At 37.2% G+C, this 110,652-nt stretch overlaps 1 long non-coding RNA gene across 1 annotated transcript; it reads left to right on the forward strand.

Annotated features, from left to right (window-relative positions):
- The first annotated feature begins 21,747 nt into the window (after positions 1 to 21,747).
- Positions 21,748 to 103,528, forward strand: LOC110742613. Its single transcript, XR_002520471.2, has 3 exons — positions 21,748 to 30,186; positions 97,172 to 97,284; positions 102,711 to 103,528. It is a non-coding gene; the product is annotated as an uncharacterized LOC110742613 (long non-coding RNA).
- The last annotated feature ends 7,124 nt before the right edge of the window (positions 103,529 to 110,652 follow it).

The raw sequence follows: 110,652 nt of genomic DNA on the forward strand, positions 1-110,652 counted from the left end.
TAGAACTGAATGAGCTCAGTAGCAGAATGCAAACGATAGATGAAAGAGTTAGTGAACTTGGATATAGTTCAATAGAAATTATCTAATATTGACAAATGAAGAGTAAAAGTTGAAAATAAATGATTACAGCCTCAGGTCTAATATTTATGACATCAGAGTTCCAAAAGAAGAGGAGAAAGAGAGTATGCAGAAACATATTTGAAGAGATACGGATGAAAAGTTTTCCTATCTCTAACATGGAAAAATGACAGAAACCTACAGGCTCACAAAGAAAGATCTCCATATTCAGACACATCACAATGAAACTCTTAAAAACTAAACACAAAGAAAAAAGTCTTGAGCATAATTAAAGAAAAATGATTAGTTATAGAAACACAATTCAAATAAATATAAATTTCACATCAGAAGCCATAAAAGCCAGAAATGGCATTGCGTTTTTCAAATGTCGAAAGAAAAAACTTACAATCTATGAAGTAAGGAGATGAAAGTAATTCCCAGATGGAAGAAAATGGATAGATTTTGTTGCAGCAGACCTATTCCAAAAGGATTACTGAAGGGAGTTCTTCAGGCAAAAGAGAAATAATACAAGAAGAAAACTTGGAACATCTGAAAGGAAAGAAGAGTACCAGAAATGGTAAATATGCAGGTAAATATAATAAATGGTTCTCTTATTTAGTACTTTAAAATGTTTGATGGTTTAATGAAAAATCACAACATTTTTGATAGGCTTTTCAATGAAGTAGATGTAATATGTAAGACAACTATGACATAAATTGGGGAAGAGGGACCTATAAGACGTTATGATTTCATATTCTTCTCAAAGTGGTAAGTGTTGATTCTAAAAATGTGAATAGTTTGTATGCATTTTGTAATCACTAGAGAAACCACTAAAAATTATACTGAGATATAGCTGAAAACAAAAGAAATGGAAAGAAAATACCTAAAAAATGTTAATAATGCAAAAGAAAGAATTAGAAGCTAACACTACCCAATTTTAAGACGTAAAGTTACCAAGATGGTAATCAAGACAGTGTGGCATTGGCAAAAGGATGGATACATAGAGCAACAAAAAAAGAATAGTGTACAGAATTAGACCCACACACATAAGATCAATTGATTTTCGACAATGATACAAGGGCATTTCAATGTAAAGGATAGCCTTTTCAAAAAATGGTGTTCGTACAACCGAATGTCCATCTGCAAAAATTTGCACCTTGACTCAGACCTCACACCTTATAAAACTTAATTCAAATTAAATTATATATGTAAATATAAAGTATAGGATTATAAAATTTCAGAGGATAATATAGGAGAATCTTCATGACCTGGGGCTACGAAAAAGTTCTTAGATAGGTCACCAAAGAAAAATTCACAAATGAAAAGGATAAATTGGCCTTCATCAAAGTTAAAATATCTCTGAAAGACACTCTTAAGAGAGAAAAAAAAAACACATCTGTAGGCTGAAAGAATATTTGCAAACCACGTATATGACAAAGGACTTTGATTCAGAATATAAATGAATTCTCAAAACTCAACAATAAGAAAAGAACCCAATCAAAAAATGGGCAAAATACTTGAAAAAATGTTTAACCAAAGAGAATATATGAGTGAAAATTAGCAAATAAGATAGTCATCATCACTATCCATTAGAAAAATACAAATTAAAACCAAAATGCAATGTTCTTACACAACCTATTAGAATGGCTGAAATAAAAATACTAAGTGTTGCTGAGGATGCAGAGCAGCTAGACATCCCATACATTGCTTCTGGAAATACAAAATAGTACATACACTCTAGAAAACAATCTAGCAGCTTCTTATAAGTTTAAACACACACACACACACACACACACACATATATGTATATATATAAAACATATGACTCATCCATTCCATTTCTATTTTCTTAACTGATATTTTATGTTCACACAAAACCCGTGTACATGAATATTTCCATCTACGCTGCTCATAATGACTGAAAATGGGGACAATCTAATTTAATGAGTGACTACATAAACAAACTGTGGTACAACTATACATTGGAAAAACTAGCCATGAAAGGGAATGGATTATCAACATGCAACAATTTGGCATTTTTTTGAGGGAAAGAAGCAAGTCTCAAACAGTTACATACTGTATGATTCTATTAATATGACATTCCTTAAAAGACAAAATTTAGTGATAGGGAACAGATCCATGGTTTGTAGGCGTTAAAGGGCGGGAGACAGTAGGAGTACAAAGTGGTTGCCTAAGGGAGAGTTTTTGGGATGATGGAACAGTTGTATCTTGATTGTAGCAGTAGTTGAACAAATCTATGTATCTGTTAAACTTACAGAAATGTACAGAAAAATCAATTTTAATGTATGTCAATTAAAAATAACATTACAAATAATTTTTTAAAATTTTATATCTCCCACCAGTGTAGATTTAAATTTCATTAATATTTAAATACATTAGCTTAAAATTAGGTATGCACTTCTTATGTTTATGGCTTCAAATAACCAAAAACCCAAAATCAATTTATAAAATAAATACAAATAATGAAATTGATAAAGTTCAGAGCTCTGTTAGCTTAATGTGACAGATAATGTTTGGCTGAAATGAAATTTTTCTCCTAATAGGAATATGATGCTGACCATTCAAGCCCAGATGCTTTTGAGTTAAGCATGTTTGTGTTATTCAGTGATTCAGTTATTTTACATTTCCATTCTAAATATGGTGAAACCTTTGTTTATACAATGCATTGTGAGGTCATTTGATTTACACTTGGCAAATGACATCATTGATTTGTTTCCTATTTGCCTAGTGCAATGAAAGCAGTATCTTCACATTGCTGCCATTACCAAGGAAGATGTGGATGTAGATAGTGAAATCACAGGAGAGAAAGCCCTCAGTTGTAAGATAAACATTCAGATAATTCAAAATACATGCATGCATGCGTCTGTATATAAGAATATAAAAGTTGCTGGCTGGGTGCAGTGGCTCACACCTATAATCCCAGCACTTTGGGAGGCTGAGGCAGGGGGATCACTTGAGCCCGGGAGTTCGAGACCATCCAGGGAAACGTAGTGATACCTTGTTTTACAAAAAAAAAAATACAAAGATTAGCCTGGCATGGTGGCACATGGCTGTAGTCCCAGCTACTCAGTATAGTCCTAGGCGAGAGGATTACTTGAGACTAGGAATTCGAGGTTGCAGTGAGCTGTGATCGTGTCACTGCACTCCAATCTGGGCATTAGAGCAAGACCCTGTCTCAAAACAAAAAGTTGCTGAGCAAATGGAAACATTAAATTAAAATATTGTGTGGAACTCATGATGACTAAAAATATTTTTATATTCAGGCCAGGCGCAGTGGCTCAAGCCTGTAATCCCAGCACTTTGGGAGGCTGAGACGGGAGGATCACGATGTCAGGAGATGGAGACCATCCTGGCTAACACGGTGAAACCCCGTCTCTACTAAAAAGTACAAAAAACTAGCCGGGCGAGGTGGCGGGCGCCTGTAGTCCCAGCTACTGGGGAGGCTGAGGCAGGAGAATGGTGTAAACCTGAGAGGCGGAGCTTGCAGTGAGCTGAGATCTGGCCACTGCACTCCAGCCTGGGCGACAGAGCCAGACTCCATCTCAAAAAAACAAAAAAAAAATTTCTATATTCAGATATATGGAGAAGCACTCAATTGAAGCATTTGGGAGTTAGGTAATGGAGGGTGATAGTTATCCTCCACGTTTTGAAGTTTTAAAGCAGTAATTATTCATGTACTGTATAGGAGAGTCCAACCTAGGCAGTCTTTGAAGTCCGGCTGTTTTCCCCCGGGACGTTTCCATGGCTATCTGCAGTCGCCTCCTGTTGGCCCTCCTTCACCCTGTGCTCTCCAAGTCTCCCTGCCTTCCTGGTGTGAGCTGTTCCTTGCTGGGTTTACACCCTGCTCAGGCCCTTGCTCCATAGGTGTTTTTTTGTTGTTGTTTTTGTTGTTGTTGTTGTTGTTGTTGTTTTAATAATCATTCATCTTCGTTTTATTCTGAAAAGATTTCTCTTTTTTGGAGCTTCTACATATTGAATCAGAGTTTTTTTTCTTTTGTGTCTGCTTCTTTTGGTCGGCATGATGTTTTTGGGATTTTTAATTTTTGCGTGTTTGAGTAAGTTGTGACATTTTGTCACTGCATAGTATTCCATTGAATGACTGTGTCATGATTTGTTTACCTAGTGAACTTTGGGTTGTTTCTAGTTTATTTTACTATTGTGAATGAAGCTGCTTTGAATATCTGTGGACATTTATTTGGTTAGAGCTAAGTTTTAATTTTTCTGGAATGAATACCCAGGAGTGCATTTTCTGGGCTGTATGATAATGAATAGTAAGTTCATATTTATCTTTACAAGGTGTAACCAGACTAACTTTCACAGTGGTATACTATTAATATTTTACATTCTCAACAGTGATGTTTGAGAGTTCCAGTTGCTCCATGTCTTTGCCAAAATGAGATATTTTCAGTCTTATTATTTTAGCCATCCTAGCAAATATTTTTATGTATTGGTATCTCATTTTGGACTTAATTTGCATTTCCCTTATGAGCAATGATTTGTGAATTGTGTGTTTGATTATTTAGGCAATATTTTAAAAATGGGAAATTTGCTTGTAATTATTTAATTGTAAGAGATCATTGTATATTCTGGATACAGGTCATTTGTTAGGTATTTGTATTATGAATAATTTCTCCAAATCTTTGGTTTATCTTTTCATTTTCTTAACAGCTTCTGAAGAGCATAAAATTTCTATTTTCTTAAAGCTCAGTTTAGGAGTGTTTCACTTTATAGTTTGTGCTATTTGTGTTCCCTCTAAAAAAATTGCCTACTACAACCTCATGAAGATTTTTCTTCTATTTTTTCTAAAAGTTGAGGTGTTTCAGTTTTTGAGCAGTGTTGGTCAGGTATAGCATAAGGTGCCCCTCTATTGGGATTTGTCTGCTGTTTTTCTCATGATTAGACTGGGGTTGTGAGTTGTAGAGAGGAAAATCACAGAGGGAAAGTGCAATTTCATCACATCATATCAAGGGTACATACAGACTATCAACATGGTTTATCACTATTGATGTTGATGTTGACCTTGATCACCTGGTAAACATATGTGTATATTCACATATCTATAAATATTTTTATATGTAGGCATTTATATCCATATTAAGTTAACCATCTTATTTATGCCTCCAACACTAATCTAGCACCACATGGATTGTCCTAGCCTATTCCTTCTGTTTCTCTGTAGATATCTACTCTAATAGTGAGAACAGTGTTGAGTTTTTAGTATTTATCTTTATTAATATGAATCCTGAATGCAACACACAAGGTTGCATTTCTGAAGCAGGAAGATTATTATTTCCAACAAACAACAACTAGGTGGTTCCCCTGTGCCCCAATTCTTATCCCCAAGGAACATGATGAGAGCAGGATGAATAAACCTCCACATACAGGGTCTGTATTGCAGGTGAGGAATCCTGAAAAAAACAAATCTTTGTGCTTATAGGCATTCTCTCTCCATCCAAAGGAGGCAGAAAAACCTTTGCTCCTTGAGAAAGGTTCCAGGTTCTTACTCTAACTCTTTGGAATGTAAATGAATCGCTCTAAGCAAAAGATAACTACCATTTCCATCTTTACAACCAGGATGTCTTTCTGGTTCCAGGCCTCAGCCTTCCTTGAAATGTAAACTCATAAACCCTGAGAGGTAAATGTCTCTGGAGTTCTCTCCATATAATCTATTATAAATTGTCTTCGAATACTTGCTTTTAGTCAAGATTCCAAGGTCAATAAAATTTGCTCAAAAATTCCTAACTCTGTAGAAACATAAAAATATTCTCTCTGAAGTCCTTCATACAGATGAGGAAATTGAGGCACAGATAGGGTAAAAACTTTCAAAGTTAAGAGTGCTGAAGGTGGACTTTAAATGGAAATTCATCTGAATACAAAGCTCATGTTTCTTCCATCAGTGATTTAGTTCCAGAAAAGACTTTCCTGTTACTCAGCTAGTTCCAGATGTTTCAGGAACATACTTAACTTAGTCTTTTGACTTTGCTTTTGTTCATACTCCTTTCTTGATCTGAACACCTTATATTTCTTCATTAGTTAGGTCTGTAGAATTTTGCTTTCTATTGAATTTCAATATTCATAAGTGGCTTTGCATTTTTTGTATTTTGGTGCATTATTTAAAGTATTTTTAAAATACACCTTGCTTTCTAGAACTCAGTACTGTATGGAATATCTTCTTAAGATTCTAGAGATTTTAGGAAAGATTAGGTAATACTGAAATGATGCTCTGATAAGAAAAACAATTTATTTATATCTCTGGGCATAGATTTCCTAGTTTAATGTGAGTGAATAGCTCAGTTTTAAACATGCCATCAGTTTCTCACATATTTTTCTTCCTTGATGCCCCAATACATTTAATGCTTATTCTAACCTCATATTTTGTTATTCCTATTTCTCTGAATGGTTTGTATTAATGCGACAGTGATGCTCAAGGTCAGAGTGTGTGACTGTAAATAGTTATTCGAAGAGTGTAAAAACCCCAATGATTTTTCCAGGTAATGAGGTACAAGACAAACTCTATGGCTGACATTTTCACTAGTGCAGTCTCTTCAGTGCTGCTGCCCATATATAGGAGTCTCAGGAAGACTCTGCAATGTCATGAAGATTTTAATATTGCTTTAGAGGGTTTTGAGCATTTCAATTATGACTTGTATTCAGTACCACCATTTAGTTCCTGACAATTGCTTGAGTTTGACAATTCCTGATTTAGCTGTTATCTATTTTCCAGTGCTTTCAAGAATGGGATGATAATGCAGACTCCTATTATAGAATACAAAAGGGCTCTGGACAGTTCTTGTAAATGTTCACCTGCATGCTTAATTTCCTGTGGTCACAGCATTAAAATAAAAGCCCGAGAGAAAAGAGCTCACTAGTCCTGGTTTAGCTGGTTCCTGGAGTATGCTAGTTCACAGGCCGTGACTACAGACCTGTAACTGGGGAAGTTTCTCTTCCCGTAGATTAGGCTTGCTAACATGCCAAGAAGTCTTTTCGAACAGTACATAGGCTTCCTGCAGTGACAAAACCCTCTGGTTAGCTTCAGTGGCCATAGTGCCACAGTTAACACTGTTTCACTCATTGGAGCTCAGATGTTTGTAAAACTGCATGAAGCCTTTACCCCCAAGCAATCTGCAGTCATCATTGAACACTGCACAATGGTGTGGCTGCTTTTGCTGCTGTTTCTGGTAGCTGCCATGCTGATGAACATCTGCCTGTCATACATGCAGCATAGTGCCCTCAATACTATTTTGACAGTAAGTGAGTTCTTGGTTATTCTCTTAGTATTTAAGCTTTCTTTATACTACAATTTTGACGGCATTTCATTGCCAACTGACTGCATGCTGCTTACCAGAGATAACTACTTATTTCAGACACAGTTCCAGAAATCTATTTACTGACTCCCACTTTATTTGAAAATCTCACAGTTGTTGAGGGTATATAAATATAGGAATGGCTTTTCCAATTTAAGATCATGCATAGAGGTAAAGTTATAACATTAACTGTATCCTTTATATAGAAGAAGGGCTCCTTGGATGACAAAAGTCTATCCCCTCTCTTTACAAATTAAAGATACAGTGGGAAGAATAAAGGCTACTTATGAGTTTAAAGAAACATGGATTACCTTGTTCATGCAATTGACAATAATTCACTCACTTTAAATTTATCCCAACAGCCTTGAAGGACTCTGCCAGTATGTCCTCTTAGTTAGTCATTTGTTCATACATTTTTTGTTCATTCATTCATTATCAATCCACAAATTCTAGGTGGAAATGTACTAGGCAGAAGCTGTGCTAGGGTCAGCCTACACAGAAGATAAAGAGATGGTCCTTATATTTAACCATATGTCATTTTTCTTATATAATAACTAGATGAGTGAATGAATGAATAACTCTTTTCTCTTGTTCTTTCTTGTAATTGGTGTTTTGAATATAGAGAGGGGGAAATGTTGATACATTCTTCAAGGATAAGCAGATTAGAACTTCAACATAGGATGTTAGCAGCTTCTACCTTATTTCCTCATCTGAGTGTATCTATCCACAGCATAAGAAGTGATAACAAGAACAGTAATAAAAGGTGGAAACAGTTCTTACAAACCAGAGATCTGTACAAGTGAACACTTTATTTTTCAGAGCTGAAAACTTCTACATTTAGAAAATTGTCATTTGTCCATCCGATGCAAACTTCACAATTCTTAGGATATATCCAAAGAGCAGAGCATCATTCTAGGTGCCTTCATAATTTTTATATTCTAATTTTGTTCTACTGTAACTAGGAAAAGGAATTGATGTCTTTAAATTGCCTTAGGGAAGGGGTGTCCAATCTTCTGGCTTCCCTGGGCCACAGTGGAAAAAGAAGAATTGTCTTGTGCCACACATAAAATACACGGACACTAATGAAAGCTGATGAGCTAAAAACAATTGCCAAAAAAATTTCATAATGTTTTAAGAAAGTTTATGAATTTGTGTTGGGCTGCATTCAAAGTCGTCCTGAGCCATATGCGGCCCACAGGCTGCAGGTTGGACAAGCTTGTCTTAAGGGTTTACACTTTTACTAGGCAAGCTGATCATATACAATCCAATTCTAAAATTTTGGGGGGAACTTCTTATGAGTCAGGCACTCCGCAGTCTTCTCTTGAGGACACAAAGAAGGACAAAACAGGAGAAATAAGGAATGTGCACAGATAACCATACTGCAAGACAATGTGATAAATGCTGTATGAGGACAAAACAAGACCCATTGTCACACAGGAGAGGGGATATATATTCCTGGTGCTTCTCAGAGAAGGGTTTTTGAAAGAGGTAATATTGACCTGGAAACTGAGAATCTCTAGGGTTTAGACAGGAAGAAAGTGGTGGCAATTCAAGACACAGCAAACCTTACCATCAAAGATCATTTGTTCATATATTAATCAAACATTTACTGAGCACCTATGCTACATAGCTGCAGTTCACAAGTAGTTTGTAATCTATCTGAGAAGACAATCACTTACCTAATAAATAGAATGGAATGTGATAAATTTGGTAACAGTTGTATGTGCTGAGTACATGGGGAGCACAGAGAGGGAAACCATTTATTTTGACTAGAAGGGGAAGGCAATTACATTTGACCTGTCTTGGGAAATAAATAGGAATTTTGTGAATGACAAGAGAAAGACTGGCATTTCAGAGTGAGGAAAGATCATGTGCCCATTGTCCAAGCCACATTACTCAAAACGTGATTTTTGGGCCGTCTATGTCAGAGTCAACTGGTATGGTTATAAATATAGATTCATCATGCTATCCTCGATCTACTAAATTACAAACTTTCTAAATATAACCCGTTTGCCTTTTAAACACGTTTCTGAGCTTGATAAAAGTTAAAAATTTCCATTCCAAGGATGAAATGATACAGCCCATTTGGGGAAAGAGTAACATGACTCAAAGTGTGTATGAGACTTGATGACGGAGTGAGAGGAACGTGAAAGGCATTTTTAATTGACAGTGGTGCTGCTTATTTGCAGTGTAGCAGGCGTTGGGAGAGATTAGGCTAGAAGAGTGGTTGGTGCCAAATCATGAAGGGACTTGAGTAACTCATCAACTTTGTTCCTCAGACAATGGGGAGCCATTGACATTTTGTAAGTAGGTGAGTGAAATGAATAAAATATCACACATGTGAAAAATCAAGAAGTTTCTGAAGTGACCACCATGCCTTTCAAACAGATACTTTCTAACACAGTTGTTGAACAGATTGCTTTTCTTCTACAAGTATGAAAGTTTTTTGAAAGCATTTTAAAGATAATCCAAGTTCAATTTCTTACTTACCATTTGTCACTTGTGATTTTGGATGGTACCAATAAACATTGTTGATTTTCTTTGTAATGTGTCTTTCACGGTTGCACTTTTGACTATGTACAGAACAGCCTGAATATGCCTGAGCTGTGTTAATTTGCCAATTTGATGAGATAATTTTCAATTGCTTGGGCCATCAGGTAGAGATAGTGGAGTAAATTGGCCAGTAAGTTAGTTAAGAGGGATCTACCTGGCATCACAATGTGGCTTCGTGAACCTTTTAGCAATTTACTTTTTGTAGTGTGGGAGGGAGTATACGCTGCACTGATAGTCTCAATTTAGGGACTTTAAGCTGATTGCAACAATGAAGTTAAGAAGCTATAGTCCTTGAAATGTTCTACCAACTTGATTTTCCTTTGATTTGTGTGGGGCCATCTCCCTCTGCAAGGTCATTGAAAATGTGACCTACACAAAGAGGGAAACAACAGACACTGGGACTTAACTGTGGGGGAGCGGTGGTGGGAGGAGGGAGTGGATCAGAAAAAATTGCCATTGGTACTAGGCTTAGTAGCTGGGTGACAAAATAATCTGTACGACAACCTGATGTGACACAAGTTGCCTTATGTAACAGACCTGCACACATACCCTTGAACCTAAAATAGAAGTTAAAAGAAAAAAAGAAAAGAAAATGTGACCTAGTGGCTCCCTTTGTCTGGATGTCTGGAGCCATTACCATACATCCTCCCCATCCCCCTCCCCACATTCCCATCTAGGGATGATCCTTATATTTGGCAGAGAGGGCCTATTTCCCATTTCTAATCTACCGCAGAAGCATCCCTCCCTCCCAGGGTAGAGAGAGGGGGAGAAGGGAACAGTACTTCAGTGGCCTGAATACAGGGTGTTCGTCCATGTGCCAACAGAGTTAGGCCAGCTGTGCATCCTTTCTGCATCTCAACCTTGGGAGGCTTAATCTCTATACAATCTAAAGAGTCATAACAGTTCTGCAGAATTGTTAAGTCTGTGTTGGGGACTGAGAAAGCAACATAGGAATCTTTCAGTCCATCATAGAACCTTTTCTCAGGGAGCTAACGCCCTCAGAATGTGCCTTAGGCTGCTTTTTAGATTAAAAACAACCCATTGTCAGCTCCAGGAGTGTTAATTCACTGTCCTGCAGCACAGCTGATGGCTATTTCAGTTCTGAAGTTTTTCTTTGACAAGTTGGCTGCTTACATACATCAGCTGGTCACACAATGCCTATTTACCAAAGTGAAGTGAGTAACTTCGTGGTCGTGAAGCATCGAGTCTCCCTATGCACCCATTGCAGAAACCATCATTTTCTTTTTTAAATTTTTATTTCAGTAGTTTGTGGGTAACAGGTGTTTCTTTAGTGGTGATTTCTGAGATTGTAGTGCACCCATCACCCAACGTGCACACTGCACACAATGTTTACTCTTTTATCCCTAACCCCCCCCCAACTCTTCCCCTGAGTCCCCAAAGTCCATTATATGATTCCTATGCTTCTGCGTACTCGTAGTTTAGATCCCACTTGTAAGTGAAAACAATATTTATTTTTCCATTCTTGAGTTACATCACTTAGAATAATGGTCTCCAACTCCATCCAAGTTTCTGCAAATGCCATTATTTTATTTCTTTTTGTGGCTGAGTAGTATTCCATAATACTAATTGTAGTATTCCACAATTAAAATATTGTGTAGAAGTCCATAATACTACTAAATATTGTGTAGTATTCCATACTACTACTCAGCCATAAAAATATACAATTACCTCCCCTAGTGGGAGGTAATTGAATCATGGGGTGGTTTTCCCCACGCTATTCTTGTGATAGTGAGTGAGTTCTCATGAGATCTGATGGCTTTATAAGGGGCTTCCCCCTTTGCTTGGTTTTCATTATTCTCTCTCCTGCTGCCCTGTGAAGAGATGCCTTCTCCAATGATTGTAGCTTACCTGAGTCCTCCCCACCCTTGCAAAACCGTGAGTCAATTAAACCTCTTTTCTTTATAAATTACCCAGTCTCAGGTATTTCTTCATAGCAGCATGAAAATGGAGCACAAGTAAGGAATTGAAGAAAGAGACTGGAGTAGACAGGTCATGTTGAGGGCAGGTAGGTACGTTCCCAGGAGTGTTCTTAGTTGGATGAAAACACACGTGATGGGGGCTTGCCTCAGATGAAGGTAGTGGAGAGGGGATGATAGGGAGCTGTCACAAGAGCACTTTGTACCTGACCTATTAAGTAGCCGAGGAGCTCTCCGCCCTCTTGAACCTGTGCAGTCTTGGGGAATGATCACTTCAGAAGTAACTGATGGTGTCCAGGCAGTGCTTCTATGAATATTCCAAACTTTTTGTGATTCTTCATATCTTTCAAGGGTTCTGGAAGGAATATGGAAGGGACAAAGCTCCAGTAATGACTAGAATCACCAAATTTCCTCTCAACCTTACAGGTTGCAGATTAGAAATTAATATGATTTAGAAACCTTAACAAATTAGGTTTTTATTACACCCAGATTTGGGCAATTCATACTCACTACAAATATATACAGCACAAAGCAATTGACCATGAACATTCACATGTTCAATAATTACAATAACAATGCATAAAGAGTTGGGAGGATTGACGTTATCCTTAGTTAGTCAAGCAAAGAGAAACTCAGAGAAGCCAAGTGACTTTTCCAGGGACACAAAGTGTACGTGTAAATCAATGCCTGGGATTCACCAAGTCTGACTTGGTGTTTTCTACCACATGAGACTGAAAATTAAAATAAAACACAGTCATTGTAAATGTAGGAAGAAAATAGTCTTAGTATTACTGTGCTTCATCAGAGTTTTCAGGTGACACTGAGTAAAGTCTATAAAGAACAGTCGAGAATCCATGACCAGAAATGGGTTAGAGACAAAACCAATGCTGGAACCTACACATCTTGTCTTGTAATTCAGGAGCCTCATCAAGTCACCTTGAAGTCTACCATGGGTAAGATAACACAAGACACATGACAAATTCAAGTGTATCACTTAACAATACCAACAAATAATGAAACTGCCACATATGTCTGTAAAAAAAGCCTTTCTCTTCAGTAACCAGAACACTTTTACAGTAAGAAATTTTATTTCAGACGTTCATAATTACTTATAAAAGAGACAACTACATAGCTACTTGCTTTGTTAACAGTAACAATGAGACATCTTGAAGAGGAAGTGTGGTCTCTTTAGATTGGCGGTCTAAACTGGCCAATTCTTGGTTTAATTTACTTATAGTAGAATATAATATTGGTTTGAGCTTGTGTTAGTCTGTTCCCATGCTGCTAATAAAGACATACCCAGGAGTAGGTAATTTATAAAGGAAAGAGGTTTAACAGACTCATAGGTCCATGTGGCTGGTGAGGCCTCGCCATCATAGCAGAAGCCAAAGGAGAAGCAAAGGCACGTCTTACATGGTGGCATTCAAGAGAGCTTGTGCAGGGGAACTCTCATTTATAAAACCACCAGATCTCATGAGACTTATTCACTACCATGAGAACAATATGAGGGAAACAGCCCCCATGATTCAATTATCTCCACCTGGCCCTGCCTTTAACAGTGGGGATTGTTACAATTCAAGGTGAGATTTGGGTGGGGACACAGCCAAACCATATCAGAGCACTATCTGAACACATGTCATATTGGCACAATTCAGTGAAATGAGTGCTAACCTAAGAAAGAATATATCTGGGGTCAAATCCTGCTTGTGTTGCTTACTCTACTGGTTCCCATTTGGGGTCTCCCTCCTGTCTTACAAATGGGAGTGATGCCATGCAGCCCTGCTACATTATAAGGTCATCATAAGGAGCATATACTATCTTGTATATTATAATGCATAGGAGAAGACTTTGTGAATTCTAGTTCTAATAGGTTGCTATTCAGAAATTCCATGATACTATTAATATTTATCAGGATGAAGGGAAGACAAATAAGCTAGGTCAGCAAGGACCTCCTACTACTGAGCTTCCCTTCCATGTTCAAGGATCTGTTCTAAGATGCTTTACATATACATAGCATATAATTCTTAGAACAACCTTATGAAGTAGATGTCCTTATTTCAATTCCACAGATCTAGAATTTAAAAATCAATATGTAATTGGCTATGATGCTACCTGATTAAAAAAAAAAAAAGAGTTCAGCTTGAATCCAAGTTACTCTGTCTCCTAGATCCTGTGCTTGAGCAGTCCACTGTCCTGCCTTTCAGAAGAGCTCAGAGTTCCCGTTTGCCATTGGCAGGCCTGTGGTGTTAGTCCCTTGTATGAACAATGGCATGCTAGCGAATATCTGACATGATGGCCCAGGCAGAGAGGCTACGCTGCTGCTGCAGTACCTGGGCCTATTCAGATCCATGCCCTAGACATTTCGATTGGCCGCTGCAGATAGCACCTGTGTTTTTCCATTGTTTTATCACAGAAGCATGGTGATAAAAGCTTCCCTTTTATAGTCCCTGTGAAATAAATCGAAGTGCAGTGTTTACAAAGACACTCCACTTGATCAGTCTGCTGCTATAGTCTTTGAGTGGTTTGGCCCTGCTGATAGCACTTATTTTAATGGCCAGAAGGAAAGAACCTTTTAAGAAGATCAAATGAGACACCTGAAAAGAAATCTGGCTTCTTAGTCCCATGGGTAGGAAAAGAAGCTTTTATGTTTCGATTTAAATTTTGAGAATTGTTTGCCTTTTCAGACTCCAGGGAGGAGAAATAGATTTATATTGGAGTCCTACCTGGAGATAAAACTGCACACCGCTAAGTTAACTTACTGCATTGAGAGAGTGTGGCTGCCTGGTGGTGTCAAAGTTGGAAAGACTTGGGTCCCTGTCCTGGCTATGCCACTTACAAGCTGTGTGACCTTGGAAAAGTGAATTAACCTTCCTGAACCTATTTCCTCATCTATAAAATAGTGATTAGAATGTCTTCATAGAAGGTTATAATTTAAAAAAAAAACAAATTCTTCAGTTCATCAATTAATTTTTAGCAGGCTGTCAGTTCCCCTTGTTCTGAGCAGGAGACCATAGTTTTAGTTCTACATATTGGTGTAAGACCTTGAGTAAGTCACCTCATTTCTCAAGGTCTTTGTTTCTTAATTGGAAAGGATGAAGAACTTGAATCAGAAGTTCTCTGAAGTTCCTTTTTTTTTCTTTTGAGATGGAGTTTTGCTCTTGTTGCCCAGGGTGGAATGCAATGGCACAATCTCGGCTCACTGCAACCTCTGACTCCTGGGTTCAATCGATTCTCCTGCCTCAGCCTCCTGAGTAGCTGGGATTACAGGCATGTGCCACCACATCCAGCTAATTTTGTATTTTTAGTAGAGATGCTAATATTTGTATTTTCACACCACCATCTCACCCAACAGATGTCAGATCAAAGAAAAGACTAGATTTTGATGTTAAATAAATCTTGTTCCCATTTATTGAACAATTTTTAGTAGATACAGGGTTTCTCCATGTTGGTCAGTCTGGTCTCGAACTCCCGACCTCGTGATCCACCTGCCTTGGCCTCCCAAAGTGCTGGGATTACAGGCGTGAGCTACCGCGCCCAGCCTGAATTTCCTTCTAGCTCATACATTCTATATATCTATAACTGATTAATTCCTGAAACCACTGGAATTTTGGCAGTTACTAGTTGAGATACTGTGAAGAAAATGCTTTTCAATGGGCCTCACAATGTTATATTGAGAAACAAGGATCACTGTGGGTAAAACAAGAAAAGGATGCCTTCAATCTACTATCTGGATCTTTTAGATAAGGTTGCATGTGGTCATGAACTTGCTTGACAACATGTGTTTCTATCTCCAGCAGACTGTGCAGCTTGAGGGCAGACATCTGTGTTTCATTTGTCTTCATGACACACAATAGAACTCTTAATGCCCGGCAGTTACTTGATATGTATTAAAAAATGATTGATTTTTTTTCAATTTTTTGTATGTACAGTTATCAGAGCCGTAGACTTACTTGGACAAATAAAGAAGAAATAGTTCGTTGGCCTTTCCCTAAATGTTTATACTTCTATTAACTCTAATGCATATGTTTTAGGCTGACTTACCACTGCAATGAATTAGTAGCCATTAATGGGCCATGTAGAACACACATGCTCTTCGTTTGAAATTTCTCAGCAAGGGCCAACCTGAATCTATACTTTGGCAGATAAGACAGGATATTATTTTTATATGACTACCTTCCCTTCTATTTGTCTTCCTTTTCCTGGCTACAAATCCTCCCATAGCTTCCTCTTTACAACTGTGTCAAATCTAAGCATCAGCTGGCTTTTCTGGCTTTCTATTTTGTATCAAAACAGCCTTAATCTTTATTGCAAAGGGGTTTTCCCAACATATTACGTTTTCTCTTGTAGAAACAGCGGGAAAGCACTGGAAAAGACTTGAGAACTATTTGATTATTTTGAGGTTATCATTTTCATAATTGAGAACAACTTGAAATTCTGCAGAGAGTTGGAGAAATCACAGGCATGCAATATCGTTTTTATTCCTTTTATTTTGAGAAAAGAGTAGCATTCAGGAAGCTTTCTTTCATTGAGTCACTGGAGACAACAGTTAGAGTGATAAAGGTTTAGTATTTCATTGAAATGGATCCCAGTTAGCTCTGTGAAATCCTGAAACTGATCACAGATGCTGGTATTTTAAATCCATATAGACCTTGTCATTACAAAGGATGACAAAACACTTGACAAAGTCTTTGTGGTCACCATGCTACAGAGTGTCCAATGGGGAGATAAAAGAGTTGCATGGACCATTAACACTTGAGAAATTGAACAAATGTGTGCAGAAGAAAAATGTTGACTAGTGACACCAAGAGGAACTCTACTTTTCTCTAAAGGAACCCAAGAGATGTCAGATCAAAGAAAAGACTAGATTTTGATGTTAAATAATTCTTGTTTCCATTCATTGAGCAAGCTTTTTGAGCATTGACTATGTTTCTGACACCATTTTAGCACCGTGGGGAACACTAGGATGGATAAGACAGAGTATCCACTTTTGCAGTAAGAAGAACGAAAAATAACACCTCTTTATTATCTTTTTATCTTTGGAACCCAGGAAAATAAGACACAAGTTATCTTGTAATCAAAATAGTAGCTTTATTATTGATGCAGCTGATGGAAGAACATGGACAAATGGACTTGCTCAGAGTACCCATTCTAAGTCAGCCCAATGGACAGCCTACTCTGAGAAGAGTTTGTATTGGCAGAACAGATACACTTAGAAATATTATTGTCCAACCAGTCTTGCCTTTTGAGTCCAAATGATTAGCTTTTATAAGGTGATCTCCGCCTCATCATATTCATAGCACCTACTAATTAGATAACTGATTTCTTCTTTCATGGAGATAAATTAGTAACAAGCAATGTGGAGTGATACCTGGCATGTTCCATCAGGGAAGTAGCCTCAAGGAATTGTGAGGTCAGAAAATAAACATCTACAATTAATAATCTCCAGCCTTTTTTTCTCCTAACTCATGTGAGTCAAAATTATACTGTATTTTTCCCTCTTAGCAGAAAATCATCACTACATGAGGAAAGCCCTGCAGTAGCCTTTGTGATGCCACTTCCACAATCCTAGCCAGTATTTCATTTTAGGTATCTTCTTGGGATCATTGCCGGGTAGTTTAGTTTTGGTTTTAAAGATAGCCTTTGAAAAGGGTTGGAATAGTACCTTAGGCTAAAATGGGCTTCCTTTTTAATATCCCTTCCTAAGTTGCATTTTATCATATTGACCCACACCAGAGGTTGTACAATAAACCCAAATAACCAAAGTTAATATCATGGTGATGTTAGGAATTTGGATATAACCTATTCTCACTACTTAGTTTTTAGGTAGAAATAAGAGTATGAAAATAAAATTCTCTTGGCCTTTTTATAAATTCAAATTTATTGAAGTCCAAAAATCTGCTTAAAGACAGTAGGTCAGATTTGAAAGTTCTGAAACTTAATATGGAAAGAGATGACCTCTAGACTTATACTTGTTTGTAGAGATGCCTTCGTACCTCACTAGTTCATCTCCACAATGTGGTCAACTTGTGATTTTTTTCCACCATTGGAGTGGAAGTCTATGTAGCTAACACTGATTATCTCCTTTGTGCAAGGCACTATGGGTAACAGAGAGACTACTGAAGATGTAGCCCCCTTCCCTAAGAAGTTTACAATCAAGTAAACTGGGTACAATGTAATAATAATACAAAACCTTTCTATTCGCTTTAACCGAAATCACAAACACCATTTCTCATTTTTTCATTTGTACCTTCAACTCTGGCCACACTGAGTCTTCATTGTTCCCAACATAGTATACTTAATCACATCTTTGTGTTATTACATGTACATTTTCTTTCAGATATGAGTCCTTTTCCGCCTTTTTAGATAGGTAGCCTTTAAGAACCAGCTTGCGTATCACTTCTTTGGTTAAAACTTTGTTGGTTTTCTGGAAAGAGAAATTTAGACCTTCCACTGAACTCCCATAGTATTCTTTTCTATTTCTATTATAGCACCAGCCTCTATGTTTCAAAACAAAAGGATATCTTCTTGTTTGTTCATTCTTCAGTGGTAGATTGTAATGGTAGCTTCTTTTTTTTTTTTTTTTTTCCTGAGATGGAGTCTGACTGTGTCCCCCAGGCTGGAGTGCAGTGTCGTGAGCTCGGCTCACTGCAATCTCTGCTTCCCGGGTTCAAGCGATTCTCCTGCCTCAGCCTCCTGAGTATCTGGGATTACAGGCGTGCACCACCACATCCAGCTAATTTTGTATTTTTAGTAGAGACGGGGTTTCACCATGTTGGTCAGGCTGGTCATAAACTCCTGACATCGTGATTCACCTGCCTTGGCCTCCCAAAGTGCTGGGATTACACGTGTGAGCCACCGTGCCCAGCCACTTCCAATCTTTACCTCTCCCTGTGTCTGTGCCTTTTATCATATGACTGTAAGGGTCCTCCCACTCAAGGCCATATGATTCTGAGTTTGGCTGTGTGACTTGTTTGGCTGATGGGATGTGAGCAGTTAATAAGACAGTTTGGAAAAACTACTTGAATATTTCTGGTTGTATTCTTGTGCTTCTTCTATTGTCTTGAGAATATGACTGGGCTAGACTTTTGGAGGATGAGAGATGTGTAGAGGACAGACAGCCCCAGTAATACCAGCCAAAGATAGTTGAGATCAGCTAACAGCCAGCTGACCCCTAGATATTTGAGCAAGCTGAGCAAAGTACAGAATAACAGCCTTATATACAGTCCAGACTATGTCACTGACCCACAGGCTTATTGCTTTAATAAACACATGCTTTTTGCTTTATGCCATTGAGTTGTTGTGGTTAGATGTCAGATAGCTATTGTGTGGAAATCAATAACTGATAGCTCTTCTGTTCACATCATTAGACTGAGTTTTCTGAGAACAGGGATTATTTAAGAGTCATCCTTTTTCTTCCCCAATACCTAGCATATTGAAGGTATATTTGTTTGCTGAAAGAAAGATGGCCTTGATAAATAAGTGAATATTATACTCTAAAATTAGAGATTGCTCACAAAGTTGTTAAAATGTAGCTTTCATAGTACCTAAAGTGGTCTACAGATTCAATGCAAGCTCTGTCAAAATATCAATGACAGTTTTCATAGAAATAGAAAAAAAATCATATGGAGCCACAAAAGACCTAGAATAGCTAAATCAGTCCTGAGCCAAAAGAACAAAGCTGGAGGCATCACACAACTTGATTTCAAATTATACTTCAAAGCTCTAGTAACCGAAACAACATGGCACCAGCGTAAAAACAGACACACAAACCAATGGAACAGAACAGAAAACCCTAAAATGAATCTATATACTTACAGCCACTGTGTTTTCAACAAAGGCACTAAAGACATACATTGGGGAAAGGACAATCTCTTTAATAAATGATGCTGGGAAAACTGGATATCCATGTGCAGAGGAATGAAACGAGATTCCCATCTTTCACTATATACAAAAATCAACTCAAAATGGATTAAAGGCTTAAATGTAAGATCTGAAACTATGAAACTACTAGAAGAAAACATTGAGGAAACACTCAATGGTCTGGGCAAAGACTTTTTGGGTAAGATCTCAAAAGCAAAGACAACCAAAGCAAAAATAGACAAATAGAATTACATCAAGCTAAAAAGCTTCTGCACAGCAAATGGAACAGTCAACAAAATAAAGAGACAACCCACAGAATGGGAGAAAATATTTGTGAATTATCCATTTGACAAGGGATTAGTGACCAGAATATATAAGGAATTCAAACAACACAATAGAAAAAAAATAAAATAATCTCACTAATTTAAAAATGGGTAAAAGAGCTAAACAGACATTTCTCAAAAGAAGGCATACAAATGAACAAGTATATGAAAAAAATGCAAGTTTACAAATCATCAGAGAAATGCAATTCAAAACCATAGTGAGATATTATCTCACCCCAGTTAAGCCTTTATCCAAAAGACAGGCAATAACAAATGCTGGTGGATAAATGGGATGTGGATAAATGGGAACCCTCACATACTGTTGGTGAGAATGTAAATGAGGTATAGCTACTATGGAGAGCAGTAAGAAGGTTCCTCAAAAAACTAAAAAGAGAACTACCATATGAGCCAACAATTTCACTACCAGGTATAAATCCAAAATGAAGGAAATCAGTATATCAAAGAGACATCTGCACTTTCATGTTTATTGTAATGCTATTCACAATAGCCAAAATATGTAGTCAACATAAAAGTCCACCAATGAGTAAATGGATAAAAAATATGTGGTATATATATACAATCACATATTATTCAGCCATAAAAAGAATTAAATCCTATCATTTACAGGAACATGGGTGGAACTGGAGGTCATTAAGTTAAGTGAAATAAGTCAGGCACAGAAAAGATAAATGTCACATGTTCTTATGCCTATATGGGTGTTAAAAAAGTGGATTTCATGGAGGTAGAGAATAGAATGGGTAGTTACCAGAGACTGGGAATGGAAAAGAGAATAGGGGAATAAAGAGAAGTTGGTTAATGGGTATAAAAATGCAGTGAGAAGGAATAAGTTCTAGTATTTGATAATATAGTAGGAAAATGATAGTTAATAATTTATTGTATATGTCAAAATAGATAGAAAAGAAGAATTGTATCATCTCAACAAAAAGAAAAGATAAATATTCAAAGTGATGGATATCCCAATTACTCTGATTTGATCATTACACATTGTATACATGTGTTAAAATACCACATGAAATCCCCAAATATGTGCAATTATTATATGTCAGTAAAATAAAGTGCAAACATATTGGGCTTTGAAATATACAATACAAATTTGTTATGGTTATGGTTCATTTATTTTCCTAACGTTTTCTTAGGCTAATGTTTATGTTTTTATACATTATATCAAAACTAGAAGAAGAGTTGACATCCAGGAAGTAAAGAAGCAAGAAAAAACAAGTTGGGGATGAAATGAAAATGTGACTGCTAATCAGTAGCTGACTGTATGAAACAAATAATCCATTGATCTCAGTTGTTCTGCCTTTCGTGCTGTTATCAACCATGATCTGTAAAAAAATATTTCCAGCCACTGTTTTCTGCCTCGCTAGATTAGCTGTTGTCTGACACTGAAATAGTTTAGTTTATTATTAGGGTAAACCTAAATATTTTATATGTTTGTTTGTATACATTTTGTTCTTTTTTTCTTCTGAGACAGAGTTTCCCTCCATCATCCAGACTGAAGTGCAGTGATGTGACCATACTTCACTGCAGCCCTGACCGTGTAGGCTCAAGCAGTCCTCCTACCACAGCCTCCCTAGTAGTTGTGATCACAGGTGTGCACCACCACGCCAGGCTAATTTTTGTAGAGAAAGAGTCTCACTGTATTGCCCAGGCAGGTGTTGAACTCCTGGGCTCAAGCAATTCTCTCATCTTGGCCTCTCAAAGTGTTGGTATTACTGGCGCGAGCCACTGCGCCTGGACTTATTTGTATATATTTGAGAAAGGACAGAGTTCCCAACTAAAGAAGCAGAATCAAGTTTTTTAATGTTTGTCTGCTAGTGTCCTAGTGATAAGATAGTCCCAATTGTTGAAAGTTGGGTTTTAAGAATGATTGATCAGTTTTCGATAGGACTGGAAACATAAAAAGAGTGTTAAGTTGACAGAGCACTCTGGGTAGGAGTCAGTTTTGAAGAAGGGGTGAGCACAGTAAACCGAGACTCTAGAATTCCTTGCAGTGTGAGGTTTCCTCTGGGTCACGTAGCCTTCTTTGAGCTCTCATGTACTGCATTCGATGAATGATATGTCCATTTTGAATATGCTATAAAAACATAGATACTATAGATTCCGGGAATATAATCAATATGGATCTATCTCTTCAGGCAAATTCCTCTTAATTTCCATCTGGAGAACCATGAATAAACATTGTAAAATTAAGACACTTTTCAAGTCTTTTAGAGGAAGGTAAGGAAAAAGAAGGCAAAGCCACGTTTGATAAGGTGTTGGGAAATATGAATTAAGAAATTTGCCTAATAATAGTTTCTTACCTGCCAGATGTCATGCTGGCTTGAAATGTTCTGAACTGACAAGTTGAACTTTTCAATCTAGTTATTGTTTTAAATGTTAATAGGAAGAGGAAGTGCTGGTCCACCAAGGTCTTCATTGGGGTCTTTGTAAGTGATTACTCGCTGTCTAATAGACAGTACATCACATGTTGGTTGGCATTTTTTCAATTTGTCTTTTTTTTTTCACTCCTAGGTCATTTTATAGTGAGATTGTGCCCTATCCATGAACCTATTTGCCAGACCCATCAAGAGAATTCTGTGATTCTTATGAAAAAGCTAAGTTTATTTGAAAGTTTTAGTAGAACACATTGAAAATAGTCATCACTTATTGTGTTCAGAGCCAGTTCAAACTGTTGATTTTATTTCTTAAGCTAGATAGCTATCAAATACAAAGTCAGCCTTCTGGGAAGAAACCTGTTTGTCATGAAATCAGCATGAATTTTAGGTTGAGACAGATCTGCATTTCAATCTTTGCTTGGCTATTTACTAATTTTGCAATTATGGGTGGTTCTATGGCCTAACTGAGCTTCAGTTTCCTTATTTGTGAAATTGGGTTAATATAAGTATTATGGATTAGCACAAATGAAGTATATGTAGCAAGCATTCAAAACACATTACAATTCCTTGCTTGTTCCTTAGCCTTTTTGGTTTCTTCATGTTTAGCCCATGTAAACTAAAGTAAATCCAATAAACCATCCCTGATTTTGGGTGAAGAAATGAAACCCCAGAGCCCAGAATTAGTATAGATCTGGTGGTATAACTCTCTGCTGAGCTATACCATCTGCATCCCTTAATTACACTTCAGGGTTCTGACTACTAAAGTGCTGGGATTATGTTAAATTCAGTTGGTGAGGATGAAACATAGAGCTGTGAGCTCATTAGTAATCTCCTCAGTCAAGCCTTCCACATCATTGTTTTTGCCTTTTTAGGCTCAAGAGGTTAATTACATTTTTTAAAAAATTATTTTTCAAGTGCTTGAAGATTACAGTTGAACTGGATATATAGTCTGCTCCACTTTTGACCCTAAAAAACTGTAAAATGCAGAAAAGTAACATAGTGATCTTATCCTAACTCAGAGAAATTTTCTAAAACACACACATATACTTTAGTTATTTACACTGGGAAAAACAATTCTAAATTCAATCCTGGATAAGTATTTCTAAATGCAAACTTTATGACCCAATTCTATTTCTACTGAACAGTGAGCTCCAGAGAAAGTGTTCAGGGATATGATAAAATCCGTATGATTGGAAGGAGAAAATATGCCCATAGTGAAAGACATGGGAAGAAGTTCTCACGAATGGGAGAGAAATGGATTCTTTTCTTATCAAATTTTGTAGGATGAGATGCAGATCTAATTTCTAGCTATTGCAGATCATGAGACTGAAAAATTCATAGGATGCTTTACTTTCTCCTCTTTCTTTCCCTACCTGGTAAACTGTTGACCTGGGGTCTGGGAAGCCATCTCTGTGTTGAGCCCCCAACCAGCTCTCCATGAAGTTCCAAGAAGGTAACCTGATTGCCTTGCTCTTACACCTCTGTTTATACAGTGCCATTAGACATGTGAGAAGGACTGTGACACTGGAACCTGAATGAAGACAGGAAAAGTCTGTAGAGGACTGATGGTCCTCTACAATTTGAATGGTCCTCTTCAGTTTGAATGGTATGTTCACCATTCAGATTGCAAGAAAACCAATAAGAGGTCAGTAAAGTGCATTCAGAGCGAAAGATGGGACTCTTGAGGTACAATTCTTTTCTACAATGGGCATAGGTATGTTAGGGTGAATGAACTTTTAACTCTGGTCGAAACTGATTCCTCCTGCCAAATTCTCCTGGTTTGAAGCAAGGGAGCCTCAGGGAAAAGATTTAGGACTGAAAAAGAAGCCCTCATCTGCCATTTTCTTCTCTCTGTTTTTATAGTTATGTCACATTAACTTTAATGAGGCCAAATGTCTATCAAGCTTTAGAACTATATGAGAAATTTTAAGGAGAGTGATTATAGATTCAATTCAGAAAAGATACTCTGAATAGTCAGTTAAATCTTTTTTGCTTCTTATTAAGGCTGACTTTTTAAAAATAGGAGCTTTTTACATTTTGTGTTATATGACATAACCTAAAAAAAAAAACGTAGAAAATCCTGTGATAAAATTTTAAAGTGAAGTGTTTTGAGAGGTAAAAAGAATATGATGTGAGAAATCTTTTGACAGAAAGATGACAAGCAGGTAGAAAGAAAAGACTCACGTGCAGTAGTTGAAGAAAAAAAAAAATTACCCCCCAAAAAGGTACATCGTGTAACAATGGCCTGGGATGAGTAATTTTCTTTTTATTTCATAGGTAAAAACTGTTTAATGACTTCAACATTTATCCATTAATTTTTTTTGTTTGAAGTATAATTTAAAACTCTATATCCTTTGAAAGTTAAGGCAGGTGTTTATTTCAAAATGAAAAAGGATTGCAGATTTTCAACCACACAAGTCATAATATAGAAGAGATGTATAGTCACAGACTTTCTGGGGAAACATTTTCGTGCCATGACTCCTCTTGATGAAAGCTTGTAACGACGACTAACCTCTATTCCTGCTAGAGACAGAAAGCATTTCAGAACAAATGTAAAATTTCTTCCCAGGTAAATGCAACCAGTTCTGTAATTTAATTCTATTCTAAGCCAATGTCTGGAATTTCAGACGGAAGGTGAAAAAAACCTTCATGATGTTCAGTAAATTAGTTTTAAGATTTGCCTGTGGGGGATGAAAAACACATTCCCCTGAGGAAGCTTTAGATTACTTTTCTTACTGCCTGAGTTGGCTGAGTTGGTGACAATAGAGAATGGTGTAGGGAGGAGCAAGGCGGTTTCAACTGTTCATCGTCAGGTCTAATATGATGTCAGGATTGTGTATTTAAAAAAATTATCCACAAAGAAAATATTTATGCCTCAGTCATGATATTTTCATCAAATTACATTATTCCAAATTTCAAGTGTTGAGTTTTGCAAAAATACCTAGCCTTGTTTCATAATCCCAGGCAGTGTGCAAACTCAATGGCTGTTCAAAAGTTATGAGCAGACAGGGAATTCAAATTCAGAGACTCTGGTCTTCTAATCTACACTGGATCAAAACACTTCTCTCTGATGATAAAATAGAGTCTGGAATATGGGCAAAGGAGTTTGTATTTAAAACACGCTCAGAATTCCCAAAGTCTTAGAGGTTGATTGAATACCCAGTTCACTATGTGGTGATAATTTAGTGCCTTGAGAGCTATAAATTATCCTAAAATAATGACAAAACTGAATGGCACCAGGTTCTTCTAAAATTTATCATGTTGTATCATTTAATCAACAGTCATAGTAACCACTACCACTACCACTGGTCACTTACCAACTACTGGGCAATCTAATCATGCTCAATTTCTTTACGTGATCTGAAATGAGTCAATAGCAACACAGAGATTTTTAGGAATTTGCCCAAAGTCATGCAGGGGAGTCAGTATTGAACACAGGTCTCTATCTTTTCAAAATCTCATGATGTTTCACTACATCGCGTTGCCCTCCAAACTGAGAGGGAGCATAAAGTAAAGCTTAGCTATTCCAAACACTCCAAATGATAGCAACTTGAAGTTTATTTTTCTTTCTTGTTGCAGGCCAGGTTTAATTGCCAGGACCTGTATGGCAGCTCCATGGTACTGGGGACACAGGCTCTGCCATCACTAGGGTACGAAGTCTTTGTCCATATACTTCAAGAGAGTTTATCTCCAGGTCTGCCCCTAGTCTGTGGAAAGTGGGAAAGAAATTGAGGAATGGAGGGCATACTGCTTCTCTTTACGAGTATGAATTGCTATTGATATGAATTGACTTAAACTTACCCATAGGTAAGTTTTTATTCATATCATTTACCCATAGGGTCATGCCTACTTGCAAAGAAAGGTGGGAAATGAGGTTTTTATTCTGAATAGCCATGAGACTAGATAAAACTGGGAGGTTCTACTATAATGGAAAAAGGAAAGCACAGTTATTGGAAGTAAATTAGGGATTGTCACAGGGACTTTTTGTATAATGGAGTCTACCTGCCTCATTTTAGTGGGGATAAGTTCCAGAGAGGTGGTATATGCTAACCAAAGTGACACAGAATTTCATGGTATAGCAAGTTCTAGAAACCAGTTCTCCTGACCTCCAGGCCTCTGTTTTATCTACTATATCACATTGGCTGTAAAACTTCACTGCTGCTGGTGAAAAAAGAATGCTGACCACATTGGACAGGTGTCCCTAAATTATGTTTACTAACACATAAAACATTCTCAATGAATCCCAAAGATGTTTTGTGCTCTTCTTCAATGAGTTAATTTGAAAAATACAAAAATATCTGTACATATGTGTGTTGCTTAGAATGATTTTTTTTTTTGAAAAGAGATTTTAAAAAGCATTTCTCTATAGCTGTAGAAATATAGTATGGAGGAATTTAGTGGAATTTTGTAATTGACAGAGAGAATAAGTTCTGAAATTTATTACACTGTGCATTTCACTTGTATTGCCTGACAGATCACTGAAATTTAATTTTAATTAAAAATACGGTGCATCATAGCCTAATAATCTATAGCCTCATACTGTCATGCTTTTTTTGGAAAGCAATAGAAAATTGAAATCATTCCTGGGTAATGAAAATGTTTATGTTCTCAGTCCACAGGCCAAATCACAATTTAATTCTGATTCTTGAAATGCCCATGCTTTGTGAGCACACTGATTAAAAAGAAATTTTGAATTTATTGTGACATGTGATCAGCTTAGTGCAAAGCTGGCCCCTAAAAGGAATGGTTGAATAGACTGTGGATTGTGCAGGCATAGTAAGCAAAAACGAAAACTGAAGTAGGACACAGGACTAACTCTACCAACTCCTACTAATAATGATACTTTCTGCAGACACAGTGCTTTATGCTTTATAAAGTGCTTTCTTGTATGAGATAAAAAAATTTCATATGAAAAGCATCCAATGAGAGAGGAGGGAGGAGTAATAATTATCATTTTGAAGGTAAGGAAATCAGTTATGTTATTATGAAATATGTTGATTATATTAAAAGAAAGTGTCATGTTTCACTATAAGTTTAGTGTTTGCTGTTTTAGGAATGGGTGTTTTGCATATACAAATGTGTCTTTCTGGAATGGATGTGCAGGTAGCAAATTCAGAGTCATCCCATGTCTACGTCAATAGGAAACAATATCTAGTCTAGTGGCTGAATGCTTTACATAGCTAGATGTTTGGTTTTCTATGTGAGGTCCAACTTTTTTCATATGAGAATTTTTGAGAATTTTAATTCTGGGAGGCCAGAGTATCTTTTCTTTTTTTTGTTCTTTCTTTCTGTCAGCACCTTTTACCATGTCCAGAGCCCCTAATGTCCTGCTGTTTCTTGTTGTAGTACCTTGTCTCTACATTCTTCATCATTGCTCCATTTTATGCTTGGTTTAAGAATTCTATTTTGTCATCCTATCTCCTCTTAGAAAGCTTGCCTATGGTCAGGAGATGTAGATGTACATTCAGATAGCGACATGTAGACAAAGACACAGGGGCAGACATACACAATTAGATGCTTGATTGACTGATTCTTTTTACTGGAAGGCCATAGTCATGTGGTTAATACAAGATTTTTCCTTTGTGATAGAGTACAGAAAGGGAAATTTGTCCTTTTCCCTTGAGTCTATTTATTTTGATGTCTCTAGAAGTCAGACTTAGGCAGATGCATAGAGCTGACCAAATTCTATTTTAAACATTCTAAGGAGTAATTTGCTAATACTTTCGCTTCTCAGAGACTGGTACTGACACTAACATTTTATCGCTAGTATTTTTGCAAGTTGAACACTTACATAAACTTTGGCTTTGCTTAAGATTGTTTTGATCTTCTTTGGCATGATATCTCAAGACTCTCTAAGCTTAATTTGCTCTCAGACTAAAAGGCTCAAGCAGTAAGACTTCAATTTTTGGTTATAGACTTGGACCACATCAGTAGCTTTCTTTGTTCTCTATTCACCCTTTTCTACACCCTCACATCTTTTAAAACAGGGATTAGATAAGAAAATATTTTTTGTTTTGTCTCTGTAACTTCTATGGTACAGAATATAATAGGTTATACCCTAGCTGTAGGGTTGTCAGTTGGCTGAAATTCAGTTTTTAGGGAAGGTCCTTAATCTCTTCAAACTCAGAGAATCTAACTGGTCATTTTCTTGTTTTCCTAGTCAAGGTGCCTGATGCCATGAAACTACCCAATGATTTGCTGGTGACTTCACATATCCACCTTTGAGATAGCAGTCTGTTTTCTGCTCTCTGCTTTTCCGTAGGACAAGCTTGAATATCCAACCTTGGCTGATAAGGAGGCATCCTAGGCAACAGTTGGGTTTTTGGAATGGTCACTTCCAGTAAGATTTTCATGATGGAAATTTTTCATTGTATACCCATAGACTAAAGATCTCAGGGTAACTAGAAACTTTGGCCTTCTCCTTCAGTTTACCCAATAAATAAGACTGACTATAAACTCAAGTCACAGACTAAGAATGAGAATAATATTTCAGAATTAGGTTGCTTAAATTTTGTACATCTAAGTAACTATATCTGAATATTTTAAAATGTATTTGTTTTTTCTGAAGACTCAATTTGTTGGCTTTGTTCTGAACTTGCCAGAGAAAGGACAACTCTTATTTCAAGTTATTCAAGTTCAGTGAATGTACATTGCTTTCATACTCTGTGAAATGAGAGAAAGAGATTGTGGTTCGAAGTTTCTTACTTTGTAGGTACCTATTTTAAGATTTTTTTCTATATTGTAAATACAGAGATTTTAAGGAATTTAGAAAGGTAAATATTTTATTATTTTGGTAAATGTATGGGTAGAGAGTGGAAAATCTCCTACAGTGATTGCATATCACTTTAAATTTAGCTCAATGATTTCTTCCCTTTATTTCCCAGGACCTGTCCTATCTGATCAGTTAGTCTATTAGACATTTCTCCAGACACTTTGCAAAGTGTGATCTAACAGCGGTACACTATTTACTTCTAATGATTCTAATTAAGCTTGTGAAAAAGCCAAGATTGAAAATTAGGAAACTTGTCTTAAAATCTCATTTTGGGGAAACCACTTAATTTATCTCAATGTTTGTTTCTTTATCTATAAATTAAGGGGCTTGCATATAAATGTCATAAGCCACATTCTTTTTCTCAAAGTATGGATGGTGAAAGCTGCATTGGGGATGTGATGTATGTCTTACTATCTGCATTTAAAAGAAAGAGACAGAATGATTTTGTGTACCAGAGAAACCTCAGCCTTGAGTCCCTGAAACAATAGTTCTGAAACTTCAGTCTACCCAAGAATCTATTCTCTGGGGAACTTATTAAAAATTACGCACTCCTGGGACTCACTACAGAGATTTTTGATTCAGAAAGTCCGGTGTGAGGTTTAGTAATCTGCCTATTCAGCAAGTGCCCCGACGGGTCTGATACAGTGGATCCCGGGACCACCCTTTAGGAACCACTGCCTTGAAAGCTATGTGGCTGTGGGTGGTATAGTACAAGCACTCACAAGCTGCCAGTTGGTAAGAGCTAATGTTTTCCTGCAAGTTTCCTGAAGCTCAGCAGATTTTAAGCTTAGTTAATAATTGACTGCATTTCAGCTGGAAGTGCTTTGGATGAAGTTTAGCTCTAGGTAGAGGATATGGCCTGAAGGGCTAAGTTGTAACCTCCGGTTCTGGTTAATGGTGAGTGCTCTGGTGATTCCTTCTAGAAGCCTGGCTTGGTCACTTCTTAGTAGGTGATGTGAGGTAAGCCATCTTCCCTTGGAAGCCTCTGTTTCTTCTAAGATGGGGGTGCCTTAATACATTTTTCATAGTCTTAATATGACGAATACATATGATAATGCATACAAGGTGGTTAGCAGAGTGCCTTGGATGTAGCAATGCTGAATTAATGTTAGTATCATTGTTGAAAGCAACAGGTGAGACACATTTGACTCAGCAATCAATTTTTAGTACAAGGTGCCTTTACATTTTCAATTAATTCTTCAAGCATTTATTAACTATTTGTTTGCCATGATCTAAGCACACTGATATGCTGGGGTTGGGTTACATGAAAAGAAGAGGTAAAACAAAGATGAGTAGTTTTCTCTGACCTCAACAGGATGTGCAGGCTAGTTGTGGCAGGCAGACATCAACTAAGATATGGGCATAGAAACTGTGGGAAGAGGAGGCAGGAATTCAGCATGGCTTAATCCTGGAAGCATCTTTCCTCACTTACAAACTAAGACTGATGAATCCTCTTAGGTCTCAATAGACCTTGGTCCAGGGTTACAAGGAGGGACTGCTGGAGAGCTTTCAGGAGTTTACCTACCAATTTCCAAATGACAATGTGTATCACCATCTGTTATGGTTTTCCCTGTCAAATGGTTATATAGCCCACAACATATTTTTAAAATAAAATAAAATCGAGGAATGACTTTTCTCTTTTTATTTACTTAAGAATTATTAAGCAAAATTTTGAATGATCAATGAGAATGAAAAAGCAAAACAAATTCTTTATAAAAGGGGGTAGTATTATATGTTTTCCTAACCAGTATGAGCAAAGTGGATCTCTTTGAATTTGACTGTGCCATCTTACTGAGCTCTTGCCGACAGGTCTTCCTAATGAAGGACGCTTCCTTTGGCAGACTGCTCAATACCTTTGCAAAACATATAGGAATCATTACCTGGGTTAGAGACACAGACTACATAGATAATTTTTCCTGAAAAAAATAACCTCCTCCCCATGTCTTTCAAAAGTCACTGATGAAGGGAAAAATTTAAAATAAGGTTAACTAGATCTGGGTTTTATGATGCCTACAAAAATCTGCAACCCAGAGATAAAGACTTCACCTTTCTTTTTGGGTAAATACACAGCACTGCCTAAAGAGTAGACACAATTACTTCAGTGAGAAACAGAGGTCCTCAGAGGAAAAAGAGGGGAATCAGCACTATCGCTATTTCCTGTCCACTCTGCAGCTCCTGCCTGCTTCATTAGCAATGGGCAACATAGTACTTCTAATTAAGAAGTCATTTAAAATAATTTGCAAAGAGCAGGGACATGTCAAGTGTGGAAAGTTCCTCATAGAGGACCACTTCAGGGCTAATGATGATGAGACTGACAGCAGTTGGGGACCTCAGATTCTTATTCTGGCAGCGCGAAAGAGCACCTGATTAGCACCTGTGCTTCTGTTAAAAATAAAATAAGGGAACCAATTTGTGGTCCTGGGCCAGGTAATTTTTAGTGGCAAAAAGCCTTCATGTGCTCCAGGAATCCTACTATTCTAAAGAAACTAATCAATAACAGGGGTAAATTCTATTAACAGGGAAATGAATACTTCAATGGAAATTGCAATGGTAAGTAGCTCAGAAAGCAAAGGAAGCTGCCAGATTCCCATACAGTCATTTAAACCAACAGCAGCAGACATTCTCTAAGACCAACTTGGATTTCTTTATTTTGGCTTGTGAGATAATTTACCCTGGCACATATAATGTGCTGTCTTTCATGGATATAGAAGGTGACAGTGACTGGTTCCTCAGTGTATCCTCATCAATGAAAGGACTTGTGAGTCAGACGGACCACTGTTCAAATTTTTAACTTGCCATTCACTAAATGAGTAACACTGACTTTAAAAAAGGCTTATGTAAGCCTCTGCTTTCTCATCTGCATGATGGAAACATTAGTGTTTATTTCACAGAGCTCTTGTGAGTATTGGTTATGATGTATGGTAGTTACTAAAAAAATGGGAACCATTATTATTCATATTTCAACACTGGAGATCCATTCACTCAAAAATGTTTTTGAGTGCTATTTATATTCTAAGCCCTGTGTTGTTTCTGGGTGACTTTGTCATAAACAGTTGAGCTACACTACATTGATTAATGGATACGTGTGAAAATGAAGATAGCTTTGTTGATTTTCAATATTTTGTCTAGGAAAATATTGATTTGTGAAACCAATGGAATTGATAATGCATGCAGGGCTTAAAACCTAGATGACAGGTTGATAGGTGGAGCAAACCGCCATGGCATGTGTATACCTATTTAACAAACCTGCATGTTCAGCACATATATCCCAGAAATAAAAAATAAAAAATAAAAAACTTTCAAAATATGGCAGTTAACATGTTACATTATCCCAAATGGTTCTTGAAAGTGTAAGAAATAACTCTCTTTCTCAAACAATAAAGCTTTATTAACATTGAGCATATTCACCTGAATGTGCCATGGAAGCGTCCATGAGATTCTCCAAGATGAATTTTCAGATTGAGTTAGTCATGATCCTCTAGTTGAAATAATATAGTCTTCTACTTGTTTTTTTTTTTTTCTTTTTTTTTTTTTTTTTTAACAAAAAGCTTGTTTGGATTTCTGTAATTTGTAATGTTTACTTTAAACTCAGACTCAAAACAGCCTACACCATCAGCGAAATTGTTATGGGCAGGAGCTCTACTCCGATTTTCATCTTAGTGGGAGGACTTCTGAAGCACGATGACCATGGACTAGATTAGAACATGAGGATTTTTATAACTTTTGACTCGTTACTAGGATTCACAGTACCTATGTTTTGATCTTACATAGATAAGACTCAGCAGTGGCTTTCAAACTTTAATTGCATCAGAATCACATGGAGGGCTAAAGACACAGATTTCTGAGCCTAGCCTCCAGTTTCTGATTCATTACATTGGGGTGAGGCTCAGGAATATGCATTTTGGATATGATTCCAGGTGATGCTGATGCTGCTGTTTTGAAGACTATACTATGAGAACCACTGGATAAGAGTAAGCTGGTCTAATTTTTGTCAGATGCCACAATGACACTATTAATAGCTAGTACTGGTATACTATTTGATAGCAAAATGCTTTTCCATACAGTTTCATTTTATCCTCACAGTACCCTGGGAGGTAGGCATTATTAGATCTGATTTATAGATGAGAAATGTACTGTAACTGTTTCTGTTTTTTCTCTCCACTTTGAGGCCAGATTCCACATCATATTCAGTTCTGTATCCTCAACACATAACAGGGCATCTGGCAATAAACGTTTGTAGAATGGAGAGAAGGATTTGCCTTCGGTTATGGTGAAACTGGGCTTCTTGAAACTTGTTCTAGAGCTTTTTCTACTCTTGGGTATACAAATAGAAAAAAAAAACAAATTGGCTCTTATATTTGGGAAAAGGCACAAGTACTTTTTTCCATTTTATCCTGAAATTCTAGGTTTAAACATCTAGCCAGCCAAGGTGATTAAAATGTGTTTTAACTATACTGTTAGACACTAAAATACAACACATCAGTTGTATGTTATACATTTGTTCTTTTCTCTCTCTCTCTCTCTTTTTTTTTTGAGACAAAATCTCACTGTGTTGCCTAGGCTGGAGTGCAGTGGCACAATCTCAGCTCACTGAAACTTCTGCCTCCCAGGTTCAAGCCATTCTCCTGCCTCAGCATCTCGAGTAGCTGGGATTACAGGTGCACGCCATCATGCTCGGCTAATTTTTGTGTTTTTAGTAGAGACGGGGTTTCACCATGTTGGCCAGGCTGGCCTCGGACTGCTGACTTCAGGGGATTTGCCCATCTGTCTCCCAAAGTGCTGGGATTACAGGCGTGAGCCACCGTGCTCGGTCCTTTTCTCTTTCATCATGACTGCTTTACCAAATGCAGGCAATCTTCACTTTGCCAATCTTCACTTTGGTAGTTCAGGACAGTAAAAATGATTGTGCAAGATAAAAGGGTAAGAAGTGATATTAATAATCAAAGAGAAAACTTATATGACAAAAACTTTCTTTTTGTCAGAACATTAAAGACTTACTGTTGGTTATAAATGTATGGGGAAATGAAAAATAATAATACCAATATTCACTTAATGTGTTGTAATTTACAACATTAGAAACATTGAGAATTAAAGTGTTTTACTTCTTTGTAAATAACTTTTTAATAGTTTGAATAGTGCTTGCCTTCTCCTTATTATATAACTTATGATATGGAATGAGCATCTTTTCCATGCCTTGGAAAATTTTCATACTCCTTTCTAAGTTTGGATAAGCTTTTAACATTTTATCCTTTGCACTTTCAGTGTCAGTGTTGTTTTATCCTTTGTACTTTCAGTGTTGTTATTTTAACGTGTGCCTTTTTGCTGGCATCACCTCCCCTGGGACACTGTCACCCTTTTCATCCCAATCACTTACCTCATTTGTGTTGATAAATTTGCCCTAGTAAGTTTCTTCTGCTGCATATCTAAGAGTCTCTTGAATGGCTGCAGTGTCAACATTTCCATGGTCAGCTAGGTTTTTTTCTATATCTCTTTGGAATCTGGGTATAAATTTCACAGCGGTATCTTTGTCTGAGCTACAACTTCACCAGATAGCTTCACATTAATCAATTTAAGAAGATTTATGAAATAATGAAGGTAGCATTTACTGGCAGTAAAAGGTGCTGCTTAATTCTTCTGAATTATAGTTTTCTTTCAAGTTTCTCTCTTTCATAATTATAGTTTCCTTTCACCTCATCGTTTTGGCCTCAATGCTAGCCACACTGATTAGGATTTCTTTTTGATTGCAGTCTTCAATCCAAAATATAAGTAAATGCTCCATTTCAACAATAAGTGACTTTCTATTCATTGTGCAATTTCAACTAAAAAATGTTGGAGCAACTTGACTTTGTTTTTCTATTCACTGGACTTTTTCATTACGGGTCATACCATACCACATCATCTTTCAGGCCTAGGCTTGTCCTGTCTTCACCAACATTTTCAAATCTAGCATATAATTTTACTTCACTTTTTGTATTTTTGTTGCACTTTAATCTTTGTTATTCAATTCTCTCTTTTGATTATCAGGTTTTATAAAATGTCCTGTGGGTTTATCACTTGTAGACAAGGAGACAACATAACTACACGCTTTCCTGTCTGTGTGTGAAATGAATAACAGATGGTGCTCGATGAATAACTGACAGACTGTGAAAGAATTGGTATAGTCAGTCATCTATCACGATGTGCATTGGGTTTTATGTAGTGTTTGTGGACTGAAGAGTTAGCAGTGAAATTTGTACTTTATATAATTACTGTACTCACAGGTAATATGCTGTGTTTAAAATTTGAACCATGTTATTGGGATATGGGTATTATTTAGCCAAACCATAGTAAATAAGTTTCCTGCATATTAGAAATATGCAACGTGAGGACCACCTATAATGAGAAAAAAATTATCTTCATGTCAGAATAAAAATATTTGCATAGTTTCAAAGCCATCCACTTTCAAAATAGTGTCCAAAAATATCTTCTAAGTTGTTTAAAGAAACAACTTTCTTTTGCCTCCAGATGGACTGATTAAATTAAGAAAACCAGGGATACATATTTCAATATGATTAAAATATATGTATATATATAGAAAGAGAGAGAGACATCCGTAAACTTTTTAAAAAAAAATTCAGTGCAACTTAAATCAACCTGTAGAGATGAAAGTTTAAAAGCTGGGTGAAATATGCAAGAACTATGTTAAGATTTCATTATTTAAGTTTTCTGCTAATCTTCTTATGATGTCTCTTCCTTCTGAGTATTTCAATGGTATAAATAAAAAGAACAAGGTTCTCAGCCAGACTAGGTGAGTTAGTTTCTCTAATGGAATTTAGGGAATTTGGCCTGGTCTAAAAGATCATTTTTCTAAGTTCCTGATTTTTTCCTTTTTTCTATGCTAAGATTTTATTCACTGTGCTACGCATTGCTGTGATGGAATAGTTGGAAAGTTTTTTAGGCATTTATTCATTCATTCACTGTCTAGAACAGTGCTTGGCACAAAATTGGCATTCCATAAACATGTATTTTATTGAACTCCTACTGGGCTCTGGGAAAGCAAAGATAATATAGACACTGTCCTTGTGGGCACAGAATAGGACTCTCTGTACCACAACCTTCTGCTGAATCTCCAGTATTGTCCAATGACAATATTAATAGAATTTGTAATTTATCCAGTGCGTGCACAGTACCAGAAACTCAATTAGACCTTTGCTGAAATTATTGCTGTAGCTATTTGAAACCAAGGTTGAAGATGGAGGTTCCTCTTTCAAGGTGGCTTGCTTACATTTCTGTCAAGGTTTGCTGGCTATTGGATAGGGGCCTCTGCTTCTCTCCACTAGGCCTCTCTACGGGCTACTTGAGTATCTTTACAATATGGCTGGCTACCCCAGAGAGACTGATCCAAGAAGTCATGATAGAAGCTTCAGTGCTCATTGTGCCTCATCTTGAAAGTCACACATTATCACTTCCTCAGTATTCTATGGATTATAAAACAATAGCTGTGATTCCATGGAGAAGGGCACCTCACAAGGGTTTGAATACTAGGAGGTATTTTATTTACGAGACACAAATTATTTTCATATTATTTTGCAGATGAGCAAACTGAGGCATGGCTAGTGAGTGGCAGAGCTGAGATTTGTACAAAGGCATTCTGGTTCCAGAGTTTATGATCTTTAGCATTATGTTATTGGATAAACATACTTTAATATTGACTATCATTATTAGATGCTGTTTCCATATGTTCTGGGTGTTTATGAACTCTTTATTCTGTTTTATTGGTCTATTTGTCATCCCTGTAACAGCAGTACCACATTGTTTTTATTACTATGGCTTTATATTAAGTTTTTCTGTCTAAAACAATTCCTCCACTTCATTCTTCTTCATGACATTCAGAGCTATTCTTCAATCTTTATACTTTTATGTACATTTTATAACAGCCTGTCATATTTCATGAAGAACTCTGTTTCAATTAGAATCATATAGAACCTAAAGATCAATTTGGGAAAAGCTGCTGTCTTCAAGATATTGTGTCTTCCTTTTTTCAACTAGTAGATTCTTGGATAAGGTATATATTTCCACTGACCTGCTCTATCTTTTTACAGATCTAGGTCATGTCTATTTGTCACTCAGGATATTACGAGGCTACTTTAGCATTTTTTTGGTGGCAGTTACTCAATATAGGAAGAAACATTTTTTCACTTTAGTTCTTTGCTTATCCTAGTTTCACAACTTGGAAAGAAGTGCTGCTCTGTTTGTACTTTGGCACACAGTAGTCAGTAGTTCCTGGAAAATTTCTATCATTCTTGTTTTCTATTTGTTACAGCCCTTTACATCCTCCAAATACCCTGAGATGACCTCAACTTTCTGCTTATTGTGTCTACCAATCCCAGTGCTTTTTTTCATTTCTTTAGATTACTAGGGCTGCTAAATGTGTTTTGTCAGGTGTTAAATGTGTTTTGTCAAATGTGCCCAGAGGAAGAGTTGGGCAGAGAGGACAGAAGATGAGAAGATATATGAGAATGGCTAGATACGTGGGTGAAGATGTAGCAGAAACTATTTGGCTGATGGGCTCCAAGCCAGTGACTGCTAATAGGTTCATTTGCGTGCACAGCCTGAATGTCTTCTATCATGGAGGGCTCATACCTACCATACTTCCCTGTCCTCATCGCATGCCTCTTTAGTCTCCTAAGGTGCCTGGTAACCCATGGAGAAATAAGACTTAATGACTATGCATCTGCATTGCAATATGAATGCACATCTCTTTTTATTTCATTCTGTGTATATGATCTAACATTCTTAATCTGTTGACTAAATGTGACCAGTGCAATTTTTTATTTATTATAAGAACTAATAAATAAGAAATCCCACTTCTGGGGAGGAGAGTAAATCTTTAAGGTTACATGAATGCTGTAGGCTCTTAGGTATCACATAGATCTCTGTAGGTGGTTATTTAGTTAATGGCACCTCAGCAAACTGAAAGAAATGGTTTAACTCTAGCAAAAACATTCTGAACCCTGAAATCTATCTCATTATTTATCATCTGTAGAAAGTCCCCAGTGAAAGGGAGTTGTGCCCAGATAAGGCTAGGGTATTTTGATCTTAATTATGCTAGGGCTCTGATCTTAACAAGGGTGTTTACAAATATATATTAATAGTGAAATCCAAATAACCTAGGAGAGTTCTGTGGAGTTCCAGCAGCACAATCATTGTGGGTACATTTTCTTGTGAAACTTTAATGCTGAAACTGGGAAAGACCCTGAGTACAGTGCTGACTGAAGTGGAAAATTTTCATGGTGTGAAGTGTACCCATTGCTATTCAATATTTACTGGCATAATAGAAGCACTAGGGAACAAATATTTCCTCGTATGTGTGAAACCTCATTTGGAGCCAAACTTTTTTTCAAATACTCCATTTGCAATCAAATTGTGGGCAGAAATGTAGCAAATCTCTAAAACAGCAAATCGTGTGTTTATCCTGGAGTATTTGCCAAGTTTTAATAGTTTCTTTCAAAAGCAATTCTTTTTACTTTTTCAGTTTCCTTCCCTTTGGTTTGGTTCATATTCTTAAGTGAAACCCTGTGAGACAGAAAAAGATGATGCAAATAAATGATTCCCTATTTAATGCTTCTGGTTAGAGAATTGGCATCAAAAGAAACTGAAACTTTAATGAAGCTTTTTAAACATGACATAAATTTGTGTTCAATTGTACTTTTCCCTCTTTTCCCTTTTAAAAGATAGTCCAAGAATAGAAGGTCTATTGGAGATAATCTTCAGTTTCGAATGTTTTACTTTTACTTTCCCTTTCCTTGGATTTAGAGATTTTTCTTCTGAGGGTCCTAATGAGACGAGTGAGTTAGGTATCTGGTGCTTCAGGAAATATGCCCTCTTATATGTAATGCAGACTAAAATGGGGGCTTATCTTTGTCTACTGGTCTGTGCATAGGCACCAGAGATTACCCTTAGAAACAAAGCACTCATCACATTAAGTTGAATACCACTGTGGGACATTAAGTACTGGGATGTGGTTAGCTACCCCCCTCCCCGCAGAAACTTATCCTCATTGCTTCCTTTCTCTCCTTAGGTAAGAGATTTTTCTATAGTTCATAGCTAGGATATATTTTATGTACCACATTCATATTATTTTCTTCCTTCCTCCCTCCATCCTTTACTTTCAAAAGGAGCAGAAAGAATAAGGCTGAGGGAAAAAGGGCCATGTGCATGATAGAAACACTGGTGGAGGGCTGATTTTGTGGGCAGTGAAAGATCTGCTGATGCTGGACGAGTCAGCTAATCCTAGGGCTCACTGACTTCACACAGAGATTTAGAGTTTTAAATTAAGGTCCTTTCTATTCTTAAACTACTCAATATCTTAGATTATTCTAGGCTTCTCTCAAATGTGCTTTTACAGCTGAGCTACCTCAAGCATAGTCTGTGGACCTGCAGAATGGTCATCAGGCTGGAGCTTGTTAGAAGGGTAGAATGTCAGCCCCACCCCAGATCTACAGAAACAGAATCTACATTTTAACAAGTTCTCTGGGTAATTCATGTGCCCATTCCAGTTTGAGAAGCTGTTCTATGGAAAGTCTGTGATTACCTTTTTTTAATGTTAAAAACACACAACCACCAACGAACCAATAAATCTGTCAAACAAAAGACCTCCTTAGAGATTCAACTCTCCTGAGGGCTCTTCCTTACTGGAGGATCTGTGGACCCGAAGTACCCTGCCCATAAGTATTCAGTATGTCCCACAACAGTTTGTTCTCTAAGCAGCCAGAGGCCATATTGAAAGCTGTTAGGTTAACTCTCCATTTACCACCTTGGGTGAATGCTTGCAAAGGCTGGTCTCATTTGTCCTTCTTGAAGCCCCACCAAGTACACAGTGCCAGGTTCACGTTAATCATGTCTTCTCTTTATGGCACATTCACATTTTCAAAGCATTTTTATACCTTCTGTTTTTCACAGTAGCCCAGAGCAGGCATCGTTGCCCCTACCTTAAGAGTAATGTCTGAGGCTCAGAGAAGCTAAATAATTGACTGTCATCCCAAGGTCTCCGCCTCGAAGTCCAAGGCTCCTCCCACCTCCGGGTGGCTGCGCCTTTTGCAGAGAGGACAGACTTTCCATTACGACCCATTTTCCTTTCTGGGGCTTTCTACTCAGATAGGCAGATTTCGTGCCTCTTTTATACGATCTGAAACACAGAGAACACGAAGACCAATATTAGAACACAGGGCGCCTGGAAATTCCAGGCACCTGGGTTGCTTGCTGGGCCACATGCTTATCTGTAATATACTTATCTGTAATATACACCTGGGAACGGGAACCTCTGAGCGCTGTGAGATTCCTAGCTAGTGCCCCAGGAAACTTCCCAACCAGCTCAGCTAAACCGCGACACCTGACAGCCTCAGAGCTTGCGGTAAGGAAGCTGCTGGCCCTTTCCCTCTCTCAACTTGCTTTCCTTTTATCACCTTTCATCTAATAAGATATGATTCCCTCCCACGTGTGGTTCTTTCCCAAGCCCACATATTTTACTTGTTTTAAGAAGCTAAAATCAATATTTTGCTACCCGCTCCTCAGGCTGTGAATACGTTTTATTTCCAGCTCTTCCTTCCATATAGGATTCTGTAGGGGGTCTAAATTTTTTTTTGCATCAAGAGGAGGTGCATGCAGAGCTGTCTCCTAATCTTATGTATGCAGGGCCATGGCTGAGATTCAGTTCTATTCTTTAGAACCACATGCAGTGTTTGCTGGGCGGAACAGCTGGAAATTAGTCAATTAAAGTGTCTTCTTGGCAAGATGTTGAAACGTGAACCATTAGCAGGTTTGCTGATCTTTTGACCCACACCCCCTCTACAAGCTGATTAGAAGGCTATTTTTAGTTGGCTTTGCCTTCATTTAGGCATATATTTTATGCTTCCTAAATTATAATAATTTGGCATGTCCAGCTAATGAATCTGTCAACATGTCAGAGCAGAGTTGAAGTAGGAAGGTTAGTTTAAGTTTTTTGTACCCATAAAAATCAACAGCAAGATTCTCTTTGAGTCAGTAAGAGAGCCAGTGGCTGCTGTGAAGAGTCTTCCCAAGGGAAAGCTTATGGAATTCCTGCTACACATCAGGAAAGACTGTTGTAATCAGAAACACAGAAAGATCTTGAGGACATGATATTGTATTGAGATATTTTCTTTGACCCATAGAGTGCTCCTCTGAATGAAAAGTAGACCCTCTATGGCACATCAATCTTATTTTCCCTCAATACAGGAGTGGGAAAGGCAGGCAAATTCTACTGTTATGCTCATTGCCTGTATGGATTTGAGTTTTCACAATGTGTGAGCAATATAGCTTATTTACCTGACTTGAGGGACAAAATGTGTGCTCTGTACCCAGTGGGAATTTTGGAAATGTTGTCTGACTAATGATGTGGTTTGTTTCTGGGGCTGAGTTTGGAGAGGAGTTTTATTAGCAGGGGATGTGCTATCTAAAAATTATTGTAGGTGTTAATAAAAATTATTGTAGATGTTAATAAAAATTCCTGCTTTGGGATATCATTTGAAACAGGTATAGAAAAGTTTTTTTTAGAGACTCCATAGATGAACTTGTTTAAAATAGGTGCTATCAAGATTTTGGTGTCAGATGAACCAGTAAAACAGTGAGGTCTCCCTGCCTTTTTTCCAAGTCCAAGGACCATTATGTATAATGAGATGAGAGAAAATTTGTTATTCTTAGGCAGTATTTTCTTGAAAACCCCTGCCCTCCACCCCACTGGTCTCTAGATTTAACTAAGAGACTATAGGTATATCAGAGCTGATGTTAACATTCTTTCGCAATGAAGGTAAAATCCAAAGTCCATAATATAGTTTACAAGGCCCAGGATTATCTGAGGTCTTCTTGCTTTGCTACCTACTCTAGTGTATTCTGCCCACTCTCTCATTCACTACTTTCTATACTGGTCTTTCAACTCCTCAAACCAGCCTTAGAACCTTTGAACTTGTTGGACAAAGGTAGGTTCAAGACAAGTATTATATCCTAGTGTACCACCTCATTAGCCATCCATCTTGTCTCTGTCCCTACTGTAGGAGAGAAATCATCTTGAAACATAAATTGATTATTTGTGCATTTCCCAGTGCCATCACGATAAAGAACAAAATTCTTGGTCCTGCAGGCCTTGTGCAGGATGCGGTCTCTGCCATCTCTGCTGTCTGTTCTCATGTTCTCCTCATTGCTGTCTCTGCTCTGTTTTCCATAACCATCTCAGAACACTTAGGCCATCCTCTCTCCCACCAAAAAAACCTTTGCCTCAGGTGCTACTCTCATGGAACATTCTTCCTCACTCGTCCTTCAGAACTCGGCTCAATGACCACTTGCTCAGGGAAACCCAACATGACCTTTTGCCCTAAAACATTTTCTCTTTATTTGATTTCGTTTTCCTTTATCTCTGAGTACCTCCCATCATAACAGTCATACTGGTTGTATTTCAATATCAGCTCAATGTAGTGTGACTGTTTGGTTGATATATGTTTCTCTTGCTAGTTTATAAGCCCCATGAGGGCAGGGATCATGCATGCTTTTGTTTGCCATGATATACGTCATCCAGCATATGGCCTGGGACACATTAGCTACTCAATACAGATGTTTTGGATGAAGGAACAAAGGTCTGCTATGCACCAGGCCCTGTATTAGATGCTGGTAATGAAACCTGAATACAACATGGCCGAATAAGCAGATTGTACTTGCTCCTTCGAGCTCATGGTCGCAGAGGAAGGCTGTAAGTTTTGGGTTGTTTTAGTTGAATGTGATGATTGCTGATGACTGAGGTGTGAACAAGGTGCTATAGGAGCTCTGAAAAGTTCTATCTCAGGTGCGCTGGTGGTTAGGGAGAAGGTGCTTGGGACAAGTTTTGAAGAACAAGGAGGATTTGATGAGGAAAGGGCCTAGGAAGGGGAGTGGCTGAGGTGGGTGAGGCACAGGACCCATAGAAAGAACTGCATAGGGATCCTGTGCAAATCAGGGCCCAGAGAGGGGACAACGTACCCTCTCCATATTGCTTAAGGGAAAATGCAAAGTAATTTCTAATAACAGAAAAACTTCAATCTGAATCTTAGATCTAGCATTGATCCATTAAATAATTCCTTAGGAGAACTCAGTACCTTTTTGGGAAAAGTAATTTTTTTTTTTCACTGAAAACTCTGGGGAGTGTTTGAACTTTAATCCAGTTTATTCTTGAGTGTTAGAAAATCATCCCTATGTATAGTATGTTTTCTGTTAAGTAGTTAAAATTTCATTTTTGTTCAAAAATACACATTAATATTCAAGTAAACAATTCTATATTATTTTCATAATTAATTACCCCTCAATCCTACAAATAACTGGAAGCAATTGGAAGCTGAATCAACATCTAGCCATTAAGCTTGGTCTGGATATACTGCAAAAAAGCAGGATCCACCATGTCTAGTTTTTAACTCTCTGGTCCTGACCTTAGCTTTGACATCATATATAATGTCAAGTAAACTACAGTTTTTCCTGTATTGGTGTTAGAGATTCAGAGAACTTGGCCCCTCCAACTGAGCATTCTGCATTGGTTAAAAACATAGACTCTGGGACCAGATTTCCAAGATTCAAAGCCTGGCTCCACTACTTAAGCAGTGAGAAGCAAGTTACTTAAACTTGCCTTAGTTTGTATTTGTATTAAATGCCTTAGTTTGCATTATCTTTCAAGTGTGAGCAATAATATCACCACATGGGGTTGTGATGAGGGTTGTATAAGTTCGTATATATGAATTTCCTAGAGAAATTCATGTACTAGGTAAACTTTATAAATATCTCTAAGCCTAATATCAAAGGCTTTTGTCAAATTTTAAAGGTTGTGGATTTCTCCACAACTACAAATTAAAGGTGAAAATAAGTGTCATTTATATTTGTAATATTTGGATGGATTTTAGCTTAGGCAATCCTCTAAAAAGATTTACTGACGAAACTCCCAAGATTTGAGTTCAGGCAACTCAAGCATCATGGAATTGGGTGGCAGCTGAGAGAGCAGCAATTCTTCTTGAAAGGCAGAAAAGGAGTGGAGATTGTTGCGTCAGTCTTATGTATGTGTTGGTCATAACTGCAGGACTCCAGGTTGTGCACTGCTTGTATTTGCATGAGCATAACACATGCACATGGCGCACAATAGTGTGCCAAGCACCGCTGAGAACTCCAGATGATTAGGGCACAGTGCCTGACCTCACAGCTCATAATGTGGTGCTGGTGGTGGAGAGGGCAACTTAACACGTACATAAATAACAATTCTAAACCACATAGATTGTGTTAGGTGCTAAACTGTACTTTACAGCAATTTGCTGAAGAGATTCATTCCAAGTAGTAGAATATGAGAAAGCTCTTTGAAAAGATAGCACTTGAGTTGGATTGTGAAGGAATGGTAAGATAGCAGTAGGTGCTATGGTGACAGCTGAGACACAAGCCTGGTAGCAGGGTGTTGATGAACAAATTCAGGGTAAATCAGACAACTAGACTGTAGGGTTGAATGAAGTTACAATCATTTGTATATGAGGAGGGTCTGCAATCCTTGTTTATGTTTATTCCTGGCACAGGAGTGTAAATTTAACTTGCATAATGAAATCTTGACTCATATATCTCCTTTTCCTTATCATCTGCCCCATTCTGTTTGTCCTTTCTCTCCCCTCAAGTTTATGCTTTTCTGGCATAAAGACTGATTGTAATTCTCCTCTAATAGGAGACAACTGGGAACTGAAAAGGAGGGACTAAAAGATTGTGTAATCAAAAGCAATAAAAAGATTCATTTGAAGGGGTGTCTAGCTCAGAATTCCCAAAGTGTGCTCTTCTGCAAATGTGAAATAATATGTGCCTCCTTTAATGTGCTGGGCGATGTCCATTATCCTATCTGTCTTCCTTTATCACTTAGGTTCACTCCATGGGTAACCACTATTTTAAATCCATCTTTCTTTACTAGAACCATTTTCTCTTTAACTGGGACAAAGGAATCTAAGCTTATATAGCTTCCCGCGAACAGCATGAAAACCTTTTAAATTATACAGCATTGATCGATGTTCACCCCTTCCTCTAAATACAATACATACGCTATCCCTGGGGTTCACTTAATGCTTCCTTACTGATGATAAAACTGCTGCTTGGCACAGATGAGGGCCAAACACACTGCATCACTGCACACTCTTGTTCAGATTGCAGTCTAACCAGTGAAGCTGAAATGGAAAGTCTAAGCCCCCGATCCTTGCGGCACACAGCATATTAAATGTTGTGCTTGCTAATGTTTCTCCTTCTGAATGTGAAATACATTTGCTGCTGCCTCCAGATCCCAGTGTCCTAAGTGGTTGGGTGATTCTGAATTGTGTACCATGGACAAGCTGCAGAGGGCTCAGGGGAGAGGCTTTGAAAGGAAAAAATGATGTGAATGCTGAAATTTTCCACCTCCGGGAGAGTCTTTAACAAGAGAGCCTGCTTAGTTTTGGCTAGAATGAAGTTTCTGTTCTTTCACTTGCCCCTTTCTGAAAATAATCCTAGCAGCCAGATGGCAGCTGTTGTGCTGCTTGTACATAAAACTTTATGTGTGAGAAATTTGACAAGAAATGTTATTAAATGAGCACAAAGAACCTTACATTGGATTGTGGTGAGACAAGACAACAAAACAAAGCAGACTGAAGAAAATGATGTATTCTTCGTCACAGATGATTCTGTGTACTTGTCTTGACCACTTCCAGTAGCATCTTCACATGCAACAGTATAGTGGCTTGTAACTTGGAAAATGCTTTTCACCTGCTGTATCTTGTTGGAGCCCTGCAACCATGTCATGGAGAGAGGAAAGGGAAAGACATTATTCTTATGGAACTTCTGGAGAAACTGAGGCACAGAAAAAACCTAAGTGATAAAGGAAGACAGATAGGATAATGGACATCACCCAGAAAAATAAATGGCCCAAGGCTGCATGGCCAGTAAGCAGCAACACTGGGCCTAAAACTTAGGCTTTCTGATTTAAGCTGAATATCTGGTTATCACATTGCCTCCTGGTTGAAACACTACTATTCCATAGGACCCTTGTGGGCAGAAGGTACCCTTCTCAAGGTCTTCTGAGAAACCTTCCCTGTCCTTGGTCAGCTACACATCTGGCTCCTACAGCATTTACTATGTGAACCACCAAATTTAACAAGTATTTTGGATTCTCTTTGCTATTTCGTAAATAATTTTGTGGACTTATCTGAGTACAAGCACCCCAAATGTAGGTATGGCATTGTAGGACACAAAGCAAGCCTTTAATGAACCCTTATTGACTTCTTACGTATTTTTGTGATAAGTGAAAAAATATATACTAGGGCACAGGAATGTAACTTTGCATTGAGTAAAGGATTGTATCAACGCGATTTATAGATTTTTTTCTCTGTCACTTTGATTCTCTTAAATATCATCAACACGATGGAATAGCATGGAAACCCTAGAATAGTGCTTTCTTGGCATGTCCACATTAAAAAAAATTGGGCAGTAGTCTGTAATCTTTTCTAAGCTTTGAACATTTCTGAAAATATGATGAAAACTGTGGATTTGCGTATAAATCTAGGATGGGGGCAGAAAGAGATCTGTGAAAGCCCATTCTTAGGTCATAATTAGGAACTCTGACATTAGAAAAATGTTATTTTATTACCTGATGGTAGCCATTTTCAAGCATAACCCAATTGCAACAAAAGAAAGGAAAAACCTCCCCTTCCCTGACATGCCCATTGGTGTTCAGCCTGATGGATGTTCCTCTACCTCCATTTCACTTCCTGTAAACTCCCTGGTCCCCTTACTCTGTTTTTGGTAAGAAGAGACAATGGCATTTACCTAAAAATTTTTCATCTGACAGTCCTTCGTTGTGAACTTACTATATGCTAGACAATGTGCTGAGTAAACTCTCTGGGAGGTGTGTCTGGTCCTCAAAGGGTTTGCAGTCTAGAATATGTACAAACAAGGCTGTGAATTCTGCCTGGAGGAGTAGGGTAAGGGTTCAGAGACTAGGTGATGTTTAAATTAGGCTATGAAAATAAGCAGGTGCCCTCCTTACGGATAAGAGAAGAATGTACGGCATTCTAACAGAGCGCTCACTAGGTGGTGCACAGATTCAATGATAATGTAGAACACAGTCTACTCAGGGCACAGTGACTCATTCTGTGTGTCCTTGGAGTGGACTGCTAGGTGAGGATATCAGTTGATGGAAAGGGAGTCAGGGCTCAAATTGTAAAGGACCTTTGAGACATGATAAAATGTGTTTTCTTTATTCTACCATTGCAAATAACTAGATGGGAGAAGCTAAAACCTGCTTGGAGATCCTTTGTATTATGGCAGGGATAAAGTATTTTGCCACTGGCTACACAAAAGGAATTATTGGCTCTTGCTATAACCCAGATGCTAGAAACACTGGCATGTGAACAAAAAAGACCCCTCCATCCCCTTTGCTTGATATATGAACTATAAAAGCTCTTCAGTGCAGTAGGAACAATTTCTTGGACTCTGAGGAGGTTAATACATCTGTTTATAAATACTGTCAATCCATAGGTAGCGGGGGAAGCTACAGAGTGATTTATCTGGCTGCCTGAGCATTTTGAAAAAAATATTGGTGGCATGGTAGATCGACACTCCTGCTGGTATTTTTAGTAGCAGCCAGAATCTGTTTTCAGTTGAATAGACATATAGCCTCTATCTCTGATTACTTATGCATCATATAGCTCCATGTCGAATCCTCACCATTTTCCTGTTTAATTCAGCGGATGTAGTGGAACTATATTCTTTCTGTACTTTTATTTGTTCTCTAACATTGTTGGCAGGTCCATAAGCCCAATGCTTGCATAGCAGTGTCTTGTAGATAAGTGGGTCACACTTCATTGAAGTCATCCTTGTCACTGCTCCTCTCTGTAACAAGCTCCAGTATCATGTATTCAGGCAGTGATTTTTTTTTCCCCTCACCATTTAGCTGCCTTAGGATTTGGGGGATATGAGCAACAATGGGGCCCTCTCAGCATTTGAGGATACATGATTATTAAGTTGATTTACCATAGCTTTCTGGAGACTGTGTAAAAATGTCCTGTAGAAGTCAAGTCTCTTAGTCCCTTGGGCACCCTGTGGACATCTGTCCTCCACCAGCTGACTCTAGGGTTAGTAGAACTGTCTGGGGTGAGTGAAATGACAAAATAGATTAATGGGCTGGGAAAGTTTGGGAGTGAATCTCTTAAACTTTCTTTGCTAAAGGGTCTTAGAATCCTTTGAGTGGCAGATGTTAAACTAAGGAGTCACTGTAGAGGGGCTGCTCTAGATTATGTTTTGGGTGAGTCCATGCAGCCAAGAAAGATACCACAGATGGCTGCGTAGACAGTGGACATAATCCAGGCCAAAACGCCCCTGTGATACCTGTGCTATTCAAATGAGCCCTACAGTCATTCTACAGGTGTCAGGACTTGGTTCAGCTTTCTCAGTGCAGTGTTAGGAAGCATTTTGCCCTGAGTATCCATTCTTGATTCATTTGTCAAACTTCATCTGTACGATCATATGACTCAATGAAACTTCAAAAATACTTATTTTTCCCCCATCTTCATCTTTTTTTTTTGGCCCAAATCTAATCTGCATCAAACAAATGGGATGTTATTCTTTTCTGTAACTCAGCAGAAAATGGTCTGTCCTGGCAACCCATTCTTATATTCCCCTAGACCATGAAGTACATCTTTACTTAGATAGTCTGTGAAATATCCACTGTCTCCACTCAAAGTTTGCTTCCCTGACATCTTTTGAAAATTGACCAATGCCAATTTACTTTTAATTTTATTCTCAAGCATTGTTTTCATTTCTTTGAATGGATTTCTTAAATTTTAACATTTTCTTATGTGTTTAATATATGGTTTTCATTTTAGTAGATACTTAGTATGCATGATCTCTTGTACTGTCTCAACAGGTAGGTACTATTAATTTGCACCATTTTCCATATAATGGCATTGAGGCTTAAAGAGGTTAAATACTTGTTTAAGGTTCCAGGTCCAATAATTGGCAGAATCTTGATTAAAGTTCACATCTGTCTTATTGCAGACTCCAAATTCCAATACCTATACCTATGCCACATAACCTTTAGTCATGTTATTTACCAAGTATCATTCCATGTTTCATAAATACTTTTAGTTTTGTAAATAACTTTTAGTTATTTACCAATTATCATTCCATGTTTTGTAAATACTTTGCAAGTCTTTGGAGTAATTTTTTTTAAACCAAGAGTTATGGCTTATTAGTGGATCATGACTCATATGTTTTTTGTTTTACATGAAATGGGTTAGAATAGAGTATTACAAAATAGAAAACACCAGAATGCATTGATATAGTAATGGTGGATATATTTTTGGGAAATTTTTGTTGTAAGTGTATATGTGTATATTGAGTCACAGTGCAAATTGTGTTTATTACTGTGAGCTATGGAAAATTTAGGGAAACAATGTTATGCATGACAGAAACAGTATAAAACAGCTTCCTGTCAAGATACTTAGATCACAGTGGGAATGGAAAATATATATAAATTAATGTTGGCAAAACACATAGCAGTGGATTATTCAAAGCCAAAATATGCATATGCAAATAATCCTAAAGTTATAATCCTCTTCCGGTATTCACCATCTATGATGGTTATTATTTCCAAAAATATGTGTGACATGCTGAATATTTTGAGGACAAGAACATGCCTTGCTGTATGGAATCCTCATTGCCTTGAGCAGAAGATGTCTCGAGTGCTTGTTGAATGAATGAAAGAAGGAGTGAGGACAAGTGGCCTTCTATGTAAAGAAACATTATTCTAAAATAGCACATCTTGAGTTTGGGGAAACATAACCAGCTTTCTCATTTTATGCCTGTTTCTTTCTTTTAATAAAGAATCTCTTTCTACTATATGTGGAAGCACCTGAATAAGCCACAGAAATTTCCTGAGGGAGCATGTGTGATGGGAATTGTCACGGTGACTCCTTGTCTATCTTGACTCAGTTGGAGGCTGCTTTGATCAGCTTCTCCAAGGATGTGATAGAAAATATATGTATAAATGAATTGGGCCAAGCTTACCTGAAAGGAAACATGCTAGACACATATGCTTTGGTATCTTAGTGCTTAATCTTATAGCTTTGTGTCAACCAAATCACTGGTGAGAAATTAAAAGCAGAGATAATGCTTTGTGAGTCAAAGGGCCTTTAAATTTTTTTTCCTATTTTTTCTTGTTTAGCAGAGTTATGTAAAGGTGTTTTTGTAGTTCTTATGATCTTCCCAGAAACTGTCTTCCACAGTTTTTGCCTCAATATTTGCCATTTAAACTTGTGTCAAGTGAATTATTTAACTAAAGGTGCATAAACAAAGAATTCAAACTTTATTTTTTTATAGGCCAAAGGGCTGCTTTTTAAAAACTAGTGTAAAAATAAGTAAGGAAAAGTGAGGTATGACCCAGGAACTACAATGTCTGGACATGCTGAGAATAGCACTTAGAAATTTGATGAGACTCTTTATTTTTGCTGCCTAAAAATGATCCTTATTGACTTTTTTTTTTCTTTCAAATGAAGGCCAGGCACAGTCACGCCTGTAATCCCAGCACTTTGGGAGGCCGAGGTGGGTGGATCATTTGAGATCAGGAGTTTGAGACCTGCCTAGCCAACATGGTGAAACCCTACCTCTACTAAAACTACAAAAATTAACCAGGCATGGTGGTGGGCACCTGTAATCCTAGCTACTTGGGAGGCTGAGGCAGGAGAATCACTTGAACCCGGGAGGCAGAGGTAGCAGTGAGCAGAGATCATGCCACTGTGCTCCAGCCTGCGCAACAGAGCAAGACCCCATCTCAAAAAAAAAAAAAAAAAAAAATTAAGCATATTCCCTGAACAAATATTTATTGGTTCCCTGACATACGGCAAACATTGAGCTAGGTGCTGGTGGTGCAATGGCAGGGAGACACAGACTGCCCTCCTGGTGGTGGAGAGGAAGCAGAGAGACGTGTTTGTGTTTCAATAGGGGTGATACAGAATGTCACAAGGGCACATAGGGGCACCCCCTCAGACTGGGAAGTACCAGGGCTTCTTCCCAGAGGAAGTGGGATTTAGGTTGAAAACAGAAGAACAAGTAGGAAAGTTTACTGGGACAAGAGAAGGGCAACCAAGGTCTAAGAAAGAGAGAAGGTGTAAGAAGGGTAACCAAGGCACAGGAAAGAGTGCGTGTCACTTTCTGAGAATTTCTAGATAGTTCCACATGACCGGAACTCAAGAATGTGGGGTGAGGATGTGGAAAGATGTGACTGGGAGGGAAGGGTAGAGATAAAGGGTCTTCTAAATCATGTTCTGGAGTTTTCACTAAATCCTGATGGGAATGAGGAAGTTTTGAAGGGTTTTATTAGAGGAGTGAGATGACAGTTAACTCGGTAGAAAGCAATGGTGCTTCACGGTACCCTGAATCCACCTTCCTCTTTTCCCCTGCGGGAGAGGGCAGAGCAGTAGAGCATTTCCCTTGCCACCCTTCTTCATCTGCATTCTCATGACAGGCTGAAGGGAAGGATCAGAACATGATGCCCACTAGCCCTGGAGACTGAACAACTGCAACGCCACCTCAAATTAGAGCTCTTCACATTTTGCAAAACTCTGTAACTCCCTAGAGATAATAATTCTTTTTCACTCTGATAGGAGATGAAAGGGGGACAATGGAGCAAGAATATTTACAGCCCAGAATGACAGAATGAGAAACATTAGCCCATTGGCCTCCACTTAAAAAGTTGTGTGACAATTAGCAAATATTTTCTTCATCTTCACTGAAGGTAGAATAAAAAGCAATGAACTTATTTGGCAAGATCTCTGTTCTACCCTCCCGCTAATGTTTTTACTTATTTCTGTCTGTAGTTTCTATATTAGTCACCTTAGACTTATGCTCCGATGAGAAACATATAACATTAGATTCAGGTACAACTTTTTCAGTTTCTGGAATCCCTGATGTTGCCTCTTGTTTGCTTTATTCTTTCTCATCTGCTCCTTTGACTTGCTTGGTTCTTAATCATTCTCATAGGTCTTTGCGTTCCTGCCTTTGCCCGTCATTCTTTGAGTGTCTTAGAGCCTTTCAGAAAATTATTTTCATGTGTATCTTAAGGGAGCTTAAAAAATCATTAGACATTAACATTCCCTCTTGATGGTAAAATGTTCTTTCCCTTCTGTCTTTCTGCACATGTTCCTGTGAATCTGCTTGAAATATCAGGCACATGGAGACCACTGTGTGTTGGTCAGTGGGTGTTATTTGAATGACAAAACAAAGAAACAGTTTTCGACACTTGCTAAGGAAAAAATACAGCAATGCATAATAGCAGAACAGATACTATCACATACACACATACGGTAACTTAATTAACAAGTAAAGACAAAGACGAATTTATATTAAATGATTAAATTACTAAAATTTATGGTTTGTCTGACCAGCTGCTTGCCATGTCTCCCACTACTTCTGTTTGTCCAAACATTAGCCATTCACTTTCTTTTGACCTTTGATGGTGAACGCTGGACGCTACACAGAAACCTCTGTGATCACCAAATTCTGGTCTTTGCCTTCAGTCTGACCTGTTCTTGGGCTTACTTTATGTTCTTTACCTTCAACCCTTCCCAGATCTTCATAATCTAGCTCCTAGCCCTCTGCCAAAGGTTTACCAGTACGTGTGGTTCTGGTATTAATGTAGTAGCTGTCTTACTAAGGTCTTGAATGGAAATTTGCCAGGCTCTCTCTGGCATGCAATCAATGCTTTTTCTGTCCCACTCCTACACATTTATATGGCTAATTTCTTCTCATCATGCAGGCCTCATCTCCTAAATGCCATCTTCTTTTACCTTCCCACTTAATGTTTCTGCCTGAAGCCCCAATTGCCTAGGTGGGAAAAGGCTGAGCTGCTATGGTATTGACATAATTGATTCAGGTTATGGGAAAATTCTACTCCATGGGTCTTCATGGATCCAGGATCCTCCTATCTTGTTCTGTTGAGGATTGTCCTTATCTAAATAATGAATGCTGGATTGTCACTACATGCATTTTAAAGACAATGGAAAGGGGAAAGAGCATGGATGAGGCATGCTCACTATGTTAACTCTTAGAACCAAAAGTGGCATACATAATTTCCTTCTCTATTTTATTGGTGAGGACATAGTCACATGGCCACAATTACTGCAAAGAGAGTCTAGAAATGTAATTAGCAAAACAGCCACGTGTCCAATAAAACTCTACTTCTAGAAAGGGAAGATGGGCCCGGTGCGATGGCTCATGCCTGTAATCTCAGCACTTTAGGAGGCTGAGACAGGCAGATCACCTGAGGTCAGGAGTTTGAGACCAGCCTGGCCAACATGGTGAAACCCTGTCTCTACTAAAAATATACAAAAAAATTAGGTGGGCATGGTGGTAGGTGTCTATAATCCCAGCTACTCTGGAGGCTGAGGCAAGAGAATCGCTTGAACCTGGGAGGTGGAGGTTGCAGTGAGCTGAGATCGGGCCATTGCACTCCAGCCTGGGCAACAAGAGTGAAACTCCATCTCAAAAAACAAAACAAAACAAACAAACAACAACAACAAGAAAAAAACAAAAAAGAAGGGGAAGATGGATTCTTTTAGATAATTAGCAGTCTCCACGACACTTATTAACACTTAGTCACCTTATCACATGACCCTGTTTTATTTTCTTCACAGTATCTATCATTATCAAAATAACTTTTTATTCATGAGTTAATTTATTTTACTCTCATTAGAATATAAAATTTGTAACAGCAGAACTGTGTTTGTTCTATTTCTTTTTTTTTTTAACCTCTACATCTATAGTGCATAGAGCAGTGGTTGGCATATAGAAGGTTTTCACAAGGTTTTGAGGCCTCTGAGCCTGGGTGAATCACTTGCTTAAACTGAAAGCTACAAGATTCTCATAAGTGCTGTCTCCTCTTTTATATCTGTTAAGAGGCTTATACATCATGGCAGTCAGGAGGCCAAGCTTGAGATTGTATACTGCAGCTGCACTTAATTAAGTTCTTGCCCTCTTAGAAATGAGAGACCCTCATCTTAAATTGGGTGTATTTGGTCACTGACTCCCTTACCAGACATCCAGAGTTAGATGAATTCCATTTATCTGGGATGTTTAAATCAGGGGAGTAACTAGTGCCCCAGTGTGTTGCAGAATGCTGATTTCATGTCTTTGAAAGACGAAGGCAAGATTTCAATTTCCATCATGGCTCATTCTGCTTTCTAGGGACATTCATCTTTTTAAGCCATCAGATCATGCTGTTTCTGTTTGAAGTCCACCTCAGGTACTGCTTGACATGTACAAATGCTGAAGCACTGCCCCTTTCTAAGGGAGGGGGGCAATTCTTATCGGGTACTTTCCCTTAGTAGCTCTTCTTGCCTTCCCTACTCCTGCCTCTCCAACGTTATCATAACCCAACCTGGACCATCCTTGCCTTATACTCATCTTCATGCTTGTCTCCTGGCTAATCTCAATTTCATCTTGTGTTCATGTTCCACTGGTGTTATGATCCTGATATTTGCAAGAAAATAACATTAATCTACACTATAAACTCTATGTGAGTAGGAGCAAGGTCTGTTTGTATTTATTATTTTATACCATTACCATTACCATTACATTACCATTACCCACCAGTACCTGTTACATAGCAGGTAAGCAAAAAGGTAAAAATCAACAATAGCTGGGCGCAGTGGCTCATGCCTGTAATCCCAGCCCTTTGGGAGGCCGAGGCAGGCGGATCACAAGGTCAGAAGGTCGAGACCATCCTGGCTAACACGGTGAAACTCCGTCTCTACTAAAAATACAAAAAATTAGCCAGGTGTGGTGGCGGGCCCCTGTAGTCCCAGCTACTCGGGAGGCTGAGGCAGGAAAATGGCATGAACCCAGGAGGTGGAGCTTGCAGTGAGCTGAGATCGTGCCACTGAATTCCAGCCTGGTCAACAGACCGAGACTCCATCTCAAAAAAATACAACGATGACAAATAAACAACAACAACAACAACAACAACAATGAAAGGATATGCCTAATGCTTTGAGAAAAGTGCAATGAAGGAAACACTAAAATGTGATGAATTAGGGTACTCAGAGAAGATATTATCTAAAGTAGTCATGTTTATGATACAAAGGGCCTGGAGAAGAATAGACTCTAAGGTGGTATTGAAGCTCAGAATATGATACTTCAAAGTATAATGTGGCACTTTAGACTGTTTAATACTTTGAACTGGGGAAGATTGGAAGAGCCCCAGAAGTAAGAAATTTCCTCTGACCATCTCCCACCCTCTTTTCCGCTTCCCTCATTTCTCCCCTGAAGCAGGTCATAGAAACCAGAATTCCTCTTCCTCAAAGCAAGCCATAGAGCCTAGAAATGTCGCTCTCTGACCTTCTCTCTTGTTCCCTGAGGTTCTCATATGACAAGTGTCCTGTCCCATTCCCAGAGGAAGGAATGCTACATAGAGAAGCCAAAAAGAATCTGAACAAAGAGATCTTGCTGGATTCCCTCCTCAATTACCATTAGATTATACCCTCCTTGTCCAATCACATTTCTACATGGCTGTGTATTCTTCATTGAACCTAAGCAGAAAAATACACAGTTTTTCTGGAATGTTTGGGTCTTCATTTTCGAAGACTCCTGTGTCACTGAAAACTTTGATTGAATGAATATGTTATACGTTTCTCTTGTTAATCTGCCTTTTGTTATAGGGGTATCAGCTGTGGACCTTGAAATGGGCGAGTAACAGCTGTTACATCTTTTCACCCCTATAATGGTAGAGTGTTGTGTAAAGTGTAGACTTGGAAGCTTCAGTGTGGGTTCAAAACCTGCTTCTATTAATTATGATCTGCATTAGTCTACTAGGGATACTATAATAAAACAGTATACGCTGGGTGGCTTTAACAACAGATATTTATTTTTTAGAGTTGTGGAGGTGGGGAATTTCAAGATCAAGGTGCTGGCCGATTTGGCTCCTGGTGAGGACACTCCATGCTGCCTTCTTGCTGTGTCCTCACATGGCAGACAGACAGAGAGAGCACACAAGAGCAAGCATACTCTTCTTATGAAGCAACTAATACCATCATTTAACCCGAAGTATTTCTTTTCCTGTGATGGTTAATTTTGTGTGTCAATTTGATTGGGCAATGAGGTGCCCAGATAGCTGATTAAATATTATTTATGGCCATGTTTGTGAGGGTGTTATTTATTTATTTAAATTTTACTGTAAGTTCCAGATTAAATGTGCAGAACATGCAGGTTTGTTACATAGGTATATGTGTGTCATGGTGGTTTGCCACACCTATTGACCTGTCCTCTAAATTCTCCTCCTTCATTGCCGACCCCACAATAGGCCCTGGTCTGTGTTGTTCTCCACCTTGTGTCCATGTGTTCTTATTGTTCAAATCCTACTTATGAGTGAGAACATGTGGTGTTTGGTTTTGTTTTCCTGTGTTAGTTTGCTGAGGATGATGGCTTCCAGCTTCATTCACATCCATACAGAGGACACAATCTCATTCCTTTTTATGGCTGTGTAGTATTCCATGGTGTATATGTGCCACATTTTTTTAATTATACTTTAAGTTCTGGGATACAAGTGCAGAACCTACAGGTTTGTTACATAGGTATACATGTGCCATGGTAGTTTGCTGCACCCATCAACCTGTCATCTACATTAGCTATTTCTCCTAATGCTATCCCTCCTCTTGCCCCCCACCCCCCAACAGGCTCTGGTGTGTGATGTTTCCCTCCCTGCACCCATATGTTTTCATTGTTCAACTCCCACTTATGAGTGAGAATGTGGGGTGTTTGGTTTTCTGTTCCTGTGTTAGTTTGCTGAGAATGATGGTTTCCAGCTTCATCCATGTCTCTGCAAAGGACATGAATGCATTCTTTCTTATGGCTGCATAATATTCCACGGTATATGTGCCACATCTTCTTTATCTGGTCTATCATTGATGGGCATTTGGGTTGGTTCCAAATCTTTGCCATTGTGAATAGTGCTGCAACAAACATACATATCCATATGTCTTTATAGTAGAATGATTTATAATTCTTTGAGTTATACACAGTAATGAGATTGCTGGGTCAAATAGTGTTTCTGTTCTAGATCCTTAAGGAATCACCACACTGTCTTCCACAATGGTTGAACTAGTTTACACTCCTACCAACAGTATAAAACTGTTCCTATTTCTCTACATCCTCTCCAGCATCTGTTGTTTTCTGACTTTTTAATGATCGCCATTCTAACTGGTGTGAGATGGTATCTCATTGTGGTTTTGATTTGCATTTCTCTAATGACCAGTGATGAGCTTTTTTCCATACGTTTAATGTCTTATTTTTGTCATAAATGTCTTATTTTGAGAAGTATCTGTTCAAATCCACCCACTTTTTGATGGAGTTGTTTTTTCTTGTAAATTTGTTTAAGTTTCTTGTAGATTCTGGATATTAGCCCTTTGTCAGATGGATAGATTGCAAAAATTTTCTCCCATTCTCTAAGTTGCCTGTTCTGTTCACTCTAATAATAGTTTCTTTTGCTGTGCAGAAGCTCTTTAGTTTAATTAGATCCCAGTTGTCAGTTTTGGCTTTTGTTGCCATTGCTTTTGGTGTTTTAGTTATGAAGTATTTGCCCATGCCTATGTCCTGAATGGTATTGCCTAGGTTTTCTTCTAGGGTTTTTATGGTTTTAGGACTTACATTTGTCTTTATCCATTTTGAGTTAATTTTTGTAGAGGTGTAAGGAAGGGATCCAACTTCAGTTTTCTGCATATGGCTAGCCAGTTTTCCCAACACCATTTGTTAAATAGGGAATCCTTTCCCCATTGCTTGTTTTTGTCAGGTTTGTCAAAGATCATATGGTTGTAGATGTGTGGCATTATTTCTGAGGCCTCTGTTGTGTTCCACTGATCTAGATATCTGTTTTGGTACAGTACCATGCTGTTTTGGTTACTGTAGCCTTGTAGTATAGTTTGAAGTCAGGTAGCATGATGTCTTCGGCCTTTTTTTTTCTTTTTCTTTTTTTTTTTTTTTGCTTAGGATTGTCGTGGCTATACAGGTTCTTTTTTGGTTCCATATGAAATTTAAAGTAATTTTTTCTAATTCTATGAAGAAAGTCAATGGTAGCTTGATCTGTAAATTACTTTGGGCAGTATGGCCATTTTCACAATATTGATTTTTCCTATTCATAAGCATGGAATGTTTTTCCATTTGTTTGTGTCCTCTCTTATATCTTTGAGCAGTGGTTTGTAGTTCTCCTTGAAGAGGTCCTTCACATCCCTCATAAGTTGGATTCCTAGGTATTTTATTCTCTTTGTAGCAATTGTGAATGGGAGTTCATTCCCGATTTGGCTCTCTGTTTGTCTATTATTGGTGTATAGGAATGTTTGTGATTTTTGCACATCTATTTTGTATCCAGAGACTTTGCTGAAGTTGCTTACCAGCTTAAGGAGATTTTGGGCTGAGACTATGGGGTTTTCTAAATATACAATCATGTCATCTGCAAGCAGAGACAATTTGACTTCCTCTCTTCCTATTTGAATATGCTTTATTTGTTTCTCTTGCCTGATTGCCCTGGCAAGAACTTCCAATACTATACTTAATGGGAGTGGTGAGAGAAGGCATCCTTGTCTTGTGCCAATTTTCAAAGGGAATGCTTCCAGCTTTTTCCCATTCAGTACGATATTGGCTATGGGTTTGTCATAAATAGCTCTTATTATTTTGAGATATGTTCTATCAATACCTATTTATTGAGTGTTTTTAGCATGAAGGATGTTGAATTTTATTGAAGGCCTTTTCTTCATCTATTGAGATAGTCATGTGGTTTTTGTCATTAGTTCTGTTTATGTGATGGATTATGTTTATTGATTTGCATATGTTGAAGCAGCCTTGCATTCCCAAGGGTGAAGTCAACTTGATCATGGTGGATAAGCTTTTTAATGTGTACCATATTTTCTTTTTTTTTTTTTTTTTTTTTTTTGAGGCGGAGTCTTGCTCTGTAGCCAGGCTGGAGTGCAGTGGCGGATCTCCAGCTCACTACCAGCTCCGCCTCCGGGGTTTTAGCCATTCTCTCCTCACCTCAGCCTCCTGAGTAGCTGGGACTACAGGCATCGCCACCTGGCGCCCAGCTGGTTTTTGTATTTTTAGTAGAGACAGGGGTTTCACCGTGTTATGGGATGGTCTCCGATCTCCTGACCTTGTGATCCGCCCGTCTCAGCTCCCAAAGTGCTGGGATTACCACAGGCAGACCCGCAGCGCCAGCCACCATATTTTCTTTGTGTCCGGGTCCTTATCACTGATGGACGTTTGGGTTGGTTCCATGACTTTGCTATTGTAAATAGTGCTTCAATAAACATACATGTGTATGTGTATTTATAGTAGAATGATTTATATTCCTTTTGGTATATACCCAGTAATGGGATTGCTGAGTCAAATGGTATTTCTGGTCTAGATCCTTGAGGAATCACCTATACTGTCTTCCACAATGGTTGAACTAATTTACACTACCAACAGCAGTGTAAAATTGCTTCCATTTCTTCACAATCTCACCAGTATCTACTGTTCCTAGACTATTTAATAATGACCATTCTGACTGGTGTCAGATGGTCTCATTGTGGTTTTGATTTGTATTTCTCTAATGATCAGTGATGTTGAACTTTTTTCCATGTTTTTTTGGCCACAAAAATATCTTCTTTTGAGAAGTGTCTGTTCATATTTTTTGCCCACTTTTTGATGGGGTTGTTTGCTTTTTTCTTGTAAATTTGTGTCAGTTCCGTGTAAATTCTGGATATTAGCCCTTTGACAGATGGGTAGATTGCAAAAATTTTCTCCCATTCTGTAGGTTGCCTGATGATGATAGTTTCGTTTGCTATGCAGAAGCTCTTTAATTAGATCCCATTTATCAATTTTGGCTTTTGTTGCAATTGGTTTTATGGCATTATTGTCATGAAGTCTTTGCCCATGCCTATGTCCTGAATGGTATTGTCTAGTTTTTCTTCTACAATTTTTACGGTTTTCAGTTTTACATTTAAGTCTTTAATCCATCTTGAGATAATTCATGTATAAGGTGTAAAGAAGGGGTCCAGTTTCAGTTTTCTGCATATGACTAGCCAGTTTTACCAGCACCATTTACTGAATAGGAGATCCTTTCCCTATTGCTTGTTTTTGTCAGGTTTGTCAAAGATCTGATGGTTCTAGATGTGTGGTGTTATTTCTGAGGGCTCTTGTCTGTTCTATTGGTCTACATGTCTGTTTTGGCACCAGTAGCATGCTGTTTTGCTTACTGTAGCTTTGTAGTATAGTTTGAAGTCAGGTAGTGTGATGCCTCCAGCTTTGTTCTTTTTGCTTAGGATTGTCTTGGCTATACAGGGTTTTCTTTGATTCCATATGAAATTTAATTTTTTTTTTTTTGTAATTCTGTGAAGAATTTCAATGGTAATTTGATGGACATAGCATGGAGTCTATAAATTACTTTGGGCTGTATGGCCATTTTCACAATATTGATTCTTCCTATCCATGAGGATGGAATGTTTTTCCGTTTGTTTGTGTCTTCTCTTATTTCTTTGATCAGTGGTTTGGAGTTCTCTTTGAAGAGGTCCTTCACATTCCTTGTTAGTTGTATTCCTAAGTATTTTATTCTCTTTGTAGCAATTGTGAATGGGAGTTCATTTATGATTTTGCTCTCTGCTTGTCTATTGTTGGTGTATAGGAATGCTTGTGATTTTTGCACACTGATTTTGTATCTGGTGACTTTGCTGAAGTTGCTTATCAGTTTAAGGAGTTTTGGGTCTGAGATGATGGGATTTTCTAAATATAAAAATCATGTTTTCTGTAAACAGGCAATTTGACTTCCTCTCTTTCTATTTGAATACCTTTTATTTCTTTCTCTTGCCTGATTGCCCTGGCCAGAACTTCCAGTACTATGTTGAATAGGAGTGGTGAGAGAGTGTATCCTTGTCTTGTGCCGGTTTTCAAAGGGAATGCTTCCAGATTTTGCCCATTCAGTATGACATTGGCTGTGGATTTTTCATATATAGCTCTTTTTATTTTGAGATATGTCCCACCAATACCTAGTTCATGGGGAGTTTTTGACATGAAGGGATGTTGAATTTTATCAAAGGCCTTTCCTGTGCCTATTGAGATAATCATGTGGTTTTTGTCATTAGATCTGTTTTTGTCATGGACTATATTTATTGATTTGTGTATGTTGAACCAGCCCTGTGTTTCACGGATGAAGCTGACTTGATCGTGGTGAATAAGTTTTTTGATGTGCTGCGGGATTCAGTTTGCCAGTGTTTTTTTTTTTTTTTGTTTGTTTGTTTGTTTGTTTGTTTGTTTTTTTTGAGACAGAGTCTCGCTCTGTCGCCCAGGCTGGAGTGCAGTGGACGGATCTCAGCTCACTGAAAGCTCCGCCTCCCGGGTTCACGCCATTCTCCTGCCTCAGCCTCCCGAGTAGCTGGGACTACAGGTGCCCGCCACCATGCCCGGCTAGTTTTTTGTATTTTTTTTTTTTTAGTAGAGACGGGGTTTCACCGTTTTTGCCAGGATGATCTCGATCTCCTGACCTCGTGATCCGCCCGTCTCGGCCTCCCAAAGTGCTGGGATTACAGGCTTGAGCCACCGCGCCCGGCCCAGTTTGCCAGTATTTTATTGAGGATTTTCGCATCGAGGTTCATCAGGGATATTGGCCTGAAATTTTCGTTTTTTTGTGTGTGTTCTTTCCTGGTTTTGGTGTCAGGATGATGCTGGCTTCATAAAATGAGTTAGGGAGGAGTCCCTTCTTTTCAATTGTTTGGAGTAGTTTCAGAAGGTATGGTACCAGCTCCTCTTTGTACCTCTGGGAGAATTTGGCTATGAACCCATCTGGTCCTGTGCTTTTTTTTGGTTGGTAGGCTATTAATTACAGCTTCAATCTCAGAGCTAGTTATTGATCTATTCAGGGATTTGACTTCTTCCTGGTTTAGTCTTGGGATGATGTATGTGTCCAGGAATGTATTAATTTCTTCTAGATTTTCTAGTTTATTTGTGTAGGGATATTTATAGTATTCTCTGATAGTAGTTTGTATTTCTCTGGGGTCAGTGGTGATATCCCTTTATCATTTTTTATTGTGTCTATTTGATTCTTCTCTGTTTTCTTCTTTATTAGTCTAGCTAGTGGTCTATTAATTTTTTCAAAAAACCAGCTCCTGGATTCATTGATCTTTTGGAGGGTTTTTCGTGTCTTTATCTCCTATTCTGCTCTGATCTTCATTATTTCTTGTCTTTTGCTAGCTTTTGGATTAACTTGCTCTTGGCTCTCTAGCTCTTTTAATTGTGATGTTAGAGTGTCTATTGGAGATATTTCTAGCTTTCTGATGTGGGTATTCAGTGTTATAAATTTTCCTGTTAACACTGTTTTAGCTGTGTCAGAGATTCTGGTATGTTGTCTCTTTGTTCTCATTGATTTCAAAGAACTTCTTGATTTCTGCCTTAATTTCATCATGTACTCAGGAGTCATTTAGGAGCAGGTTGTTCAATTTCCATGTAATTGTGTGGTTTTGGGTGAATTTCTTAATTCTGAGTTCTAATTTTATTGCAGTGTGGTCTGAAAGACTGTTTGTTATGATTTCAGTTATTTTGCATTTGCTGAGGAGTGTTTTATTTCCGATTATGTGGTCAATTTTAGAATAAGTGCCATGTGGCACTGAGAAGAATGTATATTCTGTTTATTTGGGGTGGAGAGTTCTGTAGATGTCTATTAGGTTGTCAGGGTATTTTTGGAAAAAAATTAGCACTTGAATTGGTGGACTGAGTAAGACAGATCTTCCCTACTCCATTGTGCACCTGAATAGAACAAAAACACAGAGGAAGGTTGGATTCATTCTCATTCTGCCTTACTGCTTGAGCTGGGACATTGATCTTCTCCTGTCCTCAGCATTTAGATGTGGACCGGAATCTACACCATCAGTTTTTCAGCTCTCAGGCATTTGAATTACACCCGCAGCCTTCCTGGGCCTCCAGCTTGCAAGTAGGAGATTGTGGGACTACTCAGCCTACATAATTGCATGAGCCAGTAAGAATGACTATATAATTTATAATAAATCTCTATCTCTTTCTAGTTCTCTTTCTTTCTCCCTTTCTCATATTCCCCATTGTCTATGTAGGTACATGCATATATATATTTCCTATTGGTTCAGTTCTGTTATTCTGGAGAACACTGACTAATACACTTCCCAAAGGCCCTGTCTTCAAATATCATTGCACTGGGGGTTAGGGCTTCAACATTTGCATTTTTGCAGAACATAATTCAGCACACAGCATGATCTGTATACAATTTTCAGTCATTCTGTTTCATTATGCTCCATTTTCCTCGTGTATAAAAGGAGGAAAATAATAGAAATTACCTCATAAAATTGTTATATTAAGTGAGTCAATAGTCCTAAAGTTTTTTTGAAAAAGAATCCAGATACATAGCGAGTGTTATTTGAGAATTTGATAAAAAATAAAAATAAAGTGCGTGCCAGACAGATGAAAGATCGTGGACGAAAATTCTGAGGAGAAAATGGCGTAAAAATATATGAGCACAAAAAGAAACCTTGTGTGAAGAGAACAGTGTGTACGGGTGGAGTGAAGCTCAAGATGAAATGGAAGGGGTGGCCAGGGGCTGGACAAGGCCAGACTTTGAAGGTCCTGGATTTTTTATAACTGCAATGGGAGGCCTTTTTATTTTAAACAAATAATCCAAATACTTGATTCGTATTTTTAAAAATTAATGTGGATATTCTTTGGAGAATATAAAGGAGAAGGAAAGGAAATACAGATACCAATTCAGAGGCTGTTACTCTAGTCCAAGCAAGGATAGTTATGTGACTGGAATAGAGTAGTAATGACAATCTCAAGAAAACTTAATAGTTATGTTTGAGTTATATTTTGGAGGTAAAGTTGATATAATTTATTAATCAATTGGATGGAGGAAGACAGAGTGGTAGAAATCAAGAATGATATCCGGGTTTCTGACTTAAGCTATTGGCTATAAAAAACTGTCCAATACTTAGTTGAAGAATATTGGGAAATGAATGGATTTGCTGGGAGGTGAAGTGGAAATCAAGACCAGTTTTAAACCTGTCAAACTTGAGATGCCTATGAGCTATCTAGCTGAAATGCCAAATAGTTAATTGGCTATATTATCTATTTTGTAGTTTGGAGGAGAGGTCTGAGCCAAAGATAATTTGGGGGCAGTTAACTCTATTTGGACAGCATTTAAAGGTAAAGAATAAACAAGATCATCTAGAAATGGTATGAGAGAAAAATTTTGACAGGGAAAGAGTTGGGGGAGGAATAAAAAATGGACTTAAAAAGTTTTTTTTCTATTTTTTATTATAAAAAATTTCAAACATACGTAGGTTTGAGAAAGGTTACATGGTACAATGAACAGCTGTATACCCACCACCTAGATTCACCATTTGTTAACATTTTGTCATATTTTGTTCTTCTATCTACCTATCTGAATCTGTATCTGTATTTATAGATGTATCAATCTGCACATATATTTATAGACGTTATCTATCTACACGTATTTCTCCAAACTATTTCAAAGTAAGTTGCATATAATATAAAACTTTACTCCTAAATACTTTAGCATGTCCTAAAACTAAAGACATATTATACATAAGCAGCATGCCATGTCTAAGAAAACTGACAATAATTCACAAACAATGTCATACCTAGTTTGTACACAAATTTACTAAATGTTCCCCCAAATGTCTTTTATACATTTATGATTGCCAGCTTTTAAAAGTTAGGTGGATGAGCAAGAGCTATGAATGCGGGTGAAGAGGTAAGAGTCTCCACAGCAGGTAAGGCAGGAAAGGCCGGTTTCAGGAAAGCCAAAATGGATTGCAAGGATGCTAAATCTATAAACACTAATGGCCTTCTGTAGTTAGCTCTTTGTCTTAGAAAATTTGGGTCTAGGGCTATTTGAAAGAGGTTGAATGACATGCCATATTTATGTGCCTTCCGACTCATGATTTATGATAACTAGGAATACTCATATCCCAATTGATTTGGCAAAGAATCAAAGATGAGAGGAGCTAAAATCTAACGTTATTTAGTGAAGAGCTGTAAACTGACCTTTGCCTATTGGTTTGCCCTTTATTATTTCTTTCAGTTGGCATATAATGCTTTCCTTCTGGCAAATGACCCAGTTTCAGAGATTGCTCTCCTCTTTCCATTTTTCACTCCCTGCATGTTCCATTACATATACAATTAATTTAATGTTATTTGTAATCCCAGTTCTTTACTCCTCTTCCCAATAAGAATGACTATATAATTTATCTCTCAAACCAGGAAACTTCTTAAAAGAAAAATAACTAGAGAGATAAACCAAGCTGTTCCAGGCAAACCAGTTTGATGGTGACTCTATCTATGGATAAATTGTCGTCTCCACTTCTTTTCCTCTCCTCTCTCACTGCCTCCTTTATAACTCAGACCTCTTAATATATAAATAATAAAAGCACCCAAGGATATCCTTTATGAAAAAGCAGTCTCTCCATAGGTGTTTCAAGAGGTCATAGAATAAAATGCATATTACCACAACCTTTAAAAATTTCAATTACTTTTAAGTGATTTCTTGCTATACTTTACTTTTTCTAATAATTGTGATTTCCAAGGTTTTCCTCCTTCATAAACTTCTATTTGTTACATCAGTTATAGAATTTCTGCATAATTGTTTTCTTTATAATTAATTTGCTCAGTAGAGACTTACTAAGCCTCTGAATAAAAGTCTGCAAATTAATAGTATTTTAAATATTCTACGTAACTGTTATCTTGTTTCACATAATCAATAGATTATATTCTTGCAATAAAAGACATTGTATCTTTTTAGTTAAAAAGGAAGTTAATTTAGTGGACACATAACTGTCAAACATATTTGAAAAAACCTCTTACATAGTAAACATCCAATAACTAAATTAGTAAACAAAAAATTAATAGTGTTTTAGTTTGCTGTTACATTGGTTGAATAGCAGGCTCTCAACTCTCCTCTTTCCTTTTTTTTTGAGATGGAGTCTCGCTCTGTTGCCCAGGCTGGAGTGCTGTGGCGTGGTCTCAGCTCACTGCAACCTCTGCCTCCCAGGTTCAAGCGATTCTTCTGCCTCAGTCTCCCAAGTAGCTGGGATTACATGCGCCTGCCACCACACCCAGCTAATTTTTGTATTTTTAGTAGAGACGGGTTTCACAGTGTCGGCCAGGATGAGCTCGAACTCCTGACCACGTGACCTGCCCACCTCGGCCTCACAAAGAGCTGGGATTACAGGCATGAGCCACCATGCCCGGCCCACTCTCCCCCTCTCTTGTAAGTATCCAAAGGAAAAGTTGAACACAAAAGAGATTTATTGTTTCCATCATCCTTTCTGCCATGATTACTCTTTTCTTTTTTCTTTTTTGAGATGGAGTCTTGCTCTGTTGCTGAGGCTGGAGTGCAGTGACACGATCTTGGTTCATTGCAACCTCCACTTACTGGTTCAAGCGATTCTCCTGCCTCAGCCTCCTGAGTAGCTGGGACTACAGGTGCCCACCACCACACCCGGCTAATTTTTGTATTTTTAGTAGAGATGGGGTTTCACCACGTTGGCCAGGATGGTCTCGAACTCCTGATCTCATGATCCAACTGCCTTGGTCTCCCAAAGTGCTGGAATTACAGGCATGAGCCACCACACCCAGCCTGATTACTCTTTTAATTTGAATAAATATAAGATACAGCAGGTATGCAAAATGTCAGGTATGCAAAAATGTCAAAAACTGGGCTTAGGGATTTTCCCTAAAAGTGAGATTACAAATGGATCAAGTAGTTTTCTATACTTATTGAAAAATAATTCTAAAGGTTTTGGAAGTTGTCTATTGGCACACATTATTGATTCCCATTATATTCTGTGTTCTTTCCTTATTGTGGGGACTGGTAAATGAAATGCTACATATCTCAGGCTTTCTTGCTGTTAGGGGTCTGAATGTGAATTAGATTCTACCAATAAAATATATTCATTAGAAGACAGAAATGAGGCTGAGGCTATCTTCTCGCCGCTGTGGTGGCCTGCAGCAAAGCAGCAAGTCAGACAGATGAGGGAACTGCCAGTTGGTGAGCAGTCAGAATACATACAATATTTATTGATTAATTTCTTTGTTATATATGGGTGCAGTTAGTGGTGCTCTAAAAGCAATTCCAATAGCGACATTAAAGATTACTGATCACAGATTACCATAGCAGATACATTAGGTTGGCGGAAAAGTAATCATGGTTTTTGCCATTGAAAGTAATTTGTAAAAAACATTAATGTCTGCAAAGCATAACAAAGTGAAGCACAATAGAACAAGGCATACCTCTCTCTGTGTGTGTGTGTGTGTGTGTGTGTGTGTGCTTCTTATTTCTTACTCTTTAGGAGGATTGTAGAAGTGAATAATTACAGCAACATTATATGAGAGTTGAGGCAATTTTACTTCAGTGGGAGAAAAGAGGAAGAGACGCAAGTGGGGTTCTACAGGGAAGTGAGCTGATAATTGACATTCTGTGTAGGACCCATCAAAACTTTAGCATCCTGAGACATTGAAAATAGGAGATATCTCTTCTGTCTCTTGCTATCTATCTACATAATAATAGATAAATTGATGCATAGATATCCCCCAATTTTTGCCTTTCTCCCTCTATCTTGACTGCGCTGATGCTTTCAACAATATATCAAACATAAAATTCTTAACCTTTCTTTGTTTTGGGCCTCTGCTTTGCCGGTGCCCTGAGCAGGTGCCACATGTTGAGAATCCTCAGTGCCTTGATTAAGGGTATAAAACAACTTGTGCGGCTTGCATGAGTAAAGAATAATGATGAATTAAGGAGAAATTCTTACCAGGTTCACATTTTGCCTGTGTCTAGTCTCTGCTATGGAGAATGAGTGAATAAGGAAGAAGAGGGGTTATTTTGAGACATCACAAATCAGCTCTATCAAATCTCTGCTTGCATCAGTTACTTCTGAAGCAGTAGTCTGGCTGTCTCCTCCTTGTTAGTTAATTGTATGCATCAGTTTCTAACTTGTGCTCTAATGAGTTGTCTATCTTCTTGCCAGGCTCTGACAAAGCTCACCCCATGCACTCAGCAATGTGCTGATACCTGTCTCTTCAAATAGGGTTATTGAGTGAAGAGAGAAATGGATAAATGAAGAAATGGAGATGCATACATCCCAACACCTTGAAATTCCTCCTCCACCACATTCATATACCTGAGATAAAATACAGTTGAGTATATCCTGAGCTGGGCTTGAAGATGTGTGTGTTCTATTGTGAAAAACGTTCTTACGTTCTTGTTAGAATTTTCGTTGCCTCATTTCTTTTTTTCTTTATTCTTTCTTTCTTTTTTTTTTTTTTTTTGCAGACACAGCTCTGGGGGATAGACAGGAATATCTTTAGAAGGCAGAAAGTACCATAATTATGTAGACATATTTATATTCTTATTGTTTTAAAAGGTGAGAAAGTGTTCTAGTTTCTTGGTATTCCCAATAATAGCAACTCCTTTGGGATAATTGGATGTGATTTTTCTAAGCCTCTCTCTCTCTCTCTCTCTTTTTTTAAGCTGCATGGATTGACCATTTATTTCTGTGGTTTTCTACTCCATTTTTTTGTTGTTGTAGCTATTGTAAATGGGATTATTTTCTTGGTTTCTTTTTCAGATTGTTGACCATTGGTATATATAAATGCTACTGATTTTTGTATGTTTATTTTGTACCCTTACTGAATTTGTTTATCAGTTCTAATAGTTAAAATTCAATGCAAAAGTAATTATATTTATCTCAATGTTTTGATCCATAAAATGCTAAAGCATGTCTTATAAAATATAATTTCACAAAAGTGCTCTGTTCATGGGTCAGAAGAATTAATATTGTTAAAATGATCATACGACCTAAAGCATTCTACAGATTCAATGCAATACTTAATAAAATACCAATGTCATTCTTCACAGAAATAGAAAAAAAAACTCCTAAAACTTATATGGAACCACAAAAAACCTAGAATAGTCAAAACCATCCTGAGCAAAAAGAACAAAGCTGGGGGCATCATATTACCTTATTTCAAATTATACTACAAAGCTATAGTAACCAAAACAGCATGGTGTTGGCATGAAAACAGACACATAGACCAATGGTAAAGAATAGAGGATCCAGAAATATATCAATGCATTTACAGTCAACTCATATTTGGCAAAGCTGCCAATAACACAGATTGAATAACAGGCAGCCTATTCAATAAATGGTACTGGGGAAATTGGATAACCATATATGGAAAAAACAAAACTCATCCTCTATCTCTCACCATATACAAAAATCAAATAAAATGGACTAAAGATCTAAATCTAAGATTTGAAACTATCCAACTACTAGAAGAAAACACTAGGGAAACTCTCCAGGACATTGGTCTGGGCAAAGATTTCTTGAGTAATATCTCAAAAGCACTGGCAACCAAAGCAAAAATAGACAAAGCACAGCAAAAGAAACAACAAAGTCGAGAGATAACCCACAGAATGGGAGAAAATATTGGCAAAGGTTAATAGCCAGAATACATATATAAGGAGTCAAACAACTAAAAAAAAAAAAATCTGATTTTAAAATGGGCAAAAGATCTAAATAGATATTTCTCAAAAGAAGACATACATAATCCCAGCACTTTGGGAGGCCGAGATGGGCAGATCACGAGGTCAGGAGATCAAGACCATCCTGGCTAACACGGTGAAACCCCGTCTCTACTAAAAAATACAAAAAACTAGCTGGGCGAGGTGGCGGGTGCCTGTAGTCCCAGCTACTTGGGAGGCTGAGGCAGGAGAATGGCGGGAACCCGGGAGGCAGAGCTTGCAGTGAGCCGAGATCCGGCCACTGCACTCCAGCCTTGGCGACAGAGCGAGACTCCGTCTCAAAAAAAAAAAAAAAAAAAAAAAGACATACAAATTGTCAACAGATGTATGAAAAAAATCTCAATGTCATGAATCATCAGAGAAGAAGAAATGCACAACAAAACTACAATGAGATATCATGTCACTACAGTTAAAATGGCTTTTATCCAAAAGACAGGCAATAACAAATGCTGGTGAGGATGTAGAGTAAAGAGAACCTTTTTACACTGTTGATGGGAATTTAAATTAGTATGGCCACTATGGAAATCAGTATGGAGATTCCTCAGAAACTACAAATAGAACTACCATATGATCCAGTAATTCCACTGCTGGATATTTATCCAAAATAAAGGAAATCGTATACGGAAGAGATATCTGTACTCTCATGTTCATTGCAGCACTATTCACAATAGCCAAGATATGGAATCAACCTAAGAGTCCATCAACAGATAAATGGAAAGAGAAAATGTGGTACGTATACACAATGACATATTATTCAGCTCTAAAAAAGAATGAAATCCTGTCATTTGCAACAACATGGATGGAACTAGAGTACATTATGCTAAACAAAAGAAGTCAGGCACAGAAGGATAAATATCACATGTTTTCACTCCTATGTGGGAGCTAAAATTAAAACATTGAACTTATGGAGACAGGGAGTAGAATGATGGTTATCAGAGGCTGGGAATGGGAGCAGGGAGGAAGGGAAAATGTGGTAATGGTTAATGGATATAAAAATATAGTTAGAACAAATAAGATCTAGTGTTTGATAGCACATCAGGGTGACTGCAGTCTATAATAATTTATTGCATATTTTAAAATAGCTAAAAGAGTGGAATTGAAATGTTCCTAACACAAAGAATTGATACATTCTTGAAGTGGTGGATACCCAATTACCCTGATGTAATTATTACACGTTATATTCCTATATCAAAACATTGCTTGTACGTGGGAACTAAAAAACAAAGTCATGGAAATCGAGAGTAGAATGATAGTTACCAGAGGTTGGGAAGGGTAGTGGGGAGGGTAGGGGGCTAAAGAGGGGATGATTAATGAGCACAAAAATACAGTGAGATAGATGGACTAAGATCTAGTGTCCAACAGCACAATAGGGTAGCTATAGTTAACAATAATTTATTGTATATTTCAAAATAACTGAAAGAGTGGAATCGGAGTGTTCCTAACACAAACAAATGATAAATGCTTGAGGTGACAGATACCCTAATGATTTGGATTTAATCATTATACATGGTATGTTTATATCAAAATATCACATGGACCCCATAAATATGTGTAACTATTATATATCCATAATAAACAGATTTTTTTAAATTTGCAAAATAATGAAGAAATTAACTGATATGTTTCTATTTTCCTTTTAACTAATTTAAAGGTTCAATGTGACCATGCATACGTACGCCTTACAGATAGCCATGGACAGACAACCGGCTTCTGTAAGCCTCACTGAGGTTTCAAATGTAATTTCCAGTGATTAGTATCAGCCTTCGTTTCTTATTAGAGTCAATAGTGGGAAGAAATCAACCTCCCACAATCTTGGACATTGTTACTAATATCAGGAGAGCCTGTCTTACTGCACTAGCATTTAGGAGGGTGGAATATGGAGTACAGGGGTCTTTGTGGCATGAAGACATCCCTAATTCAACTGTAAAATAAGTGCTATGTGAAGTGAGTAAAAGTGTGGAATGGCAGGTCCTCTCATGATCACATCCTTTTTTTTTTTTTTTTTTTTTTTTTTGAGACAGACTTTCACTTTTGTTGCCTAGACTGGAGTGCAATGGCAGGATTTTGGTTCACTGCCACCTTTTCCTCCCGGGTTCAAGCGATTCTCCTGCCTCAGCCTCTGGAGAAGCTGGGACTACAGGCGCGCGTCACCATGCCTGGCCAATATTTTGTATTTTTAGTAGAGGTGGGGTTTCACCATGTTAGTCAGGCTGGTCTCAAACTCCTGACCTTAGGTGACCCACCCGCCTCGGCCTTCCAAAGTGCTGGGATTACAGGCATGAGCCACCATGCCCAGTCCCCCACCCTTTTTTTTTTTTTTTTTTTTTAACTTTTATTTAAGATTTAGGTATAAGCGCAGGTTTGTTCCGTAGGTAAACTTGTGTCATGGGGGTTTGTCGTACAGATTATTTCATTACACAGGTATTAAGCCTAGTACCCATTAGTTATTTTTACTGATCCTCCCCTTCTCCTACCATCCATCCTCCGAAAGGCTCTGATTTGTGTTGTTGTCTATGGATCACATCCTTCTTATGAGCCCTACTATTCCATAAGAAAATTCTGATTGCATTTTCCATTTACTGGGATAATTTTCCTGATCATAGAGTCCTAGTCTGTCACTGTCATTCTCTTGAGGTGATGTGGTCCTACCGCTGCCATCATGTGTTATTTAATTAATGAATTACAAACTAATTGAGTAAATATGTATTGCATGTCTGAAAGATGTTATTTTCTGAGATGGATAATCCTAAAAAAGAAGCACGTATAGGGGTGTGAAATAATAAAAAAAAATTTCATTTTAATCATATCAGGCATGAGATGTTCCATTAGATAGCAAAATGGAAGTGTTGAATAGGCATTTGAACATAAGTGTCTAGGGCTGAGGTAAAATTTGGGGCTGACATACATATTTGAGAGTCATTAGCATACAGAATATATCCAGAAAAGGAGATATTTAGTGTGGATGTGGAGGAAAAGTGGCTTAAGGACTGATATCTGAGGGCACATTGGCATTCAGAGATCAGAAAAAGGAAGAAGCAGCAGTAAAAGAGGCAGAAGTGGCCAAGGTCTTGGAAGGAAAAAGTAAGAGTATAGTATATTCTGGAAGCCAGCCGGAGACAATGTTTCAGGGAGTATGAAAAAAATCATGTCAAGCACTCAGGGGTCAAATAAAATGAAGACTAAGAATTGCCCTTTGGATTTGGCAATGTTAGGGTCATTGAGAACCTTGAGGAAAATTGTTTCTATTAAGAGGGTGCCCTCTATCTTACTTTAGCAATGGATGATATTATATAAGCCACTTATCAACAGAAGTAACCATACTGGTTTTAGACAAAGGGTAACCCCTTGTTTTATTTAATTGCCTTTGGATCAAAAGCTACTCGTTTAGTCCATGTAAACATTTGTTTCTCGTTTGGTGACTGCGTTTAGATGGACTACAGATAAAATAAGTTTGTTTTTATGGCTAGGATTTTTTTTTTTTTTTTGGAGGGAATCTTTTGATTCAAACTTGGTTCATGTACACAGAGGACAGGCTGGGTATATGATGAAAAACTGTAAAGCGCACATCGGAAATGAAACCCCAATACTGAGTTCTTTCAAACTGTTTTCTCATTTTAATGAGGGTTTTTCTTTGGTGCTCAAACCCCATTTTTTCATAGAATACTTTCTAGTTAGCATTGTGATAATAAAGTAAACTGGATTTTTACACACACTATATGATTGCGATAGCTTTAATTTACATTATTCCCATCTTTTCTGTGGGAGTTGATTAAAAAAAAATCACAAGACAGTAGGTTCATACATTGCCAGCATGTCCATCACTTACTTTCTAGGCGAGTCACAATTAAGGAATTAGAGTGAGCTAATTATACATCCCAATATTAAATATCTCCAGGAAAGGAGATTAGAAATGTACTAGAAAATTGTAATAGCTTTTCCTGAAATGCTCAAGCTTTTTCTAATAAATATTGTAATTTCCAGTTTCAACTGAACTGAGGTTAGACTGAGCAGTCAAAAATAGCTTCTTAATACCATTTGTATATTCTATATCTTTTCCTGGCTCATATTTTAGTCTGTGTGTCAAAATGGAGAAAATGAGTTATGTTGTCTCCCGTTTCCTCTCTCTCACTTTTGCTAAAATAGGACAGCCTGACAATGAGCTAAGTTTTTCAAGGTCAGCACCTGACTGTGCCTCTGTTTCTTCCCTCGCAAAACAGTCTGAGGGCCTCCTCTTTGTCATGCCATCTGAACTTTGGAAGGTCTGATTAAATGATCAGATTCTTTAAGCAACAATTATCAGTAGCCTCCTTGTACTAGGGGAAAAACGACTAGCTCTATTTGTTACTTGAAATCTATGAAGGAAAAGCTGTTGGGTTTGTTATTTGAATTCTATGAGGAAGTTTAGGTAACACATATTCAGCTAACTTCCAGAGAATTTGGTGTTAGTTATAACCAACTAAAAACCTAACCACCTCATTCTGATAGCTTTTCTTTCAGCTCCTTCACATTTATCATGCTAAAAAGCCTTTGAGTAAACCCCTAATGCAATTTTCAAAGACAAAGAGGCTGTGGCGTTTGGTAGTCAGCTTAATGCATTCTTTTCTTTCTCTTTTTCTTTTTTTTAGTTAGCTGTGAGATGAGATAATTTGTGAAATATGGTGTCTGGCAGGATAATCAAATAGGACTGAATTTGGACACATATTTCAATTTCAGCGATTTCTAGTTTTGACTGCAAACATGTTTAAGGGAGTGGTGGAATTTTATCATTTCATATCCTGTAGATGGCAATGTTGCCCTTGAAAAATAAACACATACATGCTTATGGTGTAGGCTTCACAGATGCTGTATTGCTTAATAATGGATAAACAGGAACTTTCATACCAATTCAAGGTATGTCGTTCGGAAAATATACTTCAGATGGAGAGTACGTATGGAACAGATAAATATCTATAAGTGTCAGCATTTACATTTAAAATTGTGCACAGTTTTAGACAATGTTCTGTTTAACTGTGCTTTTTCAAGTGATCTCATTTTTCCTTTAATAATGCTTTATTTCAGGTATCATTACTTACAGTTGTTTTCACATTACTGCAAGATGAAGGATGGTCATGGTTAAAACCTACAGACTTTTTTTGGGTGAATGTACACCATTCAGTGAGCCACAATAGAACCAGCAAGACAAAGAGCCCAGGAATAAAGCACTACGGCCTTCTCCATGATTTCCAAGAGCATTTTCTCTTTCTCTGGGCCTGAGTCCTGAGGTTAGTCAGGCATTGAGGTAGGAAGGAAGTGATGGAGAATTTTGTTATTCTCAATCAACGGATGCAATTTCAAAAGCAGCCAAGAAAGAACCAGATGACAAAGTTTTAATTAAAATATAAACCCTCAATAAGGCAGATACGCTAAATCACTTGCTTCTAAACTGAGATGAAAAATTCAAATGTATGCAAAGGCATACTACAAACTTCCAGAAAGAAAATGTAAACTGAAAAGAATTTCAGCTTTAGAAACCTAGTATTTTGTCTTTTGGACCAAAATATACCCTTTTTTCCTGTGGCCAGAGACCGAGGGCACATGAAGAAACAGAATCATGATCTTATCCTGGTCCATTTTCCTCTTTAACCATGAAATCTCAGAATCAAAATTTCTTGGCAAATTTAATCCATACAAAGAAGCAATTATATGTCTTTGATAAGAATGGGAGATTCAGAATAAGAATGGGCTGGGAGTTGGAAAAGAGTTTTAAAGTATGACTTAAAAATTGTGGTATAGTATCAGATTGAATGAGAATGAGCCTCCTTAGGAATAGAATACATTCTAGGCTTTTTATTTTAACTTAAAACATGCCTTTGGTTTCTGAATATTAAGTTTTGCCCTTAGAAAGTCCTAGCCATATTCAATTTTATTGTGTATTTATGTTCTGGACCTCATTTAAAAAAAAAAACAAACACGAAATTGACATCATGAGAGAAGGAGTTGTTAAGAGCACAGACATTGAGATTGGACAGCTCTGAGCGACTCTCCTCAGCCTTGTGACTTGGTGAACATCAGTTATGAACATCAGTTTTAATCTGTACAGTAGTAAAAATAAGTGTACCTATGGGCTTAGAAGAATTAGTCAATAAATATAGGTGTTTATTTATTTATTTATTTTGTCTGTTAAATGGGCCTTCCTTTCCTTTTTCCTCTTTTGAGGTAAGAAAAATTGCATAGTAACTATTTAATAAATATTTGTTGAAATAAGTAGTTGAAACAGTGAATCATTGAATTACTGAAGAATTTTTTTTCAGTGACATTGATGTCAGAACATTTTCTCCAGCTTCCCTCTCTAAGATCAAGTACAAGACAAAGAGTAACCATGTCTCAAGGGTCTATGATTAAGTCATACAAAACAGAGAAAGCAAAGCAAAATAAGTCAGGATACTTAAAAATGTATTATGGCATGTCAGGTAGGATCATAGACTTTTTCTTATGGAAGAGAATTTCTAGTGAAGGTCATACTAGACTCTGGACTCTTCAGTTTGTGATCAGGAACCCACTTTAGCTTTGCATGATGGCCAGGAAAGTGAGACCTCAAACTCAGTCTCAAAAGAAAAGTTAGTAATTTACTTTTGTTGTTGTTGTTGTTTTAAGTATGTATATGTTTTCACTTTAAAGCAAAGTGACTACTGAAGTTCTGTTTTATGTAGTAAGCTTATAGAGTTTTACAGAACATTAAAAATCATTGCTAAAGTATCCCAAAGCTGAACGTTTGGGTCTAATAAAATTTCAGGTGATGCAAATCTTTGTAAATTAGTTTATTATGAAGTGAATGCTTCAGCTAATGATCACAAATAAATCTAATTGTATAAAACTTGTGGCCCAGCTGAAAAATCTGTGATTAAAAATTGGATTCGAGGCTGGGTGCGGTGGCTCACGCCTGTAATCCCAGCATTTTGGGAGGCTGAGGCGGGTGGATCACGAGGTCAGGAGATCGAGACCATCTTGGCTAACACGGGCGGTGAAACCCCGTCTCTACTAAAAATGCAAAAAAAAATTAGCCAGGTGTGGTGCCGGGAGCCTGTAGTCCCAGCTACTCAGGAGGCTGAGGCAGGAGAATGGTGTGAACCCAGGAGGTGGAGCTTGCAGTGAGCCCAGATTGCGCCACTGAACTCCAGTCTGGGCAGAAAGCGAGACTACGTCTCCAAAAAAAAAAAAAAAAATAGATTCTAGATATAAACTTCTCTTCTTTTCCTGGGTTCAGTGTATTTTGTGGAACAATCTTCCGATAAAATATAATGCATTTGGATGACTCACCTTTAACACAAAACAGAAGGCTGGCTTTTCAACTTTTGAAATAAAATGCTGTCTCATGTACATGCCTGATACCTAGAATACATTCATTTTTGTCAGTAAAGAACATTGGGTGTCTCTAACATTGAGATAATACCTACTAGATATTTGGTGTTGTGTTGAACAACTCACATGGTTGATTTTTCTGTGGTTACTTTATGCAGTAAGCTAAATATTGTTATTATCATCATTGGCCTTATTTTAAGGAGTCACCAGACTGCTGGAGATGTTAAATAACTGTCCACTATTTCCAGCCTGAAAGTGATATGCTTGGGCCTTGAACCGAGGCAGTCTAGTAAATAACATGGTAATAGTCCTGAGACTAGACTGTAAATACTGGGCAATCCTACTTCTCTAGCAAACACCTTTCAGTGGAACTTTTGTCAAAACTCTCGCTGAGAGAGTTTTTTCCACAAGAGTAGATAAGTCTACGTTTCTTATTCTGGTGCATGTTTGTTTCTCTGCTTATGTTTCCAGTTCTATATTTCTTAGTCTAAGACTTGTTATATTTCTTCAGAGGTTTCATTACAACATAGGATGAACATGACATGCCTCCTGAATGGTCTATTTTACTTTAATATTGTGGGGCAAAATGTTATTACTATTGCATGCTTGTGGCATAAAATTATTTCCAGCAGAAATAATTAAAAAACACTTGTAATTTTAAAACTTATCATCTTATTCTCTATTTTAATGTGAGCTTGAAGACCAAAAAGTTACATAGCTTGGCTATATCCCTCTGGCTCGCTTTATAATTTTTATTAGTGAACTCTTTAAATATTGTATTATCAGTTTTCATAGATGATCTGATACAATAGGAAACTTTTGTGTTGCATTAAAAAACCCTGCTGTCAAGGTCTTCATTCATTACTTTGTTAAAAGCCCTTGTAAAAATCCCTATGAAAAATTTCTCCAAGAGCTCAGAACTCTCCCAATGAGTTCATGGTATACTTGATGATAAGAGATATGAAATTCATTGTATTGTCCTTTGACCTAGATTGCTAGAAACTTAGAGCTAAGGTTTGAAATCACTTGCTATATTTTTCTCCAGTCAAGACTTTATATAATTTTTCTTTTTAGCTCTCCTGCTACAGTCCTTTTACTTTTTTTTAAATCATGAGTTAATAGTTTTAGGTTTATTTATATGCTTTTATTTCAAAGAATCCTAAATCTTTTACAAAAATTAAAAGGGTACAAAAGGGGTGAGCAAGAATACATATAGAAATAAATATTGTTAGGTGTGCATTTATTTTTCTAGCACATGTGAGAATAATTTTCTTCAATGGGATAAAATTTCAATGTATGCTTGACAACTTATTTTTGTAAATTTTCATTTTTGATGCATGGATATCATAGTTGTGTAATGACCTTTCACAAACCAAACTTTATAGTAAAAATAAATATTTTTAGGGTATATTAAGATTTTGGTTGATGTTTCTTTATCATGTAGCTAAATGTTGGACAGAATAAGCATTAAGCAGATATTTCAATCTAAAAAATATTTTAAAATTATGATCAAGAGAGGGAGATTATTTTATGTATTTTATATTCTCTATTGATTGTGAAGACAATGTCTCAGTTTATTAAATGTTCTGTCTCTTAAGAAGTTTCCACAACTCAAGGAGGTACCTACCTTTCTATATGTTTTCCTTAACTAAAATTTGTATTTCATCTCCCAACTTGTGGAAAATATGATATTGTTATAATATTCCACAGAATCTTTTCCCCCATAACTATGTGTGAGATAAAGGGCAATTCTTTACATTCTGAATTTCTCATGATTCAGTGTCATATTTTCCAATTATGAATTTATAACTATATTTGTTTAATTTGTGATTAAATCCTACCGATTTTCCAAAACTCTTAAAGAAAGTGATTTTTCACCTGTTGCTCAACTTATGTAAGTCTACACTGTGAAGGAAACAGTTATAAACATGCAAAGTAAGATAATTCCAAAATGTGCAACAGAAATCAATTCTGAAAGCATCATGACATTGGGGGATGTTTGAAATAAGTTGGCATTTATCTATGTCATCAATGCTTCATGAAATTCTGACTTATTTCATTAGTAAAAATATCTATCCAGAATGTCAATAAAGAGTGCTGAGAGCATTTGTGAAATGCCATTGACTTTTGCGATTGCGAGAAATCCATCTCCCTAAACATGAATTGTGCTATGTCTGTGTGTCTTCCAATAAACATATCCCCATCAAATAATTTCAATGTCAGTAAATAGAATGGAACACAAAAATCCTTCGTGTCTATTCTCTCTTTCAGAAGAAAAACTGACCTTGCCACATCTATAGAAGGTTAATATACATGGAAAAATTCAATGTAACTCTTTTGGCTATAACTGTAGCTTTAGTTTACATTTTGGAAACTACTGCAAAAGTAATTTGACATCTTTATTTTTAAAAATGCATTATATTAATAATTACAGGAAAGCAGGTGAATGGAGCAATTTTTTTCAATCAAATTATTGTGCTTTTGTGTAATGTGTATTTTGTCTTTAATGACTTGGAACCATATTCCTCTTCCTGGAGAGGTCATTATGCTTTTATTAGATTGTGATTTTCCCCCTCAGTTATTTCTTCCTTTCCTAAGTGCCAGAAATGTTCTGAAAAGAGAAAACAGAGCACATTGATGCAATTTTTCTCAGAATATATTGTCTAGAATGTCTTTGTCATATGGATTTTTATTATTATCTTTACTTAGGACAATATTCTTTTATCTTTATTATGCATTTATTCCTTTTAGTACATTTGGAAATTAGGATGCTTTCTTTTATGGAGAAAGGATGTGAAGTCACAAAAAAGTATTTAGACTTGTCTCCTATTGCCTCAAAGTGTAGAAGCAGGACAGGTGAATGAAAGCTTCAGGGGATCACTGATTCATTGCAAGAAATAATTTTGGACTTGACTGTCTTGGCATTTCCAGCCCTGGGGGTAATATAGTAAAGTGAGTTCAGTATCAGATTGGTGGTATTGAACGTTCTATTCCCATGCCTAGAAGCCCCTCTCACAAATCCATGTTTGAGCTAATTCTAATATTCCTTCACAAATCAGCTTGAATTTTATCCCCAATGTGCCATTTTCTTGGAATGACTCCACTCCCACCCACAGTAATATCTTTGTGCTCCAACAATACCGTGTGTACTTCTCTATCACATGTTTCATTCTCCACTGTTATTGTTACTTGTTATACTTGCCACTAGTTTTAAGTGGCTTAAGAGTGGGGGTCATAACTTATTTGGTTGTGTATCTCTAGCATCCAGCAGAGTTTTTGGCAGGAGCAAAATTACGTGAATGAATGAAGAAATAAGAATTTTTACACTCTTTCAAATATGTGATTTGGAAAGAAATTTGAAGAAAATCTGTAGTGTTTTAGCTTCTTTGGTTTTATATTTATACCCATTAGGAACTCATACAATGTATCATGTTATATGGAGAAACATATGTGTACAGTTGCTCTAAAAGACAGAATTTGATAAGTCCTTATGAATTATGAATGCATCTTTTAGTATCACAGGAAAGATACTTTGCAAGTTTGCTGATGTTATTGTTGAAAAGTCATTGACTTTCAATTTCTACTTCCATTTTATTTTTTCTGATGCTAAATATTTGTGTGGTAGTGATATTTATTTATTTAGTTTTCACTTCACTGTTTCTACCAAGGTTTTAGCCAGAACTTAAAAATCAATCGACCTAAAATGGAAAAGACAGAAAATGCCAAGTGTTGTTGAGGATATGGGAACAACTGGGACACTCACCCACTGTTGATAGGAGTGTAAATTGCTATAAATATTTTGGAAACCTGTTTGTCAGGATCTCTAAAGCTGAATATATGCATACCTTATTACCTAGTTATGGCACTCCTAGGTATACGACACGTAGAAATGAGTATATTCATCAATATATATACACACAAATGTTTGTGGCAGACCTATTTGTAATTATTTCAAATTGGAAATAAATCAAATGTCCTCAACAGTAGAATGCATGATTCTTGTATATAAATACAGTGAAATGCTTATATAACAATGCAGATGAATGAAATGCAACTATATGCCACACTAGGAATGAATCTGACATATACAACAATAATAATGTTGAATGAAATAATAAAGATCTGAAAGAGCTCTCATTGTATGATTCCATTTATATTAATTTTAAACACTGACAAAACTAATATGTGGTATTAGAAGTCAGAAGAGTGGTTACCCTTAAGGATTGAGAGAGAATGGTGATAGGAAGAGGGGCATGAGCAGGGGCTTTTAGAGGGTTGCCAATGTTTTGTTTCTCTGAGTGGTGGTTTTTTGGGTGTATTCAATTTGGTGAAATGGTTTTGAATTATAAAGCTTTGATCTGTGCCATTTTCTGTATGTTTATTATACCTCATTAAAAACTTAAAAATGAAATGAAGTCAGAATAAAAAGTCCAAAATCATGATTTAACAATTAGGAAACACCTTAAAGGGATATTTTGTGTCATGAATGAAAATTTCAGGATTCCACCTTAGTTTTATTAAATGTGTAGAATTTGGCTATGTTAATGTAGTAAAGTTTATCTACACCTTTAGGCTTTTGGTATTGCCATCCTATTGACTGACAAATATGGATATGAAAAACCCCTTGGATAATTAATAGTGATAATGTTTTATTTCTCCCTCAAAGAATATTAAATATTATTGTACTATGAAATAATTTCCTATCTTTTAGACACACTAATCCTTCAGAAGGTTTTCAAGTTGCTGCAAAAATGATCTACTATTCAGGTCATGTTAATAAAATGGCTCAAATAGTGATGGTGCTTTAATAATAAAAACCGTTGAGCATCGTGTACATTATAAATTTTGTGTATTTTTTGAGGAGAAGCATGTTATTTATAGTGTTTTCTCTGGAAAAAATAATTATTCCTAGTTAAATAGAGCAAATATATGTTATTTCCTACTTTAAACTCAAATTCCGGTGTTCATATTTTATAAAAAGATAGCAACTAAGAAAACAAAGCTCTAAACAACTTGCTACCTGTAGAGAAATATATAGCATTTGTACTTATTAGCTACCAAAAAGAAAAAGGTAATAAATCTGCTATTTCCTTTTTGTCAGGGGCCAAGGGGAAAGAGCTTCATTAGCATATTTGTCACGCAGATGTGAAATGAGACAGAAAACTACTAGAACAATTGGGAGAAATCTAAAATATGAAGTTCCAGTACAAACTTAGATGGCTTCTCACTATGTGAAGGTTTGAATAACAACTTCTGACATGGAAAATAATCACAGCAAAAAGAAGTGAGGGAAAATTATGAACATGATAATGTGAAAAACAATGACACAATCTTTGCAATTTAGATTGGCCTTTGAGATGTGCCATATTGCATAGCTTAATTTTGAAAGGTCATTGAAGCAGAGTTAATTGCCTCTGTTAAATTGGATGGTCAACAAGTTTTGTTCAAATGCTTGGTGCACTTGAGGTTTCAGAATTACAACACAAAATTTATTTCTTCTTAGAACTGACCTGATAGATGGGCGCCACAAATGTTTCCATAAATGTTTTCTGTCTGGTGTTATCTATATAAAAATCAAATAGATGACCAGATAAATAATGTCAAGGTATATGAGTTAGAAATACCTAACTTTATAGCAGTTTGTAAAGAAAGAGAAACAAAAATTTCAGCTGTGGATTCAGACTTTTACACAAAATATTATGTTAGATATACATAGTATTATGATAGTATTTCTAAAAAATTCTATCTTTAGTTTTAAATTGCTGGAAGCGTTATGTTGGTTACTATAGTTTCAGCACCATTACTCTTAACAGGAGGGCATATGCTCAGTTGTGTCATTGGTTAGCAATGAAGCAATTTATATATTGGCCTCTATTAGGGGCAATTACAGTGGCTCACGTACACTATATATGTATGCCTGTATGCATAAAAATCCTGAGTGATGACAACATGGGAATTTTCAAAATTGGTTCCTAGGAAAATGTGGGCTGAATAGAGCCCATTTTTCATTATCTGTGAGAATGAAGATTTGGTATAATATAAAAATGAAATTAATGTTTATTGCATGGTTTCATCCTCTTTACTAATAAATTTTTACTGTAGGCACTAACAAGTGACAGATGTGGTTGACTCATCTCCTTCTTCCTTGGACTCTCTAATGAGCAATTAAATAGCCTGAAACAGAACAATCAAGAGGTCTGGCAAATCCACACACTAGGTAATCGGTTTTTGAAAAATTGAGAGTTAATGGTACTTAACTCTGTTGTTAGTCAAGAATTCCCCAAGCATCTTTCTCAGAAAGACTCCGAAAAAAGGGACACCCAATAAACAGTATAATTCTCAGTAGTGGCATCATCAACCCAGTCCATAATTTGCCAACAGTTTTTCAAATACTATTTCAAATGAAGGTATGAAGAAGGCACGTGGTCATATGTGCTGTGTTGTTTGAGGAGATCTTGTGAAATTCTGATAATCCAAGCTAGCTTTCCTCCTCAGTTTGTGGGCCCACCAGTATTAATGGGTTCTTTGGGTGGTAATACTGCTTAGAATTTTCTTTCTTTCTTTCTTTCTCTTTCCTTTCCTTCTTTTCATTTTTCCTCCATTCCCTCCCTTTCACTATAAACATTCGTTGAGTGCTGAATGTGTGTCATGGATTGTGCTGGGGTATGGAAACAGGAAGATAAATAAAGACAAATTTTTGATCAATACTGACTGCTGTCTCTGAAGAGAGTATAAATATAAAGATACAAGGCAGTATGGCTTGTTCAAAAATAGAGAGATGCCATGGGTAATTGGAAGCATATACGAAGGGCGGTTTAGGAGTAGGGCTAGAAGATCATCTGGACAAGAAAGATAGCAAGAGCAAGAGAAGATGCCTTTGAAATAGCAGTGTCTATGAGGGAAATAACAGTCCAATATTTCTGTAGTGTAAAGTGCAAGGCAAGATTGTGATGAAGGATGAGGTGGGAAAGCACGATAAGAGCCTTACAATTCATGTTAATGAAATAAGGATTTTTCTTATTGATTTTGGAAACTCACTGAAGGTTTTTAAGTAAGGTAGAAATATGATCACCTTTGCCTTTCAGGGCAGCATTCTGGCTGTACTGTGGAGGCCAAGACCAACACAAGAATGGAAGCTGCATTGTGGTTAAGAGACTGAAGCAGCAGTGCAGATTCTGGCATATTCTGACATAGTGCCATAGTACTAGGGAAAGAGGATGTGATGGCTTCAATGCATATTTAGGAGGATGAATTAAAAATATTTAGTGCTAGAGCAGATCAGTCTAAAGATAATTCAAACTGAGGTGTGTACGTGCTAAGTTCAAGCTGCATTTAGGATAGTCTAGCAGGTAAGTAGTTTGATGAGTCTGTATTTCATGGCAGATATATGTGCAGAAAATATACATTTGGAAATAGGGAACATGTATGTTTAATTTGAAACTATGCTAGTGGGTGAAATTTCCAAGGGACTGGAAGATTGTGATGAGATAGAGTCTAGGAATCCCCCTAACATCAATATTTAAAGGGAAGACAGAGATAGAGTTGCACAAAGGAAACAGAGGGTAGGCACAAAGAGGTCAGAAAAAGGACATGGGCACTATTCATTTATTTATTTATTTAGAGACAGCGTCTCACTCTGTTGCCCAGACTGGAGTGCAGTGGTGTGATTTCTGCTCACTGCAACTTCTGACTTCCAGGCTCAAGTGATCCTCTTGCCTCAGTCTCCCAAGTAGCTGAGATTCCAGGCATGCACCACCATTCCCAGCTAATTTTTTTTTTTTTTTTTTTTTGGTATTTTTAGTAGAGGCGGTGTTTCATCATGTTGATCAGGCTGCTCTCGAACTCCTGACCTCAACTGATCCACCCACCTTGGCCTCCCAAAGTGCTGGGATTACAGGTGTGAGCCACCATGCCCAGCATCTTTTTTTAAAAACAAGAGAATTGGGCATCAAGGGAGTGGAGAGTTTCAAAGATAGTGCTTAGTGCAGTCAAGTACTTCAGAAAGTTCTTAGTCACTTTGCAAGGCTTAATAGGTTAGTTCCAAGGATCGTGAGCAAATTGCCTTCCACTCGGTTAAAACAACCTCAAGAAATTCTGGAAGAGTATGTACAACAAAAAAAAAAAAAAAAAAAGGAAAAGAAAAGAAAGAAAGACAGAAAGCCAGGCCACACCAAACCCAAACAATACTTTTTGTTTCTAGATGAAGTATTGGCTCAAACTGCAATGTAGAACTGTAATTTAGGTATTTGGTTGACACACAGAAAGACCTTAAAGACTCTTTTACTTAGAATAGGCATGCTATTTGGAACGCCCAGTCTCATTGTTCTGTGTTTTATTTAGATGATGAAGAAATGTACATTCAAGGAAAATCAAACCAACTAAAGGAGGAAAAACTTTGAATTCTGCTTAAGGTCTAGGACTTCCTAAGGCTAATTCCAGCTCCTCCAGATGAAGGCATTTTTTAAGCTAGAGAAAATTACAAAGAATATTAAAATTTTTTGAATGAGAGAGAGAATTCAAATTAAATCTGATGTCTGAGAAAAAGAGATCAGAATCCACCATGACTTGTCATGACATAAACTCTGTGATCCAAACACCCTGGCCCTAAGCCAGAAGTATCCCTTAGAGATCAATGTCTTTCCAATATTCCAGTAAGAAAATCTCAGAAATACATCTGTTGAAGTTTATCATTAGGAAGACATTGATATTTTTAGGGATAGCATTTTTTTTTTAATTATACTTTAAGTTCTAGGGTACATGTGCACAACATGCAGGTTTGTTACATATGTATACATATGCTGTGTTGGTTTGCTGCACCCATTAACTCATCATTTACATTACATGCTATCCTTCCCCCACCCCTCCACCCCGTGACAGGCCCCAGTGTGTGATGTTCCCTGCCCTGTGTCCAAATGTTCTCATCGTTGAATTCTCACCTGTAAGTGAGAACATGCGGTGTTTGATTTTCTGTCCTTGCGATAGTTTGCTCTGTATGATGGTTTCCAGCTTCATCCATGTTGCTACAAAGGACATGAACTCATCCTTTGTTATGGCTGCATAGTATTCCATGATATATATGTGCCACATTTCTTAAACCAGTCTATCATTGATGTACATTTGGGTTGGTTCCAAGTCTTTGCTATTGTGAATAGTGCTGCAACAAACATATGTGTGCATGTGTCTTTATAGTAGCATGATTTATAATTCTTTGGGTATATACCCAGTAATGGGATCGCTGGGTCAAATGGTATTTCTAGTTCTAGATCCTTGAGGAATCACCACACTGTCTTCCACAATGGATGAACTAGTTTACACTCCAACCAACAGTGTAAAAGCATTCCTATTTCTCCACCTCCTCTCCAGCAACAGTTGTTTCCTGACTTTTTAATGATCGCCATTCTAACTGGTGCGAGATGGTATCTCATTGTGGTTTTGATTTGATGACCAGTGATGATGAGCATTTTTTCATGTGTCTGTTGGCTGCATAAATATCTTCTTTTGAGAAATGTCCGTTCATATCTTTGCCCACGTTTTGATGGGATTGTTTGGTTTTTTCTTGTAAATTTGTTTAAGTTCTTTGTAGATTCTGGATATTACCCCTTTGTCAGATGAGTAGATTGCAAAAATTTTCTCCCATTCTATAGGTTGCCTGTTCACTCTGATGGTAGTTTCCTTTGCTGTGCAGAAGCTCTTTAGTTTAATTAGATCCCATTTGTCTATTTCGGCTTTTGTTGTCATTCCTTTTGGTGTTTTAGTCATGAAGTCCTTGCCCATGCCTATGTCCTGAATGGTATTGCCTAGGTTTTCTTCTAGGGTTTTTATGGTTTTAGGTCTAACATTTAAGTCTTTAATCCATCTTGAATTAATTTTTGTATAAGGAGTAAGGAAAGGGTCCAGTTTCAACTTTCTACATATGGCTAGCCAGTTTTCCCAGCACCATTTATTAAATAGGGAATCCTTTCCCCATTGCTTGTTTTTGTCAGGTTTATCGAAGATCACATGGTTGTAGATGTGTGGCATTATTTCTGAGGCCTCTGTTGTGTTTTACTGATCTGTATCTCTGTTTTGGTACCAGTACCATGCTGTTTTGGTTACTGTAGTCTTGCAGTATAGTTTGAAGTCAGGTAGCGTGATGCCTCCAGCTTTGTTCTTTTTCTTAGGATTGTCTTGGCAATGCGGGCTCTTTTTTGGTTCCACATGAACTTTAAAGTAGTTTTTTCCAATTCTGTGAAGAAAGTCATTGGTAGATTGATGGGGATGGTATTGAATCTATAAATTACCTTGGGTAGTATGGCCATTTTCACAATATTGATTCTTCCTATCCATGAGCATGGAATGTTCTTCTATTTGTTGTGTCCTCTTTTATTTTATTGAGCAGTGGTTTGTAGTTTTCCTTGAAGAGGTCCTTCACATTCCTTTTAAGTTGGATTCCTAGGTATTTTATTCTCTTTGTGGCAATTGTGAATGGGAGTTCACTCATGATTTGGCTCTCTGTTTGTCTATTAGTGGTGTATAAGAATGCTTGTGATTTTTGCACATTGATTTTGTATCCTGTGACTTTGCTGAAGTTGCTTATCAGCTTAAGGAGATTTTGGGCTGAGACAATGGGGTTTTCTAAATATACAATCATGTCATTTGCAAACACGGACAATCAGATTTCCTCTTTTCCTAACTGAATACCCTTTATTTCTTTCTCTTGCCTGATTGTCTTGGCCAGAACTTCCAACACTATGTTGAATAGGAGTGGTGAGAGAGGGCATCCTTGTCTTGTGCCAGTTTTCAAAGGGAATGCTTCCAGTTTTTGCCCATTCAGTATGATACTGGCTGTGGATTTGTCATAATTAGCTCTTATTATTTTGACATACATTCCATCAATACCTAGTTTATTGAGAGTTTTTAGCATGAAGGGCTGTTGAATTTGGTCAAAGGCCTTTTCTGCATCTATTGAGATAATCATGTGGTTTTTGTCATTTGTTCTGTTTATGTGATGGATTATTTTTATTGATTTGTGCATGTTGAACCAGCCTTGCATCCCAGCGATGAACCGACTTGATCTTGGTGGATAAGTTTTTTGATGTGCTGCTGGATTTGGTTTGCCAGTATTTTATCATGGATTTTCACGTTGATATTCATCAGGAATATTGATCTTAAATTCTCACTTTTTGTTGTGTCTCTGCCAGACTTTTGCATCAGGATGATGCTGGTCTCATAAAATGAGTTAGGGAGGATTCCTTCTTTTTCTATTGATTGGAATAGTTTCAGAAGGAATGGTACTAGCTTTTCTTTGTACCTCTGGTAGAATTTGGCTGTGAATCCGTCTGGTCCTGGACTTTTTTTGGTTGGTAGGCTATTAATTATTGCCTCAATTTCAGAGCCAGTTATTGATCTATTCAGCAATTCAGCTTCTTCCTGGTTTAGTCTTGGAAGAGTGTAAGTGTTGAGGAAATTATCCATTTCTTCTAGGTTTTCTAGTTTATTTGCGTAGAGGTGTTTATAGTATTCTCTGATGGTAGTTTGTATTTCTGTGGGGTCGGTGGTGATATTCCCTTTATCATTTTTTATTGCATCTATTTGATTCTTCTCTCTTTTCTTCTTTATTAGTCTTGCTAGCGGTCTATCAATTTTGTTGATCTTTTCAAAAAACCAACTCCTGGATTCATTGATTTTTTGAAGGTTTTTTTGTGTCTCTATCTCCTTCAGTTCTGCTCTGATCTTAGTTATTTCTTGCCTTCTGCTAGCTTTTGAATGTATTTGCTCTTGCTTCTCTAGTTCTTTTAATTGTGATGTTAGAGTGTCAGTTTTAGATCTTTCCTGCTTTCTCTTGTGGGCATTTAGTGCTATAAATTTCCCTCTACACACTGCTTTAAATGTGTCCCAGAGATTCTGGTACATTGTGCCTTTGTTCTCATTGGTTTCAAAGAACACCTTTATGTCTGCCTTCATTTCATTATGTACCCAGTAGTCATTCAGGAGCAGGTTGTTTTATTTTCCATGTAGTTGTGCAGTTTTGAGTGAGTTTCTTAATCCTGAGTTCTAACTTGATTGCACTGTGGTCTGAGAGACAGTTTGTTGTGATTTCTGTTCCTTCACATTTACTAAGGAGTCCTTTACTTCCAAGTATGTGGTCAATTTTGGAATAAATGCGATGTGGTGCTGAGAAGAATGTATATTCTGTTGATTTGGGGTGGAGAGTTCTATAGATGTCTATTAGGTCTGCTTGGTGCAGAGCTGAGTTCAAGTCCTGGATATCCTTATTAACCTTCTATCTTGTTGATCTGTCTAATATTGACAGTGGGGTGTTAAAGTCTCCCATTATTATTGTGTGGGAGTCTAAGTCTTCTTGTAGGTCTCTAAGAATTTGCTTTATGAATCTGGGTGCTCCTGTATTGGGTGTATATATATTTAGGATAGTTACCTCTTCTTGTTGAATTGATCTCTTTACCATTACGTAATGGCCTTCTTTGTCTCTTTTGATCTTTGGTGGTTTAAAGTCTGTTTTATAAGAGAGTAAGATTGCAACCCCTACTTTTTTTTGCTTTCGATTTGCTTGGTAGATCTTCCTCCATCCCTTTATTTTGAGCCTATGTGTGTCTCTGCACATGAGATGGGTCTTCTGAATACAGCACACTGATGGGTCTTGACTTTGTATCCAATTTTCCAATCTGTGTCTTTTAATTGGGACATTTAACCCATTTACATTTAAGGTTGATATTGTTATGTGTGAATTTGATCCTGTCATTATGATGTTAGCTGTTTATTTTGACTGTTAGTTGATGCAGTTTCTTGTTAGCATCAATTGTCTTTACAATTTGGCATGTTTTTGTAGTGGCTGGTACCAGTTGTTCCTTTCCATGTTTAGTGCTTTCCTCAGGAGCTCTTGTAAGTTAGGCCTGGTAGTGATAAAATCTCTCAGCATTTGCTTGTCTGTAAAGGATTTTATTTCTCCTTCACTTATGAAGCTTAGTTTGGCTGGATATGAAATTCTGGATTGAAAATTCTTTCCTTTAAGAATGTTGAATATTGGTCCCCACTCTTCTGGTTTGTAGGGTTTCTGCTGAGGCATCTGCTGTTAGTCTGATGGGCTTCTTTTTATGGGTAACCCGACCTTTCTCTCTGGCTGCCAATAGCATTTTTTCCTTCATTTCAATGTTGGTTAATCTGACAATTATGTGTCTTGGGGTTGCTCTTCTCGAGGAGTATCTTTTTGGCATTCTCTGTATTTCCTGAACTTGAGTGTTGGCCTGCCTTGCTAGGTTGGGGAAGTTCTCCTGGGTAATATCCCAAAGAGTGTTTTCCAGCTTGGTTCCATTCTCCCCGTCACTTTCAGGTACACCAATCAAACGCAGATTTGGTCTTTTCACACAGTCCCATATTTCTTGAAGGCTTTGTTCATTTCTTTTCAGTCTTTTTTCTCTAAATTTCTCTTCTTGCTTCTTTTCATTCATTTGATCTTCAATCACTGATACCCTTTCTTCCACTTGATCGAATTGGCTACTGAAGCTTGTGCATGCGTCAGATAGTTCTTGTGCCATGGTTTCAGCTCCATCAGGTCATTTAAGGTCTTCTCTACACTTTTTATTCTAGTTAACCATTTGTTTAATCTTTTTTCAAGGTTTTTAGCTTCTTTGTGATGTATTCGAACATCCTCCTTTAGCTCGGAGAAGTTTGTTATTACCGACTTTCTGAAGCCTACTTCTGTCGACTCGTCAAAGTCATTCTCCGCCCTGCTTTGTTCCGTTGCTGGTGAGGAGCTGCAATCTTTTGGAGGAGAAGGGGCACTCTGGTTTTTAGAATTTTCAGCTTTTCTGCTCTGGTTTCTCCCCATCTTTGTGGTTTTACCTACCTTTGGTTTTTGATGATGGTGACCTATGGATGGGATTTTGGTGTGGATGTCCTTTTTGTTGATTTTGATGCTATTCCTTTCTGTTTGTTAGTTTTCCTTCTAACAATCAGGTCCCTCAGTTGCAGGTCTGTTGGAGTTTGCTGGAGGTCCACTCTAGACCTTGTTTGCCTGGGTATCATCAGCAGAGGCTGCCTAACAGCAAACATTGCAGAACAGCAAATATTGCTCCCTGATCCTTCCTCTGGAAATTTTGTCTCAGAGGGGCACCCAGCAGTATGAGGTTTCAGTTGGCCCCTACTGGGAGATGTCTTCAAGTTAGGCTACACGGGGGTCAGGGGCCCACTTGAGGAGGCAGTCTGTCTGTTCTCAGAGTTCAAACACTGTGCTGAGAGAAGCGCTGCTCTCTTCAGATCTGTCAGAGAGGGACGTTTAAGTCTGCAAGAGTTTCTGCTGCCTTTTGTTCAGCTATGCCCTGCTGCAGAGGTGGAGTCTATAGAGGCAGGTGGGCCTCATTGAGCTACAGTGGGCTCCACACAGTTCAAGCTTCTTGGCTGTTTTGTTTACCTACTCAAGCCTCAGCAATGGTGGACACCCCTCCCCCAGCCAGGCTTGCCACCTCGCAGTTTGATCTTGGATTAGCAGTGAGCAAGGCTCTGTGGGCGTGGGACCCACTGAGCCAGGTGCAGGATATAATCTCCTGGTGTGCCGTTTGCTGAGACCACTGGAAAAGTGCAGTGTTTAGGTGGCAGTGTCCTGATTTTCCTGGTACAGTCTGTCACGGCTTCCCTTGGTTAGGAAAGGGAAATCCCCCAACCTCTTGTGCTTCCCTGGTGAGGTGATACCCCGCCCTGCTTTGGCTGGCCCTCCGTGTGCTGCACCCACTTTCCGATCAATCTGAATGAGATGAACCAGGTACCTCAGTTGGAAATGCAGAAATCACCCATATTCTGCATCAGTCACGCTGGGAGCTGCAGATTGGAGCTGTTCCTATTCCGCCATCTTGGTGAAATCTCATCGAATTTTCTTTTATAGAGTGGAGGTGGTGGAAGCCAGATTGCAATAGTTGGGAAGTGTATGAAAGCTGAGAAAGTAAAGAGTGTTGGCTACATTTTTAAGAAGTTTGGCTAATGCCTGTAATCCCAGCACATTTGGAGGCCAAGGCAGGCAGATCATGAGGTCAGGAGTTTGAGACGAGCCTGGGAAACATGGTGAAACCCCATCTCTACTAAAAATACAAAAATTAGCTGGGCATGGTGGCACATGCCTCTAATCCCAACTACGCAGGAGGCTGAGGCAGGAGAATCACTTGAATCCAAGAGGCAGAGGTTGCAGTGAGCTGAGATCGTGCCACTGGACTCTAGCCTGGCCAACAGAGCAAGACTCTGTATCAAAAAAAAAAAAAAAAAAAAAAAAAAAAAGAAAAAGAAAAAAAGGAAAGAAATTTGGATAAGAAATGGAGGAAAGAAGTTCAATGATAGATCAATTAGGGCCAAAGGTGGAGGAAGTTTTTAAAATTGTACTTTAGAAAGGGAGGTAATTTGTATTATAAATTGAAGAGTTGGAAGCAGTATAAAGGGAGACACAAAATTTTAGGAAGATTAATGACTTATTTAAAAAGACCCTCCAAACCAAGGAGGGATGCTGAAACAGCTGGTAAAACAAGCCTTCTAAGATGTTATGTGTCACTTTTGCATCCAACCCAGCCACAAATAATTTTCTCCTGCCCATACAATTAAAAGAAAATATTTACTGACAGGATAAAGATACCTCATGACAAAGCTTCCTGGGTATAATACTCATAGTTATAAGTTGCAGAACAATGCTTACATTTTGTATAACTAATGGCTAAAAGTCTGTAATGAAAACCAAGCTTAAAGTAGCTTAACACATAGAAATTAAAAATAAGTCAGTCTTGTAACTTTGCCTTTTGGTTTTTGTTTGTTGGCTTTTTACTTAAAATAATGATTTTAAGAGGTGATGGATGAATGTTCACATCTATTTCTGTTTGGCCTAGAACAATTAATTATATATAAGTCTTAATGCTCTCCGTGATAGGGAGTCCCATCAAGGGACTGGGTGGTCGTGGGGCAGGTAGCCAAGCCATCCTGGCAACTCTGTGGGATAAAATAAAGATTTGCTGGCCTTTGATGTTGCTTCTGACAAATCTTGGCCAAAAATAAAATTCTAAGCATTTCTGCACACCCCCTCATCCCGGCCCCCATCCACTGGCCAACCAACCATCTGAATGGACTTCCTTCATTCAGAGATCTTTTAACATTTAACCTGAGAGACTGTTTCAGGCCATGACTGGAAGTGGGGGTCGGACATGCCTCATTATACCTCTCTGGCATTAACAGCAACACAGACTTTCAGTCTGATAAGTCTGATAAGAAACAAGAAACATTTTACAGTCTATTGTTCTGAAGTCTTTTACCTGAAGGATTCCTTTGCAAATAAGAACTTGGATCTCCACAATCTGTTATCCTAACCAAGACTTTTCTTTCTGTTGATCCCAGGTCTTTAAACTCTGCCACTTGTCAACCAGAAAATGTAAAAATCCACCTATAAGCTGGAAGCATCCCCCCACCCTCCAGCTTTGAGTTGTCCCACATTTCTTGACCAAACCAATGTATTTCTGAAATGTAATTGATTGAAGTCTCATGCCTTCCTAAAATGTATAAAACCGAGCTGCACCCAGACCACCTTGGGCACATGTTCGCCTGAGGGCTGTGTCACAGGTCATGGTCACTCATCTTTGGCTCAGAATACATCTCTTCAATATATTAAAAAAAGCTATCAAGGAGGCAGTAGTAGATGGGATCAAGGATTCAGAGGTCATTTAAATTTAAGTGCTTGTTCACTAATATCCTGATTTTCTATTTTCTGGCAAAACAATAGGATACACCTCTTCATCCTTAGGAGGACACACTTCTTCATCCTTAGGAGGACAGAAGAATTTGCCATAGAATGTGCCAGTCAATAAAATATTAGTGAAAGTGATATGTGTCACTACCAGTTATGATTTGCCATCTTCTCAACCTTCTGCCAGAATGCCTCACCATGATTCAGATGATGACGTCACCATTAGCTGGAGTCACTGGGCAAGAATGATGTGAAGCAAGCTCAAGGCTGACCTACTAAGGTCTACAGACTGAATCTAATGTCTAAGAAAGTGAGATCCACCATGACTCATCATGCTATAAATGCCCTGCCTTTGCCCTTGACTACAATTTTAAGAAATTTGAAAAATACTTGGAAGAAAGAAATGAATAGATGGATTGTGACTAGTGGTGAAGGACTATATTGCATGTCAGGTAGCAGGAGCAAGAAACACAGCTTTGTTGTTTCAGGCTTCTAAAATTGTAAGGTTGCTTGTATACTATGGCAGCATCCAGTCTGCCTTGACTGACATATTAGATAATATAAATCATTCATGCTTAAGTATTATTGATTTATTGTGTCTTTCCCACATCAAGCCAGGCAATAATTGTAGCTCTAAAACAGAATATACGTAAAAATCAGACTGTATATATATTTTTTAAGACGGAGTCTCCCTCTGTTGCCCACACTGTAGTGCAGTGATGGGATCTCGACTCGCTGCAACTTCTGCCTCCCGGGTTCAAGCGATTCTCCTGCCTCAACCACCTCAGTAGCTGAGATTACAGGTGTGCACCACCAAGTCCAGCTAATTTTTGTATTTTTAGTAGAGACGGGGTTTCACCATGTTGTTCAGGTTGGTTTTGAACTCCTGACCTTGTGATCCGCCCACCTCAGCCTCCCAAAGTGGTGAGATTACAGATATGAGTCATTGTGCCTGGCCAAAATCTATTCTTTTAAAGTACATTCAAGTGGATATGTGATGGTGTGTGTGTGTGTGTGTGTGTGTGTGTGTTATACTTAAATTTTATATAGTAATAGATTAATATACACATATTTCACTGATAGTATATTGTAAAACCATTGCATGTCACTGCAAAGAAATCTGAAACTATGAACTCAATTTATTCAACTGTTTTCATATTAATGGACCTTGATGTTGATTTAAATTCTTCTAGTATGAATAATATTGTTATGACCATCCTTTACATGATATTTTTGTGTACACATGTAAATACATCATTTGAATGTTATTTTAGGTGGAATTTCTGAATCAAAGGTGTATGCATTTAAAATTTTAGATGTTACTCAATTGTATGCCATAAAAGTGCAATGTCTGAGAATACTTGTTTGCACCAATATTACCAACATAGTACATTACCTACTGTATTTTCACCTTTGAAAAACTAGTTTACAATAATAGAGTTTTCATTCTAGAGTAGTCGGTATTTCTTTTGTCCCTAAAGTTAAACATCCTTTAATATAATTTAAATCCTTATGCATTGCTTTCCTGTGATCTGTGTATACTCTTTGTCCATTTTTAGGTAACATTTGCCTATTTCTTGATAATTCAAACTTATGTATTTTTTTTTTTCTGAGACAGAGTCTCACTCTGTTGCCCAGGCTGGAGTGCAGTAGCCCACTCTTGGCTCACTGCAGCCTCCTGGGTTCAAGCGTTTCTCGTGTCTCAGCCTCCCAAGTACCTGGGACTCAGACGTGCACCACCATGACCAGCTAATTTTTGTATTTTTAGTAGAGAAGGGGCTTCAACATGTTTGCCAGGCTGGTCTTGAACTCTTGGCCTCAAGTGATCCACCCACCTCTGCCTCCCAAAGTGCTGGGATTACAGGAGTGAGCCATTGCACCCAGCCTAAAATGTATTTCTATATATTAGGGAACTCAGTCCTACATAATAAAATTTTAAATTGCTTGCTCCAAATATTATTTTTACTTTCACTTCAATTAAATTATGATCATTTTTGTCATATAGAAATATCAAATTTTTATGAAGTATTCAAATCTATTTTATCTTATTGCTTATACATATCAATTAACTTCTTCACTTCTAGTTTATAGGAATAAAATTTTTTTTAAAATTATACTTTAAGTTCTAGGGTACATGTGCACAATGTGCAGGTTTGTCACACATGTATACATGTGCCATGTTGGTGTGCTGCACTCATTAACTCGTCATTTACATTAGGTATATCTCCTAATGCAATCCCTTCCCATTCCCCGCTCCCCACAATAGGACCCAGTGTGTGATGCTCCCCTTCCTGTGTCCAAGTGATCTCATTGTTCATTTCCCACCTATGAGTAAGAACATGCGGTATTTGGTTTTCTGTTCTTGTGATAGTTTGCTGAGAATGATGGTTTCCAGCTGCATCCATATATTTTTTTCTAGCATGTCTATAACTTCATTTATATATTTTCTAGCATAATATTTTTTCTAGCATGTCTATAACTTCATTTATGTATTTTAATTTTTACTCCATTTGGAATTTATCATTGCCTGATGTAAGGTAAGAGATAAGTCTCTACCTCAGTTGGTTTGAATTAGTGTTGTTTTTGTCTCTCATTGGCAAAGCTACATATGGTTTATCTAAAAATATACATTAAAATACCAGATTAATATTACTGCAAATGATTTATCATTTTGGGAAATGTATGAACATTATTTGTTTTAGATAGAGGTTGCTGAAAGTAATCAAGTGAGAATTCAGTTCAAGCAAACAAATTACTAAATTTTATTATAACAAAAGCATTGACTTAACTCTGGAGACGGATCTGCTAACTAGAGCTCCCTGCTCAGACATATTTAAAGATACATTCCTTGATGAGTAATTCTTTCCTTGATGAGCTGTATTAAGTTTTTAAATGATATTAATCAAAATCTCTCAAAGTCTTGAGAACCTGGAAACTAAAACTATTTCAGAAAACTGGTCAGAAGAGACTCTTATTTTGGTAATCAGTGAGTTATCAGAAGTGACCTATGAAACTTTTGTTAGGGTAAGATAACTTTTTATGAATATAGTCTCAGTTAAGGCAAGCCAGAGCAATTCATGATATGCAATTGTATGTCTCTTATTGATGTTGGTTTCCCTAGAATATTTTAAAATAAACTTTTAATTTGAGTCCAGGTTTAGGATTACAGAATTATTGTGAAGATAGTACAGAAAGTTTATTAACTGAAACTCATACTTTATTCAGATTTCTTGTTTTTCCCTAATGTCCTTTTTCTGTTCCAGAATCCCATCCAGAATGCCACATCACACTTAGTCATCATGAATCTTTACTTCTTTTTGGTTGTGATGCTTAGAATCTCCTTTGTTTGATGACCTTGAGAATTTGAGGAGCATTGGTAAGATCTTCTGAGTAAAATGTCCCATAATTGGGATTTGTCTGATATTTTTCTGATGGTTAGACTTGGGTAATCTGCCTTTGTGAGAAAACCATAGATATAAAATGCCATTCTCTTCATATTACATCAATATGGCTTGTCACTATTGACGTTAACCTTGGTCACTTGGCTCGTGGCAGTATTTGTCAGGTTTCTCTTCTGCAAATTTATAGTTGGCCCTCCATATCTGTGGGTTCCTGCAGATACAATCAACCATAGATAAAAAATGTTCAGAGAAAAAAGCACCAGGAACAATAAAAAATAATACAAGTAAAAGCAATATAGTGTAACAACTATTTACACAGCATCCACATTGTATTAGGTGTTATAAGTAATCTAGAGATCATTTAAAGTATATGAGAGGATGTGTGTGGTTTATGTGCAAATATCATGCCTTTTTAAACAGACGACTTGGGCAGCATTGGGTTTTGGTATCCATGAGGTCCTGGAACCAATCCCTTGTGGATAACAATTGATGGTGGTAATTCTTTTTTCTCCACTTTCATATGCTACTCTTTGAAAGAAAGTCACTATGTGCAACCCACACTTAAGGAGTGGGTAGTTATGCTCAGTCTCCTTAATGGTGAGCATCTACATACATTATTTGGAGTTCCTCTACACAGATTTGTTAGTTTTTATATATTTATTTATTCAAATAATTGATTTACATTGGCATAAACTCATGGATATTATTTTATATTTTGGGTTATAATTCAATACTAATTTGGTTTACTTTATTACTCAAATTGTTCCAGTTTGGCCACTAGGACCTTTTCTAGTTGGTTCCTATATCCCTTTGATATAACCACATCATTGTCTTTTTGTTTCTTTGTTTGGGTACTTCAAGATGCTCAGGGCTCATCTAGTATGTTCTTTGCCCCTGTCCTAGAATCAGCCATTTCTCTAGGGAGTTCTGGTTCCTTTGATTAAAGAATGGTGTTAGAAATCAAGGTTAGGATACTAGGTCTGTTCTTTGCTACTGGATCTCCTTGCTTCTAGGCCTTCTTAGCTGACAGAGCAAGGAGACCTATACATGTATATGAATGCCCATATATCTATAAATATTTCCATATGTAGCTGTCTTTATTAAGCTAAGCATTGGTTCATATTGATGTCTCCAACTATAATTCATTACCATATGGCCTCGTCCCCTTGCTTATCTTCAGCCTCCCCTTCCATCATCCACTTGACTCACCATCCAGCACCCATTTATATAATTGTTCAGTTCCAATATAAGTGTATATTGGCTTAAGAATTATTAACCTGTAGCTTTGTAGGAATCGATTTTATCACTGAAAGTACAGTGCTAACTATAGTTCCTTTTGCCTTTGTTCTTTCAAAAATTGCTTAGGTCAGCACTTTATTCTACCATCCCCTTTAGTGAGGTTGATTCAATCCTGTGATTTCCCCAATCTCTTCAGTGAGTTTTTAAAAATTTATATACATGAAGGCCTACTCCTTGTGTTGTAAATGTATCTGGATTTGATAAATGTTTAATGTCTTATATTCAGAATTATTGTATTATACAGAATAGTTTTACATCCTAAAAAATATCCCATGCTTCACCTATTCAATCCCTCTCTGCCACTGAACCCCTGGCAAATATTGATCCATTTATTGCTTCCATAGTTCTACTTTTTCCAAAATGTCATAAAATTGAAATCATACAGTATATAGCTTTTCTATATTAACTTTTCCACTTAGCAGTATATATTTAAAATTCATTCATGTCCTTATGTGAATTTGTAGCTTATTTCTTTTTGTTGCTGAATAATATTCTTTTTATGGGTGCACTACAGTTTATCCATTCACCTATTAGAGATCATCTAGGTTGCTTTCACTTTTTGGTTATTATGAATAAAATTGCTGTCATCATTTACGTTCAGGTTTTTGTATGGACATGAGATTTCAAATCAGTTGGATAAATACTGAGGAGTGTAATTGCGAGATCATATGGTAAACTATATTTAGTGTTGTAAGAAGTCACAATCGTCATCCAAAGCAGCTGCACCATTTTGTATTCTGAATAGCAGTGATTGAGAGAGTTTTTGTTGCTCTCCACCCTTACCAGCAATTGGTACTATCAGTTCAGATTTTTAGTCTTTCTAATGGATAGATAGTGGTATCTCATTTTTGTTTTAATTTACAATTATCTGATGACAAATTATCTTTTCCTATCATTATTTGCTATCTGTATATCTCCTTTGGTAAGGTTTCTAATAATATATTATGCCCACTTAAAAAAATAACTTCAACTTTTATTTTAGATTCATGGGGTACATGCACAGTTTTGTTCCATGGATACATTAGTGATGCTAAGGTGTGGGGTACAAATGATCCCATCACCCAGGTAGTGAGCTTAGTATTGAATAGGTAGTTTTTCAGCCCTTGCCCCAACCTTCCCCCTTTAATGTCCCTAGTGTCTATTGCTGTCATCTTTATGTTCTCTAGTACCCAATCTTTAGCTTCCACTTATAAGTGAGAACATGTGGCATTTAGGTTTCTGTTCCTGCATTAATTGTCTTGGGATAATGGCCTCCATCTGCATCCATGTTTTTGCAAAGGACATGATTTTGTTTTTTTTAAATGTATGCTCTTTTTTTTTTGAGACTGAGTCTCGCTCTGTCGCCCAGGCTGGAGTGCAGTGGCGTGATCTCAGCTCACTGCAAGCTCCACCTCCTGGGTTAATGTTTGCTCATTTAAAAAAATTGTGTTGTTTCCTTATTGTTGAAATTTTTGTATATTTTAAATACAAGTCCAATATCAGAGTTCTGAAAATAGTGTCTTCAAGTCTTTGGCTTCTTTTTGCATTGTTTTAACAGTATCTATCATAGAGAAAATTTTAATTTTACTGTGTTTCCTTTAAGAAATTTTAAAGCTTTAAATTTTACATTTAGGTTTACAGTCCATTTTGACTTCATTTTTGTGAAAAGTATAAATCTGTGTCTGGATTCATCTTCTGTGGGGTGTGCATGTTCCATTGTTCCATCACTATATTTTTAAAAAAGACCACCCTTTCTCCACTGAATTGTTTTTGCTACTTTGTCAAAAACCAGTTGACTGTATTTGTGTAGGTCTAACTGGGCTTTCTTTTTGGCTCCATTGAACTGTATGTCTATTCTTTTGCCAAGATCACAGTCTGCGTCTTATGCAAGCCTTGAAATTTGATAATGCAAGTCATCTAGGTTTGTTCTTCCTCAGTATTGTGTTGGCTACACTGGGGTCTTTTGCTTTTCCACATAAACTTCAGAATCAGTTTGTTGGTTTCTGGAAAATAGTTTGGTGGGATTCTAGTTGGGATTGCATTAAATCTATAGATCAAGTTGGGATAGTTTGGCATCTTCATAATATTGGATCTTCTAATCCATAAACATAGAATATCTCTCCATTTATTTAGGTCTTCTTTGATTTCTTTCATCAGAGTTTTGTAGCTTTACACATACAGCTCTCATATATATTGTTAGATATACACCTATTTTATTTTGAGGAGTGCTAACATAAATGATATATTTTTTTAAATTTTAAATTTCAATTATTCATTGCTGGTTGTGGTAGACAGAAAAATGGCCCCCAAAGATGTCCATGCCTTAATGCCCCAAATCTGTGAATATTTAACCTTAAATTGCAAAATGCACTTTGCAGATGTGGTTACGGATTTTGAGATGGGGAGATTATCCTGGCTTATCTGGGTGGATCCAATGTAATCATTAGGATACTTACAAGAGTGAGGCAGAAGAGTCAGAATCGGAGAAGGAGATGTGATGATGGAAACAGAGTCCAGAGAATCAAAGAAAGGTTTGCAGATGTGGTGCTCCTCATTCAGAAAATAGGTTGAGTCCATGAGCCACATAATGCAAGTGGCCTCTAGGAGCTAAAAATGGCAAGTAAATGGATTTTTCTGTAGAGTATCCAGAAGGAATGCAGTGTTGCTGACACCTTGATCTTAGCTCATCTAAAACGATTTCATACTTCCACCCTCCAGAATTGTAAGAAGATACATTCATGTTGTTTTAAGTCACTATAGTTGTGGCAATTTGTATACGCATGTATAGAAACACATTTGTATTTTGCATGTTAACTTCCTATCCTGTGTCATTGCCAAACTCACTTATTGGTTTCAGGAGTTTTGTTGTTGATTTTTTGGATTTTCAGTATAGACAATCATGTCATCTGTAAACAGAAAGAGTTTTATTTTTTCTTTTCTGATTTATATATGTCTTATTCTATTTGGGCTGCTATAGCAAAATATCATGAAGTGTGTTTCTTATAAACAACAGAAATTTATTTCTCCGTTCTAAAGGATAGGAGTCCAAGATCAAGTGCAGGCAGATTTAGTGGCTGATGAGGGCCCCCTTCCTCATCAACAGCTGTCTTCTCACTCTAACTTCATGTGGTTAAAGATATGAGGGATGTTTCTCAGGCCTCTTTTATAAGGGTACTAATCCCCCAAATGAAGGCACTGTCCCCATGATCTAATTACCTCTCAAAGGCCCCACCTCCCAAAACTTTCACCTTGCGGGTGAGGAACTCAATATTTGAATTTTGAGGGGATATAAACATTTAGACCATGGCAATATACCTCTTATTTCTGTTTCTTGCCTTATTGAACTAGCGAGGACTTTCAGTACAACATTGAATAGGAGTGTTAAGAAAAGACATCTTTGTTTTGTTCCTGAACTCAGGGAGAAATTGACCAGTTTCTTACCTTTAAGTATAATGTTAACGATAGGTTTATTTGTAGACATTCTTTCTCAAATTGAAAGAGTTTCCTTCTATTCTTAGTTTGGTGAGAGTTCTAATCATGATTTGATGCTGGATTTTATCAAATATTTTTGTGTGTTGATTTATATGGTCATAAGATTTTTCTTTTGTTTGTTAATGTGATGCATTACATTGATAGATTTAAAAATTTGGAATCAGCCTTTCATACCTGGAATAAATCCCACTTGGTCTTGGTATATAATTATTTTTGTACAATGTTGGATTTAATTTGCTACAATTTTGTTGAAGATTTTTGCATGTTCATGATAGATATTGTTCTTAAGGTTTCATTTGTTGTAATGTTTTCATCTAGTTTTGGTGTTAATACAGTACTGACCTGGGTTAGTAATCTTTCTTCTGCTTCTCTTTTCTGGTAGCAATTTAGAAGAATTGGTATCATAAATGTTTGGTAGGATTTACTGATGAAAACATCTGGGCCTGGTGCTTTCTTTTTCATAAAGTCATTATTTATTGTATTAACCTACTTGGGCTGCCATAAAAAATACAATACATTGACTGACTTTGGCAATAAAAATTTGTTTTCTCCCAGTTCTGGAGGCTGGAAATCTGAATAGAGGGTGCCAGTATGGTTGGGTTCCTGATGAGGGCTCTCTTCTGTCTTGCAGATGACTGCCTTTTCACTTTACTGGGTCCTCATATAGAAAAGAGAGAGAGAGAGAGAGACAGAGAGAGAGAGAGAGAGAGAAGAGGAGAGGAGAGGTGAGACAAGTTCTCTCGTGTTTCTTCTTATAAAGCACAAATGCCATTATGAGGGTCCCACCCTCATGACCTCATCTAATCTTAATTTCCTCCCAAAATTAAATCTCAAATGTCATCACATTGTGGTTAGGGGTCAACACATAATTGGGGGTCATGGTGGGGGTTAAGTCACAAACAATCATTCTATAGCAATTATTGATCTTAATGGATTTAGGACTAATGCTACTTATTTCTCGAGTGAGTTTTAATAATGTGTGTCTTTCAAACAATTGTTCATTTCATTTAAATAATCAGTTTTGGGGCCAAGAATTGTTAATTTTCTTTCTTTCTTTCTTTCTTTCTTTCTTTCTTTCTTTCTTTCTTTCTTTCTTTCTTTCTTTCTTTCTGTGGGAACAGTAGTGATGCTCTTTAATTCATTTTTAGTATTAATTGTCGTCTTCTTCCTTCTTTTACAGTTACCTTGGCAGAAAGTTCATAAACTTTATTGATGTTTTCAAAGAATTAGCTTACAAAATATTTTTTGAGACAGGGTCTTTCTCTGTCACTCAGGTTGGAGTGCAGTGGTATGATCATGGCTAACTGTATCCTTGACCACCTGAGCTCAAGCAGTCCTCCCACCTGAGTCTCCTGAGTTTCTGGGACCACTGGTGCATACCACCATGCCTGGCTAGTTTTTTAAAATTTATTTTTATTTTGTAGAGATGGTGCTTCACTACTTTGCTTACTCTGGTCTCAAACTCCTGGACTCAAGTGATCCTCCTATCTTGGCCTCCCAAAGCGCTGGGATTATAGGTGTGAGCCACCATGCCAGGCCAGAATTAGCTTTTGTTTTCATTATTTTTTACTATTGTTTTCCTGTTTTCAAGTTCATCGTTCTGCTCAAATTTTTATTGTTTCTTTTCTCCTGTTTGCTTTATGCTTAGCTGCTCTTTCTTCTTTAGTTTATGTGGAAATGTAGGTGAGTGGGTTTAGATCTCTCTTCTTTTCTAATATATACATTTAATGCTATAAATTGTCTTCTAACTACTGGTTTGGTTCAATCCCTCAAATTTTGATAAATTGTATTATAATTTTCTTTTAATTCAAATAGTGTTTAATTTATCTTGAGACTTCATTGAGCCATGTGTGATTTAAAAGTGTGTTGTAAATAATCCCACTAAAAAGGGGGCAAAAACATTAACAGATACTCCTCAAAAGAAGACATACGGCCGGGTGCGGTGGCTCATGCCTGTAATTCCAGCACTTTGGGAGGCTGAGGCAGGCGGATCACGAGGTCAGGAGATCGAGACCATCCTGGCTAATACGGTGAAACCCTGTCTCTACTAAAAAAAATACAAAAACATTAGCCGGGCATGGTGGCGGGTGCCTGTAGTCCCAGCTACTCGGGAGGCTGAGGCAGGAGAATGGCATGAACCCAAGAGGTGGAGCTTGCAGTGAGCCGAGATTGCGCCACTGCACTCCAGCCTGGGTGACAGAGCAAGACTCTGTCTCAAAAAAAAAAAAAAAAAAAAAAAACATACAAGAGGTCAATAAACATGAAAAAATGTTCAGCATCATTAATATCAAAGAAATGCAAGTCAAAATCACAATGAGTTAACATTACATACCAATCAGAATGGCTATTACTAAAAAGTCAAAAAACATGCTAGCAACAATGCAGATCAACAGGAAACATTTATACACGATTAGTGGGAATCTAAATTAGTTCAGCCACTGTGGAAAACTGTCTGGAGATTTCTCAAAGAACTTAAAATAGAGCTACCATTAAACCCAGCAGTTCCATTACTGGGTATATTTCCAAAAGAAATAAATCATTCTACTCAAAAAAACATGCACATGTTCATGGCAGTACTATTCACAATAGAAGACATGGAACCAACCTAGGTGCCCATCAGTGGTGGACTGCATAAAGAAAATGTGGTATATGTACACCATGGAATATAGTATGCAGTCATAAGAAAGAATGAAACCATATCCTTTGCAGAAATGTGTTTGCAACTTGAGGCCATCATCCTAAGTGAATTAATGCAGAAATAAAGAAAAAACCCCCACATGTTCTCACTTATAAGTGTGAGCTAAACATTGGGTACTCATGAACCTAAAGATGGGAAAAATAGACACTGGAAGCTACTTTGGGGGTGGGAAGGGGGAAATGGTTTAAAAACCATCTACTGGCTACTATGTTCACTATTTGATTATGGGATCATTTGTACCCCAAATCTCAGCATCATATTGTATACCCATGTAATAAACCTGCACATGTACTCCCTGAATCTAAAATAGAAGAGGAAATTAAAATTATAAAAAATAAATAAATAAAAATGTGTCGATGTTGTCTTATTTCTGAGATCTCTATTCTGTTTCATTGGTCTATGTGTCTGTTTTGTTACCAGTACCATGCTGTTTTGGTTACTGTAGCCTTGTAGTACAGTTTGAAGTTGGGTAGTGTGATGCCTACAGCTTTTTTTTTCTTAGTTTTGTCTTGGCTGTACAAGCTCTTTTGTGGTTCCATATCAATTTTAAGGTATTTTTTTTTCTAATTCTGTGAAGAATGTCATAGTAATTTAATGGGAATAGCATTGAATTTATAAATTACTTTGAGCAGTATGGCCATTTCATGATATTGATTCTTTCTATCCATGAGCATACAATGTTTTTCCATTTGCTTGTGTCATCTCTTATTTCCTTGAGCAGTGGTTTGTAGCTCTCCTTGGAGAGGTCCTTCACATCCCTTTTAAGCTGTGTTCCTGGGTATTTTATTCTCTTTGTAACAATTGTGAATGGTAAGTTCATTCATGATTTGACTCTGTCTATTGTTGGGGTAAAGGAATGCTTATGATTTTTGCACATTGATTTTGTAGCCTAAGACTTTGCTGAAGTTGCTCATCAGCTTAAGGAGCTTTTGGGCTAAGACAATGGGATTTTCTAGATATAAGATTATATCTTCTGCAAACAGAGACAATTTGACTTCCTCTCTTCCTATTTGAATACTCTTTATTTCTTTCTGTTGCTTGATTGCCCTGGCCAGAACTTCCAATGCTATGTTGAATAGGAGTTGTTAGAGAGGGCATTCTTGTCTTGTGCCGGTTTTCAAATGGAATGCTTCCAGCTTTTGCCCATTCAGTATGATATTGACTGTGGGTTTATCATAAATGTCTCTAATTATTTTGAGATATGTTTGATCAATGGCTAGTTTATTGAGAGTTTTTAACATGAAGGGATGCTGAATTTATCAAAGGCCTTTTCTGCAACTATTGAGATAATCATGTGGTTTTTGTGATTAGTTCTGTTTATATGATGAATTACATTTATTGATTTGCGTATGTTGAACCAGCCTTGTATCCTAGAGAAAAAGCTGACTTGATTGTGATGGATAAGCTTTTTGATGTGCTGCTGAAGTCAGTTTGCCAGTATTTTATTGAAGATTTTCACATTGATGTTCATCAGGGATATTGATCTTCAACAAACCTGACTAAAACAAGCAATGGGGAAAGGATTACCTATGTAATAAATGGCGCTGGGAAAACTGGCTAGCCATATGCAGAAAACTGAAATTGGACCCCTTCCTCATACCTTATACAAAAAATTAATTCAAGATGGATAAAAGACTTAAATGTAAAATCCAACACCATAAAATCCCTAAAAGATAATCTGGGCAATACCTTTCAGAGCATAGTCATGGGCAAAGACTTCATGACAAAAATGCCAAAAGCAATTGCAATAAAAGCTAAAATTGACAAATGAGATCCAATTAAACTAAAGAGCTTCTGCACAGCAAAAGAAACTATCATCAGAGTGAACACACAACTTACAGAATGGGGGAAAGCTTTCACAGAATAGGGGAAAGCTTTCACAATCTACCCATCTGACAAAGGTCTAATACCCAGAATCTACAAGGAACTTAAACAAATTTACAAGAAAAGAGCAAACAACCCCATCTAAAAGTGGGCAAAGGACATGAACAGACACTTCTGAAAAGAAGACATTCATGTGGCCAACAACCATATGAAAACAAGCTCAACATCACTGATCATTAGAGAAATGCAAATCAAAACCACAATGAGAAACCATCTCACACTGGTTAGAATGGCAATTATTAAAAAGTCAAGAAACAGACACTGGTGAGGCTATGGAGAAATAGGAATGGTTTTACACTGTTGGTGGGAATATAAATTAGTTCAACCATTGTGAAAGAAAGTGTGGCGATTCCTCGAGGATCTAGAACCAGAAATAACATTTGACCCAGCAATCCTGTTACTCAGTATATACTCAAAGGAATATAAACCATTCCATTACAAAGATACATGCATGTATATATTCTTTGCGGCACTATCCACAATAGCAAAGACATGGAATTAACCCAAATGCCCATCAATGATAGACTGAATATAGAGAATGTGATACATATACACAATGGAATACTATGCAGCCATAAAAAGGAATGAGATAATTTCCTTTGCAGGAACATGGGTGAAGCTGGAAGCATCATCCTCAGCAAACTGTCACAGGAACAGAAAACCAAACACCACATGTTCTCACTCCTAAGAGGGAACTGAACAATGAGAACACATGGACACAGGGAGGTGAACAACACAGACTGGAGCCTGTTAGGGAAGTGTGGGGAGGGAGTGCATCAGGATAAATAGCAAATGCATGCAGGGCTTAGTACCTAGGTGATGGGTTGGTAGGTGCAACAAACCACCATGGCACATGTTTATCTATGTAAAAGAATCTGTGCATCCAGCATATGTATCCTGGAACTTTAAAAAATGGTGTATTGTTTAATTTCCAAATATTTGATGATTTGGAAGATATCTTTCTTTCTGTTATTGATCTCTAGTTTTAATTCCATTGTTGTCTGAGCTGACGCTTTGTGTGATATCTATACTTTTAAATTTGGTAAGATGTGTTTTATGACCCAGAATGTGATCTAACTTGTTGAACATTTTGTGTGATCTAGAGAAGAAAGTATATTCTAGTGTTGTTGAATGGCATATTCCACAAATGCCAGTTACATAAAATTGATTGATATTGCGTTTAGGTCAACTAAATCTTTACTGATTTTCTGCCTGCTTGATCTATCAATTGCTGAAAGATAGATGTTTAAGTCTTCACCTATAATAGTAAGTTTACCTATTTTGCCTTAAAGTTCTATCAGTTTTTGCCTCACATAGTTTGATGCTCTATTGTTAGGGTTGTTGTGACTTTTTGGATAATCATTCCCTTTATCATTTAATCATTGCCTTGTTTATCTATGGCATTTTTTCTTATTCTGAAGTCTGCATTGTCTCAAATTAATTGAGTTACTTCAGCTTTCTTTGGATAAGTGTTAGCACAGTATATCTTTTTCCATCCCTTTACATTTATCCTATCAGAGTCTATATGTAAAGTAAATTTCTTGTATGCAACACATAGTTCAGTTCTGTTTGTTAATTCACTCTGACAGTGTGTGTCTTTTAATTATTATATATGGACCATTTGTCTTTAAAGTGTTTATTAATATACTTGGATTAATATCAACCACATTTTTACTGTTTATTTGTTGCCAAAAGCTGTCTTTTCTGTCTTCTTTCATTTTAATTGAGCATTTTATATAATTCCATTTTCCTATCTCTCTTAGCATATTATCTTACTTTTACAAATATTGTTAGTGGTTGTCCTGGAGTTTACAATATAAAATTTTAACAAATCTAAGTTCACCTTCAAATAAAAGTACTCCATTTCACATGTAGTACTGATTTGTCCCTTGCATCTCTTGTGACGTTGCTGTCATTCTTCTAATTATCCAGAAGATAGAAGTTGTTATTATTTAGTGACAATAAATAAGCAATAAATAGTTATCTTTTAATCAATTAAAAATGTGAAAAATAAAAAATTTAATTTTTCTTTATTTATTCTTCTCCCTTGTTCTTCTTTTTTAATGTAGACTAAAGTATCCGGCTTACATAGTTTTCATTCTATCTAAAGACAATCTTTACACATTTTTTACATGATAGATATGCTGGCAATGAAATTCCTCAGTTTTTGTTTGATAAAATATTTTTGTTTCATTTATGAAGGACAATGTATTTTGATATAGAATTCCAGGTTTTTTTTCTTTTAGCACTTTAAATATTTTGCTTGTTACTTTAAATATTTTAATTATTGCTTGCATAGTTTCTGGTGAGAAGTCCACTGTAATTATTGTTCCTGTTCCTGTATAGGTAAAGCATTTTATTTCTTTCTGGTTACTTTCAAGATTTTCTCTTTGCATTCAGTTTTCCGCAGCTTGAATATGATATGCCGATAGATAGTTTTTGTTTTTGGAGGGAGGAAAGAGAGGTTATTTATTCTCGGGGTATCTCTGAGCTTCCTTGGTCTGTGGTTTGTTGTCTATAATTAATTTTGGAAATTTCTTGGTCATTATTACTTCAAATATTTCTTTTGTCTCATTTTCTCTTTCTTTATATTCTGACATTCTGTAATATTACATCTTTTGAAATTGTCCCGTAACTATTGGCTATTCTATTTTATTCTGTTTTGTTTGTTTGTTTTTCTTTTACATCTTGTCTTCTCTTTGCATTTTAATTCAGGAAGTTCTGCTAATGTTTCTTTAAGGTCACTGATCATTTCCTTGGGTTGAGTCTACTGATGAGCCCATGAGATAATCTTCACCACCCTTGCTCTGTTTTAGATTTCTAGCATCACCATCAATTCACCAAAATTACCATCTAAGTCAGGAATGTACAAGCTTTTGACTTCCCTGGGCCACATTGAGAGAAAAGGAATTGTATTGGGCCACACATAAAATACACTAACGATAGCTGATGAGCTTAAAACAAAAATTGCAAAAATATTTTAAGAAAGTTTACAAATTTGTGTTGTGATTCATTCAAAGCCATCCTGGGCTGCATGTAGCCCATTGGGCCATGGGTTGGATAAGCTTCATCTAAGTGTTACTGCTAGTTAGTGGTTCCAATGGCTTTTGCTGCAGATGATCTTGGCTTTGGGTTCCAGTTTGCCCTGGGACCTATGTTCTCAGATGGGTTTTTAAAAAGTCACTGATTTTCATTTTATATAGCCCAATCTAAAAATCTCTGCCCTAGAAGTTTGCACTAAAATATACTGGGAAAAAAAAGATTAATTTAGGATCTCTGTACCAGGAATTTAGGATTTAAAAACTCAGGAGTTATATAATTTTGGGGGTGAGGGGTGCACATACATCTTTCTTTTTTTAAACTGATTTAAAACTGAAATTTATCATGTCTTTCAATTATAAGCGTAAGCAACAAAGCACAATAGTATTGGCAGTAGCTGTGACATTGTTACCAATGGAACTCACACGTATTTTCATATTACATTTATAGTTTTTTTCTAATAAATTAATATATCATTTATTCTGAACCCTTTGAAAAAGGGTTAGTAGACTCACAACTTGATCTTACTATTTAAAGCATTAGTGAAGATGAGGACATATAACTAAACCACGAATTTGCTTAAACATTTCTTTCACTAACTATATTTAGGTATATTCGTTTCCTTTTCAATTTGGTGTATTTTTATTTTAAAATACAAAATTATTCTGAAGAAGTATGCGAAGCAGAATAATGACCCCCAAAGATGGCCAAACCCTATTCCCAGGTACCTGTGAATTTCTTAAAAGAGACTTTGGGTTTGTTGGCCTGTAAATTAGTTCAACCAGTGTTGAAGACACTGTGGAAGACAGTATGGTGATTCCTCAAGGATCTAGAACCAGAAATACCGTTTGACTCAGCAATCCCATTATTGGGTATATACCCAAAGGATTATAAATCATTCTACTATAAAGACACATGCACATATATGTTTATTGCAGCACTATTCACAAAA

The sequence above is a fragment of the Papio anubis genome, chromosome 2, assembly GCF_008728515.1.
Source record: "Papio anubis isolate 15944 chromosome 2, Panubis1.0, whole genome shotgun sequence".
Taxonomy (NCBI): domain Eukaryota; kingdom Metazoa; phylum Chordata; class Mammalia; order Primates; family Cercopithecidae; genus Papio; species Papio anubis.